General features: G+C 39.5%; 1 protein-coding gene and 2 long non-coding RNA genes across 10 annotated transcripts in view; all 3 read right to left on the bottom strand.

Moving 5' to 3' along the window:
* LOC135320828 (uncharacterized) overlaps positions 1-3,996 on the bottom strand; it is a 4,427-nt gene extending 431 nt beyond the window's left edge. Inside the window, exons 1-2 of the long non-coding RNA XR_010380170.1 lie at positions 3,953-3,996; positions 1-699 (exon numbers count right to left, since the gene is read on the bottom strand). The exon at positions 1-699 is cut by the window's left edge and continues 431 nt beyond it. This is a non-coding gene — a long non-coding RNA (uncharacterized LOC135320828). The remainder of the gene's footprint in view (positions 700-3,952) is intronic.
* Positions 3,997-51,381: 47,385 nt separating this feature from the next.
* LOC135320831 (uncharacterized) lies at positions 51,382-78,000 on the bottom strand. Its single transcript, XR_010380181.1, has 4 exons — positions 77,599-78,000; positions 70,027-70,179; positions 69,170-69,277; positions 51,382-51,915 (listed from the first exon to the last, which is right to left on the bottom strand). It is a non-coding gene; the product is annotated as an uncharacterized LOC135320831 (long non-coding RNA).
* Positions 78,001-81,916: 3,916 nt separating this feature from the next.
* On the bottom strand, positions 81,917-104,397 carry LOC135320830 (uncharacterized). Of its 8 annotated transcripts, none has more exons than XR_010380177.1 (12): positions 102,759-104,397; positions 100,795-100,910; positions 100,608-100,689; positions 99,915-99,953; positions 99,246-99,311; positions 98,385-98,448; positions 96,977-97,044; positions 94,810-95,014; positions 93,416-93,523; positions 91,432-91,546; positions 90,984-91,046; positions 81,917-88,753 (listed from the first exon to the last, which is right to left on the bottom strand). XR_010380177.1 is itself a non-coding variant. In XM_064483885.1 (2 exons), exons 1-2 carry the CDS (start codon positions 103,528-103,530, stop codon positions 101,257-101,259), a joined length of 786 nt encoding a protein of 261 aa, XP_064339955.1. In that variant the 5' UTR covers positions 103,531-104,397; the 3' UTR covers positions 101,188-101,256. The 8 variants fall into 8 exon arrangements, 1 of the variants encoding a protein (XP_064339955.1); XR_010380179.1 differs by lacking the exon at positions 99,915-99,953 and having other exon boundaries at positions 81,917-85,768; positions 88,669-88,753; XR_010380175.1 differs by having other exon boundaries at positions 99,915-100,689.
* Between the last annotated feature and the right edge of the window lie 39,782 nt (positions 104,398-144,179).

The following is a 144,179-nucleotide window of genomic DNA, read 5'->3' as shown; positions in this document are numbered from 1 at the left end:
ACGAATGTTATTGTATGACTGAAGCATTGAGCTGTACACCAGAAATTGACACAAAATTGTAAACTGAATATAATTCAATAAAATAAAAATTTAAAAATCTGCATATTTAAAACGACCCTTGAGAGAAATGGCCCCATCTCACCAAAGGCAGGAAAACGTTGAAACACTATGGGGAGAAAGAGGGGAGATGGTGCTGAGAGGCCGGGAGAGCGGGAGGGCAGATATAGAGGGGCACCAGGCAGGGGGCAAATGCGGAGAAGAGGGGATAGATGCTCTACCCCAAGGAACGCTTGCCAGCCAGATGTATGAAAGGGCCATGTGGCATTTGGACAGGCCAGGGTGGAGCAGGGTGGAAAATGGGCCACGGGCTGAACTGGGCATCTTTCAGGCTTCCAGCTGGGCTGGGGATGGAGGGAAACATGTGACCCAGCCTCCCCTAGCCTCAAAGCAGGAGTCTTCGGACAAAACCTCGGACCATGGCTGTATAGAAAATGGAGCTAAACAAACATCAAATTTCTGTGAATTATATGTGGAAAGTGTTGATTTATCGATGCCCAGTAGGCAGAGAAATAGTGCAAACTGCTCTAACTCGCTCCCATACACACAGCATTGTAAACATGCACTCACCCAGACCTTGGCGCAGGACACTTGCATAAGAGTGGTCTGTTATTCCAAAGACAGGATGAGGACTCAGAAAACCTGGGAGAAGGAGAAGGCAAAGTAGAGAATGGAAACCAGTGCAGGATCTGACCTCTGGTAATGGAGCATCAAAGGTGAAACACTGTTTACCTTGGAAGCACACTCTCAAGAAGGCAGCAAGCATGGGATTGAAGGTGATGCGCTGAGTGTTAGAAGAGTGCACCGCAGATGCTTGGCTGACAGAACTCAAAAAATTAGCACAAAATATCCCCACAATTGAATCTGAGACCAAGACCCGAGTTGCCAAATCTGAGCTAGCAGAGGCAGCGAAAAAGAGGGATAGGGGTACGGATGATGGCCCACGCAGAACTCAGGGATCTAGAGTGCGTTGTGGGTTATGGTGGGTACTTTCAAGAGAGCAAAGAGAAATGTGACTTCAGTGAGACAGCAATCGCACTGGCGCGTGAGGTTCAGTTTATCGATATGTCCTATGGCCACATCCACTGCATCTGCAGGACCAGAGACCACTTTGATATTTTGCCAAAACAGCACGTGTGGGGATCAATCAGAGATATCATGCATCTGGTCTGAGGGTTCCAGGGGGCGTTGGGTTTGAAATCAGTATTAAAAGTTTTAGGATCCGCTATATTCGTAACCTAGACTTGGATAACGGTCTGGTTTGAGGCAGAGGATAAGGAAAAGTTCTGTGTTTGCTTTCGTGAACCCATGACTCAAGGATGAGAGGACAAGGAAGAGTGGTCAAAGTCCACAGCATGAGAAGATGAAGCATTTCTTACAGCATTATCTCCCAAATGCAGATGCTACATTTTGGACAGCACTGACAGGGTACTGCACCAAGGACACATAGGTCGGTCTGCGGGATCATCCCAGCAGGCCCTGAAGTATGACATCCATACATATGCTTCCACTGGTGTTTCTGCAGACAGAGAAGTTCTGGGAAGAACAGGTAACATTGGGACATTCCCATGGCAGTAGAAAGATCAAGCGCACTCTAAGTTGGCTCCTTTGAAGACACTCCAAAATGACGTACAGAGGAATGAAGACCTGAAAACATATAGAAGCTTCATTTCAAGTAGAGGAAGTGCCTTGTGCCCTTTCAGAACTGTGAGATTAGCGTAATAAAAATGAAATTCTACTAACTGAAATAGTATGGTGTGTTCATCACAACAAAGGGAACACCAGCAATTAGAGATATAACAGACCACACACACAGGAACAGGGCATGGCATCAAGGTCTAGGGAAAATTGTCCTCTCAGAAATGCCATGAAATTGCTTACACCAAATACTCTAAAGTTTTCATAAATCCAAGCCCTATAAGTCTATACTACATACCTGATAGTACTTGAAGTGTAGAGAAAAAGAAGTATAGTAAAAAAAACAGGAAGTGCCATTTTCTGTTCCAAAGTGATTAAAGGCACAAAAAATAAGCTTTCAAACAAATAGACGGCAAAACGCTACCAGAGAAAGCACTGAAGATGGAAGTGAGGAAAACACTGAAGAACAGCAGGGCCTCTGAAAAACAAAAGGCAGAATATCAGAAAAGGGGAAGAGAAAGTCTAAAGAAGAAACCAATAATGACAGAAAATTCAATGGGTGAGATAATAACTGGGCTAAAGTCAGTCCTATGCAGACTACATAATGCAGAGGGACTCGTGAATGACTGTGATGACAGGGGAACAGAAATCAATCGATCAGAAGAAGACACAGAAAAGCAAGTGCAAACCAACGCAAACATCGCTGTTGAATCATGGGTTAAGACAAAGCAGGAAAAATAGGACTCATAGAATTCCCAAATGGAAAAGCAAGAGAAAAAATAAAAATTCTGAAAAGGAATTTGTACAAAAATCAGAATGAAAATTGCTGAAAGCCAAGAAAGGATCATCTATACGAATTCAGGAAGTACACAGCGTCCAAATGAGGTGGAATCCCAATAGACCAACAAGGAGCTGTAGAATTCAAATAAACAAATTTCATGATCATCCCAGTGATGTAAAATGCACCTCGAGGAAAGCAACTTAGTTCCAACAGAACCTCCAGAGGGGTTTCAGCTGATATCTCGGCAGAAATTTTGCTGCACGGGTAGAAGTGCGAGGACATAGACCATATCCTGAATGAGAAAAAGCTGCAATCTAGGGTAGCCTATGCCAAATGTCCGCCGTTTATAACAACGGCAGATCTAGGGAATTTCACTGACAGGCAAACCTTAAAAGAATTCAGCAGTTTGAGACTGATCCTAAAACAAAAACTGAGAATCCTACCCTGAGTAGAAAAGTAGCATGATGAAATGGAAATAACAAAACCATTATTGCAAATGCAAGAAGAGCCTGAGTTGCAAAGAAGTAAGAAGAAGAAGGCAAGGAGGACATCAAAATCCTAAAGATGGGAGAGGGTAGCAGGAAATCATAGGTGATTTTAAGCACTATCTTTAGTGATTCACATATATGACTCTGTGATTGAAGCAAATGGAGTGATGCATGGCCTAATGTGTTTGCAAACAAACAAACAATCAGACAAACAAACAACAAAAGTTTACAGTTGGCTGACATATACCAAACAACCATGATTATTTAAAACAAATTCTCAAAGTGATGTCAAAGATCATTCATCACGCAATGACACAGTATTGCGGCTAGCATGTACTCAAAACACTTGTATTCAGAACACAGACGAGTGCATTAGTATTCATAGATACTGATCCAGCAGTGCATATCTTGACCCAAACAAAATGACGGTTTTCAACAACAGTGGGCCATAGAAAGGGATATAGACTTACAAGAATTCCAAAAGGATGAATGAATGCCATATTCTAACCTAGGTAGAGAAGAAATGGCATAACCATATAACAAAGACATTTAGCTCTGCAAAACTGTACTAAGAGCAAAAGAGACATACAGGAATGTGCATGTTGGGATTGGTTTCATTTCTAGGAATTTCAGCCCCCATGAAAAAAACGGATCCATATTCTGAGAGTGTGGGTGTTTCAGCAGAAAGCAACAGACGGATATGTATTCTGGGTGAATGGATATTACACAAACATGAGTTTCCTGGAGTGGGTCTCTGTGTACTGTGAATTGTTAGAAAGTTTAAAGAGCTGTCAATCGATAAACTGAACATGGACACACTTCCCTCCGTTTTTACTGTGTATACAGATCTGAAATAAAGGAAAGAGGGAAGAGAAAAGACCATGGGACCCTTGTTGATATAATCAAATTTCCCTTAGTGACCTCTCGTCTAAAGCAGCCTCTCCCCCAACATTGACTTAATGCATCAACCACTGTCAATGTCACTTACCGGTTGGATTCCAGGTGGAATGTTGGTGTGTACCATGAGGCTTGTTGCGGCTGGTGGGTAAAAGGTAACTGGGCAGAGTTCTGTTGGTGGATCAGTGTGATGGAGGGGCTGACGCCCTATGTGTAGATTGGCTTAAGTCTTTCGCACGGGAATCTGTGTAAGTTGGAGATACTGCTGCTGCCCAAAGACCTGAGTTCACGGGTCAGTTTCCGGAATCTGAAAGGGCATGAAGTGGAAGAACTACCTGTCATCAGCTTAAAGCTGAGGCTCCAAGGTACGTTCAGACTTTCCCATTTTTGTTGACGTCGACTTTATGGGAGACACGAAGAGAAGCTGGCAGAAAAACTGGCTGCATGGATTGAGGAGATGTGTGAACACATTGATGAAAGTTGTTCTGCTACAGTGGAGAATATCGGCATGGAGACATCTCTAGAGCATACCAGGCTCGAAAGACATTCATGAGACCTACTGAACCTTGGTGATACTGGCAGAAACATACGGAGAGTCAACGTGCCCTTGAGAAAGTTACTCGATTCTCAGCTCCAAGAACGGGTCCAAGATTCCTGACGTCTAAAAGAGAAGAGATGGCAGAGATGATAAAAGCACTCATGTTCTAGGAAGAGGTCGTGAGAATCCACATATCCCAAGGGGCATTTACGAATCATTCAGACCGAAATGCACCAAGCCCAGGTAAGCCTATTCCCAGGTTTGTGCCTAGCTATCAATCACATGATCTTCCTTCAACTCCACTCAGGCATCCATTTCAAAGGATCAGAACCTGAGCTGCAATGAATCCAGTAGGAGGAGAGCAAGCCCCTACTAGAATCAGAGTTCCACTTACTTCACACTCGGTGAACAACAGTGAAATCGTTAAAGGTCAAATACTCTCAACTGAAATAAATAGGAATTGAACACTTAGCTCACACAAAGAAATGATGACCTTCCCCTAGATTCAGCAAATGCTGGGGTTATGTATTCTTTGGCCTGAAAGGAGTGTGGGAAGTGTGGGGAATCTTTGACTGAAATTGAATATATATTAGGCCTCAGTTTCTCAAGAGAGTACAGGAAAATATTAGAAGTCAGATAGTGAACTGAACTGTAAAAGTCGCCAAACACATTAAAGACACAGGTTATGTGGACCATCGTTCCCTTCAGTCAAGCCCCGGGTTCACTATATCTAGGAGGTGCAGACTTGGTTGTGTTAAATTGCTTTACCTAACATGATCGGATTATTAAGTCTTCTCAGCACTGATAGAAGAACACCTGGTTCTCAATACCCTAGCATAGCTGCAGCAGGTTTCTCATAGTTAAATGCCTCTAGGTGCTTTTGGAATCAAGCCTAAATGTGTATATTCTATTTAGATAGTCTTGTATATTCCTACAGAGGAATGTTACCCCTTGAAATGCCAACATTGCCTAATATGTGTCATTGGGAGCAAAGGGCACCACATGCACAAGGGAAACACAGGTTGGGGGTTAATACATGGCTCCAATAGGTATTTCATTGTTCCTTTTGTTGTTGGAGGCTTCAAGAGAAAAGAGTTGGCATGTCCCCTTCAAACATTTGGACTGCTACTTTACATTGAGTCTGACTGTTTTTTCCTTAGAGATGACAAAATGTTAAATAAATTTTCAAGTCTGGCTTCTAGGTTGATTTGGTAATTTTCAAATACTAACTTCAATTTCATATAAATACCAAAACACGTAAATCGATACTATAAACCTTCTTAAAGCCTGCAACTGCCTTATCAACATAATGTCAAAGCTGGAGTCTTCGGACAAAATTTCCGTCCATGGCTGTAAAGAAAACGGAGCGAAACAAATATCAAATTTCAGTGAATTATTTGTGGAAAGTGTTGATTTATCAATGCCCAGTAGGCAGAGAACCACTGCAAACTTTTCTCACTAGCTACCATACACAAAACATTGTAAACATACAATCAAACAGCCCTTGTCACAGGACACTTGCCTAAGAGTGGTCTGTTACTTCCAAAGACAGGATGAGGCGTCAGACATCCTGGTAGCAGGAAAAGGCAAAGTAGAGAATGGAATCCAGTGCAGGATCTGACCTCTGGTAATGGAGCATCAAAGGTGAAACTCTGTTATCCTTGGAAGCACACTCTCAAGCAGGCAGCAGGATTGAAGGTGATGCACTGAGAGTTAGAAGAGTGCACAGCAGATGCTTGGCTGACAGAACTCAAAGAAATCAGCTCAAAATATCCCCACAATTGAATCTGAGACCAAGATCCGAGCTGCCAAATCTGAGCTAGCAGAGGCAGCGAAAAAGAGGGATAGGGGTACGGATGATGCCTCTCGCAGAACTCAGGGATCTAGAGTGCGTTGTGGGTTTTGGTGGGTACTTTCAAGAGAGCAAAGAGAACTGTGAACTCAGGGAGACAGCCTCAGAACTGGCGCGTGAGGTTGAGTTTATCGATATGTCCAATGGCCACATCCACTGCATCTGCAGGACCTGGGTCCAATTTGACATTTTGCCAATAGAGCAAGTGTGGGGCTCAATCAGAGGTATCATGCATCTGGACTGAGGGTTCCAGTGGGCGTTGGGTTTGAAATCAGTACTAAAATATTTAGGATCCGCTACATTCATAACCTGGATTGGGATTACACTCTGGTTTTAGGCAGACGATGCAGAACAGCTCTGTGGTTGCCTTCGTGAACCCATAACTCAAGAATGAGAGAACTAGGAAGAGTGGTCAAAGTCCACAACATGAGAAGATGAAGCATTTCTTACAGCATTATCACCCAAATGCAGATGCTACATTTTGGACCGCACTGACAGGTTACTGCACCAAGGATATGTAGGTCGGTCTGCGGGATCTTCCCAGCAGGCCCTGAAGTATGACATCCATACATATGCATCCACTGGTGTTTCTGTAGACAGAGAAGCTCTGGGAAGAACTGGTAACATTGGGACATTCCCATGGCAGTAGAAACAACAAACGCACTCTAAGCAGGCTGATTTAGAGACACATCAAAATGACATACAGTAGAATGCAGAGCTGAAAACCTATAGAAGCTTCATTTCACCTAGAAGAAGAGCCCTATGCCCTTTCAGAATTGTGAGATTAGTGTAATAATTATGACATTCTACTAACTGAAACAGTATGGTTTGTTCATCACAACAAAGGCAACACCAGGATTTAGAGATATATCGGACAACACACACAGGAAAATGGCATGGCATCAAGGTCTAGGGAAAATTGTCCTCACAGCAATACCATGGAATTGCATACACCAAAGTGTCTAAAGTTTGCACATAACCAAGCCCTATGGGTCTATATTAGACACATGATATTACCTGAACTGTAGAGTAAAAGAAGTATAGTAAAAGAAACAGGAAGTACCATTTTTAGTTCCAAAGAGATTGAAGGCCCAAACAATAAGCTTTCAAACAATTAGAAGGAAAAACGATACCAGAGCAAGCTCTGAAAATGGAGGTGAGGAAAACACTGATAAACCACAGTGCCTCAGAATCACAAAAGACAGAATACCAGAAAAGGGGAAGAGAAACTCGAAACATGAACCCAATAGTATCTGAAAACTCAATGGATGAGATAAAAACTGGGCTAAAATCAATCCTAAGGAGACTATTTAATGCAGAGGGACTCGTGAATAACTGTGAGGACAGGGGAACAGAAATCCCTCCATCAAATAAGACACAGAAAAGCAAGTGCAAACCAACGCTAACATCACTGTTGAATCCTGGGTTAAGACAAAGCATGTAAGAGTAGAATATAGGATTCCCAAATGGAAAAGCAAGAGATAAAATAATAAATTCTGAAAAGGAATTTGTAGAAAAATCAGAATGAAACTTGCTGAAAGCCAAGAAAATATCATCTATACGAATTCAGAATGTACACATCATCCAAAAGAGGTGGAATACCAATAGACCAACAAGCAGCTGTAGAATTCAAATAAACAAATTTCATGATCATCCCAGTGATGTAAAATGCACCTCGAGGAAAAAACTTAGTCACAACAGAACCTCCAGAGGGGCTTCAGCTGATATCTCGGCAGAAAGTTTGCAGCACGGGGAGGAGTGCCAGGACATAGACCATATCCTGAATGAGAAAAAGCTGCAATCTAGGGTAGCCTATGCCAAATGACCGCCGTTTATAACAACGGCAGAGCTAGGGAATTTCACTGACAGGCAAACCTTAAAAGAATTCAGCAGTTTGAGACTGATCCTAAAACAAAAATTGAGAATCCTACCCTGAGTAGAAAAGTAGCAAGATGAAATGGAAATAACAAAACCATTATTGCAAAAGCAAGGAGAGCCTGAGTTGCAAAGAAGTAAGAAGAAGAAGGCAAGGAGGACATCAAAATCCTAAAGATGGGAGAGGGTAGCAGGAAATCATAGGTGATTTTAAGCACTATCTTAAGTGAATCAGCTTACATGACAGTCTGTATGAAGCAAAAGGAGAGTTGCATGGCCTAATGTGATTGCAAATAAAACAATCAGACAAACAAGGAAACAGCAAAAGTTTACAGTTGCCTGACATATATCAAACAACCATGATTTTTCAAGACAAAATACTCAAAGTGATGTCAATGATCATTCAGCACGCATCGACCTATTATCGCTGTTAGCATATACTCAATAGAGTTGTATTCAGAAAACAGACGCGTGCATTACTATTCATAGATACTGATCCAGAAATGCATATCGTGAGCCAACCCAAATGACGGTTTTGAATAAGAGTGTGTCATAGAACGGGATATAGTCTTACAAGACTTCAAACAGAAAGAATGAATGCCATATACTACGCTTCGTAGGGAAGAAATGGCATAAGAGTATAACAAAGACAATTAGCTCTGCGAAATAGTACTAAGTGCAAAAGAGACAGACAGGAAAGTGCACGTTGGGATTGGTTTCATTTCTAGGAATTTCAGCCCCCATGAAACAAATGGATCCATTTTCTGAGAGTGTGGGTGTTACAGCAGAAAGCAACAGACGGATATGTAATCTGGGTGAATGGATATGACACAAACATAAGTTTCCTTGAGTGGGTCTCTGTGTACTGTGAACTGTTAGAAAGTTTAAATAGGTGTGAATCCATAAACTGAACATGGACACACTTCCCTCGCTTTGTACTGTGTATACAGATCTGAACAAAAGGAAAGAGGGAAGAGAAAATGACCATGGGACCATTCTGGATAGAATCACATTTTCCTTAGGAAACTCTCGTCTAATGCAGCATCATCCCCATCACTGACTTGTTGCATCAACAACTGGGGATGGCAGTTACCGGTTGGATTCCAGGTGGAATGTTGCTGTATACCACGAGGCTTGTTGAGGCTGGTGGATCCAATGTAACTGGGCAGAATTCTGTGGGTGGATCAGTTTGATGGTGGGTCTGCTGACCTATGTGGAGATTGGCTTTGGTCTTTTGTTCGGGAAGCTGAGTAAGTTGGAGATACTGCTGCTGCCCAAAGACCTGAGTTCACGGGTCAGTTTCCAGAATCTGAAATGGCAGACGGTGGAAGACCTGCCTGTCATCATCTTCCTGGTGAGGCTCCGAGGTATTTACAGACTTGCCCACTCCTGTTCAGGTCGACTTTATGGGAGACACGAAGAGAAGCTGGCAGAAAAACTGGCTGCATGGATTGAGGAGTTGTGTGAACACATTGATGAAAGTTGTTCTGCTACAGTGGAGAATATCGGCATGGAGACATCTCTAGAGCATACCAGGCTCGAAAGACATTCATGAGACCTACTGAACCTTGGTGATACTGGCAGAAACATACGGAGAGTCAACGTGCCCTTGAGAAAGTTACTCGATTTTCAGCTCCAAGAACGGGTCCAAGATTCCTGACGTGTAAAAGAGAAGAGATGGCAGAGATGATAAAAGCACTCATGTTCTTGGAAGAGGTCGTGAGAATCCACACATCCCAAGGGGCATTTAAGAATCATTCAGACCGAAATGCACCAAGCCCAGGTAAGCCTATTCCCAGGTTTGTGCCTAGCTATCAATCACATGATCTTCCTTCAACTCCACTCAGGCATACATTTCAAAGGATCAGAACCTGAGCTGCAATGAATCCAGTAGGAGGAGAGCAAGCCCCTACTAGAATCAGAGTTCCTCTTCCTTCACACTCGGTGAACAACAGTGAAATCGTTAAAGGTCAAATACTCTCAACTGAAATAAATAGGAATTGAACACTTAGCTCACACAAAGAAATGATGACCTTCCCCTAGATTCAGCAAATGCTGGGGTTACGTATTTTTTGGCCTGAAAGGAGTGTGGGAAGTGTGGGGAATCTTTGACTGAAATTGAATATATATTAGGCCTCAGTTTCTCAAGAGAGTACAGGAAAATATTAGAAGTCAGATAGTGAACTGAACTGTAAAAGTCGCCAAACACATTAAAGACACAGGTTATGTGGACCATCGTTCCCTTCAGTCAAGCCCCGGGTTCACTATATCTAGGAGGTGCAGACTTGGTTGTGTTAAATTGCTTTACCTAACATGATCGGATGATTAAGACTTCTCAGCACTGATAGAAGAACATCTGGTTCTCAATACCCTAGCATAGCTTCAGCAGGTTTCTCATAGTTAAATGCCTCTAGGTGCTTTTGGAATCAAGCCTAAATGTGTATATTCTATTTAGATAGTCTTGTATATTCCTACAGAAGAATGTTACCCCTTGAAATGCCAACATTGCCTAGTATGTGTCATTGGGAGCAAAGGGCACCACATGCACAAGGGAAACCCAGTTTGGGGGTTAATACATGGTTCCAATAGGTATTTCATTGTTCCTTTTGTTGTTGGAGGCTTCAAGAGAAAAGAGTTGGCATGTCCCCTTCAAACATTTGGACTGCTATTTTACATTGAGTCTGACTGTTTTTTCCTTAGAGATGACAAAATGTTAAATAAATTGTCAAGTCTGGCTTCTAGGTTGATTTGATAATTTTCAAATACTAACTTCAACTTCATATGAATACCAAAACACGTAAATCAATACTATAAACCTTCTTAAAGCCTGCAACTGCCTTATCAACATAATGTCAAAGCTGGAGTCTTCGGACTAAATTTCCGACAATGGCTGCAAAGAAAACGGAGTGAAACAAATATCAAATTTCTGTGAATTATTTGTGGAAAGTGTTGATTTATCAATGCCCAGTAGGCAGAGAACCACTGCAAACTTTTCTCACTAGCTACCATACACAAAACATTGTAAACATCCAATCAACCAGCCCTTGGCACAGGACACTTGCCTAAGAGTGGTCTGTTACTTCCAAAGACAGGATGAGGCGTCAGACATCCTGGTAGCAGGAAAAGGCAAAGTAGAGAATGGAATCCAGTGCAGGATCTGACCTCTGGTAATGGAGCAACAAAGGTGAAACTCTGTTTTCCTTGGAAGCACACTCTCAAGCAGGCAGCAGGATTGAAGGTGATGCGCTGAGAGTTAGAAGAGTGCACAGCAGATGCTTGGCTGACAGAACTCAAAGAAATCAGCTCAAAATATCCCCACAATTGAATCTGAGACCAAGATCCGAGCTGCCATATCTGAGCTAGCAGAGGCAGCGGAAAAATTGGGATAGGGGTACGGATGATGCCTCTCGCAGAACTCAGGGATCTAGAGTGCGTTGTGGGTTTTGGTGGGTACTTTCAAGAGAGCAAAGAGAACTGTGACCTCAGTGAGACAGCAACCGCACTGGCGCGTGAGGTTGAGTTTATCGATATGTCCAATGGCCACATCCACTGCATCTGCAGGACCTGGGTCCAATTTGACATTTTGCCAATAGAGCAAGTGTGGGGCTCAATCAGAGGTATCATGCATCTGGACTGAGGGTTCCAGTGGGCGTTGGGTTTGAAATCAGTACTAAAATATTTAGGATCTGCTACATTCATAACCTGGATTGGGATTACACTCTGGTTTTAGGCAGACGATGCAGAACAGCTCTGTGGTTGCCTTCGTGAACACATAACTCAAGAATGAGAGAACTAGGAGGAGTGGTCAAAGTTCACAACATGAGATGATGAAGCATTTCTTACAGCATTATCACCCAAATGCAGATGCTATATTTTGGACGGCACTGACAGGTTACTCCACCAAGGACAGATAGGTCGGTCTGCGTGATCATCCCAGCAGGCCCTGAAGTATGACTTCCATACATATGCTTCCACTGGTGTTTCTGTAGACATAGAAGCTCTGGGAAGAACTGGTAACATTGGGACATTCCCATGGCATTAGAAACAACAAACGCACTCTAAGCAGGCTGATTTGGAGACACATCAAAATGACATACAGTAGAATGCAGAGCTGAAAACCGATAGAAGCTCCATTTCCACTAGAGGAAGAGTTCTATGCCCTTTCAGAATTGTGAGATTAGTGTAATAATTTTGAGGTTCTACTAACTGAAACAGTATGGTGTGTTCATCACAACAAAGGCAACACCAGGATATAGAGATATACAAGACAACAAACACAGGAACAGGGCATGGCATCAAGGTCTAGGGAAAATTGTCCTCACAGAAACACCATGGAATTGCGTACACCAAAGTGTCTAAAGTTTGCACTTAAGCAAGCCCTATGATACTATATTAGATAAAAGAAAGTACCTGACATGTAGAATAAAAGAAGTATAGTAAAAGAAACAGGAAATACAATTTTCAGTTCCAAAGATATTGAAGGCCCAAAAAATAAGCTTTCAAACATCTAGACGGCAAAACGTTACCAGAGCAAGCTCTGAAAATTTAGGTGAGTAATACACTGATGAACAACAGTGCCTCAGAATCACAAAAGGCAGAATACCAGAAAAGGGGAAGAGAAACTCTAAACATGAACCCAATAGTATCAGATAACTCAACGGATGAGATAAAAACTTGGCTAAATTCAATCCTAAGCAGGCTATTTAATGCAGAGGGACTCGTGAATAGCTGTGAGGACAGGGGAACAGAAATCCCTCCATCAAATAAGACACAGAAAAGCAAGTGCAAACCAACGCTAACATCAATTTTGAATCCTGGGTTAAGACAAAACATGTAAGAATATGATATATGATTGCAAAATGGAAAAGCAAGAGATAAAATAATAAATTCTGAAAAGGAATTTGTAGAAAAATCAGAATGAAACTTACTGAAAGCCAAGAAAGTTTCATCTAAACGAAAACAGTATGTACACATCGTCCAAAAGTGGTGGAATACCAATAGACAAACAAGCAGCTCTAGAATTCAAATAAACACATTTCATGATCATCCCAGTGATGTCAAATGCACCTCGAGGAAAGAAACATAGTCACAACAGAACCTCCAGAGGGATTTCAGCTGATATCTCGGCAGAAATATTGCAGCATGTGGAAGAGTGCCAAGACATAGACAATATCCTGAATGAGAAAAAGCTGCAATCTAGGGTAGCGTATACCAAATGATCGCAGTTTATAACAACGGCAGAGCTAGGGAATTTCACTGACAGGCAAACCTTAAAAGAATTCAGCAGTTTGAGACGGTTCCTAAAACAAAAATTGAGAATCCTACCCTTAGTAGAAAAGTAGCAAGATAAAATGGAAATAACAAAACCATTATTGCAAATGCAAGAAGAGCCTGAGTTGCAAAGAAGTAAGAAGAAGAAGGCAAGGAGGAAATCAAAATCCTAAAGATGGGAGAGGGTAGCAGGAAATCAAAGGTGATTTTAAGCACTATCTTAAGTGAATCAGCTTACATGACTGTCTGTCTGAAGCAAAAGGAGAGATGCATGGCTTTATGTGTTTGCAAAACAAACAATCAGACAAACAAACAATCACCAAAAGGTTACAGTTGGTTAACATATACCAAACATCCATGATTATTCAAGACAAAATACTCAAAATGATGTCAAGGTTCATTCAGCACGCATCGACCTATTATAGCTGTTAGCATGTACTCAAAATACTTTTATTCCGAAAACAGACGCGTGCATTACTATTCATAGATACTGATCCAAAGTGCATATCGTGAGCCATCACAAATGACGGTTTTGAATTAGGGTGGGTCATAGAGCTGGATATAGACTTACAAGTCTTCCAAAAGGATGAACGAATGCCTAATTTACCCTACGTAGAGAAGAAATGGCATAAGCCTATAACAAAGAAAAGTAGCTCTGCAAAAGTGAACTAAGTGCAAAAGAGACAGACAGGAAAGTGCACGTTAGGATTCGTTTCATTTCTAGGAATTTCAGCCCCCATGAAACAAATGGATCCATGTTCTGAGAGTATGGGTATTTCAGCAGAAAGCAACAGACGGATATGTAATCTGGGTGAATAATATGACACAAACATGAGTTTCCTTGAGTGGGTCTCTGTGAACAGTGAACTGTTAGATAGTTTAAATAGGTGTGAATCCATAAACTGATCATGGACACTCTTCCTCCGTTTTTACTGTGTATACAATTATGAACAAAAGGAAAGTGAAGAGAAAATGACAATGGGACCCTTCTGGATAGAATCACATTTCCCTTAGGAAACTCTCGTCTAATGAAGCATCACCCCCAACAATGACTTGATGCATCAACCACTGGGGATGGCAGTTACCGGTTGGATTCCAGGTGGAATGTTGCTGTATACCACGAGGCTTGTTGCGGCTTGTGGATCCAATGTAACTGGGCAGAATTCTGTTGGTGGATCAGTTTGATGGTGGCTCTGCTGACCTATGTGGGGATTGGGTTAGTTCTTTTTTTCGGGAAACTGAGTAAGTTCGAGATACTGCTGCTGCCCAAAGTCCTGAGTTCACGGGTCAGCTTCCAGAATCTGGAAGGGCAGACAGTGGAAGATCTGCCTGTCATCATCTTACTGGTGAGGTTCCGAAATATTTTCAGACTTGCCCAGTCTTGTGACGTCGACTGTATGGGAGACAAGAAGAGAAGCTGGCAGAAAAATTGGCTGCAAGAATTGAGGGGATGTGTGAACACATTGATGAAAGTTGTTCTGCTACAGTGGAGAATATCGGCATGGAGACATCTCTAGAGCATACCAGGCTCGAAAGACATTCATGAGACCTACTGAACCTCGGTGATACTGCAGAAACTTACGGAGAGTCAACGTGCCCTTGAGAAAGTTACTCGATTCTCAGCTCCAAGAACGGGTCCAAGATTCCTGACATCTAAAACAGAAGAGATGGCAGAGGTGATAAAAGCGCTCATGTTCTTGGAAGAGGTCGTGAGAATCCTCACATCCCAAGGGGCATTTAAGTATCATTCAGACCAAAATGCACCAAGCCCAGGTAAGCTTATTCCCAGGTTTGTGCCTAGCTATCAATCACATGCTCTTCCCTCCACTCCACTCAGGCATCCATTTCAAAGGATCAGAACTGAGCTGAAATGAATCAAGTAAGAGTAGAGCAAGCCCCTACAAGAATCAGAGTTCCTCCTTCTTCACACACGGTGAACAACCGTGAACTCCTTAAAGGTCAAATACTCTCGAATAAAATAGATAGGATTTGAATACTTAGCTAACACAATGAAATGATGACCTTCCCCTAGATTCAGGAAATGCTGAGGTTATGTATTTTTTGGGCTGAAAACAGTGTGGGAAGTGAGGGGACTTTTGAATGAACTTTTATATGAATTAGGCCTCAGTTTTTCAAGAAAGTAAAGGAAAATATTAGAATTCAGATAGTGAACTGAACTGTAAAAGTCGCCAAACACATTAAAGACACTGGTTATGTGGACAGTCATTCACTTCCTTCAAGCCCCGGGTGCACTATATCTTGGAGGTGCAGGCTTGGTTTTGTTAAATTGCTTTCCCCAACATGATCAGATGATTAAGCCTTCTCAGCACTGATAGAAGAGCACCTGGTTCTCAATAGCCTAGCATAGCTGCAGCAGGTTTCTCATAGTTAAATGCCTCTAGGTGCTTTTGGAATCAAGCCAAAATATATATATTCTGTTTAGTTTTTCTTGCATATTCCTAGAGAGGTATGTTACCCCTTGAAATGCCAACATTGCCTAGTATGTGTCATTGGGAGTAAAGGGCACCAGGTGCACAAGGGAAAACCAGAATGGGGGTTATTTCATGGTTCCAATTGGTATTTCATTCTTCCTTTTGTTGTTGGATGCTTCAAGAGAAAAGAGTTGGCATGTCCCCTTCAAAATTTTGGACTGATATTTTACATTGAGACTGTCTGTTTTTCCTTAGAGGTGACAAAATCTTACAGAAATTGTCAAGTCTGGATTCTAGGTTGATTAGGTAATTTTCAAAAACTAACTTCACTTTCATATAAATCCCAAAACATGTAAATTGATACTGTTAAATTTCTTAAGGACTGCAAATGCCTTGTCAACATAAGTCCAAAGCTGGAGTCTTTGGAAAAACACTCCGACGATGGCTGTAAAAAAAATGGAGCGAAACAAATATCCAATTTCTGTGAATTATTTGTGAAAAGTGTTGATTTGTCGATGCCCAGTAGGAAGAGAACCAGTGCAAACTGCTCTCACTAGCTACCATACACAAAACATTGTAAAAAAACACTCACCCAACCCTTGGCAAGGACACTTTCCGAAGAGTGGTCTGTTACTTCCAAAGACAGGATGAGGCCTCAGAAAAACCGGAAGCAAGAAAAGGCAAAGTACAGAATGGAAACCAGTGCACGATCTGACCTCTGGTAATGGAGCATCAAAGGTGAAACTCTGTTTTACTTGGAAGCACACTCTCAAACTGGCAGCAGGCATGGGATTGAAGGTGATGCGCTGAGTATTAGCAGAGTGCACAGCAGAAGCTTGGCTGACAGATCTCAAAGAAATCAGCTCAAAATATCCCCACAATTGAATCTGAGACCAAGAACCGAGCTGCCAAATCTGAGCTAGCAGAGGCAGCGGAAAAAGCGGGGTAGGTCTATGGATGATGGCTCTCGCACAACTCAGGGATCCAGAGTATGTTGTGCGTTTTGGTGGGTACTTTCAAGAGAGCAAAGAGAACTGTGACCTCAGTGAGACAGCAACCGCACTGGCGCGTGAGGTTGACTTTACCGATATGTCCTATTGCCACATCCACTGCATCTGCAGGACCAGGGTCCAATTTGACATTTTGCCAATACAGCACGTGTGGGGCTCAATCAGAGGTATCATGCATCTGGACTGAGGGTTCCTGGGGGCGTTGGGTTTGAAATCAGTATTAAAAGATTTAGGATCTGCTACATTCATAACCTGGATTGGGATTACGGTCTGGTTTGTGGCAGAGGATGCGGAACAGCTCTGTGGTTGCCTTCTTGAACCCATAACTCAAGAATGAGAGAATTAGGAAGAGTGGTCAAAGTCCACAGCATGAGAAGATGAAGCATTTTTCCAGCATTATCACCCAATTGCAGATGCTACATTTTGGACAGCACTGACAGGGTACTGCACCGAGGACACATAGGTCGGTCTGTGGGATCATCCCAGCAGGCCCTGAAGTATGACATCCATACATATGCTTCCACTGGTGTTTCTGTAGACAGAGAAGCTCTGGGAAGAACTGGTAACATTGGGACATTCCCATGGCAGTAGAAAGTACAAGCGCACTCTATGTTGGCTGTTTTGCAGACACTTCAAAATGACATACAGAAGAATGCAGAGCTGAAAACCTACAGAAGCTTCATTTCCAATAGAGGAAGTGCCCTGTGCACTTTCAGAATTGTGAGATTAGTGTAATAAAAATGAGGTCCTACTAACTGAAACAGTGTGTTGTGTTCATCACAACAAATGCAACACCAGGATTTAGAGATATACCAGACAACATACACAGGAACAGGGCATGGCATCAAGGTCTAGGGAAAATTGACCTCACAAAAATACCATGGAATTGCGTACACCAAAGTGTCTAAAGTTTGCACTTAACCAAGCCCTATAACTCTATATTAAATACATGATAGTACCTGACCTGTAGAGTAAAGAAGTATAGTAAAAGAAACAGGAAGTACCATTTTCAGTTCCAAAGAGATTGAAGGCCCAAAAAATAAGCTTTCAAACAACTAGAAGGCAAAACGATACCAGAGCAAGCTCTGAAAATGGAGGTGAGGAAAACACTGATGAACCACAGTGCCTCAGAATCACAAAAGGCAGAAAATCAGAAAAGGGAAAGAGAAACTCTTAAGAAGAAACAAATAGTATCAGAAAACACAATGGATGAGATAAAAACTGGGGTAAAGTCAATCCTAAGGAGACTATATAATGCAGAGGGACTCGTGAATAACTGTGAGGACAGGGGAACAGAAATCCCTCTATCAGAAGAAGACACAGAAAAGCAAGGGCAAACCAACGATAACATCAATGTTGAATCCTGGGTAAGACAAAGCAGGTAAGAATAGGAATCATAGGATTCACAAATGGAAAAGCAAGAGATAAAATAATAAATTCTGAAAAGGTATTTGTAGAAAAATCAGAATGAAACTTGCTGAAAGACAAGAAATTGTCATCTATAAAAAGTCAGGAAGTACACAGCATCCAAAAGAGGTGGAATACCAATAGACCAACAAGCAGCTGTAGAATTCAAATAAACAAATTTCATGATCATCCCAGTGATGTAAAATGCACCTCGAGGAAAGCAACTTAGTCACAACAAAACCTCCAGAGGGGTTTCAGCTGATATCTCGGCAGAAATTTTGCTGCACGGGAGGAGTGTCAGGACATAGACCGTATCCTGACTGAGAAAAAGCTGCAATCTAGGGTAGCCTATGCCAAATGACCGCCGTTTATAACAACGGCAGATCTAGGGAATTTCACTGACAGGCAAACCTTAAAAGAATTCAGCAGTTTGAGACTGATCCTAAAACAAAAATTGAGAATCCTATCCTGAGTAGAAAAGTAGCAAGTTGAAATGGAAATAACAAATTGATTATTGCAAATACAAAAAGAGCCTGAGTTGCAAAGAAGTAAGAAGAAGAAGGCAAGGAGGACATCAAGATCCTAAAGATGGGAGAGGGTAGCAGGAAATCATAGGTGATTTTAAGCACTACCTTAAGTGAATCAGTTTACATGACTGTCTGACCCAAAACGAGAGATGCATGGCCTAATGTGTTTGCGAAACAAACAATCAGACAAACAAATAAACACCAAAAGGTTACAGTTGGCTGACATATACCAAACAACCATGATTATTCAAGACAAAATACTCAAAATGATGTCAAGGATCATTCAGCACGCATCGAACTATTATCGCAGTTACAATGTACTCAACAAACTTGTATTCCGAAAACAGACGCGTGCATTACTATTCATAGATACTGATCCAGAAGTGCATATCGTGAGCCAACCCAAATGACGGTTTTGAATAAGAGTGGGTCATAGAAAGGGATATAGACTTAGAAGTCTTCCAACAGGATGAATGAATGACTAATTCTACCCTACGTAGAGAAGAAATGGCATAAGCTTATAACAAACACAATTAGCTCTGCAAAACTGAACTAAGAGCAAAAGAGACAGACAGGAAAGTGCACGTTGGGATTGGTTTCATTTCTAGGAATTTCAGCCCCCATGAAACAAATGGATCCATGTCCTGAAAGTGTGGGTGTTTCAGCAGAAAGCAACAGACGGATATGTAATCTGGGTGAATGGATATTACACAAACATGAGTTTCCTTGAGTGGGTCTCCGTGTACTGTGAACTGTTAGAAAGTTTAAATAGGTGTGAATCCATAAACTGATCATGGACACTATTCCCTCCGTTTGTACTGTGTATACAGATCTGAACAAAGGAAAGAGGGAAGAGAAAAGGACAATGGGACCCTTCTGGATAGAATCACATTTCCCTTAGGAAACTCTCATCTAATGCAGCATCACCCCCAACACTGACTTGATGCATCAACCACAGGAGATGGCAGTTACCGGTTGGATTCCAGGTGGAATGTTGGTGTGTACCACGAGGCTTGTTGCGGCTGGTGGATCCAAGGTAACTGGGCAGAATTCTGTGGGTGGATCTGTTTGATGGTGGGTCTGCTGCCCTATGTGGAGGTTGGCTTAGGTCTTTTGTTCGGGAAGCTGTCTAAGTTCGAGATACTGCTGCTGCCCAAAACCTGAGTTCACGGGTCAGTTTCCAGAATCTGAAAGGGCAGACAGTGGAAGATCTGCCTGTCATCAGCTTACTGGTGAGGCTCCGAGGTATTTTCAGACTTGCCCAGTCCTGTTGACGTCGACTTTATGGGAGACACGAAGAGAAGCTTGCAGAAAAACTGGCTGCATGGATTGAGGAGATGTGCGAACACATTGATGAAAGTTGTTCTGCTACAGTGGAGAATATCGGCATGGAGATATCTCTAGAGCATACCAGGCTTGAAAGACAGTCATGAGACCTACTGAACCTCGCTGATACTGGCAGAAACATAAGGAGAGTCAACGTGCCCTTTAGAAAGAAACTCGATTCTCAGCTCCAAGAACGGGTCCAAGATTCCTGACGTCTAAAGGAGAAGAGATGGCAGAGATGATAAAACGCTCATGTTCTAGGAAGAGGTCGTGAGAATCCACACATCCCAAGGGGCATTTACGAATCATTCAGACCGAAATGCACCAAGCCCAGGTAAGCCTATTCCCATGTTTGTGCCTAGCTATCAATCACATGCTCTTCCCTCCACTCCACTCAGGCATCCATTTCAAAGGATCAGAACCTGAGCTGCAGTGAATCCAGTAGGAGGAGAGCCAGCTCCTACTAGACTCATAGTTCCTCCTCCTTCACACTCGGTGAACAACAGTGAACTACTTAAAGGTCAAATACTTTCGACTGAAATAGATAGGAATTGAATACTTAGCTCACACAAAGAAATGATGACCTTCCCTGAGATTATGGAAATGCTGGGGTTATGTATTCTTTGGGCTGAAGGCTGAAAGGAGTGTGGGAATTGAGGGGAATCATTGAATGAACTTGAATATGTATTAGGCCTCAGTTTTTCAAGACAGTACAGGAAAATATTAGAAGTCAGATAGTGAACTGAACTGTAAAAGTCGCCAAACACATTAAAGACACAGGTTATGTGGACAGTCATTCACTTCCGTCAAGCCCCGGGTGCACTATATCTTGGAGGTTCAGACTTGGTTGTGTTAAATTCTTTTACCCAATATGATCAGATGATTAAGCCTTCTCAGCACTGATAGAAGAGCACCTGGTTCTCAATAGCCTAGCATAGCTGCAGCAGGTTTCTCATACTTAAATGCCTCTAGGTGCTTTTGGAATGAAGCCAAAATATATATATTCTGTTTAGATTTTCTTGTATATTCCTAGAGAGGAATGTTACCCCTTGAAAAGCCAACATTGCCTAGAATGTGTCATTGGGAGTAAAGGGCACCAGGTGCACAAGGGAAACCCAGAATGGGGGTTATTTCATGGTTCCAATAGGTATTTCATTCTTCCTTTTGTTGTTGGAGGCTTCAAAAGAAAAGAGTTGGCATGTCCCCTTCAAACTTTGGGACTGCTATTTTACATTCAGACTGTCTGTTTTTCCTTAGAGCTGACAAAATCTTACAGAAATTTTCAACTCTGGCTTCTAGGTTGATTTGGTAATTTTCAAAAACTAAATTCACTTTCATATAAATCCCAAAACATGTAAATTGATACTGTTAACTTCCTTAAAGACTGCAACTGCCTTGTCAACATAAGGTCAAACATGCAGTCTTCGGAAAATCCCTCCGACGATGGCTGTAAAAAAACGGAGCGAAACAAATATCCTATTTCTGTGAATTATTTGTGAGAAATGTTGATTTGTCGATGCCCAGTAGGAAGAGAACCAGTGCAAACTGCTCTCACTAGCTCCCTTACACAAAATATTGTAAACACACACTCACCCAGCCCTTGGCAAGAACACTTTCCTAAGAGTGGTCTGTTACTTCCAAAGACAGGATGAGGCCTCAGAAAAACCGGAAGCAGGAAAAGGCAAAGTAGAGAATGGAAACCAGTGCAGGATCTGACCTCTGGCAATGGAGCATCAAAGGTGAATTTCTGTTTTCCTTAGAAGCACATTCTCAAGCGGGCAGCAGGCATGGGATTGAAGGTGATGCACGGAGTGTTAGTAGAGTGCACAGCAGATGCTTGGCTGACAGATCTCAAGGAAATCAGCTCAAAATATCCCCACAATTGAATCTGAGACCAAGATCCGAGCTGCCAAATCTGAGCTAGCAGAGGCAGCGGAAAAACTGGGATAGGGCTACAGATGATGCCTCTCGCAGAACTCAGGGATCTAGAGTGCGTTGTGGGTTTTGGTGGGTACTTTCAAGGGAGCAAATAGAACTGTGACCTCATGAAGACAGCAAGAGCACTGGTGCGTGAGGTTGAGTTTCTCGATATGTCCTATGGCCACATCCACTGAATCTGCAGGACCAGGGTCCAATTTGACATTTTGCAAATAGAGCACGTGTGGGGCTCAATCAGAGGTATCATGCATCTGGACTGAGGGTTCCAGTGGGCGTTGGGTTTGAAATCAGTACTAAAATATTTAGGATCTGCTACATTCAAAACCTGGTTTGGGATTACACTCTGGTTTGAGGCAGACGATGAAGAACAGCTCTGTTGTTGCCTTCGTGTACCCATAAATCAAGAATGAGAGAACTAGGAAGAGTGGCCAAAGTCCACAGCATGAGAAGATGAAGCATTTCTTACAGCAATATCACCCAAATGCAGATGCTACATTTTGGACTGCACTGACAGGTTACTGCATCGAGGACAAATAGGTCGGTCTGCAGGTTCATCCCAGCAGGCCCTGAAGTATGACATCCATACATATGCTTCCACTGGTATTTCTGTAGACAGAGAAGCTCTGGGAAGAACTGGTAACATTGGGACATTCCCATGGCAGTAGAAACTACAAGCGACCTCTATGTTGGCAGTTTTGGAGACACATCAAAATGACATACAGTAGAATGTAGAGCTGAAAACGTATAGAAGTTTCATTATCACTAGTGGAACTGCCATGTGCAATTTCAGAATTGTGAGATTAGTGTAATTAAAATGAGGTTCTACTAACTGAAATAGTAAGGTGTGTTCATCACAACAAAGGCAACACCAGGATTTAGAGATATACCAGACAAAACACACAGGAACAGGGCATGGCATCAAGGTCTAGGGAAAATTGTCCTCACAGCAATACCATGGAATTGCACACACCAAAATGTCTAAAGTTTGCACATAACAAAGCCCTATGGGTCTATATTAGATACATGATAGTACCTGACCTGTAGAGTAAAAGAAGTATAGTAAAAGAAACAGGAAATAACATTTTCAGTTCCAAAGAGATTGAAGGCCCAAAAAATAAGCTTTCAAACAACTAGAATGCAAAACGATACCAGAGCAAGCTCTGAAAATGGAGGTGAGGAAATCACTGATGAACCACAGTGCCTCAGAATCACAAAAGGCAGAATACCAGAAAAGGGGAAGAGAAACTCTAAACATGAACCCAATAGTATCTGAAAACTCAATGGATGAGATAAAAACTGGGCTAAAGTCAATCCTAAGGAGACTATTTAATGCATAGGGACTCGTGAATATCTGTGAGGACAGGAGAACATAAATCCCTCCATCAAATAAGACACAGAAAAGCAAGTGCAAACCAACGCTAACATCAATGTTGAATCCGGGGTTAAGACAAAGCATGTAAGAATAGGATATAGGATTCCCAAATGGAAAAGCAAGAGATAAAATAATAAATTCTGAAAAGGAATTTGTAGAAAAATCAGAATGAAACTTCCTGAAAGCCAAGAAAGTATCATCTATACGAATTCAGGATGTACACAGCGTCCAAAAGAGGTGGAATACCAATAGACCGACAAGCAGCTGTAGAATTCAAATAAACAAATTTCATGAGCATCCCATTCATGTAAAATTCACCTCGAGGAAAGAAACTTAGTCACAACAGAACCTCCAGAGGGGCTTCAGCTGATATCTCGGCAGAAAGTTTGCAGCACGGAGAGGAGTGCCAAGACATAGACCATACCCTGAATGAGAAAAAGCTGCAATCTAGGGTAGCCTATGCCAAATGACCGCCGTTTATAACAATGGCAGAGCTAGGGAATTTCACTGACATGCAAACCTTAAAAGAATTCAGCAGTTTGAGACTGATCCTAAAACAAAAATTGAGAATCCTACCCTGAGTAGAAAAGTAGAAAGATGAAATGGAAATAATAAAACCATTATTGCAAATGCAAGAAGAGCCTGAGTTGCAAAGAAGTAAGAAGAAGAAGGCAAGGAGGTCATCAAAATCCTAAAGATGGGAGAGAGTAGCAGGAAATCATAGGTGATTTTAAGCACTATCTTAAGTGAATCAGCTTACATGACAGTCTGTATGAAGCAAAAGGAGAGTTGCATGGCCTAATGTGATTGCAAATATAACAATCAGACAAACAAGGAAACACCAAAAGTTTACAGTTGCCTGACATACATCAAACAACCATGATTTTTCAAGACAAAATACTCAAAGTGATGTCAAGAATCATTCAGCACGCATCGACCTATTATCGCTGTTAGCATATACTCAACACAGTTGTATTCAGAAAACAGACGCGTGCATTACTATTCATAGATACTGATCCAGAAATGCATATCGTGAGCCAACCCAAATGACGGTTTTGAATAAGAGTGTTTCAGAGAACGGGATATAGACTTACAAGTCTTCAAACAGAAAGAATGAATGCCATATACTACGCTTCGTAAGGAAGAAATGGCATAAGACTATAACAAAGACAAGTAGCTTTGCGAAATAGTACTAAGTGCAAAAGAGACAGACAGGAAAGAGCACGTTGGGATTGGTTTCATTTCTCGGAATTTCAGCCCCATGAAAAAAATGGATCCATGTTCTGAGAGTGTGGGTGTTTCAGCAGAAAGCAACAGACGGATATGTAAACTGGGTGAATGGATATGACACAAACATAAGTTTCCTTGAGTGGGTCTCTGTGTACTGTGAACTGTTAGAAAGTTTAAATAGGTGTGAATCCATAAACTGAACATGGACACACTTCCCTCGCTTTGTACTGTGTATACAGATCTGAACAAAAGGAAAGAGGGAAGAGAAAAGGACAATGAGACCCTTCTGGATAGAATCACAATTCCCTTAGGAAACTCTCGTCTAATGCAGCATCACCCCCAACACTGACTTGATGCATCAACCACTGGTGATGGCAGTTACTGGTTGGATTCCAGGTGGACTGATGTTGTGTACCACGAGGCTTGTTGCGGCTGGTGGATCCAAGGTAACTGGGCAGAATTCTGTGGGTGGATCTGTTTGATGGTTGGTCTGCTGACCTATGTGGAGATTGGGTTAGTTCTTTTTTTCGGGAAGCTGACTAAGCTCGAGATACTGCTGCTGCCCAAAGACCTGAGTTCACGGGTCAGTTTCCAGAATCTGAAAGGGCAGACAGTGGAAGATCTGCCTGTCATCAGCTTACTGGTGTGGCTCCGAGGTATTTTCAGACTTGCCCAGTCCTGTTGACGTCGACTTTATTGGAGACACGAAGTGAAGCTGGCAGAAACACTGGCTGCATGGATTGAGGAGATGTGTGAACACATTGATGAAAGCTGTTCTGCTACAGTGGAGAATATCGGCATGGAGACATCTCTAGAGAATACCAGGCTCGAAAGACAGTCATGAGACCTACTGAACCTCGCTGATTCTGGCAGAAACATAAGGAGAGTCAACGTGCCCTTGAGAAAGAAACACGATTCTCAGCTCCAAGAACGGGTCAAAGATTCCTGAAGTCTAAAAGAGAAGAGATGGCAGAGATGATAAAAGCAATCATGTTCTAGGAAGAGGTCGTGAGAATCCACATATCCCAAGGGGCATTTACGAATCATTCAGGCCAAAATGCACCAAGCCCAGGTAAGCCTATTCCCACGTATGTGCCTAGGTAACAATCACATGCTCTTCCCTCCACTCCACTCAGGCATCCATTTCAAAGGATCAGAACCTGAGCTGCAATGAATCCAGTAGGAGAAGAGCAAGCCCCTACTATATTCAGAGTTCCTCCTCCTTCACACTCGGTGAACAACAGTGAATTCCTTAAAGGTCAAATACTCTCGAATGAAATAAATAGGAATTGAATACTTAGCTCACACAAAGAAATGATGACCTTCCCTTAGATTAAGGAAATGCTGGGGTTATGTATTCTTTGGGCTGAAAGGAGTGTGGGAAGTGAGGGGAATCTTTGAATGAACTTGAATATGTATTAGGCCTCAGTTTTTCAAGACAGTACAGGAAAGTATTAGAAGTCAGATAGTGAACTGAACTGTAAATTTCGCCAAACACATTAAAGACACAGGTTATGTGGACAGTCATTCACTTCCGTCAAGCCCCGGGTGCACTATATCTTGGAGGTGCAGACTTGGTTGTGTTAAATTGTTTTACCCAACATGATCGGATGATTAAGCCTTCTCAGAACTGATAGAAGATCACCTGGTTCTCAATAGCCTAGCATAGCTGCAGCAGGTTTCTCATAGTTAAATGCCTCTAGGTGCTTTTGGAATCAAGCCTAAATATATATATTCTGTTTAGATTTTCTTGTATATTGCTAGAGAGGAATGTTACCCCTTGAAAAGCCAACAGTGCCTAGAATGTGTCATTGGGAATATAGGGCACCAGGTGCACAAGGGAAACCCAGAATTGGGGTTATTTCATGGTTCCAATAGGTATTTCATTCTTCCTTTTTTTGTTGGAGGCTTCAAGAGAAAAGTGTTGGCATGTCCCCTTCAAACTTTTGGACTGATATTTTACATTTAGACTGTCAGTTTTTCCTTAGAGCTGACAAAATCTTACAGACATTGTCAAGTCTGGTTCTAGGTTGATTTGGTAATTTTCAAAAACTAAATTCACTTTCATATAAATCCCAAAACATGTAAATTGATACTGTTAACTTTCTTAAAGTCTGCAACTGCCTTGTCAACATAAGGTCAAATTTGGAGTCTTCGGAAATGCCCTCCGACGATGGCTGTAAAATAACGGAGCAAAACAAATATCCAATTTCTGTGAATTATGTGTGAAATGTGTTGATTTGTAGATGCCCAGTAGGAAGAGAACCAGTGCAAAATGTTCTAACTAGCTACTATACCCTAAATATTTTAAACACCCACTTACCCAGCTCTTGGCAAGGACACTTTCCGAAGAGTGGTCTGTTACTTCCAAAGACAGGATGAGGCCTCAGAAAAACCGGAAGCAGGAAAAGGCAAAGTAGAGAATGGAAACCAGTGCAGGATCTGACCTCTGGTAATGGAGCAACAAAGGTGAAACTCTGTTTTATTTGGAAGCACACTCTCAAGATGGCAGCAGGCATGGGATTGAAGGTGATGCGCTGAGTATTAGCAGAGTGCACAGCAGATGCTTGGCTGACAGAACTCAAAGAAATCAGCTCAAAATATCCCCACGATTTAATCTGAGACCAAGATCCGATCTGCCAAATCTGAGCTAGCAGAGGCAGCGGAAAGAGCGGGGTAGGGCTACGGATGATGGCTCTCGCACAACTCAGGGATCTAGAGTGCGTTGTGGGATTTGGTGGGTACTTTCAAGAGAGCAAAGAGAACTGTGACCTCAGTGAGACAGCAACCGCACTGACGCGTGAGGTTGAGTTTATTGATATGTCCTATTGCCACATCCACTGCATCTGCAGGACCAGGGTCCAATTTGACAATTTGCCAATAGAGTACGTGTGGGGCTCAATCAGAGATATCATGCATCTGGACTGAGGGTTCCTGGGGTGTTGGGTTTGAAATCAGTATTAAAAGATTTAGGATCTGCTACATTCATAACCTCGATTGGGATTAAAGTCTGGTTTGTGGCAGAGGAGGCGGAACAGCTCTGTGGTTGCCTTCGTGAACACATAACTCAAGAATGAGAGAATTAGGAAGAGTGGTCAAAGTCCACAGCATGAGAAGATTAAGCATTTTTACAGCATTATCACCCAAATGCAGATGCTACATTTTGGACGGCACTGACAGGGTACTGCACCGAGGAGACATAGGTCGGTCTGCGGGATCATCCCAGCAGGCCCTGAAGTATGACATCCATACATGTGCTTCCACTGGTGTTTCTGTAGACAGAGAAGCTCTGAGAAGAACTGGTAACATTGGGATATTCCCATGGCAGTAGAAAGTACAAGCGCACTCTACGTTGGCTGTTTTGCAGACACTTCAAAATGACATACAGAAGAATGCAAAGCTGAAAACCTATAGAAGCTTCATTTCCACTAGAGGAAGTGCACTGTGCACTTTCAGAACTGTGAGATTAGTGTAATATAAATGAGGATCTATTAACTGAAGCAGTATGGTGTGTTCATCACATCAAAGGCAACACCAAGATTTAGAGATATACCAGACAACATACACAGGAACAGGGCATGGCATCAAGGTCTAGGGAAAATTGTCCTCACAGAAATACCATGGAATTGTGTACACCAAGAGTCTAAAATTTGCACTTAACGAAGCCCTATTAATCTATATTTAATACATGATTGTACCTGACCTGTAGAGTAAAAGAAGTATAGTAAAAGAAACAGGAAGTACCATTTTCAGTTCCAAAGAGATTGAAGGCCCAAAAAATAAGCTTTCAAACAACTAGACGGCAAAACGATACCAGAGCAAGCTCTGAAATTGGAGGTGAGGAAAACACTGATGAACCACAGTGTCTCAGAATCACAAAAGGCAGAATACCAGAGAAGGGGAAGAGAAACTCTAAACATGAACCCAATAGTACCTGAATACTCAATGGATGAGATAAAAACTGGGCTAAAGTCAATCCTAAGCAGACTACATAATGCAGAGGGACTCGTGAATGACAGTGAGGACAGGGGTACAGATATCCCTCGATCAAAAGAAGACACAGAAAAGCAAGTGCAAACCAACGCTAACATCACTGTTGAATCCTGGGTGAAGACAAGGCAGGTAAGATTAGGAATCATAGGATTCCCAAATGGAAAAGCAAGAGGTAAAATTATAAATTCTGAAAAGGAATTTGTAGAAAAATCAGAATGAAACTTGCTGAAAGCCAAGAAAGTATCATCTATACGAATTCAGGAAGTACACAGCATCCAAAAGTGGTGGAATACCAATAGACCAACAAGCAGCTGTAGAATTCAAATAAATTTCATGATGTAAAATGCACCTCGAGGAAAGCAACATAGTCACAACCAAACCTCCAGAGAGCTTACAACTGATATCTCGGCAGAAATTTTGCAGCACGGGGTAGAGTTCCAAGACATAGATAATATCCTGAATGAGAAAAAGCTGCAATCTAGGGTAGCCTATGCCAAATGACCACCGTTTATAACGACGGCAGATCTAGGGAATTTCACTGACCGGCAAACCTTAAAAGAATTCAGCAGTTTGATACTGATTCTAAAACAATAATTGAGAATCCTACCCTGAGTATGAAAGTAGCAAGATGAAATGGAAATAACAAAACCATTATTGTAAATGAAAGAAGAGCCTGAATTGCAAAGAAGTAAGATGAAGAAGGCAAGGAGGACATCAAAATCCTACAGATGGGAGAGGGTAGCAGGAAATCATAGTTGATTTTAAGCACTATCTTAAGTGAATCAGCTTACATGACTGTCTGACACAAAACGAGAGATGCATGGCCTAATGTGTTTGCAAAAGAAACAATCAGACAAACAAACAAAAACCAAAAGGTTACAGTTGGCTGACATATACCAAACAACCATGATTATTCAAGACAAAATACTCAAAATGATGTCAAGGATCATTCAGCACGCATCGACCTAGTATCGCTGTTACCATGTACTCAACAATCTTGTATTCCGAAAACAGACGCGTGCATTACTATTCATAGATACTGTTCCAGATGTGCATATCGTGAGCCAACCCAAATGACGGTTTTGAATAAGAGTGGGTCATAGAAAGTGATATAGTCTTAGAAGTCTTCCAACAGGATGAATGAATGACTAATTCTATACTACGTAGAGAAGAAATGGCATAAGCCTATAACAAAGAAAAGTAGCTCTGCAAAACTGGTCTAAGAGCAAAAGAGACAGACCGGAAAGTGCACGTTGGGATTGGTTTAATTTCTAGGAATTTCAGCCCCCATGAAAAAAATGGATCCATGTTCTGAAAGTGTGGGTGTTTCAGCAGAAAACAACAGACGGTTATGTAATCTGGGTGAATGGATATTACACAAATATGAGTTTCCTTGAGTGGGTCTCCGTGTACTGTGAAATGTTAGAAAGTTTAAATAGGTGTGAATCCATAAACTGATCATGGACAGTATTCCCTCCGTTTGTAATGTGTTTACAGATCTTAACAAAAGGAAAGAGCGAAGAGAAAATTACAATGGGACCCTTCTGGATAGAATCACAATTCCCTTAGGAAACTCTCGTCTAATGTAGCATCACCCCCAACACTGACTTAATGCATCCACCACAGGAGATGGCAGTTACCGGTTGGAATCTAGGTGGAATGTTGGTGTGTACCACGAGGCTTGTTGCGGCTGGTGGATCCAAGGTAACTGGGCAGAATTCTGTGGGTGGATCTGTTTGATGGTGGGTCTGCTGCCCTATGTGGAGATTGGCTTAGGTCTTTTTTTCGGGAAGCTAAGTAAGTTCGAGATACTGCTGCTGCCCAAAGACCTGAGTTCACGGGTCAGTTTCCAGAATCTGAAAGGGCAGACAGTGGAAGATCTGCCTATCATCAGCTTACTGGTGATGCTCCGAGGTATTTTCAGACTTGCCCAGTCCTGTTGACGTCGACTTTATGGGAGACACGAAGAGAAGATGGCAGAAACACTGGCTGCATGGATAGAGGAGATGTGCGAACACATTGATGAAAATTGTTCTGCTACAGTGGAGAATATCGGCATGGAGACATCTCTAGAGAATACCAGGCTCGAAAGACAGTCATGAGACCTACTGAACCTCGCTGAATCTGGCACAAACATAAGGAGAGTCAACGTGCCCTTGAGAAAGAAACTCGATTCTCAGCTCCAAGAACGGGTCAAAGATTCCTGAAGTCTAAAAGAGAAGAGAAGGCAGAGATGATAATATCACTCATGTTCTAGGAAGAATTCGTGAGAATCCACATATCCCAAGGGGCATTTACGAATCATTCAGAACGAAATGCACCAAGCCCAGGTTAGCCTATTCCCACGCTTGTTCCTAGCTATCAATCACATGCTCTTCCCTCCACTCCACTCAGGCATCCATTTCAAAGGATCAGAACCTCAGCTGCAATGAATCCAGTAGGAGGAGAGCAAGCCCCTACTATATTCAGAGTTCCTCCTCCTTCACACTCTGTGAACAACTGTCAAATCCTTAAAGGTCAAATACTCTCGACTGAAATAGATAGGAATTGAATACTTAGCTCACACAAAGAAATGATAACCTCCCCTTAGATTAAGGAAATTCTGGGTTATGTACAATTTGGGCTGAAAGGAGTGTGGGAAGTGAGGGGAATTTTTGACTGAACTTGAATATGTATTAGGCCTCAGTTTTTCAAGAAAGTACAGAAAAATATTAGAAGTCAGATAGTGAACTGAACTGTAAAATTCGCCAAACACATTAAAGACACAGGTTATGTGGACAGTCATTCACTTCCTTCAAGCCCCGGGTGCACTATATCTTGGAGGTGCAGACTTGGTTGTGTTAAATTGTTGTAACCAACATGATCGGATCATTATGCCTTCTCAGTACTGATAGATGAGCACCTGGTTCTCAATAGCCTAGCATAGCTGCAGCAGGTTTCTCATAGTTAAATGACTCTAGGTGCTTTTGGAATCAAGCCTAAATGCATATATTCTGTTTAGATTTTCTTGTGTATTCCTAGAGAGGAATGTTACCCCTTGAAATGCCAACAGTGCCTAGTATGTGTCATTGGGAGTAAAGGGCACCAGGTGCACAAGGGAAACCCTGAATGGGGGTTATTTCATGGTTCCAATAGGTATTTCATTCTTCCTTTTTTTGTTGGAGGCTTCAAGAGAAAAGTGTTGGCATGTCCCCTTCAAACTTTTGGACTGATATTTTACATTGAGTCTGTCTGTATTTCCTTAGAGCTGACAATATCTTACAGACATTTCCAAGTCTGGCTTCTAGGTCGATTTGGTAATATTCAAAAACTAAATTCACTTTCATATAAATCCCAAAACACGTAAATTAATACTGTTAACTTTCTTAAAGACTGCAAATGCCTTGTCAACATAAGGTCAAACCTGGACCCTTCGGAAAATCCCTCCGACGATGTCTGTAAAAAAACGGAGCGAAACAAATATCCAATTTCTGTGAATTATTTGTTAAAAGTGTTGATTTGTCGATGCCCAGTAGGAAGAGAACCAGTGCAAACTGCTCTCAGTAGCTACCATACACAAAACATTGTAAACACACACTCACCCAGCCCTTGGCAAGGACACTTTCCGAAGAGTGGTCTGTTACTTCCAAAGACAGGATGAGGCCTCAGAAAAACCGGAAGCAGGAAAAGGCAAAGTAGAGAATGGAAACCAGTGCAGGATCTGACCCCTGGAAATGGAGCAACAAAGGTGAAACTCTGTTTTACTTGGAAGCACACTCTCAAGCTGGCAGCAGGCAGGGGATTGAAAGTGATGCGCTGAGTAGTAGCACAGTGCACAGCAGATGCTTGGCTGACAGAACTCAAAGAAATCAGCTCAAAATATCCCCACGATTGATTCAGAGACCAAGATCCGATTGCCAAATCTGAGATAGCAGAGGCAGTGGAAAAAGCGGGGTAGGGCTACGGATGATGGCTCTCGCACAACTCAGGTATCTAGAGTGCGTTGTGGGTTTTGGTGGGTACTTTCAAGAGAGCAAAGAGGACTGTGACCTCAGTGAGACAGCAACCGCACTGGCGCGTGAGGTTGAGTTTATCGATATGTCCTATGGCCACATCCTCTGCATCTGCAGGATCAGGGTCCAATTTGAAATTTTGCCAATACAGAACATGTGGGACTCAATAAGAGGTATCATGCATATGGACTGAGGGTTCCAGGGGGCGTTGGGTTTGAAATCAGTATTAAAAGATTTAGGATCTTCTACATTCATAACCTGGATTGGGATTACAGTCTGGTTTGTGGCCGAGGATGCGAAACAGCTCTGTGGTTGCCTTCGTGAACCCATAACTCAAGAATGAGAGAATTAGGAAGAGTGGTCAAAGTCCACAGCATGAGAAGATGAAGCATTTTTACAGCATTATCACCCAAATGCAGATGCTACATTTTGGACGGCACTGACAGGGAACTGCACAGAGGACACATAGGTCTGTCTGCGGGATAAACCCAGCAGGCCCTGAATTATGACATCCATACATATGCTTCCACAGGTGTTTCTGTAGACAGAGAAGTTCTGGGAAGGACTGGTAACATTGGGACATTCCGTGGCAGTAGAAAGTACAAGCGCACTCTACGTTGGCTGTTTTGCAGACACTTCAAAATGACATACAGAAGAATGCAAAGCTGAAAACCTATAGAAGCTTCATTTCCACTAGAGGAAGTGCCCTGTGCACTTTCAGAATTGTGAGATTAGTGTAATAAAAATGAGGTTCTTTTAACTGAAGCACTATGGTGTGTTCATCACAACAAAGCAACACCAGGATTTAGAGATATACCAGACAACACACACAGGAACAGGGCATGGCATCAAGGTCTAGGGAGAATTATCCTCACAGAAATACCATGGAATTGTGTACACTAAAGAGTCTAAAGTTTGCACTTAACCAATCCCTATAAGTCTATATTAAATACAAGATATTACCTGACCTGTAGAGTAAAAGAAGTATAGTAAAAGAAACAGGAAGTACCATTTTCAGTTCCAAAGAGATTGAAGGCCCAAAAAATAAGCTTTCAGACAACTAGACGGCAAAACGATACCAGAGCAAGCTCTGAAAATGGATGTGAGGAAAACACTGATGATCCACAGTGCCTCAGAATTACAAAAGGCAGAATACCAGAAAAGGGGAAGAGAAACTCTAAACATGAACGCAATAGTATTTGAAAACTAAATGTATGAGATAAAAACTGGGCTAAAGTCAATCATAAGCAGACTATATAATGCAGAGTGACTCGTGAACGACTGTGAGGACAAGGGAACAGAAATCCCTCGATCAGAAAAAGACACAGAAAAGCAAGTGCAAACCAACGCTAACATCACTTTTGAATCCTGGGTGAAGAAAAGGCAGGTAAGAATAGGACTCATATAAATCCCAAATGGAAAAGCAAGAGATAAAATAATAAATTCTGAAAAGGAATTAGTAGAAAAATCAGAATGAAACTTGCTGAAAGCCAAGAAATTATCATCTATACGAATTCAGGAAGTACACAGCGTCCAAAAGAAGTGGAATACCAATAGACCAACAAGCAGCTGTAGAATTCAAATAAACAAATTTCATGATCATCCCAGGGATGTAAAATGCACATCGAGGAAAGCAGCTTAGTCACAACAGAACCTTCAGAGGGGTTTCAGCTGATATATCGGCAGAAATTTTGCAGAACGGGCAGGTGTGCCAGGACATAGACCATACCCTGAATGAGAAAAAGCTGCAATATTGGGTAGCCTATGCCAAATGACCGCCGTTTATAACAACGGCAGATCTAGGGAATTTCACTGACAGGCAAACCTTAAAAGAATTCAGCAGTTTGAGACTGATCCTAAAACAAAAATTGAGAATCCTACCCTGAGTAGAAAAGTAGCAAGATGAAATGGAAATAAAAAAACCTTAATTGCAAATGAAAGAAGAGCCTGAGTTGCAAAGAAGTAAGAAGAAGAAGGCAAGGAGGACATCAAAATCCTAAAGATGGTAGAGGGTAGCAGGAAATCATAGGTGAATTTAAACTCTATCTTAAGTGAATCAGCTTACATGACTGTCTGACGCATAACGAGAGATGCATGGCCTAATGTGTTTGCAAAACAAACAATCAGACAAACAAACAAACACCAAAAGGATACAGTTGTCTGACATATACCAAACAACCATGATTATTCAAGACAAAATTCTCAAAGTGATGTCAAGCATCATTCAGCACGCATCAAAATATTTTCGCTGTTACCATGTTCTCAACACACTTGTATTCAGAAAACAGACGCGTGCATTACTATTCATAGATACTGATCCATAAGTGCATATCGTGAGCCAACCCAAAGTACTCTTTTGAATAAGAGTGGGTCATAGAAAGTTATATAGCCTTACAAGTCTTCCAACAGGATGAATGAATGCCTAATTCTACCCTACGTAGAGAAGAAAGAGCATAAGCCTATAACAAAGACAATTAGCTCTGGAAAAGTTAACTAAGTGCAAAAGTGACAGACAGGAAAGTGCACGTTGGGATTGGTTTCATTTCTAGGATTTTCAGCCCCCATGAAAAAAATGGATCCATGTTCTGAAAGTGTGGGTGTTTCAGCAGAAAACAACAGACGGATATGTAATCTGGGTGAATGGATATTACACAAACATGAGTTTCCTTGAGTGGGTCTCCGTGTACTGTGAACTGTTAGAAAGTTTAAATAGGTGTGAATCCATAAACTGATCATGGACACTATTCCCTCCATTTGTACTGTGTATACAGACCTGAAGAAAAGGAAAGAGGGAAGAGGAAAGTACCATGGGACCCTTCTGGATAGAATCACATTTCCCTTAGGAAACTCTCGTCTCATGCAGCATTACCCCCAACATTGACTTGATGCATCAACCACTGAAGATGGCAGTTACCGGTTGGATTCCAGGTGGAATGTTGGTGTGTACCACGAGGCTTGTTGTGGCTGGTGGATCCAAGGTAACTGGGCAGAATTCTGTGGGTGGATCAGTTTGATGGTGGGTCTGCTGCCCTATGTGGAAATTGGCTTAGGTCTCTTTTTCGTGAAGCTGTGTAAGTTCAAGATACTGCTGCTGCACAAAGACCTGAGTTCACGGGTCATTTTCCAGAATCTGAAAGGGCAGAAAGTGGAAGATCTGCCTGTCATCAGCTTACTGGTGAGGCTCCGAGGTATTTTCAGACTTGCCCAGTCCTGTTGACGTCGACTTTATGGGAGACATGAATAGAAGCTGGTAGAAAAACTGGCTGCATGTATTTAAGAGATGTGCGAACACATTGATAAAAGTTGTTCTGCTACAGTGGAGAATATCGGCATGGAGACATCTCTAGAGCATTCCTGGCTCGAAAGACAGTCATGAGACCTACTGAACCTCGCTGATACTGGCAGAAACATAAGGAGAGTCAACGTGCCCTTGAGAAAGTAACTCGATTCTCAGCTCCAAGAACGGGTCCAAGATTCCTCACGTCTAAAAGAGAAGAGATGGCAGAGATGATTAAAGCGCTCATTATCTTGGAAGAGATCGTGAGAATCCACACATCCCAAGGGGCATTTACGAATCATTCAGACCAAAATGCACCAAGCCCAGGTAAGCCTATTCCCACATATGTGCCTAGCTATCAATCACATGCTCTTCCCTCCACTCCACTCAGGCATCCATTTCAAAGGATCAGAACCTGAGCTGCAATGAGTCCATTAGGAGGAGAGCAAGCCCCTTCTAGAATCTGAGTTCCTCCTCCTTCACCTTCGGTGAACAGTGAACTCCTAAAAAGTCAAATACTCTCGAATAAAATAGATAGGAATTCAATACTTAGATCACACAAAGAAATGATGACCTTCCCCTAGATTCAGGAAATGCTGGGGTTATGTATTCTTTGGGCTGAAAGGAGTGTGGGAAGTGAAGGGAATATTCGAATGAACTTGTATATGTATTAGTCCTCAGTTTTTCAAGACAATATAGGAAAATATTACAAATCAGATAGTGAACTCAACAGTAAAACTCACCAAACACGTTAAAGACACTGGTTATGTGGACAGTCATTCACTTCAGTCAAGCCCCGGTGCAATATATCTTGGAGGTGCAGACTTGGTTGTGTTAAATTGCTTTCCCCAACATGATCGGATGATTAAGCCTTCTTAGCACTGATAGAAGAGCACCTGGTTCTCAATAGCCTAGCATAGCTGCAGCAGGTTTCTCATAGTTAAATTCCTCTAGGTGCTTTTGGAATCAAGCCAAAATATATATATTCTGTTTAGATTTTCTTGTATATTCCTAGAGAGGAATGTTACCCCTTGAAATGCCAACATTGCCTAGTATGTGTCATTGGGAGTAAAGGGCACCAGGTGCACAAGGGAAACCCAGAATGGGGGTTATTTCATGGTTCCAATAGTTATTTCATTCTTCCTTTTGTTGTTGGAGGCTTCAAGAGAAAAGAGTTGCCATGTCCCCTTCAAATATTGGACTGCTATATTACATTGAGACTCTCTGTTTTTCTTTAGAGCTGACAAAATCTTACAGAAATTTTCAAGTCTGGATTCTAGGTTGATTTGGTAATTTTCAAAAACTAAATTCACTTTCATATAAATCCCAAAACATGTAAATTGATACTGTTAACTTTCTTAAAGCCTGCAACTGCCTTGTCAACATAAGGTCAAAAATGGACTCTTCGGAAAAACCCTCCAACGATGGCTGTAAAAAAACGGAGCAACACAAATATCCAATTTCTGTGAATTATTTGTGAAAAGTGTTGATTTGTCGATGCCCAGTAGGAAGAGAACCAGTGCAAACTGCTCTCTCTAGCTACCATACACAAAACATTGTAAACACACACTCACCCAGCCCTTGGCAAGGACACTTTCCGAAGAGTGGTCTGTTACTTCCAAAGACAGGATGAGGCCTCAGAAAAACCGGAAGCAGGAAAAGGCAAAGTAGAGAATGGAAACCAGTGCAGGATCTGACCTCTGGTAATGGAGAAACAAAGGTGAAACTCTGTTTTACTTGGAAGCCCACTCTCAAGCTGGCAGTAGGCATGGGATTGAAGGTGATGCGCTGAGTATTAGCAGAATGCACAGCAGATGCTTGGCTGACAGAACTCAAAGAAATCAGCTCAAAATATCCCCACAATTGAATCTGAGACCAAGATCCGAGCTGCCAATTCTGAGCTAGCAGAGGCAGCGGAAAAAGCGGGGTAAGGCTACGGATGATGGCTCTCGCACAACTCAGGGATCTAGAGTGCGTTGTGGGTTTTGGTGGGTACTTTCAAGAGAGCAAAGAGAACTGTGACCTCAGTGAGACAGCAACCGCACTGGCGCGTGAGGTTGAGATTATCGATATGTCCTATGGCCACATCCACTACATCTGCAGGACCAGGGTCCAATTTGACATTTTGCAAATAGAGCACGTGTGGGGCTCAATCAGAGGTATCATGCATCTGGACTGAGGGTTCCAGGTGGTGTTCAGTTTGAAATCAGTATTAAAAGATTTAGGATCTGCTACATTCATAACCTGGGTTGGGATTACAACCTGTTTTGTGGCAGAGGATGCGGCACAGCTCTGTGGTTGCCTTCGTGAACCCATAACTCAAGAATGAGAGAATTAAGAAGAGAGGTCAAAGTCCACAGCATGAGAAGATGAAGCATTTTTACAGCATTATCACCCAAATGCAGATGCTACATTTTGGACGGCATTGACAGGGTACTGAACCGAGGACACATAGGTCTGTCTGCGGGATAATCCAAGCAGGCCCTGAAGTATGACATCCATACTTATGCTTCCACTGGTGTTTCTGTAGACAGAGAAGCTCTGGGAAGAACTGATAACATTGGGACATTCCCGTGGCAGTAGAACGTACAAGCGCACTCTACGTTGGCTGTTTTGCAGACACTTCAAAATGACATACAGAAGAATGCAGAGCTGAAAACCTATAGAAGCTTCATTTCCACTAGGGGAAGTGCCCTGTGCACTTTCAGAATTGTGAGATTAATGTAATAAAAATGAGGTTCTAATAACTGAAGCTGTATGGTGTGTTCATCACAACAAAGGCAACACCAGGATTTAGAGATATACCAGACAACACACACAGGAAGAGGGAATGGCATCAAGATCTAGGGAAAATTATCCTCACAGAAATACCATGGAATTGTGTACACCAAAGAGTCTAAAGTTTGCACTTAACCAAGCCTTATAAGTCTATAATAAATACCTGATTGTACTTGACCAAGATAGTAAAAGAAATATAGTAAAAGGAACAGGAAATACCATTTTCAGTTCCAAAGAGATTGAAGGCCCAAAAAATAAGCTTTCAAACAGCTAGAAGGCAAAACGACAACAGAGCAAGCTCTGAAAATGGAGGTGAAGAAAACACTGATGAAACACAGTGCCTCAGAATTACAAAAGGCAGAATACCAGAAAAGGGGAAGAGAAACTGTAAACATGAAACCAATAGTAACTGAAAACCCAATGGATGAGATAAAAACTGGGCTAAAGTCAATCCTAAGCAGACTACATAATGCAGAGGGACTCGTGAATGACTGTGAGGACAGGGGAACAGAAATCCCTCGATCAGAAGAAGACACAGAAAAGCAAGTGCAAACCAACGCTAACATCACTGTTGAATCCTGGGTGAAGACAAGGCAGGTAAGAATAAGACTCATAGGATTCCCAAATGGAAAAGCATGTGATAAAATAATAAATTCTGAAAAGGATTTTGTAGAAAAATCAGAATGAAACTTGCTGAAAGCCAAGAAACTATCATCTATACGAATTCAGGATGTACACAGTGTCCAAAAGAGGTGGAATACCAATAGACAAACAATCAGCTGTAGAATTCAAATAAACAAATTTCGTGATCATCCCAGTGATGTAAAATGCACCTCGAGGAAAGCAACTTAGTCACAACAGAACCTCCAGAGTGGTTTCAGCTGATACCTCGGGAGAAATTTTGCAGCACGGGGAGGAGTGCCAGGACATAGACCATACCCTGAATGAGAAACAGCTGCAGTCTAGGGTAGCCTATGCCAAATGACCGCCGTTTATAACAACGGCAGATCTAGGGAATTTCACTGACAGGCAAACCTTAAAAGAATTCAGCAGTTTGAGACTGATCCTAAAACAAAAATTGAGAATCCTACCCTAAGTAGAAAAGTAGCAAGATGAAATGGAAATAAAAAAACCATTATTGCAAATGCAAGAAGAGCCTGAGTTGCAAAGAAGTAAGAAGAAGAAGGCAAGGAGGACATCAAAAACCTAAAGATGGTAGAGGGTAGCAGGAAATCATAGGTGATTTTAAGCACTATCTTAAGTGAATCAGCTTACATGACTGTCTGAAGCAAAAGGAGAGATGCATGGCCTAATGTGTTTGCGAAACAAACAATCAGACAAACAAACAAACACCAAATGGTTACAGTTGGCTGACATATACCAAACAACCATGATTATTCAAGACAAAATACTGAAAATGATGTCAAGGATCCTTCAGCACGCATCGAACTATTTTCGTTTTTAGCATGTAATCAACACACTTGTATTCCAAAAACAGACGCGTGCATTACTATTCATAGATACTGATCCAGAAGTGCATATCTTGAGCCAACCCAAATGACGGTTTTGAATAAGAGTGGGTCAGAGAACGGGATATAGACTTACAAGTCTTCCAACAGGATGAACGAATGCCTTATTCTACCCTACGAAGAGAAGAAAAGGCATAAGCCTATAACAAAGACAAGTAGCTCTGCAAAACTGATCTAAGAGCAAAAGAGACAGATAGGAAAGTGCACGTAGGGATTGGTTTCATTTCTAGGAATTTCAGCCCCCATGAAACAAATGGATCCATGTTCTGAGAGTGTGGGTGTTTCAGCAGAAAGCAGCAGACGGATATGTAATCTGGGTGGATGGATATTACACAAACATGATTTTCCTTGAGTGGGTCTCCGTGTACTGTGAACTGTTAGAAAGTATAATAGGTGTGAATCCATAAACTGATCATGGACACACTTCCCTCCGTTTGTACTGTGTACACAGATCTGAAGAAAAGGAAAGAGGGAAGAGGAAAGTACCATGGGACCCTTCTGGATAGAATCACATTTCCCTTAGGAAACTCTCGTCTAATGCAGCATCACCCCCAACACGGACTTGATGCATCAACCACTGGGGATGGCAATTACCGGTTGAATTCCAGGTGGAATAATGGTGTGTATCACGAGGCGTGTTGTGGCTGGTGGATCCAAGGTAAATATGCAGAATCCTGTGGGTGGATCAGTTTGATGGTGTGTCTGCTGCCCTATGTGGAGATTGGCTTAGGTCTTTTGTACGGGAAGCTGTTTAAGTTCGAGATACTGCTGCTGCCCAGAGACCTGAGTTCACGGGTCAGTTTCCAGAATCTGAAAGGGCAGACAGTGGAAGATCTGCCTGTCATCAGCTTAATGGTGAGGCTCCGAGGTATTTTCAGACTTGCCCAGTCCTGTTGACGTCGACTTTATGGTAGACACGAAGAGAAGCTTGCAGAAAAACTGGCTGCATGGATTGAGGAGATGTGAGAATACATTGATGAAAGTTGTTCTGCTACAGTGGAGAATATCTGCATGGAGACATTTCTAGAGCATACCAGGCTCGAAAGACAGTCATGAGACCTACTGAACCTCGCTGATACTGGCAGAAACATACGGAGAGTCAACGTGCCCTTGAGAAAGTTACTCGATTATCTGCTCCAAGAACGAGTCCAAGATTCCTGACGTCTAAAAGAGAAGAGATGGCAGAGATGATAAAAGCGCTCATTTTCTTGGAAGAGGTCGTGAGAATCCACACATCCCAAGGGGCATTTACGAATCATTCAGACCAAAATGCACCAAGCCCAGGTAAGCCTATTCCCACATATGTGCCTAGCTATCAATCACATGCTCTTCCCTCCACTCCACTCAGGCATCCATTTCAATGGATCAGAACCTGAGCTGCAATGAATCCAGTAGGAGTAGAGCAAGCCCCTACTAGAATCAGAGTACCACCTGCTTCACACTCGGTGAACAACTGTGAACTCCTTAAAGTTCAAATACTCTCGAGTGAAATAGATAGGAATTGAATAATTAGCTCACACAAAGAAATGATGACCTTCCCTTAGATTAAGGAAATGCTGGGGTTATCTATACTTTGGGCTGAAAAGAGTGTGGGAAGTGAGGGGAATCTTTGAATGAACTTGAATATGTATTAGGCCTCAGTTTTTCAAGACAGTACAGGAAAATATTAGAAGTCAGATAGTGAACTGAACTGTAAAATCGCCAAACACATTAAAGACACATGTTATGTGGACAGTCATTCACTTCCGTCAAGCCCCGGGTGCACGATATCTTGGAGGTGCAGACTTGGTTGTGTTAAATTTCTTTGCCCAACATGATCGGATGATTAAGATTTCTCAGCACTGATAGAATAGCACCTGGTCCTTAATAGCCTAGCATAGCTGCAGCAGGCTTCTCATAGTTAAATGCCTCTAGGTGCTTTTGAAATCAACCTTAAATATATATATTCTGTTTAGATTTTCTTGTATATTCCTAGAGAGGAATGTTACCCCTTGAAATGCCAACATTGCTTAGTATGTGTCATTGGGATTAAAGGGCACCAGGTGCACAAGTGAAACAGAGGATGGGGGTTATTTCATGGTTCCAATAGTTATTTCATTGTTTCCTGTGTTGTTGGAGGCTTCAAGAGAAAAGAGTTGGCATGTCCCCTTCAAAGTTTTGGGCTGTTATTTTACTTTGAGAATGTCTGTTTATCCCTTATATCTGACAAAATCTTACAGAAACTGTCGTGTGGCTTCTAGGTTGATTTGGTAATTTTCAAAATCTAACTTCACCTTCATATAAATCCCAAAACATGTTAATAGATACTGTTAACTTTCTGAAAGGCTGCACCTGCCTTATCAACATAAGGTCAAAGCTGGAGTCTTCAGAAAATCCCACCGACGATGGCTGTAAAGAAATCGGAGCGAATCAAATATCCTATTTCTGTGAATTATTTGTGAAAAGTGTTGATTTGTCGATGCCCAGTAGGAAGAGAACCAGTGCAAACTGCTCTCACTACCTACCATACACAAAACATTGTAAACACACACTCACCCAGCCCTTGGCACAGGACACTTGCCTAAGAGTGTTCTGTTACTTCCAAAGACAGGATGAGGCCTCAGAAAAACCGGAAGCAGGAAAAGGCAAAGTAGAGAATGGAAACCAGTGCAGGATCTGACCTCTGGTATTGGAGCATCAAAGGTGAAACTCTGTTTTCCTTGGAAGCACACTCTCAAGCGGGCAGCAGGCATGGGATTGAATGTGATGCACTGAGTGTTAGAAGAGTGCACAGCAGATGCTTGGCTGACAGAACTCGAAGAAATAAGCTCAAAATATCCCCAAAATTGAATCTGAGACCAAGATCCGAGCTGCCAAATCTGACCTAGCAGAGGCAGTAGAAATAGAGGGATAGGGATATGGATGATGGCTCTCGCAGAACTCAGGGATCTAGAGTGCGTTGTGGGTTTTGGTGGGTACTTTCAAGAGAGCAAAGAGAACTGTGACCTCAGTGAGACAGCAACCGCACTGGCGCATGAGGTTGAGTTTTTTGATATGTCATATGGCCACATCCACTGCATCTGCAGGACCAGCGTCCAATTTGACATTTTGCCAATAGAGCACGTGTGGAGCTCAATCAGAGTTATCATGCATCTGGACAGAGGGTTCCAGGGGGCGTTGGGTTTGAAATCAGTATTAAAAGATTTAGGATCTGCTACATTCATAACCTGGATTTGGATTACAGTCTGGTTTGAGGCAGACGATGAGGAACAGCTCTGTGGTTGCCTTCATGAACACATTACTCAAGGATTGGGGAAATAGGAAGAGTGGTCAAAGTCCACAGCATGAGAAGATGAAGCATTTCTTACAGCATTATCACCCAAATGCAGATGCTACATTTTGGACGGCACTGACAGGGTACTGCACCGAGGACACATAGGCTGGTCTGCGGGATCAGCCCAGCAGGCCCTGATGTGTGACATCCATACATATGCTTCCACTGGTGTTTCTGTAGACAGAGAAGCTCTGGGAAGAACTGGTAACATTGGGACATTCCCATGGCAGTAGAAAGTACAAGCGCACTCTATGTTGGCTGTTTTGGAGACACTTCAAAATGACATACAGAAGAATGCAGAGCTGAAAACCTATAGAAGCTTCATTTCCACTAGAGGAAGTGCCCTGTGCCCTTTCAGAATTGTGAGATTAGTGTAATAAAAATGAAGTTCTACTAACTGAAACAGTATGGTGTGTTCATCACAACAAATGCATCACCATCAATAAGAGATATACAAGAAAACACACACAGGAACAGGGCATGGCCTCAATGTCTAGGGAAATTTGTCCTCACAGAAATATTATGGAATTGCATACACCAAAGAGTCTAAATTTTTCACTTAACCAATCCTTATAAGTCTATATTAAATACCTGATTGTAGTTGACCAAGATAGTAAAAGAAATATAGTAAAAGAAACAGGAAGTACCATTTCAGTTCCAAAGAGATTGAAGGCCCAAACAATAATCTTTCAAGCAACTAGATGCAAAACTCTACCAGAGCAAGCTTTGAAAACGGAGGTGAGAAAAACACTGTAGTACAACAGATTCTCAGAATCACAAAAGTCAGAATACCAGAAAAGGGGAAGGGAAACTCTAGAGAAGAACCAAATAATATCAGAAAACTCAATGGATGAGATAATAACTGGGCTAAAGTCAGTCCTAAGCAGACTAGATAATGCAGAGGGACTCGTGAATGACTGTGAAGACAGGGGAACAGAAATCCCTCGATCAGATAAAGACATAGAAAAGCAAGTGCAAACCAACGCAAACATCACTGTTGAATCCTGGTGTAAGACAAAGCATGAAAGAATAGGATTCATAAGAGTCCCAAAATGAAAAGCAAGAGATAAAATAAAAAATTCTGAAAAGGTGTTTGTAGAAGAATCACAATGAAACATGCTGAAAGCCAAGAAAGGATCATCTATATGAATTCAGGAAGTACACAGCATCCAAAGGAGGTGAAATCCCAATACACCAACAAGCAGCTGTAGAATTCAAATAAACAAAGTTCATGATCATCCCAGTGATCTAAAATGCACCTCGAGGAAAGCAACTTAGTCACAATAGAACCTCCAGTGGGGTTTCAGCTCATATCTCGGCAGAAATTTTGCTGGACAGGGAGGAGTGCCAGGACATAGGCCATACCTTCAATGAGAAAAAGCTGCAATCTATGGTAACCAATGACAAATGACCGCCGTTTCTAAGAACGGCAGAGCTAGGGAATTTCACTGACCAGCAAATCTTAAAAGAATTCAGCAGTTTGAAACTGATCCTAAAACACAAGTTGAGAATCCTTCCCTTAGTAGAAATGTAGCAAGATGAAATGGCAATAAGAAAACCACTATTGGAAATGCAAGAAGAGCATGAGTTGCAAAGAAGAAACAAGAAGAAGGCAAGGAGGACATCAAAATCCTAAAGATGGGAGAGGGTAGCAGGAAATCATAGTTGATTTTAAGCACTATCTTAAGTGAATCAGCTTATATTATTGTCTGTCTGAAGCAAAAGGAGAGATGCATGGCCTAATGTGTTTGCAAAACAAACAATCAAACAAACAAACACCAAAAGGTTACAGTTGGCTGACATATACCAAAGAACCATGATTATTCGATACAAAATACTCAAAGTGATGTCAAGGATCATTCAGCACGCATCGACCCAGTATGGCGGCTAGCATGTACTCAACACACTTGTATTCGGAAAACAGATGCGTGCATTCATATTCATAAATATTGATTCAAAAGTGCATATCGTGACCCAAACCAAATGACGGTTTTGAATATGATTGGTTCATAGAACGTGATATACACTTACAAGTCTTCCAACAGGATGAACAAATGTCATATTCTACCCTACGTAGAGAAGAAACGGCATAAGCCTATAGCAAAGACAAGTAGCTCTGCCAAACTGTACTAAGAGCAAAAGAGACAGACTACAAAGGGCACATTGGGATTGGTTTCACTTCGAGGAATTTCAGCCCCCATGAAACAAATGGATCCATGTTCTGAGAGTGTGGATATTTCAGCAGAAAGCAACAGACGGATATGTATTCTGGGTGAATGGATATTACACAAACATGACTTTACTTTAGTGGGTCTCCGTGTAATGTGAACTGTTATAAAGTATCAAGACGTGTGAAAACATAAACTAAAAATGGACACACTTCCCTCCGTTTGTACTCTGTATACAGTCTGGACCAAAGGAAAGCGGGAAGAAAAAAGGACGATTGGACGCCAGTGGATTGAATCACATTTCCCTTAGGAAATTCTAGTCTAATGCAGCCCCTCCCCCAACACTGAAATAATGCAGCAACCATTGGGGATGGCAGTTACCAGATGGAATTCCAGAAGAAATGTTGCTGTGTACTGCAAGGCTTGTTGTGGCTGATGGAACCAGGGTACCTGGGCAGAATTCTGTGGGTGGATAAGTGTGATGGACGGTCTGCCGCCCTCTGTGGAGCTTGGCTTTGGTCTTTTGCTCGGGAAGCTGTGCAAGTTCGAGTTACTGCTGCTGCCCAAAGACCTGAGTTCACGGGTGAGTTTCCAGAATCTGAAAGGGCAGACAGTGGAAGATCTGCCTGTCATCAGCATAATAGTGAGGCTCAGAGTTACTTCCAGACTTGCCCAGTCCTGTTGAAGTCGACTTTATGGGAGACACGAAGAGAACCTGGCAGAAAAGTTGGCTGGATGGATTGAGCTGAGATGCGAACATATTGATGAGAGTTGTTCTGCTACAATGGAGAATGCCGGCATGGAGGCTTCTCTAGAGAATTCTAGGCTCGAAATTCTTTCATGAGACCTACTGAACCTCGGTGATACTGGTAGAAATATACGGAGTGTCAACGTGCACTTGAGAAAGTTACTCAATTCCCTGCTTCAAGAACGGGTCCAAGATTCCTGACGTCTATAAGAGAAGAGATGGCGGAGATGATAAAAAGCGCTCATGTTCTTGGAAGAGGTCACGAGAATCCACAGGTCCCAAGGGGCATTTACAAACCATTCAGACCAAAATGCACCAAGCCCAGGTAAGCCTTTTCCCAGGTTTGGGCATAGCTATCAGGCACTTGCACTTCCCACCCCTCCACTCAGTCATCCATTTTAAAGAATCAGATCATGAGCTGCAATGAAGCCAGTAGGAGAAGAGCAAGCCCCTCCTAGAATCAGAGTTCCTCCAACTTCACACTCTGTGAAGAATGGTGAATTCCTTAAAGGTCAAATACTCTCGACTAAAATAGATAGGAATTTAATACTCAGCTCACACAAAGAAATGATGACCTTCCCGTAGATTCAGCAAATGCTGTGGTTAAGTCTTTTTCGGGTGAAGGGAGTGTGGTAGGTGAGGGGAATATTTGACTGAACTTAAATATGTATTAGGCCTCAGTATTTCAAGACAGTATAGTCAAATATTATAAGTCAGATAGTGAACTGAACTGTAAAAGTCGTGAAAGACATTAAAGACACAGGTTATGTGGGGCGTCTTTCCCTTCAGACAAGCCCCGGGTGCACGATATCATGGGGGTGCACACTTGGTTGTGTGAAATTTATTTGCCCAATATGATCGGATGATTAAGCGTTCTCATCAATGATAGAAGAACAATTGGTTCTCAATTGCCTAGCAGAGCTGCAGCAGGGTTCTCATAGCTAAAATGCCTCTAGGTGCTTTGGAATCAAGCCTAAATGTATAATTTTGTTTGGTTTTTCTTGTATAATCCTAAAGAGGAATGTTACCCCTTGAAATGCCAACATTGGCCAGTATGTGTCATTGTGAGTAAAGGGAACCACATGCACAAGGGAAACCCAGGTTCTCGGTTATTTCGTGGTTCCAATAGGTACTTCATGGTTCCGGTTGGTGTTGGAGGCTTCAACAGTAAAGAGTTGACATATCCCCTTCAAATTATTGGACAGTGATTTTACTTTATAACTGTCTATATTTTTCTTATAGTTGACACAATGTTACAAAATTGACAGGTCTGGCATCTAGGTGGATTTAGTATGTTTCAAAATCTACCTTCATTTTCTTATAAATCCCAAAACATGTAAATCAATTCTATTAACCTTCTTAAAAACTGCAACTGAGTTATCAACACAATGTGAAAATTGGAGGCTACGGACAAACCCTCCCACCATGGCTGCATATTAAACAGAGCTAAACAAACATCACAATTCTGTGAATTATATCTGTAAAGTGTTGATTTACCGATGCCCAGTTGGCAGAGAACCAGTGCAACCTGCGCTCACTCCCACCCATGTACACAGCAATGTAAACATCCACTCACCCAGCCCTTGGCACAGGACACTTTCCGAAGTGTGGTCTGTTACTTCCAAAGACAGGATGAGGCCTCAGAAAACCTGGAAGCAGGAGAAGGCAAAGTAGAGAATGGAAATCTGTGCAGGATCTGACCTCTGCTGATGGAGCAGCAAAGGTGAAACTCTGTTTTACTTGGACGCACACTCTCAAGCGGACAGCACAAATGGGATTGTAGGTAATGCGCTGAGTGTTAGAAGAGTGCACAACAGGTGCTTGGCTGACATAACTCATAGAAATCAGCACAAAATATCCCCACAATTGATTCTGGGACAAAGATCCGATCTGCCAAATTTGAGCAAGCAGAGGCAGCGGAAAATGAGGTATAGAGCTACAGATAATGGCACACGCTGAGTCTCAGGGATCTGGAGTGCATTGTGGGTTGTGGTGGGTTCTATCAAAAGAGCAAACCGACCTGTTACCCCATTAAGAAAGCAACCACATTGGCGTGTGAGGTTGAGATTTTCGATATGTGCCATGGCCACATCCACTGCATTTTGCAGGCCCAGGATCAATTTGGCATTTTGCCAATAGAGCATGTGTGGGGCTCAATCAGAGATGTCGTGCAACTGGTCTGAGCGATTCAGTGGCCCTTGGGCTTGAAATCAGTATTAAAACCTTTAGGATCTGCTACAGTCATAACCTGGACAGGGATAATGGATTGGTTTGAGGAAGAGAATTCGGTACAGCTCTGTGGTTGCATTCATGCACCCATGACCCAAGGATGAGGGATCAAGGAAGAGTGGTCAAAGTCCACAACGTGAGAAGTTGAAGCATTTCCTTCAGCATTATCTCCCAAATGCAGATGCTACATTTTGTATGGCACTGATATGGTACTGCACAGAGGACAGAAAGATCGGTCTGCGGGATCATTCAAGCAAGCCCTGATTTATGGCATCCATACATATGTTTCCACTGGTGTTTCTGTAGACAGAGGAGCTCTGGGAAGAACTGGTAACGTTGGGACATTCCCATGGCAATAGAAAGCACAAGCACACTCTCAGTTTGCTGTTTTGGAAAGACTCCAATATGACATACAGCAGAATGCCGTGCTGAAAACCTTTAAGCTTCATTTCCAGAACAGGAAGTGTACTCTGCACTTTCAGAATTGTGAGGTAAGTGCAATAAAACGAAGTTTTACTAATTGAAAAAATATGGTGTGTTCATCACAACAAAGGCAACACCAGCAATTAGAGATATACCAGACAACACACACAGGAACAGGACATGGCTTCAATGCCTAGGGAAAATTGCCCTCACAGAAATATCATGGAACTTTGTACACACAATGGTCTAAAATTTTCACTTAACAAAGCCCTATAAATCTATATTAGATATATGATATTACTTGACCAGTAGAGATAAAGAAGTATAGTAAAAGAAACAGGAAGTACCATTTTCAGTTCCAAAGAGTTTGAAGGCCCAAAAAATAAGCTTTCAAACATCTAGACTGCAAAACGCTACCAGAGCATGTATTGAAAACTGAGGTGAGGAAAACATGAAGTACAACAGTGTCTCAGAATCACAAAAGGCAGTTATCCAGGAAAGGGGAAGAGAAACTCTAAAAACGAGCCAAATAATATCAGAAAACTCAAGGATGAGATAATATCAGGGCTAAAGTCAGTCCAAAGCAGACTTGATAATGCAGACGGACTCGTGAAAGACTGTGAAGACAGGGGAACAGAAATCCCTCGATCAGAAGAAGACATAGAAAAAGAAGTGCAACCCAATGCAAACATTGCTGTTGAAGCCTGGGGTAAGACAAAGCATGAAAGAGTAAGATTCGTAAGAGTCCCAGATGGAAAAGCAAGATTAACAAAAAAAAGTCTGAAAAGATATTTGTAGAAAAATCAGACTGTAACTTGCTGAAAGACAAGAAAGAATGAGGTATACGAAATCAGAAAGTACACATACCAAAGGAGTTGGAAACCCAATACACCTACATTCAGCAGTATTATTCAAATCAACAAAGTTCATGATCAACCGAGTGATTTTAAATGCATCTAGAGGAAAACAACTTAGTCACAACACTACCTCCAGAGGGGTTTCAGCTTATATTTCGAGAGGAATATTGCAGGATAGAAGGAGTGACAGGACATAGACCAAATCCTGAATAAGAAAAAGCTGCAATCTATGGTAGCCTATGCTACAAGACTGCCATTCCTATTAAAGGCAGATCTAGATAATTTCACAGACCGGCAAAACTTAGAAGAATTCAGCAGTTAGGAACTTATCCTTAAAGGAAGATTGAGAATTCCACCCTGAATCGAAAAGTAGCAAGTAGAAATGTAAATAAGAAAACCATTATTGGAAATGCAAGAAGAGAAATGAGTTTCAAAGAATAAACAAAAAGGCAATGAGGAAATCAAAATCCTGAAGATGGAAGTGGGGAGCAGGAAATCATAGGTGATTTTCAGCACTATACTAAGTAAATCAGCTTACATAACTCTCTGAAGCAAACGGAGAGATTCATGGCGTAATGTGTTTGCAAAACAAACAACAAGCAAACAAACAATCAAACAAATAAACACAAAAAGTGTACAGTTGGCTGACATCTATCCAAAGGAAACATGATAATTCAAAATAAATTACTCAAAGTGATGTCAAGGATGATTCAGCCTGCATTGACCCAGTATCGAGGCTTGCATGTAATCAACACACATGTATTCAGAACACAGACGTGTGCATTAATATTCATAAATATTGATTCAAAAGAGCATAACGTGACCTAACCCAAATGCCGATTTTGAATAAGATGGAGTCATAGTCCGTGATATAGGTTTACAAGTCTTCCAACAGGATCAATAAATGGCATATTCAACCCTACGTAGAGAATAAATGGCATACACCTATAACAAAGACAAGTAGCTCTGCAAAACTGTACTAAGAGCAAAAGAGACAGACAGGAAAGTGCACATTGGGATTGGTTTCACTTCTAGGAATTTCAGCCCCCATGAAACAAATGGATCCATGTTCTGAGAGAGTGTGTATTTCAGCAGAAAAGCAACAGACGGATATGCATTGTGGGTGAATGGATATTACACAAACAAAAGATTCTTATAGTGGGTCTTTGTGTAATGTTAACAGTTAGAAAGTTTAAAGACGTGTGAAACCATAAACAACATGGACAGAATTCCCTCCGTTTGTACTGTGTATACAGATCTGTACAAAAGGATAGAGGGAAGAAAAAACTGATCATGGGACGCTAATGGAGAGAATCACATTTAACTTTGGAACCTCTCGTCTGATGCAGCCCCTCCCCCAACACTGACAAGATGCAGCAACCATTGGGGATGGCAGTTACCGGTTGGATTCCAGGTGGAATCTTGGTGTGTTCTGCCAGGATTGTTATGGCTGGTGGATCCAAGGTAACTGGGCAGAATTCTGTGGGTGGATCAGTGTCATGGAGGCGGTACCGCCCTCTATGGAGCTTGGCTTAAGTCTCTTTTTCTGGAATCTGTGTAAGTTCGAGATACTCGTGCTGCGCAATGGCCTGAGTTCACAGGTCAGTTTCCAGAATCTGAAAGGGCAGATAGTGGTAGATCTGCCTGTCATCAGCTTACAGGTGAGGCTCCGAGGTACTTTCAGACTTGCCCTGTCCTTTAGAATTTGACTTTATAGGAGACATGAAGGAAGTTGGCAGAAAAGCTGGCTGCACAAATTGAGGTGAGATGCGAACACATTGATGAGAGTTGTTCTGCTACAATGGAGAATACTGGCATGGAGACTTCTGTTGAGAATACCAGGCTCAAAAGACATTCATGAGACATATTGAACCTCGCTGATACTGGCAGAAACATATGGAGTGTCAACGTGCACTTTAGGAAGGTACTCAATTCTCTGCTCCAAGAACGGGTCCAAGATTACTGACGTCTAAAAGAGAAGAGATGGCAGAGATGATAAAAGCGCTCATGTTCTTGGAAGAGGTCGTGAGAATCCACACGTCCCAAGGGGCATTTATAAACCACTCAGACGACCAAGCACGAAGCACAGGTAAGCCTTTTCCCAGGGTTGGCCCTTGGTACCAAGCACTTGCTCTTCCCTCCCCTCCCCTCATGTATCCATTTTAAAGAATCAGCACTTGAGTTGCAATGAAGCCAGTAGGAGCTGAGCAAGCCCCTCCTTGTATCAGAGTTTCTCCTCCTTCACATTCTGTGCACAACAGTGAACTCCTCCATTGTCAACTACTCTCGACTAAAATAGATTGGTATTGAATTCTTCGCTCACACCTTGAAATGATGATCTTCCCCTAGATTCAGCAAATGCTGGGCTTATGTCTACTTTGGTGTGAAGGGAGTTTTGTAAGTGAGTGAATTTTTTGCCTGAATTTGGATATTTATTTATCCTCATTTTTTCAAAACAGTATTTGTAACTATTATAATTCAGTTATTGAAATGAAGTGTAATTGTTGGGATAGATATGTAGTGACACTTCTTTTGTGGACCGTCTTTTCCCTTTTGTCAAGTCCCAGGAGCAGGATATAATGTGATTGCTGTATTTTTTGGGTTAAATTGCTTTTCTCAACATAATTAGTCGATTAAACATTCTCATCTTTGATAGAAGAGCACATGATTGTCAATAGCCTAGCAAAGCTGCGGCAGTGTTCTCATATCTATAATATCTCTAAGTGCTATTGAAACCAAGCCTATGTAAAAATACATTGTTTGGGTTTCTTTGTGGTTTCCTAAATAATAATTTTTCCCCTTGAATCGCCAACATTGACCAGTATGTGTCATTATTAGGAAAGGGCACCACATGCACAATGGAAACCTAGGGTTGTGGTTGTTAATGGTTCTAAGAATTATTTCATTGTTTCTGTTAGTGCTGGAAGCACCAAGAGAAAACTGTTGACCTGCCTCCTTCATGACTTTTGGCTGCTAATTTATATTTTCTGTGCATTTTTCTTATTTGGATATTTCAAGCTGGTACCTAAATTTGGCAACTCTGTCTTATAGTTAGATATAGTATGTTTCTAAAACTGTATTTATTTTGATACATTTCCCATGTATGTAATTTAATTCTGTTTATTATTTGAAAGTCTGCAATGAGGTATGAACACATTGTCAGACCTGGAGTTTTCGGACACATCCTCCCACAACTGATATACAGAAAAATAGCTAAACAAGAATCAAGTGTCTGTGAGTTATGACTAAATTGTGTTAATTTATCCATGCCAAACTGGCAGAGTACCAGTGCAAACTTCGCTCACTCTCTCCCAAGTATAAAGCAAGATAAACATACACTCTCCCAGCCCTTGACTCAGGAACCCTGCTGAAAAATGCCCAAACATCTCTTACTTCAAAAGTCAGAAAATTCTCACATAACCTGGAAAGAGTAGAAGGCAAATTAGAGAATGGAAATCAGTGCAGGACCTGACCTTTGGTGAGGGAGCAGTAAAGGGGAAACTGTGTTTTACTGGAATGCACACTCTAAAGTGGACAGGTCATTTGAGCTGGAAGACAAAGTGCTGAGGGTTAAAAGAGTGCATAGTGGACGTTTGGTTGACATATCTGAAAGCAATAATCACAAAATTTCTCTGCAATTCATTCCCAGACCAATACTCCACCTGTTAATTTTGAGCTAGGAGTGCCTGTGGAATCTGTGTGTTAGGGCTGTGGCTGATGTCACAAATTTATTCCCAGGGGTTTGGAGATTGTTTTGGGCTGTGGTTGGTACTATCTAGAGAACAGATCTGCCTGGGTCCTCTCTTAATATTAAATCTGCTGGCATATGTGTTGTGGATTAGCATAGTAACCCAGGGCCTTAGTCACAGTCTTTCCACATCCACGGTATAATTGCTCATTTTCTCCATAAAGGAGAAATGGGTCTCATTCAGAGGCATCTTCATCTAGTTTCTAGAATCCAGGGCAATTTATTGTTGAAATCAGATTCTATAGCCCAAGGATCTGCAACTTTCATAGGCAGGATTGAAATTTCTTATTGTCCAAAGCAGAGGTTTTTGAAATGCCCCATGCTTGCCTTTGAGTTCCAATGCCTTATTGCAAGAGTTCTTGGAGCAGAGATCTGCTGAACAATATGTGAATTTGAAGCCTTTCCGTCAGACTTGACTACCACATGCTAATGCAACAATAGTTGTGGTGCTGACCCAGTACTACACTAAGGACCCAACTGTGGCACTGCACGCTTCAACAGGTTCTAATGTGTGACATCATTAGATTTGTTTCCACTTTTGTTTTTGTTTGCAGAGAACCTGAGGGAACCCATTATAAATTTTGACTTTTCCGTGGCAATAGTAAGGACGAATGCACTTTCATGAGAGTGTATTGGAACCATTCCCTATCCACATATCCAGCCGGCAGCCAGAAACCATTTGGAAGCCTGTATTCCAGCAAAAATTACTAGTCCCAGCACTGTCAGAGCTATGATAAGCATTTAACCAAAATGACACTCTGCTAACTTTACTAGAATAGGTTGTATTCACCACAACAAAAACCACACTAGCAATCATAGATATAACAGGCAACAGACACAGAAGGAATGCATGGCATCATTACATACCAAAAACAATCCTCACAGCATTAATACTAAATGTGCACAGAAATGATTTCACTTACAAAAGCTGTTCAAGTCTATAATAGATAACTGATAATCCTTAACCCATAGTGATAGAGAGATATAATAAAATTAAAAGAACCATTCAAAATTTTCAAAAGACAGGAGTCTCCTGAAAGAACATGCAATGTTTTAGACCACCAAAATTTACTAGAACATGACTTGAAAACGGAGGACATAAAAACACTGAAGGAAATCTTGAGTCTATGAATACAAATGCAGGCTAGTATAAATGGAAAGAGAAACACTTTAGATGAGCCAAATAGAATCAGAAAACTCAATGGTGAGAATAGCTAAGCTAAAAACAGTCCAAATCGGACTAGATAATGCAGAGGAACAAATAAGTGACTTCGAAAGCAGGATAACCGCAATCACTCAGTCAGAACACGACATAGAATAGCAAGTGGAAACCAATGCAAGCTATGCAACTGAAACCTGGGATAAGAGAAAACATACCAGTCTATGACTCATAGGGAACCCACATGGAAAAGAAGAAAGGCAAATGGTTTGAAAAGATATTTGAAGAAATCAGACTGAAATTTTCTTAAACCAAAGATAGAACCAGCTATCTCAACACAGGAAGCACAGAGGGTCCAATCATAATGAACCCTAGTAGGCCTACAACAATATATATTCTAATTTAAATGGCCAAAGTTGATAATAAAGAAATGATTCTAAATGCACCAAAATAGAATCAAGTGCATTGCAAGAGAACTTTCTAATGTCTTCAGCTGATTTCTTAATAGATAGATTGGTAATTTTTTCTTCCCTCTTTCATTTTGTGTTGATCTCTATTCCAAGAACTGATGAAAGGCAGATTCCTTCAGTCTAAACAAGATGAGTTGGCAGAGATTCTAAAAGTGTTCAAGTTCTTGGAAGAGGTCATCAGAATCAACACATCTCAAGGGGCTTTTTTCAGACAATACAAGAGACCATGCACCAAGCCCTGTTTATACTTTTACCAGGAGTGGGCCAATGTATTAAGACTTGCTGTTCCTTCACACTAAACCAGCCATGCAGGTATACCTTTAGTCTGCTAATGCAGTTGAATTGGAGCCAGGTCCAATTTTACCAACACTGTAGGGAGAACCTGAGCCTGCTACTGCAGGAGACACAGCACTGTGTCCCATTTCACCAATCTTTCAAGGAGGCCCTGAGCCTACTCCTGCAGGAGACTCAGAGCCAAATCACATTCCACCAGCTGTGTAGGAAGAACCCCAAGCCTTCACTTGCAATGGATCCAGGAATGTGTCCAATTCCACTAGCCTTGTAGGGAGACCTTGAGCCTATTCCTGCAGGAGAACCAGATCTCTGTCATATTCCACCATCCCTCCAGGAAGATGCAGGGCCTCCTCCTGCAGGAGACTCAGGAATGGGTCCAATTTCACCAGTCCTGCAGGGAGACTCTGAGCCAATTCCTGCAGGAGACCCAGGACTGGGTCCCATTCCATCAACTCTGCACTAAGACCTTGAATTGGGTCCAATTCCACTAGCCTTGCTGGGTGACCAACAAGCCTGATCCTGCAGGAAAATTAGAGATATGTCATATTCCAGAAGCCCTGCAGGAAGACTGAAAACCTGCTCCTGCAGGAGACCCAGGAATAGGTCCAAATCCACCAGCCTTGCTGGGAGAGCACAAACCTGATCCTGCAGGTGATACAGAGCGAGGTACAATTCCAACAGCCCTGCAGGGATATCCTGAGGCCACTTCAGCAGGAAACACATGACTAGGTCACATTCCAATATCCCAGAAGGGAGACTGTAAGCCTGTTACTCCAGGAAACCCATGACTTCGTCCCATTCCACCAAACCTGCAGTCAAACACGGAGACTGCATCTGCAGAAAACAGAGTGGGTCACATAACACCAGCCCTGTAGTGAGACTACAAACCTGCTCCTGGGGGAGACCAAGCCCTTCACAGAGAACATGAGCCAGCTTCTGCAGAAGAACAAGAGTTGTGTGACATTCTACCAGCTCTGCAGGTAATCCCTAGGCTTGCTCCTGCAGGAGACAGACATCCCAGTCCAATTCCATCAGCCTTTCCAGGGAGAATCCCAGCTTCCTCTTGTAGGAGAGCCAGAACTAGATCTCATTCCACCAACCCTGCATGGAAACACTGAGCTTGCTCCTGCAGGATACCCACAGCCAAGTCATATTCCACAAACCCTGCAGGGAGACACTGAGTCTGCAATTGCAAGAGACTGAGGACTGGGATGAATTCCACCAGCTCTGCAGGGAATCCCTCACCTGCTCCCATAGGAGACTAAGAGCCATCAGTTCTGGTGAGGTCCCTAAGCCTGCATCTGCAAAAAATACTACAGAGTGGAGTCACATTCCACCAGCCCTGCAAAGAGAACAGAACCTGCTGCTGCAGGAGACACAGGACTAGGTCCCATTCCACCAACCTTACAGGGATACCCTGAGCCTTGGACCAAGGAATGGGACAAATTCTGCTAACCTTCTAGGGAGACCATGAGCCTCTCCTGCAAGAGAACCAGAGATGGGTCATATTACAGTATTCTTCCAGGAAGACCCAAGGCCTGTTCCTGCAGGAAATGCAAGAACAGGCCCAATTCCTCCAGCCTGAAGGTAGTGTCCAAATCTGTTCTGGCAGGTGACCCAGAGATGGGTCACATTCCACCAGCCCTGCAGGGAGACTCTGAGCCTACTTCTACAGGAGACCCAGGAATGGGTCCCATTAAACCAACCCTGAAGGGAGACACAGAACCTACACTTGCAGGAGCCACAGAGCCAGGTCACATTCCATCAGCCCTGTAGTGACCCCTGAGCTGGGTCCAATTACACTATCCTTGCAAGGTGACCCTGTGCCTACTCCTGAAGCAGAACCAGTGATGGGATCATGTTCCAACAGCCCTGCAGGAAGACCTGGAGCCTGCTTCTGCAGAAGACCCAGGACAGGGTCTGATTCCACCATCCCAGCAGGGAGAAAACTAGCCTGCTCCTGCAAGTGACCAAGGTCTGAGTCATATTCCACTAGCCCTGTAGGAAGAACATAAGACTGCTGTTACAGTAAACTCAGAGCCATGTGCCATTCCAGCAACACTGCAAGGAGACTCTGAACCTGCCCCTGCAGGAAACAGAAACCCAGTCACATTCCACAAGCCCTGCAGGGATACCTGAGCCTTCATATGCAGGAGACCCAGGCCTGGGACCAATTCTACCAGCCCTGTGGAAAGACCCTGAATCAGCTCTGGCAGGAGACTAAGAGCCATGTCACATTCCACCAGCCCTACAGGTAATTTATCAGCCTGCTCCTGCAGAAGAACCAGAGCCAGGTCACATTCCATGAGCAATGCAGGGAAATTTAGAACCTACACCTTCAAAAGATCCAAGATTTGGACCAATTCCAATGGCACTGCACGGAGACCATGAGCCGTGTCCAATTCCACTAGCCCTGCAGGAAGGCCCCGAGCCTACTCCTACAGGAGAGCCTGAGATTGGTCATATTGCAACAGCTCTAGAATGACCCAGAGCCTGCTCCTCCAGGAGACCCAGGACTATGTCCCATCCACCAGCCCTGCAGGGAAACCCTGAGACTGTTCCTTTAGGAGAACCACAACTGGGTCACATTTCACCAGCAATGCAGGGAGACTTAGAGCCTGCACCTTCAAGACACCCAAGAATTGGACCAATTCCAACAGCACTGCAGGGAGACCATTAGCCAGGTCCAATTCCACTAGCCCTGGATAGAGACCCCGAGCATGCTCCTGTAGGAGACCCAGCACTGGGTCTCATTCCACAAGGCTTGCAGGGAGAAACTCTGCCTGTTTCTGCAGGAGACCAACAGCTGAGTCACATTTCACCAGCCCTGAAAGAAGACCCCAATCCTGCACCTGCAAGGGACCTAGGACTGGAACAAAATTGACTAGCCCTGTAGAGGTACCCTGAGCCTGCTTCTGCAAGAGAATCAGAGATGGGTCATATTCCAACAACCCAGCAGGGACAGTCTGAGCCTGCTCCTGCAGGTGATACAGAGTAGGGTGAAATTGCAAAACCTTGCAGGGACACCATGAATCTGCTGCTGCAGGAGAAAAAGGATGGGGTCTCATTCCACAAGCCTTACAAGGAGACCCTGAGCCTGGTCTTGCATGAGATCCTGAGCTGGATCCTGCAGGAGACACAGGACTGGGTCCCATTCTACCAACCCTGCAGGGGAACACGAACCTGAACCTGCAAAAAACACAGAACCGTGTCACATCCCACCAGCTCTGCAGGGAGACTGTAAGACTAGCCCTACAGGAGACCTAGAGCCAGGTTACATTACCAGTCCTGCAGGGAGACCCTGAGCCTGATCTTTTAGCTCCTCCTGCACTTACACACACACTTCTATGAGACCCAGAGCCAATTCAGGCATCACCACCACTACGGGCTGAGATGCCTCTGCAAACACCAACACTGTCATCTAATTCTCAGAATCAACCCACTCCCAGACCCGAACTTTACTTCCCTTCTCCTGGAATCATTTTTGTTTGTTTTTTTCTGTAATTTCCTTGTTTTCTTTCATGTCATTTAGAGTATCATCTATTTTTATGTTTTAAGTTTACAATAATAAAATTTAGATGTTTTTCCATTTTAAATTGTGCAATTCAGGAGTATTAAGTGCATTCACAATGCTGTGTAACCATCATCACTGTCTAGTTTCAGACTGTTTCTTTCCTCATAATAAAACCCTGTATCCAAAGCACACATTCTCTTTTCTCCCTCCCCTAGCCCCTGACAAGCCCTAATCCTCTTTCTCTCTGTGTGTCTTTCCCTACCCTGGATGTTCCCTATCAATGAAATCATACAAAAGTTGGCTGTTTGTGTCTGCTCTCATATTTTAACAAGGGACTGGTGTTTTTTTTTTTTTAACTTGAAGTAGTATTTTGGTTATTTGAAAGGGAAACCCAGGTGGATTAAACATGAGATGTACAAAATGAAAATTTTTAGTAACTATGTGCATAATCTCGGGATAGGCACTGCTATTCTATGTGTGATACCAGAGCCAGAAGGGAGATGCTTAGCTCTTCCTGTGGCAAAACATAACCTACAAAATAAAAAATAATAATATTCAAAAGCCATGAAAGTCAAACCACAACCTGGAAAAATCATTTTTCATAACCTAAAGTCAGAGAAAGGTTTCACATCCCTGTGGTCCAAAAACTTCTTGAAACACTGTGTTCTAAACAGAAACAGAACAAACACATGCAATTCCACCAAGAGGAAATGCAGGTGGCCAGTGTATATTAGAGGTGCTTGACCTCTCAAGTGAGGATGCACACAGATGTACACACTTTGGAGACAGCATTGGTCACCATCACACTGGCAGGACTTTAGCCTGGTTACAACCAGCTCTAGTGACAACATGAGGAGGCAGAGGCCACAGTAGATCCCCTGGAGGGAAGAGTGAGCAGACACTCCTCTCTGGGAGAACAGTATGCAGGATAAATTACAGTTCCACAAGTTCATCCCTTTCCGAGTAGTGCTGATGCTTATTGTTGATCATACTAAAATTCTTGCACAATTTTTCAAAGATGTCTTTTCAAGGATGTTCATCACAGTTCTGGTTTAACTAGTAGGAGATTGGAAGCAACACTAATGTTCATGGAGAGGGGGTGGGATTCATCAGTTCTGGTTCACATGGAGGAATGATTGTTGTGCAGCTGGAAAAATGACTGCTAGGTCTTTACCTGATGTCAAGGAAGCCCTCAGTTTGGATGCTTGTTAATCCATCATCTACATCCCAGATGCCATCTATGACCACATATGTGTCAAATCATCATAGATGTAAATGAATCTTGTGGTGTGTGAGAGACAGAGGCAGAGAGAATAAGAGAGATAGAGACTGAGAGATGTTCACCAAGCCATTCATGACGGTCACTTCTGGGGGTGGGATTTGCAAATCTCTGCACTTTTCCTTTAGGCAACAATTCAAGTGTTCATAATGTATCTATATTGCTTTACTAATTCTAAGGTATTTAAAGCATATGTTACTTGAGATTCATTCATATTGAATCCACAGCATAAAGTTTATTATTTTTATTTTAAAGTATTTGTTACAAGTACAATCAGAATTTATGAGAGTAAAATGATAAATTCTAAAGAATTAAGAATCAGATAAAGAACAAAACCTTTTGGTGACTCAGACACAGGCTAGCTAGTTGGCAGCAAATGGCAGGGTGGGACAGGTTTCTTTAGAAGGTTGTGTATGTTCTGAATCGGCATCCAATAGAGGCAAGGAAAAATTACAAAACATGTACGCTGGAAACTACAACAGCTTGTTGAGAGTAATTAAGAAAGACCTAGCCCTATTTTAAAATTTGAAGGAGTCAAAGTGACAGAGTAGAAAGACTCACAGCTTGACCTCTCCCACAAATACACAAAGAATTACATCTACAAAAACATTGAATTGCACAGAAACCTCCTGAACTCTGGCACAGTGTCTCTCATTTTGAAATACAGGAAGATTCTCACAAAATATGGTAAGGAATAAAAAGAAAAAAGACAAATTCAGTGCAGGACTGATCCTGCAGGGAAAAAGTAGCATAGGAAGAAAGGCACCCTCACACTGGGACACAACCTCTCTAGCTGGGAGATCAGCTAGGAAAGAAGCAGAGCTTCCAAGGTTTGGAGGACACAGTGGCAACTGCATGGCAGGCAGAACTGGGGAATACTGACACAGAGGGTCCCTGTGATGACCAGCCCTAGACATGAACTAGCAGGGATGAGCCAGGACTGGCTACTGGATTCAGTGAAGAGCCCAGGCAGAGGGCTGGGTCACACTGCAGAGAGGCAGCATCAGGAAACTAGAGGGCAGTGTGAGCTCTGGCTGTGTGTGTGTGTGTGTGTGTGTGTGGAACAGAACAGACTGAAACTCTCATAAAAAAGCACCAATGTTGGTATAATGGGGGAGGAATGATGCATGGCTGTGCCAAAGTCACTTTCTCCACTTGGCTCCATTGTTGGTGTGTTCTCATGAGAAGAGAAATGGGGCTTGGTCATAGTCAACACTGCTGCACAAAGGCAGAGCTGAATGTTGAATCTATATCCTGTGCCATTGCAACTTCACAGGCGGGACTGAGATTTGTTTACAGCCCCAGGCAGAGAGGGTGGATTTGCTCTCTCTGGTCACTTTGTGGATCCACACCTCTGGGACTTACAGGCAGTGAGTGGAGTTCTGACTCAAGAAGGGTGGCCAGTGAGGGTATTTAAAACAGGGTGGTGTATGGTTCCATATGTGGATGCAGGATTGGGGTTTGAGCTGAACCTGTAGTGGACCACAAATTCATGTGTGTGACTACACACTTGCTAAGGCAGGTCCAAGGGACTGACACTGCTGGATCTGGACTGATGTTTCCTGGGGCTCAGAACCTGAGGGGAACCAGAGTAGGTAGCTGACATTCCCATAGCTAAAGCAGGGATAAAGCCAACATCAACAAATAGTACTTTGTAAGTCTGCATAACAAGTGACAGACAACACCACAGAGGGAACTCCCCAGTGGAAATCTCCTGCCTATTTTTCTTCACAACTGAAGTGCTCCCACCCTGCCTACTACACACCACAGCTCAGAAACGGGTCTAGAAAAATACATAGAGCCAGAGAAATATAAGTAAATAAAGAAGCCGAGGAACCACTTTCAATTAAAAGAACAAGAGAAATCCCCTGAAAGAACAAACAGTAAAATAGATTGATAGTCTACTAGACTTCAAAAAGGGAATGATCAACACACTGAAAGAACTAAAAGAGACTATCAATAGAGACAGAAAACTTTGAAAAGAAAATTTAAACTATAAAGAAGAGCTAGTTAAAAATAGAAAATTCAACTACAGGCAATCAAAAACAGACTAGTTAATGCAGAGGAATGAATAAATGACTTAGGAGACAAGATAAATAAATAACCCAATACAGCAGACAGAAAAGCCAATAAAAACCAATTAAAGCAAGATAATATAAAGTGCGCCAGCCTATGCATAATAGTGGGTCCCAGAAGGAGAAGAAAGAGAAAAGGGGATTGAAAAGATAGTTAAAGAAATCATGACTGAAAACTTTCCAAACCTTAAGAAGGAAAGAATTATCCAAGTACAGGAGGCACAGAGGGTCCCAAACAAGAAGAAACCAAACAGACCTACACCAAGATATATTACAATTGAAATGGTTAAAGTTAAAGATAAAGAAAATATTCTAAAGGCAGTGAGAGAAAAACAAAATGTTAGTTACAAGGGAGCCCCATAAGCATTCAGCAGATTTCTCTACATAAAAACTTCTGGCCAGAAGGGAGTGGCAAGATATATTCAAAGTCCTGAATGAGAAAAGGCTGCAAACTAGGATATTCTATCTAGAAAGACTCACCTTTAGAACAGAAAGAGAGAGAAAGAATTTCACAGACAAGCAAAACTAAAAGAATTCAGCAGTAATAAATCTATGCTAAAAAAAAATTGAAAGTTCTAATCTAAATAAAACATAAACAGGAAGCTATAAAAATTAGGAAACCATAATTGGAAATGCAATAAATACAGTGAATTGCAAGGGAAAACATGAAGATATAAATAAGTCAGTAAGTCAATAAAGAAAGCAAGAAAGAAAGAGAGAATAGCAAAATCATAAAAGGTGAAAGAGGAGAGCAAGAGAATATAGATTTTGTTCCCTTTTTTTTTTTTCTTCTTTCTTTTTGTCTTCTTTCTTTTTAGGATGCACTTGAGCCTACATGACTATCAACTAAAACCAAACAGATGAAGTAAGGGGTTACCATACTTGAAAGACAAGATAACCACAAATCAGAAGTATATAAAGAGTCATAAAACCCAAAAAGAAACCAAGCTTATAGAAAAGAAATTTATCATATGACAAAAATGAAAAAAAAAAAATTAAAATAAAGAAACAAATAAGAAATACCAAATCAACTGGAAAACAAATTTCAAAATGACAATAAAACCACATCTATAAAATAACTACTATAAATGTCAATGGACTAAGTGTTCCAATCAAAAGAAAAAGTGAAGGAGGAGGAAAGATGGTGGAGTAAAAAAGATGCTCAGAGCTCACCCTCTCCCACAAATTCACCAAGAGTGACATCCACAGACACACCCACCACCCAGAACACCTGCTGAACTTTGACAGAATATTGCCTTCTTCAAAAGATAAAATTTTCCACAAATCTGGTAGGAGAAAAGAAGAAAAAGGAACATAGTTCAGGACCATTCCAATGAGGAGGGAGCTGCAAAGGAGTAATAGCATTAATACACTGGGTCTACCCAACTCCAATGGCGAGTTCAGCAAGATGGAGAGGGAACATCTGCGGCTCGGATCTGTACAGAATAGCCTTTGACTGACAGAACTAAGTTAATTGGGCACAAAGAGTCCCAATGATCCCCAGCCCTAGACGTGAACCAGCAGAGGTGGGATGGGACAGGCTGTCTGAGTCGAGCAGAGGATTCGGGCTGACTGTACAGAGGAAACCTTGGGGGACTGCAATGTTCTGTGTGCCATGGCTGGGAGAGTATACAGATTAGAACAGCCTGGGTCCCCCATAAAATCCAAAAAAAAAAAAAAAAAAGGCAAAGCAACACTGCTGGTGTGCCCTGGGGGGAAGGGGATACGTAGCCTTTGTTTCCACAGACCCACAGTGCCATTATTTGAGACTTCTTGGGAGAAGAGAGTCAAGGCTCAGCCATAGCCACCATATTTTCTGGTTCATGGTTCCCAGGTGAAGGAGGGGTCAAAAGCCGAATCCCTACCTAGGGGCTCCACAACCTCATAGGTGGGACTGAGATTTGTTTACAGTCCCAAGCAGAGGGGACCATTACACACTGATGCCTCTCTGAATTGGCTTTTCTAAGACAAATGGACAAGAAGCAGTGTTCTGGAACAGAGCAGGGATGAGGGCTAGTGCAGCTGTTTTCTCTGAGTCCACCTATGAAGCATGGACCTAATGCGGCAGGGGAGCTACCTGCCAACTACCTTGCACAAGTGTGGTGCTGGGACCAGGCATCTGGTGGGGGTGCAGACCACCCACAAACTGATGCTGGGACACAGACCAGGAGCACGACTGGAGGGCCTCTGGAACCAGCAAGTGGAGTTTTCACAGCAGGATATGGGCAGGAGTGTGACAACCACAGGAAAAAAAGGAGCTCCTGCTCAATAGCCAGGGCAGACTCAGGCCACCAGAACACCAGCCACACCACCAACAAAGGGGATAACAGGCAATAGGCATGGAAGGAAGACTTGGCAACCACCCATAATTAAAAACAACCTTATGACAAAATTATTAAGAGTGCATATTCTTGGAGAAAGGCCAAGATAGTGGAGTAGAAGGATACTTGTATCTTATCCTCTCCAATAAATACACCAAGACTGATATTCACAGACACACCCATCCACTCAGAACATCTGCTGAACTTTGATAAAACATTGCCATCTTCAAAAGACGAAATGTGCCACCAATCTGGTAGGAGAAACGGAAAAAAGAAGGAAGAAAATGCAAAATGGCTTGGGGTTGGTCCTTTGAAGAGGGAGCAGCAAAGGAGGGATAGTACTGGTTGACTGGGTCTCCCCCTTTCCAACGGAGAGGTCAGCAGGATGGACAGGGAACCTCTGAGGCTCAGATGTGTACAGAACCGCCCTTGACTGACAGAATTAAGTTATATGGGCACAAAGTGTGTCAACAACCCCCAAACCTAGAAGTGAATCAGGGATGGGAAGGGACAGGCTGCTGGATACAAGCAGACTCTGGTTGACTGTACAGAGGTAACCCTGGGGGACTACAGTGTGCTGTGGACAACTGCTTGGATTGTATACAGATCAGAACAGCCTGGGCCCCCCATAAAATAAGAAAAAAAAATAAAGCAAAGCAACTTTGCTGGCTTGCCTGAGGGAAGGGGAGGTTTGTCCTTTGTCTCTGCTGACCCACAGCAACATAACTGGTGATTTCTCAGAAGAAGAGTGATGAGGCTCAGCCACAGCCATCATACCCACCCAGGCAGAGGCAGGGTTGAAACCTGAATATGTACCTGGCAGTTCTGCAGCCTCATAGGTGGGACTCAGACTTGTTTACATCCCCAGACATATAGGAAGGTTCTGTCCTGGTGCGTCTATGAACTCGCACCTCTAAGACAAATGAACAAGGAGCAGAGTTCTGGCAAAGAGCAGGGACTAGGGCTGGTGTGGCCATTTGCCTCAAGCCCACCTACAAAGTGTGGAAAAGATGTGGAGTGGGGAGTAGCACTGAACAGGGGAGCAACCAACCCAACTACTGTGCAGGACTGCTGCACCTGGACACGGCATTGGGAAGGGGCACACCCTGCCCACCTACCATGCAGGAGAGCAGCACCAAGATGCAGCATTGGGAGGAGACGTGACATGTCTACCTACAGGCACTGGGAGCAGCACAGACCAAGGGTGTGACCAGAGGGTCTCTGGAACCAATGAGCTGAGTTCATGAAACAAGGCAGGGGCAGGAGCTGTGACAACCACAAAACAAATAGGAGTCCCCATTCAATAGTCAGGGTAGGCTCTGGTTAACAGGTTAACGGCCACATCCGTAACCAAAGGGATAACAGACAAAAGGCACAGAAGTAAGACTTGGCAACCACACTTATTTAAGAAAGACCTCTTGATAAAATTATTAAGGGCACACAATCTCCACGGGAACATCCTCTCTTCTTTTTCTGTTCCATTTTCTTTTACTTTTTAAATGTTACTTCTTAAATAATTTTTATATTTCTATTTTTAATCACTTTTAAATTTTTCTTTTAAAATACTAATATTATTATCTTTCAATTTGTCCAATTTCATTTTTATCTTTGTTTTGTGCTTCTGTTATGATGATACTCTGTTCTCAAATATTTTTCTTCCTTTAATGTTTTAAAAATTCATCCCAACTCAATTGTTATCTTGTTTCAATATGTTCTTCTGTTATTGATTATACTGCTTTTAAAACTAATTTCTTTGTGCTTAGTTTTATTTCTGCATCCACTTTATATAAATAAATAAACTCCTAAAGGACGACAGTAGATAACTGATACTCCATAAGCCATAGTGCCAGAGAGATATAAGCAAGATGAAGAAGCAGAGCCACCTCTCTCAATTAAAAGAACAAGATAAATCCCCTGAAAGAACAATCAATGAAATAGACATTGATAGTCTACTAGATGATTTCAAGAAAGGAGTGATCAAAGTACTGAAGAAACTAAAAGAGATTGTCTATAGAGACAGAGAATATGTCAAAAAATGAAATTGAAACTCTAAAGAGGAGCCAGTGAAAATTGGAAAACTCATTTGCTGAGATGAGAGTTGAGCTAAAGGCTGTAAAATGTAGGCTAGATAATTGAGAGGAATGAATATGTGACTTAGAAGACAGGACAACAGAACAGCTGAGAGAAAACAAATAAAAACCAATGAAAGCAATATAAGGGACCTATGGAATAACATAAAGCATGCCAACCTACTCATAATGGGGGTCCCAGAAGGAGAAGAAAGAACAAATGGGATTGAAAAGGTATTTGAAGAAATCATGACTGAAAACTTCCCAAACCTAAAGAAGGAATCAGATATCCAAGTACAGGAAGCACAGAGCGTCCCAAACAAGGAGGTCCCAAACAGACCCACACCAAGACATATTACAATTAGGATGACCAGTTTTGAGAATAGGAAATGATTCTAAAGGCAGAAAGAGAAAAACAAAGAATGAGATACAAGGGAACCCCCATAAGATTTTCAGCTGATTTCTCTACACAAACAGTACAGGCCAGAAGGGAGGGGCAAGGAATATTCAAAGTCCTGAATGAAAAAATGATGCAGCCTACGATACTTTATCCAGCAAGGCTATCCTTTAGAATAGAAGGAGAGATAACTTCACAGACAAGCAAAAACTAAAAGAATTTAGCAACACTAAACCTATGCTAAAGGAAATATTGAAAGACCTACTCTAAACAGAAAAGAAGCAGGATGCAACAAAAAGGAGAAAACCATGATTGGAAAGGTGATTGCTACAATGAATTACAACAGAATAAACATGAAATCATAAAAGAGGACATCTAAATCATTAAGGGTGGGGGAGGCGAACAAGAAAATGTACAGGTTTCTCTCTCTCTCTCTCTCTCTCTCTTTTGTTCTTGGTAGGATGAGTTTGAGCTTATATTACTATCTGTTTAAAACAAACAGATATAGTAATGGGTTAATATATGTACAAAGTAGGGTAACCACAAGCCAAAAAGTTACAATAGAGTCACAAAACTAAGAAGACACCAAGATAATAAAAAGGAAAATTACCAAACCACAAAAAGAAAATGAAAGGAACAAAGAGGAAATACAAAATCAACTGCAAAACAAAGTTCAAAATATAATAAACACATATCTATCAATAATTATTATAAATGTCAATGGACTAAATGCTTTAATCAAAGGATATAGAGTGCAGAGTGGATAATAAAGCAAGTATCTACAATACACTGTATACAAGAGACCCACGTTAGGGAGAAGGACACACATAGATTGAAAGTGAGAGGATTGAAAAAGATATTCCACAAAAATGGAAATGACAAGAAAGCAGGAATATCAACAGTGATTTCAAATAAAATAGACTTTAAAACAAAGATTATAAAGAAAGATTAAGAAGGACATTTTATAATGATTAAAGGAGTCATAGATGAAGATGTTACACTCATTAACATATATGAACCCAACATAGGAGCACCTAAATACATAACAGATAAAAAGGGAATATTTGATCGGAATACAGTCATGGTAGAAGACTTTAACTATCCATTAACATCACTGGACAGATCTTCCTTACATAAAATTAATAAGACAACATAGAAATTAAATGATAAAATAGAACAATTTGTCTTGGTTAATATTTTCAGAACATTATATTTCCCTAAAATAGAATATACATTCTTCCCAAGCGCACGTACCACATTTTCTAGGATAGATCATATACTTTGGCACAAAAGAAGCATTAACAATTTGAAGAAGATAGAAAATATTTGAAGCAACTTTTTCTGAACCCAATACCATAAAACTAGAAATTAACTACAGAAAAATAAAGGAGAAATAAATGACAGCATGGAGATTAAACAGCATACTATTTTAAAAAAAAATGGGTGGATAATGAAATCAAAGAAGAAATAAAAAAACACAGTGAGACAAATGATGATGAAAACACAACCACACAGAACCTGTGGGATCCAGAAAAGGCAGTGCTTAGAGGGAAGTTTATAGCGAATCAGTTCTACCTCAAAAAAGAGGAAAAACTGCAATAAACAATCAAACTTACCACCTAAAAGAATTAGAAAAAGAAGAGCAAAAAATAACAAAAGTAAGCAGAAGGAAGGAAATAATAAAGATCAGGGAGGAAATAAATAAAATAGAGATATTAGAAACATTTGAAAAAATCAAGCCAAGAGATGGTTTCTTGAAAGAGTAAACACAATTGACATAATTATGCTCTATGCTGGAAATTGACACAACAGTGCAAACTGACTATAACTCAATAAAATAAAAATTAAAAAATAAATATATTAACAAAAGAAAAAAGAAAAGGTAGTTTCTACTCACCAGACTGGAGGAGGGGACTGCACCCCATGCGGGGTCACACCCCATGGGAAAGCCTGGGGTAAGGATCGGAGGAGCAGGGTGCTGTGGACAGGATCTGTCACAGGGTTTCTGCAGGAGGGGAGGGTGAGGCATGTGAGCAGGCTGAGGACTGGCCATTTGAGTAAGTTCATGGGCTCTGGGGTGGAGGGGCTCCCCCAAGTGTCTGGACTTGATTCTGGGTGAGTTGGGCAGGTGGACAGTGGCTCAGTGTGAGTCCAAGTCCAGTGGAGGGGGTAGTGTGTTAGATCTAGAAGGACTCCTTCTGGGGTTGGAAGGCCCATAATGGAGGCAGGAGGCCAAGCCCAGGTGACTGAGAACAGTGTGTGTCCTGCATAGGCCTGCAGGGCAGACGAAAGCATCCAGTCTACAGAAGGTGGAAACATGGTCCATACAAGGGCACAGCTCAGATGTCACCCCCTCAGAGGAGCCTTCCTTGCCTGCACAGTCTACAGGGACAGCCTCTTCCACGCACATCTCCAAAGCAGACACCTGCTCCATCTCCTGCATAGCATTCAGGAACCGGGCCCCTGCTCCACGCCCAGCCATGGTTCTGCTGCCCTGAGGAAAAGCCCTCACAGGAGCCATCAAGCCCTGCACGACCTGGGCCCCACCTCTCTGTCTCTTCTGCCACCACTGTCTCCACCTGACCCTCTTCTCCTCCACTCCTGCACTCCCCCAGCCCTGTGTGCTCTCCAGAGCACGTGTCCCTCCTAACATGCTGTGTGTGCTCACTGTGTCTCATCCACTGCATGCCTCCCACCCAGGTCAGTATCCAGTGCACAGTAGGGCTCAGTAAGTAGAGAATGAATGACTCTTACCATCACTGCTGGGAAGACCTTTGTCTGTGGCCTACAGTGATCACACACACGTCACACATTCACTGAGGTCCTACTGTGTGTTGGGCGGGTTCCATATACCGGGCACAGCAGGGAGTGAAGCAGGCAGGTCTCCATTCTCATGCAGCAGACAGCCTGGTGGGGGACACAGAGAAAATTAAGTATAATATACACAATGTCCGGAGGCGATATGTTCCATGGAGAAAAATAAGGTCAGGGAGGACATTTGAGCAGATTCCTGAAGGTGTTCAAGAAGCAGGCGGAGAGAGATCCTGGCTGAAAGAGCAGCCAGCGCAAAGGCCCTGAGGCCACAGTGGGATGCGCGTGGAGGGTCTTAGTTATCCATGCGAGTTCTTAGTCCTGCCTTGAGTACGTATGTTGCTTTTATTTGTAAACCTTGATTTCACCTTTAAAGCAAATTAAACTGCATCATCAATCTGCATAATTTAGCCAATTCTGTTTCAGGTGTTGTGGGCACAATGGCGGGCTAGTTACTTGGGTTGGTAAAGAATTACCAGCGTCTGAGAAGGGTCTAGGAAAGTTTAATAGGGACACTGCTATAGGCATCATCAGGCCACACAGGCAAGAGGTGCCTACACGAGCGCCAAGGTTGAGTGTGTGGGGTCTGTTATTGGGGGGGTGCTATTCACACAAGGAGGAGGGGGCTGCATGATCAATTCATGCACAGGTACCTGGTTGGTTGTGAAATCTGTCAGGGGCTTCTCTGAACAACAGGCTTTACCACTTTAATAAGGGCAGGATGTGAGGCCTCTCTTCCTGGGGCAATGAGTTTTCATAGGGTAAACACACAGCAAGAGAAGATGTTTTATAGCTTGTGGAAATGCAGGTGTGCAAAGGGTCCTGCAGTGGGGAGTGGGAGGTAAGGTGCCACTGGGCTCTAGGCACACAGAGAGCCCAGGGGTGAGGGTGTATGACTCTAAAGAGTGCCACCTGGCTTCACACCAGGGACTTTATGTGAAAACAGGAGAATCTAGGTTGTCAGCACGTGTCTACTCAGTGACCTCCCTAAGCCTAGCTCTGTCAGGCACCAGGTGGCTGTGAAATGAACATGAAGGTCCCCACCCTGAGGACCCCAATGAATGAACATCTTGACATCCTCAAGCCCCTTCCCCTGCACCGCCACCCCACCTCATCTGGGTCTCAGGCTCTGACACTGATATCAGTGGCACCTTTGTTCCCTATATCCAGCTCTTCTGGACGTCTCTGTGATGAGCTGTTCCATGTCAGCGAGCCCCAAACTGAGCTCTGCCTTTACCCCATGAATGCTTCCTCCCTGTGAAGCCCCTTGTGAAGGAGCCACCACTAGCAGGATCCTTCAGCCCTGAGTCTCTGCCTTCCCCACCCCTCCGATTTCCCCCAGCCCATGATCCCCTCTGGAGGTCCCTATTATCCTCTCCCTCCCACTTCAGTCTTGGGCTGCACACCAAATCCCTCTTCACAATCTCCCACAAGACAGGTCCAGGTCCACTTGGGGACACTGAGGTGACACAGGTGGGTGTTGCTGGGAATGAAGAGCAGGATCCTGGAGCAGAGGAGAGGCAAGGGCTCCCAATCCACCAGAACACAGGCTAAAGTGGGGGCAAGACACCCATAAAGGGTGAGGCAGGCATCACACTGCAGACCCGCCCTCTGCTCCCCCAGGGTGCCCTGTGTTTCCTGCTTTGGCCTGGGGGACTTCCCCCTCACTCTCTGTTAGAGGGGTGCCCATTCATTCATTCACACCCTCATTCACCATGTACATGGGTCCTGCTCAGTGCCAGGCCTCAGCTGGATGACAGCTCATCCTTGGGGACACAGCTCAGATCTCACCTCCTCCATGAAGCACTTCTGGATTCCCACCCCTCCTGAAGTTCCTCTGGCCTCAGTTGGGACCACTAGGGCTGAGACCACACTCTGATTACCCCCCAAGTCTGTGATCTCTGTGAAAGCCCTGGGCCCAATGTGGAAAGAGACTCAGAAAAATGGGGCCAAAAGGGGCTAAGAAAAATGTTATTAGTTCTCTATTACAGAGAAGGGCACTGAGCTGAGAGAGGGCAGTGTCCAACCAAAGCTACAGAGGAGGGTCTCATTGAGCCCTCCCTTGGCCCTGTTACTAGTTCTCTGTTACAGATGAGGACACTGAGCCACAGAGAGGGAGCAGAGCCCTGCTATAGCCTTGGCCCCACGGCCTGTGTCCTTTATTACTAGCTCAATGCTGCCAGCAGGGGTGTGGGCCTGGAATGGAGGTTGAAAGCAGCCTGACCCCCAGGACGCCTTCATACACAAATTCAGTCTCAGGAAACACCCCTCAAGACCTACCCTACACCCCTGGGATTGGGACCTGATTGCTGTTCCTGGAAGCTGGCTGGGCTTCCCTGTGAATTGGCCCAGGAGATGCTTGGGACAGACACAGGGCCCCTGAGTCTCCCTGTCCCCAGATGAGCAGCTCTGGTCCCCTTGACTGTCCCAGGCAGAGGCCTGATGACATAAGGTGTTGGCCGGGTAGCCAGCTGTGGAGATGAGGAAATGGGAGCAACATGCAGGTACATGCAGAGTTCCAGGTATTCACTCAACAATCATTGATTCAGGCCTTGCAGTGTGGCTGGCCTGGGCCCATGCCTTGGTGTCCATTAGTGAATACAGTCAACCCCTTGAGCCTTCTGGGAAAGCAGTGCTCAGAGAAACGGGCCCTCAGAGCCCCCATCCTGCTCCCCATGAGCAATCACACTGAGATGAGGCTGCAGCCATGGGTCCCAGTGGAGGGTGAAGGGAGGAAGGAAACCCAGAGTGGGCACTGACCATGAGCCTGGACACTGGAACCAGATGGCCTGGGCTCTGTAATCTGGAGTGGTCACCTCCCCTGTTCTCTCTGTGCCTCAGTTGCTTCTGCAGAAATGGGTGATAACGCCTGTCCCTGCCCCACAGATTTTCATGAGGAGTCAGTGATCTCTTATGCATGTAGGACAGTGCCTGGCTATGTGTAAGGATCCTGCTCACCTCAAAATAGTCTGTCCCACTTTAAAGATGAGAAAGCCAAGGCTAAGGTGGTTATGAGACCAGCCTGGGCTAGCCCCCTTCTCATGCTCTGCTGTCCAGGTCTCTTGCTTTTACATCATCCCTCTGCCCCCATATCCACCCAGCAAAGTAGATGCTGAGAATCTGAGCAAATCAGAGTATGAATGGAGGCACACCCTCTCCCCAACTTGGGCTCTTGGGGCGGTGGGCAGGATGGGGATATCAGGCTCCCCCAGACTGTCCAGGAAGCCCAGCATGTCCATCACCTCATTTCCACTCAACACGGAGGTGTGTGTCCAAGGGCCAGAGGGCGATGGAGTAACCCAGGGTGGGTGGATGCTAGGTAGGTGTGGGAGGCACAGAGCGGCCCCTGGAAGACAGTGTCCAGGCAGCCAAGGTGTGGGGAATGAGGGTGCTCAGAAGGGGCAGAGGACAGAGTCCAGCCTGGACACCACCCCCTGCTGGACCCTGATCTGGGGTGAGAATTGGGACAAGCCAGGGCCCCGCTAGGGCTCCTCATCCAGCAAAGAGGTGAGGAAATTTAAGGAGACAATGGAGGCTGACCCCACCGTGCTCCCTGTGTGAGGGTGCTGCTTCCAGTATCTTGGAGGTTCCTTAGACCCTTGTGAAGTGGCTGCTGTTTCCAGCCCCATGTGGGCAGAAGAACTGAGGCAGGGAGGACAGAGTGACTCAGGACAGAGCTAGGATTCATCCAAGAGTGTGTGCTGGGCCTCTCGCTGAGAGCAGCCTCTGGGCATCATGGACTCAGGAAGTGTCTTGTCCTCCCTCTTAAGGCTCCTGGCATGTTAGGCAGGAAAGGTCCCAGTGCCCATACCTGGGCCTCTCTGGGTGATGCTGACATGTGGGATCATGATGGTCCTGGGAAAGGAGAGAGAATGTAGGCTGGGCGTCAGGTCTGCATCAGACCCTAATGATGCCCCTAATGTTGTGTGACCTGGAAACTCCCTGACCTCTCTGTGCCTGGCTTTCCAGCTCTGACTCACAGGACTGCTGTGCTTGGCAGACAGTAGGACCTCAATCAGAGGAAAAAGCCAGCCCTTCCCCAGGAACCTCTCCTCTTTCATGCCCAAAGCTAAGCCCATGTGCCACACATCACCAGAGCTGATACTTGACAAACAGGGCAAGTGAAATCCAGCAACCCCTCCCTCCTGCCTGAGGCCCTTCCCTCCTCAGTGACAGTGGCTCAGAGCAGGTCTCTGCATCCCAGAAGCCTGAACTGAGCCTTGTGACCTGGAGGAGTCCCTGTTCCACACAACATTTTTTCCAGGTGCTTCCAACAAGACACAAGAACACCTGGTCAGTCTCTTAGCTGCAAGGTCCTCCCTTTGCAAATTCCCCCATCACATCCGGGCTAGAAGATGTGAGTTCCAGGGCACATGACCATCCAAATGATGACTTCAGGGAAACATCCCTGCCCACACTGCACTCTTCAGAGCCCACCTTCTAAAAGAAGGGGTAGTGACCCACGGTTGTGCACAGTTTTATCAGAACACAGCCCTCACCCACCCACCATTGGAAACATGTGAGAAGCAGAGATTCCCAAGTGCCTGGACCCCTGTCATCCAGAAAGCAGAGGTTAGGGTAACAGACAGAAGGGGAGAAATTACTTTCATACTATGTATCTGATAAGGGGTTAACACCCAAAACATATAAATAATTCTTACAATTCAATAGCAAAAAAACAAGCAATCTGATTTAAAAAGTGGGCAGAGGAACTGAATAGACATTTTTCCAAAGAAGGCACACAGATGTCTAACAGGTACATGAAAAGGTGCTCAACATCACTCACCATCAGGGAAATTCAAATCAAAACCACAATGAGATATCCCCTCACACCTGTCAGGGTGGGTGTCATCAAAATACAAGAGATAACAAGTGATGGTGGTAGTGTGAAGAAAAGGAAACTTCTGCAATTTTGGTGGGAATGTAAATTGGTGCCATCACTCTGGAAAAGAGTAAGAAGACTCCCCCAAAGTTTAAAATTAGAACTTCTGAATGATCCAGCAAGGCCACTGCTGGGAATATATCCAAAGGAAATGAAATCACTATGTCAATGAGACAACTGCACCCTCACGTTCACTGTATCATTATTTACAATAACCAAGATATGTAAACAACCTAAGTGTCCATCAACAGATGAATGGATACAGAAAACGTGACGCATATATATGTATATATAATGGAATCTTATTCAGACATTAAAAAAATGAAATCCTGACATTTGTGACAACTTGGATGGACCTTCAGGGTATTATGCTAAGTGAAATAAATAAGACAGAGAAAGACAAATACTTATGATCTCATTTACATGTGGAATCTATAAAATAAACTGAAACCCATAGAAACAGAGATCAGGTTGGTGGTTGCCAGAGGTGAGTCAGGGGGTGATTGAAATACGGGAAGATAATCAAAATGTACAAACTTCCAGTTAGAAGATAAACAAGTCCTGGGGACATAATGTACTGCAAGGTGACTGTAGTTAACAACACTGCACTGTGCATATGATAGTTGTTAAGAGAGTACCTCTTAAAATTTCTGATCACAAGGAAAATAGTGTGTGACTATGGGTAATGACAGACGTCAAGTAAATTTAATGCAGTGATCATTTCACAATATGCACATGTAACAAGAATTATGCTGCACACCTAAAGCCAACAAAGTTATGTGACAATTGTATCTCAGGAATACTTATCCCAGGAAGCGGGGGTGCGAGCCTGGACTACCTACTGCAGGAGCTGCCTTTGCCCTCCAACAGCAGAGGGTGGTAGTTGTGACAGGGACTGTAGGTCCCTCAAAGCCTAGAATGTTTACTGTCTGGACCTTCACAGGGAGAGTGTGCAGACCCTGCCCTGGAAGACGGTGGTCATGGCAGCAACAACGGCCTGCCTGTGTGCAGGCTCAGCCCAGACAGCTCCTGTGCTCTGCTGTCACCGCATTTACTTCCCTCCACACCCTCAGAGGGAGAGGCTTCAATGTTCCGATTTTACACATGAGAAAACTGAGGCTCATTTGCTTTGAATTATTGACCAAGTGGTGGGGGAAGATTTGAACTCCAGTGTTCTGATTTCAAAGCCACATCTCAGTCCTGATTTTTACAAGGTGGAGGTCCAGGCACTGGGGACCCTCCACCTTCCTCACTTGTAGTCTTACTCCAGGGCTGCCATCCCCGAGGCGTCTGGGTGAACACATTTAATCCGCTTACTCTGCACCAGCTGAGCCCTTGGCTGCCAGTCTGTTGTCGCTGCCTGACACCAGCTGAGTTTTACAAGTGAACCATCACCCCCTGCCAGGCCACCTGCCCTGCCATGTGGGGCAGACCACTCCTAGCCTGGTCATTCTAAACCCTTAGCTCACACATTTGCACAACTGCATCGAAAGGGCCCTACTCCCTGTGTGGAGGTATCGACAAGGGGAAGGGAGGGGAGTTTTGGGTGGCCCCTTACTCTGAAGGTGACACATGACAGGGACATGTTCATGTCCATAATGGCACTCAATTTGAAGCTAAGAACATGGTCACAGCGAGAGGTAAAAGCTGAGAGGCTACAAGGCTGCTGAGAAAGGGGCTTGACTATTGAATTGTAAATGTGTAATTTAATTTAAAAATTAGCCTCCTGGGTGATAAGAATTTGCCCCTAAGGCCAGAATTGGCCACCTGACCCCTGGGAACCCCTCAATTCCAGGATGTAATCATCTGAGCATGGAGGGGGCTTAAATTGGGGTGCTGTCCTCTCAGTCATGGTGCACCTGCCCACATGTGCACCCATGAACTGCAGTTCTCACACATCAAGGCACCTCTCATGCCCTGCCAAGGAGTTCCAGGTCATAAGGAAGGGATGACAGACTGTGAGGTCACACGTGTGCCCCTGCAGGGGTGAATGTTGTATAGGGCAGAGCCCCCCCACTCTCACCTCCAGGAGGGGTGCTGGAGGGAGCAGGACTCCTGAGCCCCTAGGCTTAGCAAGCATCCTGGCTGAGGGTGGGGAGGCTGTCCACTCTGAATTCATAGGTCAGATGGTAGATTTGGGTCCCACCCCCACAGCTCACCAGTGAGACCGTTTAGTCTGTTTTCTCTGTAAACTGGAACCCAGTCACCCTCACCCTCAGAAGTAGGGGCAGCCTGTGTAAATTACAACACAAAGCCCTGGGCTGTTTCAGGTGCCTGGGGGTGTCCAGGCCCCTAGGCCAGGCAGGTGGGAGAGGAGATGTATGGGTTAGCAGGTGTGAGAGCAGGGCTGAGACTTGGCTGAGTGCATGCACTCTAATATCCAGGAACTGCGAGCTACCACTAGCAAGTCTGTTCACAGAGGCCATGTGTACTCTCCCTTGTCATTTACAATCCCCTGTTTGAACAGAGGCCTCTGGAGTCTATTAGCCACATTGTTGCCTGTCACCACACTGTTGCAGTTCCAGGGTCTCCATTTAGCCAGCTTGAAGGAATAGTCAAACTTTTTCTTAAAACCAGTGACAGAAAACCAAAGTGGCTTAAAGAAGCAAACAGGGCAGGAGAGAATGACTTACCTAACTGAGACATCCACAGGGAGATAGCTTCAGGCAGGGCTGTACCTGGTGCTCAGTGACATCAGCAGAAGTCATCTTTCCCCACCTCTGGGCTCTGCCACTGGTGTCATCTTCACATGGCTCTGCCTTTACGAGAGCAAGATAGTCACCAACTGCCACAGGCTGACATCACCACCCCTCAACTCCCAACTGAAATAGAACTTCTCTGCTCCCAGGATTCCAGCAACTAGGCCTGACCTCCGTGGAGCCTGATTGGGCTGGTGCCCAGCCCTGAGCCAATCACAGTGGCCAGGGAGGATGGAAAATGCTGATTGGCCAGATCAAGGCCATGTGACCATCCTCTCCAGGAAACCTGTGAGCTGTTCACCTGTTTTCAGGTTGGGAGAGTGTGAAGTCTCCCAGAGGATCCTGCTACTAGCACAAACTGCAGGTGGCACAATGAGCTGAAATGAGCCTGTCTGCTTGGTGACAAGTGACAGGTCACTTAGTGGTTCCCTGCTCCAGGGAGGGAGACATGTCCAAACAATATTGGGGCTTCAGAGCCAGAATGCAGTAGAAAAGCCTCCCAGTCTCCCAAAAGGTGGGAAAGTGAGCAGTGACACTGGAAAGGCACTCCTCTCTGTGGCCCTTGGCTTTCTCCTTGTTACAGTGGAGAGTGCAGTGTTGCCCCTGACAGCCCCCTTCCCTGCTGGGAGGCCTTTGCAACAGGTGGAGAGTGCTTGGAAAAGCCCACTTATTCTGAGCAACTCTTATTGCTCCTGGTGGCATTATTATTTTCATGTCACTTGTGAGGTGGGCCCTGAGGGGTCCCTGATCTGGGGGCACAGACACCCACAGAAACTTGGCCCAGTATTGCTGTTCATTCAACAATGACTTACCGAGCACCTACTGTGTGTCAGATTCCCAGGGTAGAGCAGTGGTGTTGACAGCACAAGCCCCTGCCTCACCTCATCTCTGCATCCCAGGTGCGGTCACCAGAATGGGAGTTCAGGAAGCAGAGGACGTGGCCGAAGCCTTGTGGGAACCCCTGGGTTTTTCTCTGTGCTGAGGGCACTAGCAGCACACCGATTGTGGGACTCAGTACCCGCAGGACCCAGCATTGATGGGTAAAGGAGAGGGGCATTTCTACAAGCCCATCCTCACTAACCCCAGGCTCCAGAGGGCAGCTCCACTCTGCTCAACCCAAGGGGGCATCTTCCACCATCCTGATCACCCTCTGGTATTACTCCCCGCTCAGATGCACTTTTTCCTGTGGCAGCTACACTCAGAATATGTGTTTGTTTTTCTCCCATGTGGTTAAGCGGACTTCAGATACATGATAGTGATGGAGTAGCTAAGCCTCTGGGCAGATTGCTGGGTGACCCGCGGAAATTGCTGCACATGGTGAGCTCCCTTCTGCCAACCAATGGGCCAGGCCCCACCACTGTTATGTCTGTTCTACCTCACTTAATCTGCACAGACACTCCGTGCAGGACATCCTGTTATCCCCCATCTCTGATGACCTTGGGTGGACAAAGCTTGGGTTTGAGAAAGTTGCCCAGGTCACATTGTTGACAAGTGGGGAGCTGGGGATTTGCACCCTGGTCCCAGGAGTCTGGATCATAGAAAGGCCTGGGTGGGGCAGCTTATTGCCAAGGGAAGTCCTGCTCAAGCCTCTCCCATGAGAGCCCACCCAACAGCACATCTAGCAGAGTCAGCATTTCCTGGACCAGATGGACAGAACCTCAAAACATCTTTGCAAACAGATTGTTTCCATGTTCTTTTGCAAACACAGAAAGGCCACAGGCCAGGGAAGGATAAGGCCAAGAGTGTTTTCATTGGGGAGAGTGAAGGACAAGTGTGAAGACACACAGCACTCCCAGCAGCCCTCTCGGCAGAGCCTGCCACTGGGTGAGCAGCTACCATGACTACCTACCATAATCCTGTGAGGTTCATGCCTGTACAAGCCTGCCTGTGAGAAGAGCAAAGTGAAGCTCAGAGAGGTGTGGGGACACTCCAAAGACAAACAGATAAGGTGGGATCATCACCACCATGCTGTGCTGGGACAGGCAGTCACCTGTCACATTGCTCATGCATGGCCTGCTGGGAGTAGTGAAGGCCTGATAGGAGCACAGGAACACTGTGGTGAAGGTGATGTTTCTACCTGGGACAGCTGGTACCGGGAACTCTAGCTGATTCTTCATTGTGCCTGCTTTGAGTGTCAGCATGTTGCAGCCTCATGTAGGGGAAGGGCTGCCTCCTTTCCACACCGGTGCACAAGGAAGAGCATGTACACACTGGCATCACCATAGACCACCGGCAGGATCAGGATCTGGAGCTCAGAGCAGAAACTGCCAACACCAGGAACTGGTGCAAGAGGAGGACCTGAGTGCCCCCTGAAACATTTCTAGTTTTAAAAACATACTTAATTAGGGGGAAGTGATAAACAGTTGATCCCTTCAAAATATTCGGTTATCCAAGGAACAACAGCACCTCAGCATTGTAAGAGGATTAACTCAGTCATTAATAAACATCACTATAGGTATAAGAAAACAGTGTTAGGAGTTACAAAATGGTCTCAAGATCATGCAGGTCAGAACTGAGAACCGTCCAAAGCATGTGCTGCATGATAGTCTCTCTAAGCTACCTGAGGCTTGGTCTGCTCCTGACACAGGGCAGATGGTCTGAGAAAACCACACTCCTCAGGGGACCCCAGGGAGTTGACAGAGTTGAGTTTGCGTTTCTGATCATCTTCTAAGTTTGGAATTTTGAGATTCTTCTGCACCTGTCCTTCCTCCAGAACAGAATCTGATTCAGGAGGGATTCCAAGGACTGAGGCATGTGTCAGGCAAGAGAGCAGGCATGGCTGGATGAGAGCATCGCCAGTGCCATCAACAAAGAGGCCAGGGCACTGAGATTTCCAGTGATTTAGCATCCTGGCTGGGAGGGGTCATGTGTTCTACAGTGAGTTCTGAGTATCCTGCACCGCCCCCGAGGACCTGCAGGGGGCGCGCGAAGCCAGCGTGTCTTAGGTGGCGGTGCGCATGCGCAGTTCGCATCAGCAGCCAGCGTCTTCCCTGGGGGCGGAGCTTGTTTTCCTCAGTACTGAGCGGGCGGCGCCATGGAGGCTCCAGGACAGCGCTGCCTGCGTGTCCGCGGGAGGAGGACGCTCCCCGCCCGCTGTCTGAACTTATGCCGGTTTCCCACGGCCTGAGCCCGATTCCTGCCGGGGTGTGTGTGGACCTGACCGAGCTGGGGTCCCGGCCGGCCGGGCAGGAGGGGACGGGTGCGCTGGCGGGCCCGCTTCGACTATTCTCCTTGCCCGCCGGGAGCGGGTGAGTGTCCGTGCCCCTGGTCCTCACTGCCCGGGCCACCGCTCCCCCGTGTGATCGGGGGTGTGTACACTAAGGGTCAGGAGCCGGGATGCGGGCGTAAGTGTCCGCGCCCCTGGTCCTCACCGCCCGGGTCCCCCTTCCCCCGTGTGATTGGAGGTGTGTACACCGCGCCGGTCAGGAGCGGGGACGCAGGTGTAATGGGAAAGGGGCTGAGAAAGTACTGAAAGAGTTAAAGACAAGTGTGTAAAATCACATTATGTTAATTTTTATATTTTAAGTGTGTCAAAGTCAGAGTTTATCATGCTTTTACTTTCTTGTCTTTAAAGGCATGCAATCATTTATACTTAAAATATGCTTCTCATCTTATCTCGTTTTCAAGTCAAAATACTGCCATGGTTGACATTTTCTCATAATATAGTGACAATCTTCAACATGTGTGAATATAAACTCATTGAAAAAATCTTGCAGCATTCCATGGTGAGTAGTCTTGTTAAAAATAATATCTGGGCCGTTACTAAATTATTACAAAAATATAAATTTTTTTGAATCACTTTTAGAAGTTCCACACACACTGGTATTTTTAAAACACCAACCAGTGCATAGTGCTTAAGACCATTTAAGATGAAATATATTCAAACCTAAAACTTTAGAATACTCAAAAGGCAGGATAATGGCTGCTTTTTCATTGCAAATACATTTTTTCTTCATAAGTGCAAAATACGAAAGTATTCAGCTAAATTTTGTATATCTTTATTCAAAAAGTGAAATTAGAATATAATCTCATTATTTTTTATATTAAGGCTATTTCCCATAAAAATTGGTATTTTTATCTGTAGGATCTTAATTGTCCATTCATTTGTTTTTTCTTTTGGTTTCTTTAACAGAGAGTGCATTCTTGTGTCTTTTTAGAGTTTTTAATTCTGCTAACTTATTCCAAGAGACTTTCTGACACTGATAGTAAATAAGGGGAGAGCCCTTATAGTAACTGTGCATCTTTTCATGTAGTCAGGATTTTTTTTTTTTTTTTGGATAACATTTTTTTACAATTTCCACTTGGTTCACAATATTATCCCATTATGAAAACTCAATGAAAAATTGTAATCTGTTTACACCAAGACACTTATGTCAGCACAGTGTGCTTGCTGATATGATTTTACATTAGATTATAATATAATTATTTTATTTGATTTACATATATACTAATACACATTTTATATATGTACACACATATATGAATATCTACTAAATGCCATTAATTTGCATGGGGTGGTAGCTGATAACATGTGATCTTTCTGACCATTGGCTATTATGTGTGTCTAACGTACTTCTTAGAACAGATACTAGAACATCACACCTCTCATTATACAGTATTTTAACGGTTATATTTTATTTTATTTATTTTTAAACATTTTTTATTGAGTAATAGTCATTTTACAATGTTATGACAAATTCCAGTGTAGAGCACAATTTTTCAGTTATACATGAACGTACATATATTCATTGTCACTTTTTTTTTTTGCTGTGAGTTACCACAAGATCTTGCATATATTTAAGATTCCACACATGAGTGATCTCATATGTTATTCCTCTTTCTCTTTCTGTTCTGCTCCACCTAGAATAACATTCTCCATGAGCATCCATGTCTCTGCAAATGGCGTTATGTTGTCAGTTTTTGTGGCTGAATAGTATCCCATCATATAAATATCCCACATCTTTATCTAGTCATCTGTTGATGGACATTTTAGGCTGTTTCCATGTCTTAGCTGTTGTAAACAGTGTAGAGAAATCAGCTGAAAACCTTATGGGGGTTCCCTTGTAACTCACTCTGTTTTTCTCTTGCTTCCTTTAGGATCATTTCTTTATCCTTGACTTTGGCTATCTTGATTAGGATGTGCCTTGGTGTGGGTCTGTTTGGGTTCTTCCTGTTTGGGACCCTCTGAGCCTCCTGTGCTTGGATATGATTCCTTCTTTAGGTTTGGGAAGTTTTCAGTCATGAGTCCTTCCCATACCTTTTCAATCCCCTTTGTTCTTTTTCCCCTTCTGGAACTCCTATTATGCATAGATTGGCACACTTTATATTACCCCATATGTCCCATATATTGTTTTCATTGTTTTTTATTTGTTTTTCTCTCAGCTGTTCTGATTGGGTGCTTCCTGTTGTCCTGTCTTCTAGATCACATATTTGTTCTTCTGTATTTTCTAGTCTGCTTTGCACAGCCTTTAGGTCAGCTCTCATCTCAGCCAATGAGTTTACTAATTCTACTTGGTTCTTCTCTATAGTTTCTATTTCATTTTTGACATATTTTATATCCCTAAACCCTATTTCTTTTAGTTCCTTCAGTACTTTGATCACTATTTTCTTGAAATCTTGATCTAGTAGGCCATCAATGTCTATTTCCTTGATCACGCTTTCAGGGGATTTCTCTTGATGTTTTCATTGGGAGTGGTTTCTCTGTTTATTCACATTGCTCATATCTCTCTGGCACCGTGGCTTAAGGAGTATCAGTTACCTACTTAACCTGGAGATGGTGTGCCCTTAATGATTTGATCGAGAAGTCTTTGTGTCTTCGTCCTGCTTCGCGAACTCAGCTTGCTGTTTCATAGGCCTTCGGTTGGCGCCCTCATCTGTGCTGCTCTCAGTGGCTGTTGGCTAGCAGATTGTGCCCCCTCCTAACACTAGGTCAGAAGCTGAGCTCTTACCCAGTGGGCGGGCAGGTCACTCCCCCTCCTGATGCCACAGTCAGATGCTGTGCTCAGGGGGAGGCAGGTGGGCAGATCACACCCCATCCCAGCACCGTGGTCAGGTGCTGTGCCCTCTCCTGGTGCTGGTCACTCCGCTGCTCTGTGCAGCTGCCTGCTCTGCCTCGGGTAGGCGGTCTGTAGGTGGGCTCGGGGAAGACCGCGGAACAGCCCCGCCTACGCTCTGTGCCAAATCTGAGCTCCTTGTTTCTCTTGGCAGCACAAGTTCTCTGAGGTGTCAGGGTAGAAAGATCCTCCCTGCCTCAGGCTATAAACAAGTCTCAGTCCTGCCTAGGAGGTTGTGGAGCCCCCACGTGCAGATTCAGGCCTCAGCCCCGCCCCCGCCCGGGCACTATGCACAGGAGGAGATGGTAGCTGTGGCTGAGCCCTGCCTCTCTTCTTGCGGGATGTGCCAGTAATGGCACAGGTCTGAGGAGACAAAGGCTAAAGCACCCCTCCCCCCAGGGCACATGCCTGTTTACAGTTTTGTTTACCTTCTGAGTTAAAATTTACCTGACAATGAGATGTATAAATTAGGCTTTTGAGGTTCATCCTTGTATCAGTAGTTGATTCTTTTTTATTGTTGAATAGTATTCCATTATTTGAATATACTATCATTTGTTTTATTCATCCTCCTACTAATAAATACTTAGGCTTTGGATATCTTTTTTTGCAAGCAAATATTTTTTTAAAAAATGCAAATATAAAATACATGCTTAAATGTGAACACATCTTAAGTATGCAGCTCAGTGATTTTTCACAAAGTAAACACATCTATGTAACCTTCATCCAGTCAAGAAACAGAACATTGCTGTTCCACTTTGGGTTTCTTCCCAGATACTACGGCACCCCTTTGATGGACTCACCATCCTAAATTCAGCCACCATGGATTGGCTTTTTTGCTTTTGAAATTTTTGGTCCCATACTTTCCTCTCAAAATTATGTAAGATTCATCCACTAGTGTTTTCTGTAAACTAGTATATTTATTTTTATTGCTTTAAAGTACACAACTTGTATGCATGTGCCACCACTTATGGTCATGTATTGTTGAAAAGTGTTTGGGTCATTTTCTATTTGGGGGTATAACAAATAGTGATTATGAGAATTTTCTGGATGTCCTTTGGTGCTCAGATGTAGAAGTTTCTGAAGGGTACACACATGGGTTACCCTTGGTAATAGGGTGTGTGTGTGTGTGTGTGTGTACACATATACACACACACATATACATATATAACTTTCATTCAAAAAGCCTATTTCCAAAGTATTTGTAAGAATTTATATTCCCACTGGCCATGTGTAAGAGTCCCCATTGCTTGTTGCCCTCACCAATGCTTCGTATCACTTAACAACTAACTATTCTAGTGGATGCCTAATGGTGTTCCAAGTGTGGGTTTAGTACGTATTTCCATTATTACTAAAGAGGTCAGCCCCTTTTCATAGCTTATGTGGATTTTTTTGTGTGTGTGAGAAGCACCTGTTCAATTTTTTTGCACATTTTAATATTAAGGTTCTGCCTTTTTCTCCACTGGTTTTTGTTCTTTATATGCCCTAGATACAAGTCTTTTGTTGGATATAGGTATAGCAAATATATTTTCCCACCGTGTGGCTTAGCTTTTCACTTTCTTAATGGTATCTCTTGATAAAAATAATTCTTAATTTTACTGAAGTCCAACTTAAAACTCTTCTTTTATGTTTAGTGCTGTGTCCTGTTTAAGAACTCTTTGCCACTTCAAAGTCATTAAAATATCTCCTACACTATTTTCTAGATGCTTTATTTTGGTGGGGGATTAGGTTATTTATTTTAATGGAGGTACTGGGAGTTGAACCCAAGACCTTATGCATGCTAAGCACACATTCCACCGGAGCTTTACCCTCCCCCAGATGCTTTGCTTTATGTTTCAAATTTATTAGGTTTATAATCTATCTAAAATTACTGTTCATGTATGGTACAGGGTTTAATTCAATACTGTTCCATTGGTCTATATGTCTAACTTTAGGTAGTTATCACATAGACTTAATATTGTTTTATAATAAGTCCTTTAATATTGTTCTTTAATATCATCTTGGCTATTGGCCCTTCACGCTTCTCTATGTATTTAGAATCAGCTTGTCAAGTTCTACAAAAAAACAGTAACAACAATTAACTTTTGGGGATTTTGATGTGCACATGTAAACCTTTGAATCAGTTGAAGGGGAACTGACATCTTTAAAATGTTGAGCCCTCCAATCCATAAATTTGGATTATCTCCCCTATACTTATATTTATCACTGCTGTAACAAATTATCACAAATTTTGCAGCTTAAAGCAACACAAACTTATTGTTTTATGGTTCTGTAGGTCGTCAGGAACAGGTATCACTTGGCTAAAAATCAAGATGTCAGCAGCACTATGCCCTTCTGTAGGTCAAAGGAAGAATGTATTTCCTTGTCTTTTTCAGCTTCTAGAGTTCACACACACTTCTTTACCCATGGCCCTTCCTCTATCTTCAAAGCTAAAAGCTTTACAGCTTTCTAATCCCTCTTCCAAAGTCATATCTTTCTGACCACAGCTGGGAAAGATTTTCAATTTTTAAGGACTCCTGTTGTTAGACTAGGCCCATGTAGATAATCCAGGCTAATCTCCCTGTCTCAGAGTCCTTAACCTGATACATCTGCAAAATCCCCTTTGCCATGTAAAATAACATATTCACAGATTTCAGGATTAGAGCATGGATATAGGTAGGGGTCAGTGTGGTGCACTATTCTGTTTATCAAACTGTTTAACATTTGACGCTTTCTAACGTACAAGATAGAAGACCCTGATCATGTTTAGAATGCTTCCTCTGCAAAATATTGGGCACTGAGTTTATTTGAAAGGACTGAAAATAATATTACCACAGGAATGGTTTCCTAATTCTACTGACATTTACTTACTTTATACTTAAATACCCAAAATGGTCAGCCAGGAGTGGAATCTTGGCAAATAAAATAAAAGTATAATTCAAGCTTTTATCACTGAATTTACTAGCTAATTCTATTTTAGAAACAGACAGAAAATAAAACAATTTAGATTAAGTCTTCTTACTTATATATTAAGTGAACATAAAGTTTTAAAAACATGTCTGAATATGGGATAAAGTGAGCATCATAAAATGTAATGTTAATATTTAGTACCTGCAAATCAAACTCCCAATTTATAAACAAGTTCATACTGTATAGCACAGGGAACTATATCCAATACTGTTTTGTAGTAACTTATGGTGAAAAAGAGTATGAAAATGAATATATGTATGTTCATGTATGAATGAAGCATTGTGCTGTACACCAGAAATTGACACAACAGTGTAAACTGACTACATATATATATATATTTGAAAGGACTATATATACCAAGAAAAAAATTAGATTGATAACCAACAAAAAATCTGTCAGTAATATAATGCTAGAGACACTGAGACACAAAAGAAAATCTCAGGCATACATCTGTTTATAGAGTCATAGTAAAAATAGTGCCTATGCAAGTCCCTGATAAGCATGAGAAAATAGGAAAGGCAATATAAAAGTTCAAAATGCTTTGCTATGTAAGAGCTGCAAGATGACTCAGACACAAACTTAAGTGGTCAAAATGTTTATATAATTAATGATAACTTAAAGTAATTGAGGACATCATTTTAAATGAGATTAAAATAGCTGCACCATTTTCATATTACTAAGCAAGTCATTTCTGTTTACAGTAGGTTTATATTATTTTTATATGTATTTATGTTTTATAAAGACATCAACTTAGATCCTGGCTGATAACTGACAGTAGAGCAACTGATTGATTTAAATGGGTATCATAGGCTTATCAGATTTCATATGCTTTAAATATACATTAGTTATTAGCTGTCAGGAAGAGTTCAATTTTCATTTATTCTAACATAGCTGTGTCACAGGCAGGTTAATCTGTATTTACAATGGAGGATCATGATAGATATAAAGATATCAAGTCTTATTGATCTTCATAGGGGTGCTTTTATAAGAAAAGGAAATAAAATAAGAAAAATCTAAAATACTACTTTTTTTATAGTGTTCTAAAAGTTTTATCTTTATTTTTATTTTTTTACTGAGTTATAGTCCGTTTACAATGTTGTGTCAATTTCCGGTGTACAGCACAATTTTTCAGTCCTTTATGAATACACGTATATTTGTTTTCATATTTTTTCACCATGAGCTACTACAAAATCTTGAATATATTTCCCTGTGCTATACAGTATAAACTTGTTTATCTATTCTATATATACTGTCAGTATTTACAAATCTTGAACTTCCAGTCTGTCCCTACTCACACCCTGTAAAATACTATTAAATCAACATATATTTATGAAGAACTATGAAAAATGGGAAACTGTAAGTTGTTTCTTTAAATTGGAGCAAAGAGAACTACTTTAACTTGGAAAATAGTTAAAATCTGGCAAGTTTTATGATTTCATGTTCACCCCTGACAGTTTTTCTTTCCTCCTTTCTCCTTCAACCTTTTTTGGGCCTTCTAAAGAATTAAATTAAAAAAAAGAAAAAAAAAGAAAGAAAGAAAGAAAAAAAAGAAAATTAAGAAACAGCTTTGCATCTAATATAACCTCCTAACTGGAAAGATTGTATACTTTGTGAAAAATTTACAGCTGCCAACTTATGATCTATGTCTCTGTCCACACTGCGTTACTTGTTAGGAAGGGTCTTAAAAAAAAAAAAAAAAGTAAAGAAAAATAGCAAATTATAATGGCTTTTACATTTTAAATTCTTTTCTATGAGTTTATAATCTGCTCTATCATGAGTTATTAAGATAAACATTATCAGCTATACTCTACTTTCCTATCATGCACATTGTGACTCTGAGAAGCACGCACGCTCTAACTTACCATCTGCAGGTGGTGTACAGGTCAATGCAGTTCTTTTGACAATATATGGTTTGTAGTCTAGTTGTCTAACTACTACATAATGGAAAAGATGTAGAACTACTGGTACCACTGCCCTCGGTCTCTGTCATTTACCTTAAACATACCTGGAAAAGTAGATTCAAAAACTCATTGGCAAGAACATTTTTCACACTCCAGATCTGATATTCTTCTAGAGTTAAGATGGCCATTCTGAAAGAGAAACAATATTTAAGAACATCTTAAATCTTCATTTTCTTATATTATTTGAATAAAATCTGTTTTATTAAACTTGCAATGGTCATTTGCCTGAAAGAAAACTAATGATTTAATGTAGATGCTATATGTTCATCTAAAAGTAGGCCAGCAAAAATAAGTTCAAAAGTAACCAAACTCTGAAGTAGTGAGTCATAACGTGGGCAATTTATCACCAAAAATCTTCCTCCAGTAAGACCTGGGAAATAACTCACAGTATCTTCTGGTTCAAGGTGAAGTTTACTAACAGAACCCACAAAAGGTTCTGGGTAGAGAAAAAGGATTATTTACTAACTTTGAAAGCATTTTTCCAAACTCTCTGGATTATGCCCTTTGACCCTAACAATTTTCTAAGATCTTCTTTAAAACATCTGGCATTATTAGACTTCTTAAGAGATTTAAAAGAACTAAATATATATAATAAATGAGTATCTATATTAACATTTCCTCAAAATAAAATTTAACATTACTTTCACAAGTTGAGTAAAGCAGTATTTTTTTATTTTTTGGTGTCAAAGTGTACCAAAAATTACATTTATATACAGTAGACAATATTTCTTGGGAGGCAAAAATATAACCAAATGCCTCTTACTTCATGTTTTGAACAATCACCTTAACAATCCTAGATGAATAATAATGTTCTTAGCTTTTATTACTTAATTATATTTTTATTATTTAATGATTTATTATTTAATGATACTTAATATTATTTATTATTAATGATATTCATGTATTCATTCAATATATAATACCATTCATTATAAGAAAAGATTTTAAAGCACTGTGATGGTACTTATTGGCTTTCATGATGCAACTTCCATTAAAGTATATTAATACCAATGTAATGGTACAAAATAATGGGTAATATTGTCACAGTCTAGTCACCAGTGAATATGGGTAATAGGTTTGGTTGAAAGGTCCAAATTCTATTCTAAATTTTTACCATTTCATTATTATGGTTACACGGAGATGGAGCAGCTAAATGATCTTTTTTTTTAATGTTCAAAAGTACAGTCATAAGAAGAAACTCGGTCTTACACAAAAATAGACAGCAATGATAACCTCCATACTTATAAAACACCCAGAAAAAAGGCGATGGAAATTGTATCTCTACATAAGTTATTTCCTAAAAGAAACTTTCCTATGTTTCTGTTTTCATATATACCAAATAGAAATGGCTACCTTAGTTTTGGGCAGAAAAGTAAATGAAGATGGTTATCTGAATTGCCAAACAAAGATCAAGCCCTGAAAAATTCATTTCTATTATTTATTTCTATTGAGTGTCAGTTAATAAGACTATGATGATTTCTTCTGGATTTGTGATTAAAAAAAATGTTACTTATTTTTCTAAGCCTGTATAAGACCACTATGGTCTACATCCTACCATCTGCTACTTGGTACATGTCAACATTTGAATAGAAAGGGTCAAATTAACTCATATGTGTAGCACATATATGGATTATCTTCAGTTTCACAGGGATACATAGACATTAAGGCAAACCTATTATAATATCTTTAATAAATGTTGTGAAACTAAATAAATTCAAGGCTTTATTCTTTGTAAAGTACATGCTCGTTTCTGCTATTATACAATTATTCTGGCTGCTATTAAAGAACTTAGGACAGACCCTCACCAATATTATTGAAAAAAAAATTTTTTTAAACAATATACACCACCCAGATTGAGATAAAAAATAATTTCCATCATCCCAGATATCCTATGGTCCTTCCCAGTTAAATGACCCATCTCCAAAATCACTATTGTAACACTTATTAACATTAGTTCTGTCTCTGTTCTAGAATTTCATATAAATTGAATTGTACAATGTGTTCTTTTATTCTGTGGCTTCTTTTGCTCAATATAAGTTTTGTCTTACCATAATGTATTAAAATGGGAGAAGTAAAGATTATAAACTACAAATGGCAAGGGCTGTCTCTACTTAATTTTTATAAAATGCCTAGCTTATAAAATATAATGTTTTTATGTAAATAACACTTAATGGAGTTGTTTAAAGGTGGAATGGGCTTTCCTTAGGGACAACTTGGAGGTATTGTAACGACAGGTCCAAATAATCATTTAGCAGGTATGATGTAGAAGAGATTCAAGTATATATATATAAGGTATGTACACCAATTCAGAATATAATGTATTTTTAGAAAAGAATAAATTAGTCTCTGCTAGACTCACCTTTGTGGTATCATGCGCATTCTATGGGTCTTCTACAATGTTGGATACATCCACGTGTAATTACTTTAAAACCAGAAACCCAAATCAGTAGTTAGGAAGGAGAAGGTATCATTTTTATTAGCCAGTAGCTGAAGTATAAAGTATTTTCGGTCAAGGTTTTTCTTTTTTTTTTTTTTAATTACAGAAATAGATTGCTTGTTTACCTTAAAAATTTATGACAATTTTCCAGTGGTTTCATTTTTTTTTACATAATACATTCAGTTTATTAAATTTTCTAAGGCAAATTCTCTTCCCAATTTTGCATCTTTGGCTATGAATATTTTGAGTAGCATAATATAGAACCTAGAAGTAGTAAGAAATCTTTTTCTCAACCTCCTTTAAAAAATTCTTCACTCTATGTTCCTGTTGGAAGTTTACATGCAAGAAGATGTATGCAATCAGACTTTACCAGGATATCATCGGTGCAGTTGTCCTTCCAGACCTCTAAATGTGCAACCACGTGTCTCTCAGTTCAACCCTAGAAAGAACTCCGTCACCGTCAACATCAAATACCTTGAAGCAAACTAAAGAAAAGAAACTCTTATGGAGGGAAATTACTTTCATATTCTGAAGTATAATACATTTTATTACAAGCTGCCCTAGTAAAATTACTTAGTTCCTCAAACAACTACATTCTGGATTAAGTTCTTATTTGGAGGACACTGTGTCCTTAAAGTCCTTTGAACTTGTAGGAATTCCTGTAAACTTCACAAGTCTCTCTCCTTATATCATTAGCCAGCTTAGAGAACTCTATCCTTCACCTAAATCTAAAGTTAAATTTCTTGCAAACTGAAAAAGGGCCAAGTTACTATACAATATCTCACAGATTTTGAGAAGGTAATTCAAGCTTTTAAATTAATTTCTAATATTTAAAACTGATCACTTCAGAGTTGATTCTTACAATGCTGAAAATATTCCATCTACATTAAGAATCAACAAAAAGCTGGTACAGTAAGCCCCCTGTATCCATTGGTTCTGCATTCACAGGTATAAACAATAGATCAAAAAAATATATATATATATATAAAATATATATATATATATATATAACTTTCCCAGAAAGTTCTCAAATGCAAAACTTGAATTTGCTATGCACTGACAACTATTTACATATCATTTACATTGTATTTACAAATAATTACATTATATTAGGTATTACAAGTAACCTAGAGATGATTTAAAGTATACAGGATGATGTTCATAGGTTATATGCAAATACTATGCCATTTTACATAAGGACTTAAGCATCCATGGATTTGGTATCTGAGGGGGTCTCAGAACCAATCCTCAGCAGATAATGAGAGATGACTGTATAAAGATTTTGCGTCTCCAATGTAATTAATGTGCACCCAATATTTTTGCCTAAGAACAATTTCAAATCTTCAATGAAGTTTATATACAACAAGCTAAAAATCCGAAATATCAGCACTTTGCTAATTAACATCAATATCAGCAAAATTGCTAGTTAGTCTAGTTGGTTAACTTCCACTAGTCCACTGGCAAAAAATAAATTAAAAAAAATTTAAGACAATAATTAACCTCAATTGAGAAAAAAAGACTTCAGCCTCTTTAATACCAGAAATTTAATGTGAACAAATAATCTATCACAAAGCTAGGTTAGAGTAATGGTATACTATCAGGGAAGATAAAAGAAATCTAAAGTTTTAAGATTTAATAATTATCTACTTCACACACCCGTGTAACAATTATGCTATTAAATTGAGTGCATCACAGTACAACATTACTAAAGAATATTGAACTATTAAGTATCATACCCAAAATATGCAGTATTCGTGAAGCTGTATTTTACAAAGATGCAGAGATAATGACCCTAGTGAATATATAAGAATTAGGTTCCAATTAAATGTAAACTGCTGCATTTTCCTAACCAAATATGTTTAAGATTTATTAATGTAATATGCTTATAAATTATGCTATAATATTTTAGCTAGGTTTAAAAGATAAATTTAGTATTTAATAAAATTGTTTTATCATAAATTTAATTTTGCTAATAAAATATCAATATACACAGTGCTAGAAAATAAGTTGGAATTCAAGTTAAGCAAGACAAATTTTCTATATAGACTACCAGAAAATATTTTCTATATGCTTAACATTTTCAAACACATCATGAATGATGTAGTTCATTTATCATGAATTGTACATTCATCTGGAAAATCAACCATTATTAATAACAAAGATCTTAAATTACTCCACAGTAAAAAAGAACAGATGATTGAACTTTACACTGACCTCAGTAAAACCTCAGCAAGAGATTGCTATTTGCCAAAGGGATGAAAATTCAAGCTTTAATCAGATGATTTTTTACATGAATGGATGCTAATTTTTTTCTCTGTATAGATTCCAAATTTTGTGATGTTTAACACACTTACATTTCTGTCTTTCAGCCAGAGGTCCTCTGCAACAAGCTGATAACCCACAGGATATCTCCTTAAAATCTATGTGGCTGTCATGATTTTCACCAAAAGCGTTAAATAACCCTGTAAAATAGGAACACAGAATAAATCACAGCCAACAAACTTCCTGTTAATAATGACATGCTTATGAAAGGAGGCATGACTCGCATAAACTGACTTAGTTTTTAAAAGTTATCAGTAGTTTCCACTGTCTTAGGAAGTTTTTTTTCCCCCCCTGGCATAATTATAACCAAAATTTAACTTCCTAGAAGAAAATACTATCATTTAGTGTTTGGTTTTGTCTGCCTACCTGTCTCTAACTTATATTAATTCCAAAAGTCTAAAGTGATTGTAGAATGTAAAAAATAAAAGTATATTTTAAAAATGTAACTGGAAAAAAGTCAGAGACCACAATTATCCTAATTTGGAAAGACTAAGAAGAAAAAGGAAAAAAGAAGAAGAAAAGTTGAACTCTATCAAAGATATACTGTGTTGTTATTAACAAGCTTCATACAGCTCCTTCATGAAGCAAAGAAAACTAACACACTATATTATAAGAGAAAGAAATTCTGTACTGCAGTCTTCATTGTACCACTTAATCTGTATACATAAATATATTAAATTTCAGAAATAAAGGGCAATTTATAATCTAATCCTGTGGATTTTAAACTTTTCATAAAAAATAAATGGAATCATTTTGTTTTCAAATGAAATGATTTCTCAATCTCTAATTCTAAAAAGGTAAAAACATAACTGCACTGCTGAAGTGGAAGCCCTGTCTGTTCTAGCTCCCCTAACAAATATTTCTAAAACACACTAGAAACCTGAAGAATACAGACTATTTCAAGAATCTAATTCTGTGCCCTCAAAGAGCAGAAAATTGAAGCTAAGAAGTAGTTAAATGACTTGCTAAAAGTAAGAAATTTTTTTTAAAAAGGTCTGAATCAGAAGCAGAACCCAAGCTTTCCGATTTCAAATACAGTTTTTGTGATTATCAGCCACAACTACTCCTTGTAAACCTCATTTAATATATATATATACTATATATATATATAGTAGTGAAAAGTTTAGAGCTAAGTGGAGACCTTAGAGATGGTCTAGTCCAGTGGTTTCTTAATTTTTTAAGGGTGGGAGAGTGATACAGCAGTGGAACCTTCTTCTATATAAAAGAAATACAATAGACACTACTCAGCTGAGGAAGAGGTGAGGTCATGTGTGGAAGCTAGAGCTTTGCCTATTCAGTGTCCACCACCCTGACCTTGCACCAGATGCTGAGGCACCGCACTGGAGCACAGTTTCATAATGATTGTCTTGGTCAAACTGATTTTATATATGAGAATATTCAGGTGCAGAAAGGTAAACCGACTTACACAAGGCTCCAAAGGTGGAACAAGGCTCACGTGTTTACCAAAGAACATTTGTAGAAAATAGAAGGATTCCCATCTTCACTCAGAGATGGACAAATTGGTGGTGAAGCCAATGGGCCAAATGTCTCTAAATCAAATCATCCAGTTCGGGATTGAGCACTCAGCAACCAACAGCATTTCTCCAGATGAATGATGTCTGATTCCTCCACTGACAATCAAATCAAAAAAGATTATAAAATCTCACTCTTCTCTTCTGGACAATTAATTAGTTCATCCTGATAATGTAACTTCTAAAGATACATTTTAATTTCCCAGTTAAACTGTTAAAAAACTACCTAAAACAAAAACTCTGAAAGACAAATATATTGTATATAAAGTGGCATGAAAATTAAATTCAAATTAACATAAAAGAGGCTTTAAAATGGGAAAAAAACTTGCAATTTCCCATTAAGCAGGCTGTTTAGTTCCAACATGTAAAATAATAAACTAAGATATTTATTTTTTGCTTCCCACACTTTTATCTGTATTCACTTTGGTGATATTAATCTCTATCTTGGATTTGAAAATTCTTGATCATAGTCTCTCCTGGCTACACAGGTAACACACTAATAGCAGAATCTCTGTTTGATTTATCCTGTCATTATGGTAACCACTTACACATTTAATACTTATTAAATAAATGTACAAAGGGGATAGACCTAAGCTTCTCCTTCTTGGTCCTAAAATTCTTACTACCCCTCCTATAAAGGCAGGAGCCTCCTCTGTAGGACAGAGTGTAAGTGTATCTCCTGAGAAGGATTCCCCAACAAGGGCTGTCTTTACAGCGTGCTTTTAGATAAGATGTTTTTATGGGACATTTCAATAAAAGGATCAAGGACCTAAGCTTCCCAGTATGGTGGGAGTTGTGATGGGCATGGGAGAATGCTCACTTGGGAGGATGAGATGTTAAAGACACTAACAGTGAAAAGGACAGGGCAAGATGAAGGGCGATTGGGAAACAGGACCACAGAGATGTGACATCTACTTCCCACTGTCATCTAAGTGATACCTACTTGAAAGAAATATTTTTACAGTTAAATTCTATAATGGGGGTTATTTAAATGAAGCACACATATACTCAATGAGTAGATCACATAATTTTTAGAGATTCAGAGTGCATTAGCATTTTCAGAGTACTTTTTACATCAATAACTAGTATTTATAAATTCCTGTGCGCTAAATAATTATGTGGAATTATTTCCATTTTGCTTTTAGACTTACTACAGCTTAACCTATTCAATGCACTGATACAGAGTAATTTTTCTAATGAATAAAAATGATAATATACAACCTTGTTAAAGATTCTTTAATTTCTCCATCACCAGATTTATGAACACTTAGGCCTATGTGTCAGGCCCCATTTCTTGCCAGCTTTTTCACCAACACCTTACATTTAGGTTATATTGCATTACCCAGAGGTCGGGAAATGTTCTTTCACACATCCATGTCTTTATTAGGTCCTGTGTCCTCTGAGGAGAAACCTTCTCCCCACTTTCACATCCTTCCATTTTACAGCCTAACCACTAATCCTTCTGTAAACACCTTCTAATGCTTTCCAACCTCACCAGCTACCCCAGGGTTTTAACTTCTCTCCTCCACAACTGTCCTCCACTGTATATAGTATCCAATATTCAAGTGAAGTATAAGTCCTCATTTACAGGTCTGTGGCCTCTCTAGATTATAAAGTGTTTGGATTCAGAAACCTTGTGCTTTTATCACTGTAGCTGCTAGAATTCATTTCATAGGACCTGATACATAGTAACCACACAATAAATACTTGCTGAATGAATGAATGAATGAATGAATAGCCAAGGCAATCTTCACATCCAAGGCTTCCCCATCCCAGCTCAGTATTCTTTCTGTTATATCAAAGAGACTCTGCCCCATGAAACAATAGACCCTGCACATTTTAACAAATGTATACAATTATTAGGAACTATTATTAGAACAGAGACTAGCACTACTGTTCTCATAGTTATGTCACATAAGTAGTGTATTAAAGCTCATTCTGACTTGTTATTTATACAAATCAGCTATGTCTGTCACCAGTTTAAATATTAGTAATTTAGAAAACAAAAGTTATTGATTTATCCACTCATCAAAAAACATTATGACAGATCTACTTACATACCTCTTTTGTCAGTTTATATACCAACTGTAAAAGAAGGGGTATACAGTCAACTCTGAGAGTATAATTGCCTGCAAAATAAATAAGAGAGTATTTTAATACCTCCAAATGGACTTAAAACCTGTATTTAATTCTAACTTTATTTTCTAATTATAAACAAGATATAACAGATTTCAAATTGAAGGCATCATTCCTGGAGAATTAAAAATAGGGTGGACCCTACAGATTATCATATTCAGTGAAGTATGTCAGACAGAGAAAGGCAAATATCAAATTATATCACTTATATGTGGAATGTAAACAAACAAAAAAATGATACAAATGAACTTATTTACAAACCAGAAATACATTCACGACATAGAAAAGAAACTATGGTTACCCAAGGGGAAAGGGGGAAGGGAAGAGAGATGTTAGGAGTTCAGGACTAACAGATATACACTATTATATATGAAACAGATAAACAACAAGGACCTACTGTATAGCACAGGGAATTATATTCAGTATCTTATAATAACCTATAATGGAAAAGAATCTAAAAACAATGTATATGTATATGTATATGTATATGTATATGTATATAACTGTGTAACTTCGCTGTACACCTGAAACTAATATTACAAATCAAATGTACTTCAGTAAAAATAAATAAATAAAATTTTAGAATAGATAGATAGGTAGGTAGATAAATAGACAGACAGACAGTCTGGCTAAAACTAAAACACAAGGTGGAAATAACTCTTCAGGAGCCAGAGAGGCTGCAGCAAACACTCAGGATAGGAGACTGCAGAGGCAGACTCTGCTGCTAAGGCCGCAGCTCCTGCAGTAACAGTAAGGGCCATTGCTCATTACGGCAGCAGTACCTAGGGGTCTTTGGCAAAGGAAGTGGTAAGGCCATAATGTTCACGTTTTTATTCATTCATTCAATTCAATATCAAGACGTTAGACTAGAGTGTGTCAGTAACTAACATGTATCCTGTGACACTTACCTAGAAATGACCATAACACGATGAAAGCCTACAGATGCACATGCCACATGTCAGGGTCAAAAGGAAGTCTGTAGTGGGTGCTTATTTCAGAGTTGTTCCAATACATACAGGAACTATTTCTGTATGAAATACTTTAGCCCAACTTTTAAAAATAGCTCCACAGGAAGAATGTCAAAAGTACTAAAGTTTTAAGTAGTAATCCAAGATAGGCCAATGGTAAATATACTAAAGAAATTAGGATCAATAGCTTAGTTATGAATCATATTGATTCATTTGAATCACAATAATGTTCTCTCTGGTAAAATGGAGAAATGGAGGTATTATTGAGGCATCTCATAGAAAGAGGATAATCCTAGTTTATGAGTTGGAGTTGACAGACTTTAATACTGGTATACTATTTAATGACAATCTGAAATAAAATTTACCTTCTGTGTATGAGTCTGCATTGATATATGCAACCTCTCTCTCCTAGAGTGTTTTCACATTCTCCTGTAGTTGAAGCAAAGCAGTCACTTAAATCACAGCATTTACAATTGTGGAAATACAAGCAAAACAAATTAACTCATTAAAAGAGTGGTTTGCAGATACCATTATAAATCAAATGCCTATGCCTTTGACCATAATTTTAAGAAAATGCCATTAACTGGTTGATAATACTAATGCAATTAAAACAAGAAAGAAAAATATTAGTGATGCTGTAGCCACTGTTCATAGCAACAGCAGGGAGACCCAGAGGAAAACTGTCCCTGATTCCCTGCACCATAATATGAAGGGGTAAGGCTCGGAGATGCTCAGCCTCACCCTGGATCTACTGGAAGAGAACTGCTCAAAGTAAGGCCTGGAAATCTGTATTTTTAAAAGGTGTCCCTGGCAATCCTTACAGACATTAAAGTATGAGACCCCTTGACGTTGGGGATCCAAGTAACTTTACCATATTAAAAATGAGGAAGTTGGAAATTTGATTTATCAAGAATTTTTTGAAAGAGAAGATATTGATGAAAAAGAAGAAGGAGGGGAGGATAGAGAAAAAACTAGAGGGAGAGAAGAGTGGCTATTAGGACAAAGACAAGACATTTCTATCTCACACATACATGCACACACGCACACACATTCTAGAAAAATACAGCAGAAGAAGACTAATGCCATCATACACATGGGAATATGCGGAGAGAGCTCTTTTCTTCTCTCTGTTTCTCTCTCTCTCTCTAGCTTGCTACCTTATAAGAGCAGTTACAGTAAAAACATTTAAAGCTGTGACTGGTCATCCCACAAATGAGAATTCTCACCTCTGCACTTGGCCACACGGGATAGATGACAGCTGATTCTGCTGCAGAGTTTCCATTATGACAGAGCTACAGTAGAAATAAAAAAGATTCCTTAACTATATGTAAAGGTAAATGTGCTGCTGAATATGATCAAGAAGCTAGTAGAAAATGGGAAACAATATTCAAATTGTCTTTTAATTCAAATGAATTTAAATTAATGCAAGGCATATTATCTTGTATCTTGGATTTATTTTATCTGTATTCTAAGCTGCTTAAATTATAGAAAGACACATGTATTTCTATATACATGTATTCACAAGAAATTACATATTTCTAAAAGTAAGTGACCTTAATGAATAAGATCTGATTCATGTAAATAAGTGTATTATGAAATGCATGTTCATAACACCAACATAATAATAAGACTTTGCAATATACATGGAATCAAATATGATACAAGTAACTGTGATTTTATTCCCATACTTATTTGATTCATATTATTATTTTAAAGTATGCGGAAATGAGTCAGAAGGAAAGCATTTTAAAAACCAGACACAATGATAAGAAAGATATGATATTCTTTAAACCAATTCTATAAAATTTGGACTCATAAATGATGAACAAAACAGAGGATAGTCACAGGAAAGTGCTTTTTGGTGCACCTGCCTTTAAAAAAATACACAAGCCTACCTTGAACATGTAAGAACTTAGAGTTACTGGACAGAGAGCCTAAGGGAAGAAGATGAAAGAAGGGGGCCTATGAGAGACACTTTAAAATAAAGCATTAAGAGCCAGTGACAAATGAAAATTAAATCATAATTGAATTAAAAATAAATCCTTGAAATTTTAGAGTAATTCAATTTACAAAATCAATGTATTATACTTCCCAATCAGGCACTTTTGTAAATGGTAAAATATACGTATGGTTACAATTTAGTATGGAATCCATAAAGGAGAGACTATAATCAGAGTATACTCATCTTAAAAGAGCATGTTGTTTTCCTAGATAGAAGAAATCCAAGGAAAATGTAAAAACTTGAAAATTAATGCCAAGGATCTATATCAGATTTTCAATAAGATAATTCACTTGTCAGAAGCAGCTTCCTAGGTTTGACTATTTTCTGAGCTTACAGATTTTACTTATCACAAAACAAATATAAACAGAAACTAAAATATTTTAAAAATAATGAAAAAATTGGTTTGTACTTAGTAATTAAGAGGTTGTTTTGTTTTGCCAAACTGATGTAAAAGCAAAAACAAACTCTATTTCTTAAATTTTCTTGAGTATTTATCCAAATTAAAACAATATCAGGTAATGGAACACATCTGTGATTACCCTGAGTTACATGTTGACCAAGAAGATACATTTTCTGTCTTAGTTACCTCAGCCCATTTGTGGAACCCAGAAGTCCGATTTTTTCTTCATCCCAGCCGGCAAAAATGGTAGTTCTTCTCGGTCTCCAGCCTGTAATCATTGTTAACATACATGGTTAGGTACATCTGCCTAAAAACAAAGGAAAATTCACTTAAGTCACTTTCTGTCATCACTTGCCAAGGAAACATTATTTACCTCTACTAATCAGTTTTCCAAAATTCTGGACAACTTCTTATAAATCAGCAGTTCCACTGGTTAGGTCAATACCTCCAAATACCCAGAAGTCCTGATGATCTCCCAGAATAACACACCTGTTTGGAAAGGAAGGCATTCAAAGAATGACAACTTAGAATGTACTACAAAGAGCAGTAATTTATGTTTTTAAATTAAACTTCCTCCTGCTTGAGTTTCCACCATAGAAAACCATCAAAGTAGTGTCTCCTTTTAGAATTTACCTTTTTTTCCCCACATTTAATTATATCACATCAACCAGGAAAAAAATATTAAGAGTTGATTAAAATTTATCTTCTCTTACTCCTGTAATCTTTGTAAAAACAAAATATTTTAAGACATTTTAAAAAATTCACCAACTCAACAAGTTTCACAGATCCTCAGGTAGTTCTGATTATATCGTAAATGCTTGTGATTTTCTTGATGTTATTTTAACCTTCCTAGAATTTCACAAAGGGAACAAATTACTTCACATACAGCATTATGTCTAACAGGTTCCTTTCAATGTTTTGTTATAAGTCTCAGAAGTACAGAAAACTATTTAATAGGATGATAAATACCCATATGCCCACCACCTAAATTCAATCATCGTTAATACTGTTGAACTATTTGCAAGCGAGTTGCGCAAATCATGACAGTTCTCTCCTATGTATTTAAGAATGCACCTTATGGTGAAGTTAAAAAAAAAAATCAGTATTTTATATTTTTCCTCCCTCATAGCTCTATTGTTGGTATTTATTTAAACTTCAAAATTATTATTCAACGTGAAAAAGAATCTTGTTCTTAGCAATTTTTTTTTAAAAAAAATGTGTATTTGTCAATTTAGAGCTCAAATCAATTAAGGGATATAAGACCCAGGTGCTTTTTTTGATATTTTGACCAGGGAAAATTTCTGTTTCTGACTTTTCTCTTAAACTGTTACTGAAGCTACATGCTCTGTTTTCCTTGTGTCTGTATGTGTCTGTTTATAAATCACATTTGTCATTGTGTGCCTCTAGCAGGTATTAATACATGAGATAATAAAGTCTCCTATGTTAAAGGAACTCCATTCTAGTTGAGTTAAATACAGACTTTTTAAAAAAAATTCTTCTAAAATAAAACTGAACTTCTAATATCTTAAGGGTTCTGAAATTTTAAAACAAGCTTCTTACAGAACTTATAAAATACTTGCAGAATCCAAATTCACATTGCTAGGGCAAATCATTAACCAACAAGGCTCATTTAACCATTTTAGTTTAATAAAAACAGCTATCTCCTCTCTGATTCATCAGTGTGAAGTTTCCCTTTCCCTCTACATTTCAAGCCAGTCAAACTAAAGTTCTGATCATGCCATGCTGTTTCCCAACCCTGCACAAGCTGTCCTCTGCAGCTGGCGTTTACTGCCTGTCTTGATTCCTTGGAAATCTTACTGTTTGTGTAAAATTAAGCTCAATGAGCACCTGTTCCGTGGTCATGCCTCCTTAACACCAGTGCTGTCTGGGGTTAGTAACAGTAACGACTATGATGGTAAGCGCACGGGGCCATGTAGCAGTTAAGCGTTCACCACTGTGACCATCTAACCCACCCCCACAGAAGTGACCGGTGAACTTCGCTCCTTTCCCCCTTCTCTCCTACTCCTTCCCTTAAGTTAACCTAGGGTTTTGCATGCATAGTGTTTTGACAGTTATCTGAAACACTGTTTTAAACCGTCAGTTGAAAAGGGAAGACAAAATGTTACACCTGGCCCGGAGGAGGAGAGGGGTGGGAGTGGCCCAGAAGAAGCCGAACGGGACGCGCGGCCTCGGATCACAACACAGCCCCGTTCCTTCCCGAGTTTCGCACCCGGGAAAGCAGAGGCCTGGGGCCCGGACCACCTCGGGGCCTTCAGGGGAGGCCGAGGGAGGGACAGAGACCCGCGCAGGGCTGGGGAGGGGCCCGCAGGGACTCACCGTCTGTGCAGCGGCTCCTGACCCACGGCTGGGCGGGCGGTGGTGGCGGTTGAGGGTGCGGTGCCGGCTGAGGCGGCGGTACCGTCTGAGGGGGCTGAGGCGGTGGCGGTACCGGCTGAGAGGGCTGAGGCGGCGGCGGTACCGGCTGAGAGGGCTGAGGCGGCGGCGATACCGCCTGAGGGGGCTGAGGCTGCGGCGGCGGCGGTGCCGGCTGAGGGGGCTGCGGCGGCTGCGGTACCGGCTGAGGCGGCGGCGGCTGAGACGGCTGAGGTGGCGGCGGTACCGGCTGAGGCGGCGGTACCGGCTGAGAGGGCTGAGGCTGCGGCGGCTGCGGTGCCGGCTGAAGGGGCTGAGGCGGCGGCGGTACCGGCTGAAGCTGCGGTACCGGCTGAGAGGGCTGAGGCGGCTGCGGTACCGGCTGAGGCGGCGTTACCGGCTGAGAGGGCTGCGGCGGCGGCGGTACCGGCTGAGGCGGCGACGGCTGCGGTGCCGGCTGAGGGGGCTGGGCGGGCGGCTGTGGCGGTTGAGGCCGCGGTGCCGGCTGCGGGGCCTGAGGCGGCGGCGGCGGTGGTACCGGCTGAGGCGGCGTCGGCTGCGGTGCCGGCTGAGGGGGCTGGGCGGGCGGCTGTGGCGGTTGAGGCCGCGGGTCCGGCTGAGAAGGCTGAGGCGGCGGCAGTTGCGGTGCCGGCTGAGGCAGCGGCGGCGGCGGTGGCGGCCTCTGGAAGGACTTGAGGGACTCGAAGGCCTTCGCCAGCTTTTCCAGGGTCGCCATGGCGGCCTCCCGCCCCGCGGGGTCAGCCCCCGGAGTCGCCAGGCCGACCGGCGGCTCTGGTCAGCAGCGGTGGCAGTGAACGGGGCTCGGGGCTGCCAGCAGGTGCGGACCCCAAGCGCGCGGCCATCTTGGAGCCGTCCCGACAGCCCCCGCGGCCCTGCGTCCTGCCACGCTCCGCCGGTGGGGCGGGGCCGGGCCGCGGGATTGACAGCCGGAGGCAGCGGCCTCCGCCAATGGCTGCCGCGCCCGCCCCTTGGGCCCAAAGAGCCGACAGGGCTGCTGGAGTCACTGCGTTCTTCCCGGCGAGGGGCGAGGGGTACTGCACGGAGATCGGGAGGGCGGTTCGGGGGCGGGGTTTCGTGGCACGGCGAGGACGGTGGGGAGGGCGGGGTGACTTGTGATTGAGGGTCTCTCTCGGCGAGGGGCGTCCCCGGACGACGCCTAGCGGGTGGCAGGGAGGCGTGGCAGTGGGCTGGGAGCCCGAGACCCCCGCGGGGCGCTTGCCCACCCCGCGGCGCGGGCGGAGGGCCGGCTGGCCGGACAGCCTGCTGTAATATGCTGACTGTTATATATTTGGCCTTACCCTTGTTAGTTGCCTCAAATCACTCCTTGTTCACCTTCATGATCATTACCATAGATATACTTCTTACAAGCCTCGTACTTACTATGTTCCCTCATGCTACAGGGCCATACACATGCTATTCTCACTCTCAGGAATAATCTTTTACACATCAATGCCCTACTCCCCTCAAGAGATTTGCCTATCTAATTCCAATCCCTCTCAGTGCTCAGCTAATTTGTGAATTCATAAAGCCCATTACATTAACATAATTTCTTAACACCATGTCATTCTCCTTTATCACATTATTAAAGTATGCTTTATAATAACATAAAAACTATTCCATGCATGAAGGTAGATATTAAACAATTAAGTTCACAGTATAAAGTTGTAAGTACATATACTGTATATTATGAAAAATGTTAAGGAATAACATACTATCGTTAAATTCATTCACAATTTTTCATAGAAATATGGAAATATTTATTCCAAGTTGGATCATCACTATATGTGTGTGTGTATATATGTATATATTTTTCATCCTTCATTCACAATATAAGTTCTGATAAAATATTGCCAACAATTAACTTTTATACCCCAAATTACCAATAAAGGAATAGGAAAGAAGGGAGAAAAAAGAAAGGAAAGAAGGATATTGAGGGGTTTTAGAACTCTTGAGATTGAGACATATTAGATAAAGACTCAGATCTGTACATTTATGTATGATAATTATTTTCCTGAAATTATATAAAAACATAAAGAAAACTGAAAGCTAAATATAAAATTATTTACAACCCAAATTTGAGGTTAATTTATATCTTCAATTGATATGCATTTTTCAAATTTAATATTACACTGTTCCATTGCTATAATATAATCAAATTCATAAACAGAAAACTATATATGATATATACATCCTCTCACCATTGATAACATCTCTGAAAGCATTTTTGAAGTAGAATACTTTATATTTAAAGTTTTTATCATTAGAAAGGCTTTGAATATTTTAACACTATTAGATTTAATTTGCTTCATAGTATTATTTTTTCCATTACATGAGAAATAATATCTTATATGGTTTTGATTCATTCTTTAAGTAGTTTGTTAATATTGTGTAATAAGTGAATTCATGGAATTGAGGAAAGAATGTATTTTAGGTCCTGACATGTAACAGTTTGACTACAAATCCTTCCTTCCTTCCTTCCCTCCTTTTTCTCTTTCACTCCCTCTCATCTTCCTCTCTCCCTCTCTTCCCTACTTTCTTCTTATTTCTTCCTGATTTTAATAATCAGATTTACTAGCTAGCAGGACCATTTTACTACCTCTGTAGATCTAGTCTCCCACAATTATAGCCATCTTATTCTACATTATATTAGTGTGATAAGCACACATATAGATTACTTTTATCAAATATGTAACTTATAGTTTTGATTTTAAGTTAATTAGCTATTTAATTCAGATTGTCCATCATTTCTTAGAAGTCATGGAGTATTCTTTCCAACACTTAAATGAGATATGTAACCAATGGAATTTTTTCAACAGAATAGTGAAACTGAATTTTAGCAGTGACATGCAATAGTTTTGTGGATATTTATTGATAGAATTTTGTAAGATCTCTTCTGTAATGTATACAGTATGTACATTTTTTGCACCTGTCAAAGAACTCCAGGCTTTGAAAAGAGAGGTTCTAATGGATCATGTGTTAAACTGCATTGGTTGATTGATCCTTATAAAAGCATGTTTAGTCATTGCTGTTTTTGGTAGTGGTTTCACCAAAAAAAACCTGACAAATTTAATTGTGATAGTTAACAAATAATTCATAGATTATGTGTTATCACATAAAATAGAATGAATAATTGAATGCAAAAAATTCAACATGACTACTACTACTCTATTGAAGTGTTCATATTGACAACTACCGTCCCCTTACACAATAGTTGCATTTAGTTAAATGTCTTGAAAAACATAATTTGGAAAACTCAAGGTCCTCGGGTGCCAGAACCTTTAATGTGCAATTCATTTTCACAATTTATGATTCTAAGAGAGTTGCTCCAAGTCAAGAAGAGGGAATCTGTTAACCAAAATTGGCAGAGAGGTACAGAGACGATTGCTTCCAGGTAGTTTTCTTTTTTCAAAGACACACAGGCATTGTGTGAACAAGACACTTCTGTTGTTTTTGTTTTTGAGTTAAGATTTTATTGTTGAATTCTGATCAAAATAATTTATACATTTTAAATTTGCACTGAATGAAGGGAAAATCTGCACAACATGGATCAGTTAGATTGAACTTTGTATTCTCTTTTGAAAAGTGTGTGTCCCTATACTTTTGCATATAGATCAAAAACAATACTTCAAGGCATTCTCACCAACAGCAAGCAGATCTCCAATTTAGAGTGTCTTGTCTTGCTTTTAATTTGCATTTAGAGTGTACCTTATTCTAGTTGGGAAGTTGTAGTCTCACTTCTGTAAGTGGAATAGTGAAGCTGTTTATATGTGAACTTGTTACATGTTGGTAATATTGTGTCTGTTGGGGGCTGGGAAATAAGTAAGCTTAATAAATTGATTCAATTTTGAGTGTGTTTGAATTTAATGAAACAAATTGTACTGATTGATTCTCAACACTTTAATTACAGGTTAATTTCAGATCACTGAATTATTTTATTTACATCAGGGCATCACAGATAGGATAGAATGATATGTTGTAATATTTTGGATACAGTTATTTTGGTTTTCACACTAATTAAAAGTTTTACCTCCATCTCCACCAAGGACAAAGGGACAAGAATACAGTTGTTTAGAAAATGATACATTTGTAGGCCATCTGCTCTTTGCATAGAACTGCATGAGCATTTGCTTATAAAAAGGAATTACGCTCCTCTTTTTAGTGTGCAGATTAAAGACAAGCCAGGAGAGAAAATATTAATGCAGACAATGAGAGGGCAAAAGCGATATGATTTGTTAATTACTACAGGAATGTAAAATGCAGGTGGAAAGGTACATCAGTGAAGGTTAACCTAAATCTTGAATTGTGAAACAAGCTATAACCGTGTAATTAAGCTGAACTATTTACAATTGTTCAAATGCTTTGAATTTTTTAATCTCAAATCCTTTGCTCAGAATGTTCTTCCCTGTGTCCTATTAGCTTGTTTTTTATTTTGAAGATTTTTCAGAATTGCTCCATATTATCCTTCTGTAAGTCCTCTGAACTATCCTCAGTAGAATTAAATGTTTCCTCCATTGTGCTCCATTAGTAGCTAGTACATACCTTTATCATATAACTATTCAGATACTTGTATATCTCTTCAGCTTGACCTTAATCCCCTAGAAGTCAAAGCTTTGTTCTATTTTTTCTGTATCTCCATTTCCTAGTGCATGCTCCCAGATTTTATTCCTCTACTCAAACCTTACTATTGAATCTATACTGGAAGTATCTTCTCTAGACACTCTTTGGGGAACCTGTTTTTATGACTTATAATTGCAGCCCAAGATATCTCTCATTATACCTCTAACTTCAATCTGATCACCTCCTCTGAAGTTTGACCTATACTCAGCTTTCCACCTGACATCTCTGCTTTAGTGCCAGAAAGGGTGTCTCTAACACATTTTGCAAACTCATCTCACTCCTTCCATAAACTATGTCCCCTATTTTGCTGCTTAAGCTCAGATTTTAGGGGCCATCCTTGATACTTCTGTATTCCTTAGTCCTCACATACAAAAAATCACCAATTCCTGATAATTATATTTCCAAAAAACACCTTCTTGATCTTCAGCATCAGGGCCACCACCCAGCATCTTCTAATATCTTTCTCTCCTTTTATTCACTGAATTTCAGTTGCACTGGACTCTGGTGTACTGAAGACTGTGACTTTTACCCATCTCAGTACTTAAATGTGATGATATTCTATCAGAAAAACATGAATTTGAATTCTTGGGCATGGCTATTTCCTTCTCTTCACTCAGCTCTCAGGTTGATTTACTTCTTTAAGGACAATATTGGGCTGCATATTCTATACAAGAATCTGCTACCCAGATTGTTTTCTTACAAAGCACTTGTCTCTTTCTTAGTACTTAAAATGTCATTATTTTGTATTCATGTCTGCCTTTATTATATAATATTCATTTCCCCATTCTAATTTAAAAACCACGAAGATAGTAATCATCTCACCATTATGTACCAAACATGTAGAACAAAGCCAAGCACATAAGAACACCATAAATATTTGTTAAAAAGATGAATGCATAGATTGAGAAAGAATCAAGAGAAACACCATAATCAGAAGGATAGAGGATGCTATAATGCAAGTTTCGTGGAGGCAGGCATATTTTGTTTTAATCATTATATCCCTTTGTCTAAGGACAGTCTGATGTGTTATATGTATTCAATATTTGTTGAATAAATGTAAGAATTTAGAAAGCAATGCTTAAAGCAGTTTTGAATGACAACATCAATGTCAGGATATAGATTCAAGAAAAATAAAATTAAATACTTCCACATGCATGACACACTTCAGTTTTTACAAAATTTCTGCTAACTATATTCACTGCCTTATAAATCAGTAAATAAAAGGGGTAAGAGCAGTTTTTTGGATCACTGTATAAGATAATGTAATCAAGGTAATGAAGAAGCAGAAATAACTTAAAATCAAGGAACACAGTAATAAACTGACTAATTATCAAAATGACTTTCATGGAGAAGAAAAAATAACAAAAAGCACTCATTATAAATTTTGATCTGTAAGTAACAAAGGGAAAAACAAGAATTTAAAAAAAAATTAAGTATACATTTAATGGTATAAAACTTCTATAAAAATTGGTTTTCTGTCACTTTTTACAATAGTTATCCAACTGCAAAACTGTACAATAACAGCTTTCACATTTATTTCTTCTAAAGTCAATGCGTTAGGCTAATTTCTCCTATCCCATTTCTGTTTCTTTTCACTCTCTCCAGGAGACAATGGAAAAGAGTTCTAAATAACTACAGCATTTGGCCAGTTCACAATGGAGGGAAAAATGAATGGCGTAAGGAGCTAAAAATCATCTATAGTTTGAGTGTTAACTTTCAGATGATAAACAACCCTCAATCTATTTTAGATTCTATTTTAGAAAGAATGAGAGGAGTAAATATGATATAACTAAATATCCATCCAAATAAATTTCAGAAATACACATAAATAAATTTTTAAAAAAGTTGACATAAAAGCATAATTTAAATTACAACTTAAACAAGGCTTAAATTTAATCCTAATTAAGCTACACATATCTTTGTATAATGTTCAGTGTGAGGATCTCATTAAATAAGTGTTTTCTTCTAAGTCTTCTCAAAAAGCAAGGGCATTATATTGTTTTTCATATGCTTAATGATATCTGTTTTGTAGTGTACTCTGATAGACACTAAAAAAATTCCTTTTATGGGCCCCAAGATCCCTGACATCACAAGGAAATGATTCATTTACAACTTCGGTAACAGATGAGTTTTTTAAGCAGTGATTTGGGGCTATTGTTAATAACAAGGTACATGAAAGCTTCTTTATAAAACTAAAATTGTATAATAAGTGAGGGTTTATTATATTAAATGGTAAATGTATTATGTAAATTGTTTCATGGAATCCCACACTGGGGACCTGGGCCTATTGTTTCCCTTTGAATAACAGATTCTTCCCTAAATCATTTGAAATCTGTTCCCTGTAAATTTTAAATAGGATAACATTATTTCGTTATAATAGAGTAGTTTAAATTTAAGCACAACCATTCTGTTTCAATTATAGAAGTGTCATTGGGATTTAATTACACAATTTGAAAGACTGAGAGCAAAAACTACCTGTGTGCTCCTGATCTGGGAAGGAAGGTCTATCTCCTCCAGACCAGGGTTTCTGGATTTTGGCATTATTGCCATTTTGGACGGAATTGTGCTTGTGTGTGTGTCTGTGGTAGGGGGGAGTGAGGAGGGATGCTGACTTGTACATTTTATGACATTTAGCAGCATCTTAGACGAGATCGCAATAGCATTGCACTCCTAGTATGACAATCAAAAATCTTTGCAGATCTTACCAAATGTCCCAGGGATGAATTACTCCAGGTGGAGACCTACTGCTTAAAAAAATAAATAAATAAATAAAAAAAATCTGAGCAACCCACCTGGCCACTTAAAAGCATAATCCTTCAGCCTCTCTTCCTTTGATACCTGGTGGAATCAGTGCTGCAGCTGTCAGCCATTCCCTACGAAAATCACTGCCTTTGTCTGAAGTAGTAAAGCTGAGATACTGCACTCAAGAACTCACTACCAAGCAGTGAGCAATCTCCTCTCTACAAACATCATGGACTCAAGTCAGGAGCCCTTTATCCTTTACCCTCTTCCTCCACCCTCTAAGGTAGATGGAGGTAGTAACCAGATGTGCTTTATTCAATCTATGGTTTCTGCTAATAGCCACATTAGAGAAATGAAGCTGCTCTTGTTGTTTCAAAAACTGACCCCATGCATGGAGGGCAAAGAGAGCCTGAAGAAAGAGGCAAACCACTCCAGACTGGTAGGTGGCAGGTTTAATAAGCATGGGAAGTTACATATGAGGTTTGTCTTGGGTGGCTGTGGGACAAATAGACTTCTGAACCTGCCCACCAGAATCTTAAAAGTTTATTTGCAGGCCTTTACTGGATTCAGTCACATGTACTTTCCAGATGGTCTGCATCATACATTGCTCTCTCAAGTCTGTGTCCTTGAAAACAGCTCCAGCTGTAGGAAAGGTGGTCAGAAGTTACATGGCAAGGGCAGGGGAGGGGTTGAGGAGCCTCTGATTGGTGGGTCCAGCTCATGAGTCAGCTGAAGTCACATCCTCTCATTGATGACCTCCAATAGCTCTTTGTTTCATTTTTGAAGCTCAAAGATCGATCTTTACCTAAGCCTTTATTAAGGACATGTATGTGTTAATAAGCCAGGGCTGTTGACATTTTATATCTATTTAAAAGACCATGGTGATATGTCCTTCCATGGATTGTGATCACATATAACCATAGGTCCACAGTTTCTGCTCTGGAGAAAATAATAAATAGGAACAGTGCAGAATCCCACCTTTAGATGAGCAGCTACATTCAGATGTGGCTAACAGAGGACAAGGCCAATAAGCAGGCTAGTCCACTCTCATCCATCCTTTCTAAGAAAGAAGCAACCACAGCTCAGGGTCTCTAGAATTTCTAGACAGGTGAAGAAAGCCACATTCTGGCAGGGGGCATGAATAGTGAACTTAATATCTAGATATCACTTGATATTTAATTTGTCAGGGAAAATTTATTGAAATAATTTTGTCCAATTCCTGTTGGTCAGTGTTGTATCAGTTATTTTGTGTTGAATGAAAGAAACACCTGGAAACTTAACAACTTAAAAAGATAACCATTACTTCTGTCAGGTTCTCTGGGTCAAAGCAAGTCATAGACAAGCCCAGATTCACAGAACTGAGATGCAGATTCCATCTCTTGAATAGGAGGTGCTATAAAATATGTTAGTCATTTGTTTTGTAATTTTTCTTAGATGTTCTGAATTTCATTAATTTTGCAGTTAAAACAATTAAATGAGGTGTTTTTCAAAGAAAATATCCTTAATTTTGGCAGGAGCTATGAAATTTATAATATAGATTTGCACAATGTTTATAAATGATTCTATTTGAAGAGCAGGCATAGACAATTGTATTTTATAAAGTGCCAAGCCCAGGAAAAATGTACTGCTTCTAGGAAAATTGACTGCAAGCCTTTTTTCTACTTATTTCTTTTTCTTCCTTTGTTCTTTCCACTCAAATTCTTGATACTTGGATGTCCTCACGTGGTAGAACAGAAGTAGTATTTTTTTTTAAATAACATTGAATAAATATTTTACTATATCCTCTTACACAGTTTCCTGTAATATTAATCTATAGGTTTATTTACTTTTAGGGGAAATCATGATTCCATTAATGTGCCCAGGATCTTTTAAAGAGTGTTTTTGGTTCATATTCAGATAACAGATGCTCTGAGGCTATGTAAACTACATAACTTTCTCTCTGCCATGACAACAATTATAAGCACTTTGCTTCTGGCTTATTTCCATAGCTTTTAATATATAAAAATTCCAAATTATATCATTTTATATTTGGTGTCTGTGTATTTGCAAACATACTATTCACATGGAGATTTTGCTTATAAGCTTAAAAATGACAAAAATATTTGTATAAAATTATAGATTTAGGAGTCCTATAAAGTTTGCTATTCTATGGTCATATATATATTATATATTTTTCTCTTAAAAAATAAGATATATTCACAAATGTACTTTAAGACTGTAGATCTAAGAATAAAGGCTTATGCCACAAAGAAACAAAGCACAGTATGAAAAAGGACATGAAGAAGGGACATAAGAAAGTTTGAAGCCATTAAGTAAGAAAGGGCAATAGAAAAGAGGATGAGGAGGACAATGATATAGAGTAGTTTAAAAAAATTACAAAAAAGCAATGTATGTTTTCTTTCCTCTTTTTCATAATTTTATGTGCTTTTACTGTTTTCAGAGTAAGCCACACAGTAAAAGAAACCCACATTCTACTGCTGAATACTCAAGCATGCTTTGAAAGAAGCCATGGTTTAAACTGTGTGGGACAGCAGAATAATTCGGTGGACCTGAGCTCAGATCAGGTCCTACCCCGACATTTGCCATCTGAAATGAGCTGGGGGAGACTCCCTGAAACTCATTTTCTTCAACAGGAAATTGAACATGATAATAGTTCCCTGTTAGTGTCAATGTAAATTTTGAATTTTTTTTTAACACAATCTTTTTTTGAGGTGAGTGGGGACCAAGGTAATTTGGTCTGTTTGTTTGTTTGTATAATGGAGGTCCGGGATTGAACGTAGGACCTCGTGCATGCTAGGCATGCACTCTACCACTGAACTCTACCCTCCTCCTCAAATCTGAATTCTTGAAAAATTAAAATATGTGCAGAACAGTGTAATAGTCCAATAAATGGTAGATATTTTACAAATATACACCAACATATTTTTGAGGAACCACTTTCTATTCTGTTTCTATTATACAAGAAATTTTTATATTTGTAGTAAATAAAATATATGCAGATACTTGAGAAGTCAACCTCTCAACCTTTGCTCAACCTTTAAGCAAACACGTCTAGACTGTTTAAAACTTCAGGGATGTCAAAAAATTTCAGTTGCATCTTGCTGATATTTATGTTTTTTGACAAAATCAAGGGTTTAAAAAATGTTAGTGTAAAGTTGATTCACCAATACTTAAATACTTAAAAAGTGCTTTATTCCTCTTGTTCATCTGGACTGGAACTCAAAGCTTTCACAATTCAGTTCTCACATTGATTCCTTTGGACATCTTTCAGTACATGGTGTCCTATCTCTGTGTCTAGACAACTTCTTCATAAGACAAAAGATGTTTGAGTAGTGTGTGTGTGTGTAAATTTTTTAAGAAATTATCTAATAGATAATATCACTGCCTTAGGGAAAATGCTCCACTGAAGATCAATTGAAATTAGAAGAATATCTAAGACTTTTTCATGGCCAAATTGAGCCCATATTATTCCTTCACATCCACCCCATAAAACTTGTCATGGTTTTCTTCAATCCCACTAACATTTTCTCATCTTTTTCTTTCTTTCTCTCTCTCTCTCCCTCTTCCTTCCTTCCCTTTCTTCTTCAATTCTTTGGAAACCTCAAGCCACTATCCTCCTTGGAAATTAAGCCTGACATTCTCTTCTCCCAATATCCTGTTGTGGCTGAGTGTCCATTTGTCACACCCCAGCTTGAAATGTAACTCCCTAAGAGAAGACATTCAGAACACTAGCTCTAAAATAGCCATGAAAACATCCTCACTCTATACCTCTGCCCCCTTATTTCTTCTTTACATTTTTATTTTTTGCATTCTGAAATTACTTTACTTATTTTTTTTTTCATTTACAGTGTCTCTCTCCCAGTTAGAATGTAAGTTCTTGGAATGCAAAAATTCCACAGCCCTTTAGTATAGAGAAAATGTGTGATGAATGCATAGTATATATATTTGAATGACTAACCTTTTGAATCAATAGATGTATGAATATATTAATAAGGGCTGGAGAGGGGACAGGGAGACACACTTTGACTTACTCCATTCATAATTATTTCCTAAAGAATGGGTGAGTGGTTTATCTCCTGGAACACATGTAAGTCAGTGTTACACTCCTATGTGTGCGTGGGGAGGAAGTTTATTATGACATCACTGAGTGGCTCACTTGAATCTCCTTTTATCCTGAAAATGTTTAGATATATCTGCTGTGCTACACACAGAAAAAGTGATAGAGAAAGCTGGCCACCACTTGGTTTATTCCCTTCCAAGTCCATTATAGTTTTCAATTTAAATATGAGAGATAATCAATACACTGGGTGCATTCCAGATGTGTTTTTAAGACAGTCAACTGTAAATGTGATATGACCTGAGGTTGAAAAAAGAAAACTGTGTGCAGAGGCATCAGTGAATTTCAGTGCCATCACTGAGCAGAAGTAGCAAGAAGGATTTTGAAAGCAGGGAATGCAGCTTGTTCCTAGGAGCATTCTAAGTTTTAGGCAGTTTCTGCTTTTTTTCTCTTCCAAAAATATTAAATGATCTTACCAATGTTATTCATCTTTCTTACAGTAATTTTATTTTACATATTTACCATGGCTGATTCTACTAGAACCTGAGTTAACCTATCACAAGAAAATCATTCTGAACAGAGACACAGTAAATTATCACAAGGTATGGGTTAAAGCCGTTTATGAAAAAAACTATCTTACTCAGGAAACAACTTAAAGGAAAATTGGATTAATTCTCTTCAGGAAGCAAAAAGTGTTTGTTTATTTAGTTATCTGCTTAGACATCAGGCATATAATGAAATTATAGATAGATATGCAAGTATATGTATATAAAGTCCTGCTCTTCTTTTCTTCAAAATTCCTAGATTTTCTATGAAGTCTTTTCTATTAGCTTCATTACATTCACCCTTTTATTCATTTATCTATAAGTAAAGTTGTATTATAAAATTACCAAATGCCAGGCACTAATCTATAGTAGTGAATTCACAGGTCCCTAGCCTCACAGAGTTTACACTGTATTGGAAATTATTAGCTGGCGTTTAAGAGCACTCCTGATACTCCAGCAGTCTTAGTTCTTTGGTGGGCATTATGTTAATATCATTTCTCATTCAAAGGACAAGGAGATGAAGTCTCAGAGCATGCAAATCACTTCTTCAAGATCATCAAGCTAGTAAGCATTAAATATGAGATTTAACCCCATCCAGTTTGCCCATGCCCACGAGTCCAGCTGCCATGCTATTTCACCTTTTTAACACATATTCTTCTAATACGTATTATCTATGCTACTCACAAGTTTCCTTGCGTTTTTAAGTAAATTTAATATTTTAATGGTGAAAATAGAAAACAACACAGAAATTTGGAAAATGGAGAAAATATTCATATTGACACCATGTTATAACTATTATTCTCTAAATATTCTCATGTTTCAATCTGTTAACACTTGGAATCATAGTTCATGAGCAATTTCACCTCCTGTCTTTTCCATTTTATTATAATGTTTCTATTATGTTACATGCAATTCACATACATTTTATTATAATGTTTCCACAATGCTACACAGAGTTCATAATCATTATTTTTAGAGGCCACTTAAATGTATATTGAGTTGATATAGTATAATATAATTAATAATCTCATTGGTAGCTATTTTAATTCACTGGAGGGAAGAACCCCATGATTTTATCACATAAAAAAGGTCTTTAGAATTTCAATTCAAGTTAAATTGAACATGTGCAATTGTTTGACAACTTTATGATAGCTAGCCTTCCAGGTACAGATATGTCTCCAAAAATGCACTTCAACAAATATTTCTTGTAGCCTAACATTCACCACTCACTGTGATAGGTCTTAAGGATGTTTAATTGGTGGGAAACAGTCTCTAAACTGAAGAAGCTTCTAAATCAGTCACAGGTGACAGAAATCCAAAACAGTATTAGCTAGAACATATAAAAATGCAGCAAGTCTAGTAATGTGGTGTTGATGAAAATGGATGTGATAGCAAGGGCTTTGGAAAAGGTGATATTTACACAGAAATCTGAAAGGGTGGTAGAAATTGGTTGCTTAGGTTGAGACTGCTCAGGCTGCTATAACAAGATACCACAGACTGGGTGGATTAAACAACAGGCACACTTATTTCCATACCATTCTGGAGGCTGGCAGTCTGATATCTAGTTGCCAACAGGTTGGTCTCTGGGAGACCTCTCTTTCTGCCTTGTAGATGATGATCTGCTCTCTGTGTCTTCATATGTCCCCTTTTTTGTATGTACATGGAGAGAGAACCGGTATCTTTTCCTCTTTTGATAAAGACAGATGTCCTGTGGGATTAGGGTCCTACCCTAATGACTTAATTTAACTAATTACCTCATAAGTGTCCTATGTATGGCCACAATCACATTGGGGGTTAGGACATCATATGACATCATATGAATTTTAGAAAGACATAATTCAGTCCACAACAGATAAGCAGAAGGGTGGAGATGAGAAATGAGTTAAATCCTGAGGAAGGGAAGGGATAGATGGATAGATAGGTAGGTAAAGTTCATCAATAATTCATTTAGAAAATTGTTTTAAAAACTTATGATGGGGAGAGAAGAAACTAGTAAAATAACTTCATGCTATCTTAGAGGAGATTAAATTGAAATTTCCAGCAAAACTAACAATCACAGTTTGAACAGGTCGCTTAAAACAAGACAGGAAATCAATTATTTAATAGCATTTTTAGTTTATAGATTTGCTTCTAGTTAGGGTCAAGTATGAATAATTAACTTACTTGATTACAAAATCATTCTGAATAATCTGCTTATAATTTTAAAGATAATATGAAAACTATAATCATAAAACGTGAGAGAAGAAAATATATAGAGAGATGAAAGAAGGTTGTTAACAAGAAATATGTACCTCCAACAGAGGTCTCTAAAGAAACTAAACTAAACCTTTGTCAGGGCAGGAGACAGGAATAAGATTATAGACTCAGATTCTTCTTTTGACCAATATTTGGACAAACTTGATCAGATTGATAAAGATGAAAAGATGACACCTGCCTTAAACTTATTATCTAATAATGATGTACAAATGTTTTCAAAGGCTGTCTGTATTTCAATATATGAAATCTCTTTCTGTATTATGGGAGTTAGAGTTCAAAAAATCTTCCTTTGTGGACTCACAATATATGTTAATATGACAGCTAAATTTTTTACATATTTTTAGAAAATGAAAATGATTTATTAAATACAATTTTAATAATTTGATTTATAAAAGAGCTGGAGGTGGCAACCCACAATAAATTAATCTATTGTGAATTATGAAAATATTAATCAGCTTGATGTAAACATCTGTGGTTCACAGAAATGGCCTGGAATTATTTATCAGTGTCATTTCTCCTTTCTGCCTCACCTAACTCCACTTAATGACTGGGACTCGCATATCTTTGTCATTACATAGGGAATAGAATATGTGCCAAAACATACAGCTCAGGGTTTAAAAGTTAAATTGCATGAATATTTATGAATACACTGTCTAGTATACAAAAATTCTAAAATACCTCAATGATTGAGATTTAGCATTCAACTTGACAGAGTGAGAAAATGTTCCCTTTAAATTTAAAACAAAATTACTACCATTTCTTAATCTGTTAGACTGTACTAACAGCTTTACCTCCCCTATTTAATTTAACTGTTCAAAACAATTTTATTTAAAAAATACTGAAGAATGCATGGGAATGCAAATTGATGGTAAGTTATAAAGCCAGAATTTGAAATCAAGTATATCTGATTCAAGATGCCATACTCATTTTTCTCATCTGCAAAAATTGAAAAAATATATACCATGTCCTCCTTAACTCACATTATATTGAGGTTCAAATGTAAGAGTGAGAATATTGTAAATTGTGACATCAAAATAGTTGTACAATTATTTATTCAGCTATGGGTGATGGTTGCTAGTACAAGCTAATAACAACATAAAACTCATATATATGTGGATAGTTGAGTTAGAATGAAGTTCTTCAGTGGATTAACAGGAATTACTGAAAACTTGTCTTGTGGTTGTTAAGTTCATCAAATCATTGAAGAAGAAATGTTTGAAAAGTCCTTTAAATCACATAAAGAAGGTAGATGTTTGATCCAATTCCAAATCAATATCCCTTCCTCCTTTAAAAATATATGTCTAATTTCCAGCTCACTTTACAAATTTTTTCCAAATCTTTCAAACCTCTATGGCATTCTTCTCTGGTGTTTCTATATGAAAAGCTTCCTGGATGTCTGTTTTATATTGTTCTAGTACTTATCCAAATATTCATTTTTAATTAACATTCCCTATCTCTATTTCCTAAGGCTGTTATGTAACTGTGTCTATGATACCAGAGAGATCACGGACTTTGCTTCTGTAAGTCACAAAACCCTTCGACTAATTATCCTGCAATTAGCAATGCACAATGAAGAAGTAAGTTCTTAATATTTGCTTGTGGTTGACAAGTATTATGACAATGCAATTTTCTGAAAAGGTTACCAGATCACTGGGAGTGTTTAACAACCTGGGGCCTGACATAATAGACCATATTGCATTCATATCTAACATCATGAGGCCCACTATAATATAAATGAAGAAACTAAGCAAATAGCTAAACTGATAGAGACTTTATGCATGGATTAATGTCTTTGAAAAATGTTTATTAGTGTATTTGTATCTCCAGTATGTCTGAAAAATGTAGGTAATAATCTACCTTCTGGAACAGCACTGAATATATATATGTAAATGTGTGTATATAAATATATATGTATATGTGTATATATATGTATGTGTATATATATAAATGTGTATATGAATACATTTACTTAGTTTCACATCCACACACCCAGAAGCAAACATACAAAATATCCATTATATATATTTGTAAACTTATATAGAGGACTTCCTTTTTATGTGTGAACTATGCACGTGGTATCTTATTTTTAAAACACATTATGCGTATATGAAAGACTGCATTACACATATCCATATGTAGGAGCCTAAGCGATTGTTGATCTTTTTTTTAAATAGGACTATTACTCCATGATCTCTTATTTCTAAATCCAGAACTCTCTTCCATACTGTCCTATGAAGGGGAAAGTGGCATGTGTGTTGAAGAGCAGAAGTAGATGAGAGGCCTTTGTAAATCAAAGAATGAAAACTCATCATTTTGTCCTAAGATATGTGACATAAAATTTAACGACATTCGTCAAAGGAAAAACATTCAGGAAAAACTTTAAGTCCCCTAGTTCTATTTGTTAAAGGTGATATAAGTTGATCTTTTTTATTGCTTTATGCTTTTTTTTTTTTGAAAAATGAATTTTCCTCATTGAAGAAGTTTGCCCTGCCTTGGAAAACAACTGGCCATCAACAAGTTCACAAGATATTTACAAGCTTGATGCATTAAAGGGAAGAATTTTTGTATACAAGTCTTTGCAAATTTTCTTGGATGAATTGCAAGAAGGGTTTGATTTCTATGAGATTCTACTTGATGGCAAACAGGGCAGAGCTATCACATGGTTCCCAGGAGGCTTACACCCAACAGCATGAAAACTTGGAAGTCTGGCTGTATTACTATGTGATGACTGCAGAGCTCAATCGCATTTAAGATTTAATATCATTGGCAATATGCCTCCAGCAGCCACTGAATAATATGGAGTAAAAATGTCTTAATCTCCAAAAGATTGCTGCCTTGTGAAGTAAATTACTCTAGTTACATTAACAAGTTAACTAGGTACAAGGTGAGAATATAAAATCTTAGAACTAAACTCTGGTTCATATATATTCAAAAGGTAGCAGGATAAAAGCAATGTATAGACTAAGAAGAAGCAGGGAGAAATTTGTGATGTTTGGACACCAAAGATGTCTGAAATTTATGAGAAAGAAGTATCAACCTAGTGTAAAAAGCCGGGTCTCCTTTGGCTCTAATACTAAGTTTGTCATTTATAAGTAGTGTGATCTTGGACAAGTAACTTAAATTCTTAATATCTGTTTTCTTGATTGTAAAATTGGACTAATAATGAAACTTAGCTCATGGAATTATCAGGGAGGCTTTAAAGGATAAAATACATTAAATTATTAGAACATCTAGACTTTTATACTATAGTTTTATGTTATTATCATTATCAAAGTCATTAAAATTAGGAATTAAAAGTGATCATTTTCTTCACTTTTCTATATGTAACTTCTATTGTTACCACAATTTCTTTATTTCTTAATGCCTACATTCAGTTCAAGCTCTAAAGAGAAAAGACTGAAATTTTTCTATTATTTTAAAGGGTTAATAACACATTCTTTAGAATGGAACAAAGTCTCTTATTCTTTATCCTAAAATGACCCACTAAAATAGTAACCTGTAAGTTACAGAGAATTTGGTAAATCTAAAAACTCACCTTGCTATTTATTTTAACATTAAATTAAGATGAATGCAAAGATTCTTTAATCTGGAAATAAAGATTAGAGATGCATCAGTACATATTTGGTGATTGAAGCCAAAAAATTAGTAATTTTGGACATTAGGAAATTTAAATCCTAGGACATTATTTAAGAATGTACAACTGCTAGACTGGCACTAAAACACAACCACTGGAGTGGAGGCTACCAATTGTAAAGCTAGTATTCATAAACACTAAGGACTTCTCTCACAATACTTTGATATTTTTTTCCCAAAGTGTGACCAAGGATAGAGCATTTATCGAGACTTAATTGTGATAAGTATCAGGATTATATGTTTGTCTGAAATCCATCAATGAAACATAATGAAATAGTCTATAACCACGGATTTAATATTTCCCCCGTCATTTGATTGTGAATATGGGGGGTGGAGAATAAAGTTTAATAAAATTTCAATCACATTGATGCAATAGCATTCAATCTCAATATCCCAAACAAGTGGTTCAAAACAGAATGTCATATATCAAATCACTGATATGCTCAACCAGGACAATGACATTAGCATTTGTAATCTTGTCACTCGTAAAAACCCTGAAGACCTCAAGAGGCTGAAATATCCATTTTCCTGCCCCCAAAGGCCAGTCTCAGATAGGTTGATGTAAATTCTCATGTGTTTAGAATCAATTGGAGACTTTTCAATAAAACTAAAATTATATAGCAGTTTTAAAAAGAATTTTACTCTCAGAGGAAACACAGCAGTAATGAGAGAGAGAAAAAATAAAAAAAAAAAAAAACCCTTGCATTTACTTGGCATTAGTTTTGGCTATTTAGATTCTGCTTTCAAAGGATGTCCGTGATAATTATTTTTCTTTATTTTCCTTCGGATTGGTCCTTCATTTGACAATGACTGTGTAAGCTCTATGTTTTGAATATGTGGCTGATTGACAACAGCAAAAGAGGAAGAAATGGTCACTTAACTTGAAACTCCACAGGAAAACAGGACACTCATATAAAGATGATTTTAAGAGCTGAATATATGTTATTCTGTTTGAAAATCATTGTACTGAGAGAATTTTAATAATAATATTTTAATTAATGTGTGATGAGAAGGAACTCTGCATTTATGGTACTTGTACAATATTCACTTTGATTTCATGTCTTTTAAAAATATATTTTCTACAGTAACATATCTGGTTCATTGACAGTCATTTATACTACTCATTAGATGATAATACATGAATGAAATTGTAGTTAAATGCATAAACTATCACTACAGGAGGCAAAGATTCTAAAACAAATGCATTAAAGCTGTCTGTCATTCTGCCTGATGCTCCAGTTGATCGCTGATATTTAGGTTGCCATGACAACATGAAATGTGTGTACTACTTAGCATTTAAGAATTTATTTTAATTTTTATCCTTATTTGATTTTTTAATATATTAAATGATAATTTCACACATATTTCTGTTATATATCAAAATAATAAAACATTTGAGCACCTTAAACTTTTCTAATGTTATTATAAATATTATTGTAATAAATTATATAGTTAATGTTTATGAAGTTACAATAAATTATATAATTAATAAAAATATATAGCTATATAGTTTTCTGACAAATTATTAAAATACTATAATAAAGGACACAAAAAGTTATGGCAAATGCTTTGCCCTTATGGAATACTTCTTTATTCCTAGTAATACAAATAATTCTAAGAATTAACAGCAGCCCTGATATTTAATAATTTAGTCCATACACACACATGCAGACACACATACACTGACACTAACACACAAAATTCATATACTGGCCAATGTTAAGGGCTCCTTCTTAAGAAGAAAGTGTCATATCTAACACTTGTTTTGTTGTTTTGGTGGTTGAAACTCTCCCAGTAGGGACTTTGCTTTATTGGTAACCCTCTTTTCCCAAAATGCCATCACAAGGAAATGACTGATTCAACTGTGGCTAAAGAGTTTATCAGTGATTTGTTCACAACTTATTTCTATTTTTCATTTTGTGAAGATCAATGGAAGTCAGCAGTTATGATACTTAAAAATCTAAAAAGCATTAAGTGCACCACCACATAGTAGGTCCAGGAATGTTCCCATGTGTGTTTATCAGCTTTACTTATACAAAAGCCTACAGCAAAACTCCAAAGAAGGACTCCATCTTTTCACCTCCTGCTCCTGGGAAGGCGGTGGGGATATTCAGCCTGAGGGGCCAATCATATTAAAATAAAAGGTAAAGAAATGGAGCACAACCTTATGCAAGGCCAAATATAATATAGACCTTGTTTAGAACTATTACCTATTAAAGGACATGTGAAAAGCAAGAACAACTACAAATAAACAAACACCCTTTGATCCCAAAAGCCTGTCTTTCCTTCCCACTTCTCTGTTAAAAACCACAAATAAAATTAATAAGGTTATCAGTGTTTTCATATGACACCTTAAACTCAGGAAATGACCAATATTCAGCCCAATTGGCTTAGTTTGTCAGGGATTGTCTTCAAAGAGAACATAAGAGAAAATACTTGGTGTTTCAGGAAACATTATTTCTTCCTGATGAAAAGGGAGAGTAGTAAGAAAGATCTCCTCTACACATTTCTTCCTTGCTGCTTTCAGATGTTGTTAACTGAGGATTTGATACTGAAACCCCAGCACCATCTGATGAATGGGGGAGTAGCCCAAATACTCAGCAGAATGCTTGAAAATGATTCCATCATTCCATCACTGGAACACCGTTTTTGATATTCTCTTTTTCTAGAATTTCTATTAAAGGAAAACACACAAGTGCCTACAGTAGAAGCCAAAATTATTCAGATTTTCTGCGACTTGAAGACAACACATCCTCACTGAATCAGATGCCCACTTGGAAATCAGATTCAGGATTACACATATTTGTTGATTTTCTCCATTCTCTTATTCCACTAGGAAGCAGTTTTGGTTAATTTGTGAAACCAGAAAGAATTTGAAGCCATAGGAAATATATAAATTATGATGGCTATAGAATCTGCTTGCCCTCATTTTGTCCACTTGTAATTTTATCTGGTACCCTTCTTTTCTCTTTTTCACTTACTTTTACTGCTTCATTTTCATGTGCTTTATCCTATCAATTGACATCAATTCATATTACCATATTTGGTTGGGCAAGATAAGAAATTATTACCCATGCTAATCCAAATAGCATAACATTCAACTATCAGTGAGTACACATGTATATCATATAATTTTGTGCCTTATGTTTATCTTTGCAATTATGCTCTGTTTACCATGATATCCAATTGAGGACAGAGAGAGGGCAAAGATAGAAAACATTCAGGAAAAAGTCAGAGCATACCACAAAAATGCAACAAATTAGAAAGCTAGAAGGTTAATAGTAACTACTTAATCCAGTTCCATTCATGATAAAACTAAGATGAGAGACACAAAGCAGTATCAATCCCTGTGGTGGTATAGTCAAGAAATGAATCCAGGTTCCTATTTACTGACATGGTCCTCTCTTAACTGCATTACATGGCATGCTTTCAAATGGAGCATCTTGGATGTCACATGATTTGCCCTGCTGATAAGCCAAGGCAAGTTAGCCTTACCTATGTAAAATATTAAATGAAGGATGGATGCAGAAATGAGCTAACAAGAGTGAAGCTAAAAGAACAATTTAATTTAATTCAAAACAGTACAGATAGATTTTCTTTTTAATCCTCTCTTCTCCCAATTCCCCTGTTTGAATATTTCTTCTGGGCATTATCTTATTTAATTATAATTATTTGTTGATATCTTCTTACATCTGTATGTATATTTTTTAACTCTGGTCTTTCTATTCATGTATAGGCCAGGCATTTTTCCTAGGATCTAGGAAGATTGTGTAAATAAACTGACAAATTGCCCTTTCTCATGTATCTTTCACTCTAATGTGAGAAATAAATAATAACAAATAAATATATAACCTAACATTGGGTATTTTCCATGTGCCAGGCACTGTTTATAGCCCCTTAGATAAAGTAACATTATCACTATCAAGGTACTATTATTAGCCTCGTTTTTAGGGTTATGGAAACCAGAGCACAGAGTGGTAGGTAAAATTGCTCAAGGTCACATAACTACTTAAAAGTAAAACTGAGGAAATATGGCTCCAAAATCTGTACTCTTAATCACTATGCTATGACAGTTCTCCATGTAAGAAGAGTTCTGAAAACAAATTAGAGTGTAACTTGTTAAGAGAAAATAGCATGAATGTGTGAAAGGTGAGAGAGTTTTTAGTTAAGGAAATAGATACATGCACCCCAATGTACATAGCAGCAATATATACAACAGCCAAGACATGGAAGCAACCTAAATGTCCATTGATAGATGACTAGATAAAGAAGTTGTGGTATATTTACACAATGGAATGCTACTCAGTGATTAAAAAAAAAAAGAATAAAATAATACCATTTGCAGCAACATGGATGGATCTGGAGGTTTTCATTCTAAGTGAAGTAAGCCAGAAAGAGAAAGAAAAATACCATATGATATTACTCATATGAGGAATCTAAAAAAAACAAAAAAAAAAAGAAAAGAAAAGAAAAGAAAAGGAAAAGAGGGCACTAATGGACTCATCTACAAAACAGAAACAGATTCTCAGACATAGTAAACAATCTTATGATTACTGGGGGAAATGGGTTAGGAAGGGATATATTTGGAAGTTTGAGATTTGCAAATGTTAACAATTATATATAAAGATAGATTAAAAACAAATTTCTTCTATATAGCACAAGGAACTATAGTCAATATTTTGCAATAACCTTTAATGGAAAAGAATATGAAAATGAATATAGGTATGTATATATGCATGACTGGGACATGATGCTGTACACCAGAAACTGATACATTCTAACTGACTATACTTCAATTAAAAAAATGAAATAAAATAAAAAAATAATAGGATAGCCTAAATGAGAAGATAAGGGAGTTAGCCAAGTAACTAGATGAGAAGGAACTTCAAAGGGGTCTGCAAAGGTAAAGCCTTACTGTGGGATGTGCTTCCTGTGGTCAGGGCATAATCAAGAAAACACCTTGAATGGTCTGCAGATGGCGGATGAGTCAACAGAGGGAGAAATGACCAGATCATGTCAGACTTTTGATTGCAGTATGTTTTTTATGAGTAATGAAAACATTTTGAGGAACTCTGAGCAACTAAGTAGCACATTCAGATGAAAAGGATTAGTTAGCCTTGGAAATACCATATAGGCACTAAAAGTGAAAGAAGAAGAATCAATAAATATTTGAGCTTTAACAGCAGAGGTGGTGAATGGTGGTCAGTTGTTTTTTTTTTTTTTTACATTTGTATCACAATTTCCTGGACACTGGATATGAGGGGTGGAAATAGCCTAGAGTTAAGTCTGACTTCAAGTTTTTTGACCTTAGCCCACAGGCAAATGACAGTGCCAGGTACTGTAGTCGGGAAGCCTAGGAGAGAAGCAGATTTGAGGGTAGGGTAAACATGCAATTTGTGAATCTGTAACTTTGAGACACCTGTTTTTCCTACATTGTTTTATGTGGTAGCCTCTGGTACTTAGAAGAGACCAAATTTTACATTTTATTTAATCTACTGAAGTTAAATTTAAAGCTGCTACTCAACTCACTGAAAAATTTTCCTTGTATTTGGATCAACTTAGCTTGTGACTCTACTTTCTGAATTGCAAATTTTATAAAATCCAAATACAGATCAAGTAATTGATGAAAATCTAGTATCTGAATTGGGATATCTTTTAAGTGTAAAATACATGCTAGTTTTCAAAGATTTGTGTTGAGTACCCCATTAAATATATTGTCTTCCATTCATTAGAGATATTGAGATTGGAGATACGCATTTTGAAAGCATCAGTAAAAACATGGTGTTGAAGCTTTGGAAATTAATGATTTGATTAAAGAGTGGTTATCAAGGAGTAACATCTTCCTATGGGTAGACAATGTGACCATGGTGAGCACCTGGCTTCTTCAGAGGAGGTTTGGTTTGCTTATTTGTGTTCAGGAGTTGGAGGATGGGTGGGGAAGGAAGGGAGAGGAAGGAGAGCTTTTATCCTCTTTGTTTTCATACAATCTTAGAAAAATAGCTAGATGCTTAGTTTACAGTCCTTTTCACCCACCATTCTTCAGTACATCTAGACCAATTTTGGCAAGATAAAACTAACCATCAAATAATTTAGCTAATTTTCAAAAATTTTCCCAGAAAAGTAGTGATTAATTAAGATTAGGATTTAAATACATTTCAATGTATAATTCAGCAATGATTCCATTATCCTCAGGGTGACAAGATGCCCAGGTTTTCACAGCCTGCTTTAGTTAGAAGTTTCTTGTTTGATTTAATTATCAATAGTGCTCCTTTTCACCCTAAACTCTTTCCTGATTCAGAAGATAAATTATATATTCACCCAAATTATTCTACTGTTTTTCTTTAGTCTGATGAATCAAGGGTTTTTTTTTTATTAGTTTATTTCATCTGGTTTTCTGTTTTTGCTTTTATTTTGTTTTTTGGTTTTGTGCTTTACTTTGTTTAATTTCATATTTTTATTTTATATTTCCTAATACCTGTCTTATTGTTTTCCGTTCATCTCCACCACATTATTTTATATCAGGTCAGCATCAATTCTTACTTGGATTATGCAATCAGATTTTTAACTAGTGTTCCTGCCTCCTCATCTCATTACTCTAATCCTATCAACACTGCAGGACTGATCTTTCTAAACTACTATAAAGGAAGTAAATGTGAAGGATTCAGAATGGCAGAAAAGGAAGAGATTGATAAAAGAAAGACAGAACTGGAGGTGAGACCATCCTAACAATGTGCTGACATTTAAATTTGACCTTGATAAAGAGACAGACATTTCCCCATGGGGGTAAAAAATGAAAAGAAAAGGCAGAGACTTTGATAAAGAAGAAAAGAAGGTAAAACCAGGAGAAGGTTGTAGACCTCCCTGACATAGGACTGTTCAGTTTATGCTTTCCTGCTACAAAGCTCTTAAACTTTTTTTATCTCTTCTCAGAAAACATTTTTTGCAGAATAATGTTTATTTTTTACATAAATGCATACTGAATGCACTATAAAATGTGATAACTCAACAATATGATTCCAAACAAAGACACACCCAAAAATGAAAAGAGGTTTCTAGTGACAAATTGTCTAGCTTGTACAATGTCACATGGGGCATTTTGAGTCACCTGCCATGTTTTGATGGACCCCAAGCAATTTACATTCCCCTACCTATGCCAATCAAGACAAGTAAAAATGTAGCATTTTCTGCAACTCCTCTATCTGTTTTGCACATGCAATATTTCCAAGTATTTTTAAATCCTCTCTAATATAGCCTTTACCTTTTCCTAAGCATGTTTTCTGTGTTGTAACAATATTTAAGGGCTGTTTGTTTGCCAGAATAACTGGCACACTAAAAGCCTGGAAACATAAACAAAGAATAAAGTAACTTTCTAAGAATGATCCCTTTGCTGCTTTTATCTACCAACCACAAGTCATTTATTCTTTTTTTAGTGAGGCCAGCACACATTCAGTAGAATACATGTTATGGAAATAATTTTCTAATTAATAATTTGGTGTTTTAAATAATTACTTTTAGGACCAGAGATTCTTAGCATGTTAAAATGCTAAATGTAGCCACTTCTTCCAAAAATACACACCAGGCTCATGGCATCAGTGAGGTCACTTTCATTAGGGCATGGGTGAAATGAGGTAGGCAGAGTAATTAGGAATTGGGAAATCAGAACAAGAACCTTAATTCTGCTAAGAAAATCCCCAGACTTTCTTTTATTTACTGCGGTGTTCTAGCATCTAGACCAAAGCCTGACTTTCATTAGCACTAAATAAACACTGATGAATGAACTCAAGGATACCAAGCACAGCAGTTCTTCAGTTTTCTCATCTGATGTTAAAGGGTCATATCAAAGAATTCTGATGTTTCTGTTGCATCCTATATTCTATAGTTTAGCTAACAAAACAATGTTAAATGTTATTTTTGTTGCCTATCATTTTCCATATATCATTCTTCCTTCCTTCCTTTCCTTTCCTTTCCTTCCTTTTCTTCTCTTTGCTTATTTCTCTTTTGTCCTCTCCATCTTTGTCTTTTTTCTTTTTTTTTCTTTCTTATTAACATCTTAAAGATAGTAGAACTGAATATTTTCAAGTTTAAATAGCATGAGTTATCTTTGCTTAGAAGCAGATGATAAGTAGTGGTCCAGAAAAAAGGAAACAAGAAGCCCTTCTCTGCCTTTCAGAGAATGCACAGAACATAGGAAACACTTCTTTTCACATAGAAAAGGAAAAGCTCTCAGCCCTGAGACACAGGGAGGTGCTGAGGTACAGGTAGAAATCACTGATTATTAACTCAAATTTTGGCCTATCTCTCCTCCCTGGAGAACAGGGGATGAGGCTGAAAGTTCCAAACTTCTGATAATGGCTTGGCCTGGTGACCAGCTCTGATGCTGAAGCTATCCAAAAGCCCACCAAGAATTTACTCATTAGAACAAAAGATATTCTCATCATCCAGGAAGTTACAAGAGATTTAGAAGCTCTGTGTCAGAAATTGGTGGCAGAGACCAAATATATATCCTATGTTTCACATATATTCATATATTCAAGATAAGAAAATATATTTAATAATTAAAATAATATGCCTTCAATGAGCATTTTAATTATATTGTAGTATCAATTGCCACAATCACTCATTTGGAAAGTACTATTTTAATCCTTAGTTTTACAGATAAGGAAACTAAAGCACAAAGGCTTTAAGTTACTTGATTATATCTAGAACATGCCTGAGCCAGAATTCCAATCCACGCAGTTTACTCTAGAGTTTACTATTTTAAACATTTGTACATTTATGTAGTGATAGCTGCAATTGTTTGGATAAAATAATTTAGAAATATTTTAAATAAGATTCTTTATATAAGTGGCTGTTCATGGTTCTACTACACATAATCATATAGTGATGTCCGAGTTTACCATATTGAATGGAAAATGATATTGTTTTTTAAAATCATAAGTAGAAGGTTTGCCAGAAGTGTTAATAATTTCCTGGAAGTGCTATAACACTTGAGTAAAGAAATTGTTTTGATCTATGTGCTATGATTATTACTTTACAAGAAAGAACAATTCTGAGAATATCAGAGAGTGACAATTTAATTTGGATATATCACAAAACCATAAATGAGTTTGTAGATTGAAACAAATTTATGTCTGGGAGACTCATTAAACTAATTTGTTATCTTTTCCTGTTAATGAATTATATGAATAGCAATAATTACCTATCCTATAGTACTGCCATCAATGACAGTTCATTTTTTTCTATAATGTAATTTAAGATAAAACATCTGATCAAAATTTTCATAATGATGCAAAAATATTTTTAATGTATTAATGTCCATATGCATAAAATAGAAACGCTCACATGGTATCATGTAAAGATTAAAACATATTGAAATCAGATGTGTTTTCCCCCCACAAGATTAGTCTCCAACTTTTTAATGAAATCATCAAGACATATAAAATAAGTAAAATTTTCTATCAGCAAAATAGATTAAAATTTACTCACAGATTTGACATTTGAAAAATTACTCCCAGATAAAAACAAGTAAAGCCAGCTTCAAAAATTTGCCAACCAAAAAATCTGTAAAGCAGAATTGAACACATAGGGATCAAAGAATGACCACACTCATGGCCTCCAGTATCACACTAGATGAGAAAGCTTATTATTCTTATTCAGATTTGTTAAGAAAATTCTCAATTCTGTAGGAATCCCTGCTGGGGAAAAAAAAATTCATCCATTCAGGACACAAATCTCATTGAAATTCTTAGTCTAGCCCAGTCTTTCATATGCTTATTTGGCTGTGAAATGCACTATGGGATAATTTTCATGAGTTTTTGATAATGCAGGCCACTGGGCTATTAATCCCAGCTTGTGGACATTGTTCTAGATAAATTCATTGACTTTGTCTTCAGAAAAAGAAATTCTTACTGCAGGATGAATTTACCCACCTTGGCTACATCAGTATGCAGCAACTTCCTTCCTGTTCATCAGCCATTAGCCTCATCTGAGGGCTGGACAAATCAAACACTCTGAGAATGGCAGAGAAGAAAGATGAGAAGAACTGGGTCTTTGTTGATGTCACTGCATGTCAACAAATACAGTTTCATGATGTCCTGTCTCTAAATGTCTTGTATACAAATAATATACATACAGTTAAATGCAAATTGTTTTGGAGTCTTCTGTTATTTGAAATCTAACAATATGCACCGACCTGTTGTGCTTGTTTCTCTAGAAAATTTCCTGATCAAATTTATTGCCTTACAATGTTGTTTCTAGGATGTAGAAGGTTTGTATCTAACACTTGAATTTTATAAACTATGGCCTAAGGCTTAAAATCTGTACCTTAATATATTCTAACTTTTATTTTCAAATAGCAAAATTTGCAGTACTGAGATATGCTCCTCTAATTTTTGTACCTTCTTTATTTATTAAATACTTAGTGAAAGGAACAAAACAAGCTGAGTTAGTGATTTTCATGTTACACGTTGCAGCATCAAGTAAAATATTCACTTGCAGCTTAGACTAATCATGAAAAAAAATCCAAGTTTCCTTGGATGAAATATAATCCTTGCCATTCAGTGGTCAGAGATAAATTTATTATGGTTATTTATGTTGTTATGTTTTATTTTATCTAAACAATCTTTCAATCCCCCAAATGTGAGGTTTTTTGCTTGTGTTTTTTCTGCAATCTGACACCTATAGGTGAGAGAGAAAAGCCCTACACTCATTTCTTTCTTTATACACATTCTCTGAAAGCATTCTCAAATATATATCATGCCTCTAAAGAAAAGCATAGTACATCCTCTGAAATTTTCCTGGCTCCCTCACTAGGCACATTTCCAGCATCATGTTGATGGGCCTTTTCAGACTGTCAGCATCTGTGATTTTATGCTTGCACTGTAGGGAAAACTGAATGTGTAGTTAGATGATGCAACCAACCTATATCCTTTAGATGACCATGATAATTTCAGTTAGACTTCATCGAACTATACGCACTTGGTTTTGTTCGTCTAAAGCTAAAGAATAACAAAGAAATACAACATTGAATATCTGTGTAGGACAATTTTTTTTTCAGGAAAATATATGTGCTGCTTCTTCTTTTTTTGCCTTTTACAGCAGAGCCTCTAAATACTCTACAAACAATATGAACAAATGAAACCAATGGATTTGTTAATATCTGAAGTGTTGTCATAAGGAGAAGCCAAGAACTTAGATATATTGGGAAAGTCTTTAAAAACATGAGGAAAACAGATTAAATGGAGACATACATCTTGAATAATCCTTTATAATAAGAAAAAAAAGAAAAAAAAAGACTCTAGAGGGAATGCATGGAACTACTGTGTATTCATTTTAAAGGTTCTATTTGTTGGTTCTTTACTTAAGACTCACTCCCTAGAATTCTAACTAGAGCACTCAGTTTTTCTTTTGTGAAATGGCATTCCCATTCCACTCTCTCCTTGAGTTCGATGGGAATGATTTATCTTAATCTCCGTGAAGGACTCCTATTCTCCTAGCCACAGAATTCAGTTCTGAGATGACCACAAGACCTAATCCATGTCATGTGACATTGAGAACAATTAGCTAAGGCAGTAAGGAAAGAAGCTTTGTCTAACTCCTTGAGAACAACAGAATATTGGACTGGTTGGAGTAGCATAGGGATTTTAGGAACTCCTATATATATTTTACTCATCAGATGAGCTGTCCTAATGGTGAAAGTGACTCACAGAGGAAAAAAATGCCCAAAACATCACAGAATACACAGAAATAAAGCAAAATTTCTGAGGATGTGTGAATGTGGAAATTAACATTCAAAAGAATCCAGGGCTCTTTTTAAGTTTTCTGCTCTGTGATCTAAACAGTTACCTTTTTATTTAAATGAGTATATATACATTTATTTACAAATATTTAATATATTAAATATATTATGTATATAGTTATATTTAACTATAAAACTCTTAAATTTTTCAAAGACCAAGTTCAAAATTGAGACTACCAATAAGCCTTAGAAGTAAGTGAAACAATGCTGAATTCAGATTTCTAATCACTTAATAATGAAGAAATAACATTGCAATATCATTTATTCTAAAAATTGTACATATTATAGCATACATAAATTTTTATTCATTTTAAAATTTTTTTATATATATATAAACAATCAAATATTTCAAGAAGGCAATTTTGCTGAGCATCTAATATGTCTCAAACATTGTTCTAAATATTTTCACATATTAAATCATGAAATCTTTAAAACAACACCATGAATTAAGTTTCTGTATTATCTTGATATTATAGGAAAACACATCCAAGATATTGGGCATCAGCATCCAGGAACTTAACATTTATTTATTATATAAATAATAGGTTGATTGTGAAAAGAGATTGTAGGAGGTAAAGTATAAAACCAGTGTATCACAGGTTAAGATTTAAGTTTCACCCATTAGGTTAGAATAGCTCTATTTTTGTTTTTCCTCTCACTATTGCAGACTTGTAGTACAAGAATTAAGTACATATTTCCCCATTCTACTTTCTACATGCTTTCAATATCCCCAGTTCCCCCAACAGAGATATTCTAATGCTTTGGGCATGAATAATTGAATATATGTGTCTACACACATATGTTGAATATATATGTATCCTTTTAAGTATAATGTATTTTTCTTGCATATCTTCATTGTTTACATGCATAAATGTGATTGAGAAATGATAATACAATGACATTTTATTTTTCTTCTTGTTTGTGCTCAACTTCATGATTTAAGATCCATCAAAATGCTCTGAGGGCCTCTAGTTTATACATATTTGTTTTGCTACCTATTATGGCATTGTATGTATTACACATATCCTATATTTACATTGTTATTTTTAGTAATCAGTAACAAGGATGGTTCCAATTGTTTGCTTCCACATAGAATGCTGTAATAAACGTCTTGAAAATATACACTAAAGGACATATCATGTATAGAGGCCCCTCTTTCCTTTGCTTATTAGTGAGCTTTGTCCTCTTCGCATTTGGTCTCTACTCTTTTTTATTATGATGATATAAACTTGTATAGTGTAGATGTGAAATATTTTTCAGATACTAATTTTGCAAATTCCTTCATTTCTCTGTTATCTCAGCTTATTTTTCAGTTGTGCCTTTGATTGAACAACAATATTAAATTTGCCAATACTGAACCAGAATTTTTAATTTTTGTCCTTGTATATGTGCTTTCAAATGCTTTATTAAAATCCCTTACTGAACACAATGGTGAATATAGTTTCCTTGGTTTTATTCTATTACCTTTACAATTTTACTATTCCCATATAATTCTTTGTGTATATTGATATGTAGAGATCCAAAGTTATAATCTTCTCCATGATTCAGTTTTTCCAATACCTTCCCTTAAACAAGCTGCACTTTGTCCAATTTTTGTGATACTTTTACCACAGAATAGATTCATTCATATGTGTTTTATTTCTATTTTAAAAATTTCCAGTTTATTCCAAGAAGCTGATTTGTTTACTGTGATGTTTATACTACATTGTTTTGTTTCTTTAAAATATGACATCTTCTCAGGTAGGAAAAGTCTTCCAGGTTCTTTTTTCTTTTTTTGAAATGATTGAACTATTATTAAATAGATGCTCTTGTGTATGTATGTTGAGTATTTACTAAAAATAATTTGTCAGGAATTATAATTTAAACTTCACTGAAGTTATGATGGTTTGGGTAGTGATAGTGGGTGACCTGGTTTTATTGTCAATCTTAAGAAAATATGGAATGAGCAAATGCAAATTACAATATATAAAATAGATGAGCAATAAGGATTTACTGTATAACATGGAGAATTATACCTAATATCTTGTAATAACACATACTGGAATAAAATCTGCAAAAATACTGAATCACTATGCTGCATACCTGAAACTAATACCAAAAAAAACCCATATAAATTTTTCTAGTACATTTAACTTTTACAGAAAGTTATATATCATTTACAATCTTAAAATAGCTACCCTCTGTTCATTGCATTAATAGGATAATATTCTTTAAGTACTTTTATGTATCTATTTAAATATAAACAAATATAAAGCACTTCCTGAAGTTGATGTCCCAATAGGGTAGAATAGATTTGGACTACCCCATAGAGCCTTATTCCTACAGATAACTTTTATTATTATTTGGCATGGCAGCCCCCTGTAAACACAAATTCAACAGCTGCTTTTTATTTGATACGAGTCAGCATGTAGAGTGGAAATTTTTACCCCAGGACACGTGTTAAAAACCATCAGCCATAATTGTTTAGTACCACAACTGCTTGAGCCAATAACAACACCTGGAGCAAATGGGAAGATGACCAAAAGACTTAAAAGGAAAAATTGGAAAATAGGACATCCATAGGGGGTTTTAAATAGCTCTGATATATTCCTGAGAATGTGGAAGGTCATGTATAGGGCAGTTTTTAAGCCCAGGAGGAACTAAGAAGGTCTTAATATCTCACTTCTGGCTGATATTGAAACTTCAAAGTGAGAGATGAAGCATAGTGTAAACTGAAGTAGCATTAAAGATGTGTCTAACATGCACATAAAACCCCTCAACAATATCCAGGAGACTTATTGGAACATCGCATTTAAGTAAAATATGTGCACTTATTAGGTGACCGCTAAGATAATAAAAAAGGTAGTTCTGGTGACAAGAGATATAGAACACAGACTTTAAAGATTTGTTCAGGAAATGTACCAAAAAAAAAAAAAAAGCAGTAAGAACAAAAATCATATTTCCACAATTGCCACATTATATTACTTTAAATGTTCAGTTTTCAAAAAAAAAAAAACAAATTTATGAGACATGCAAAGAATCACGAAACTATGCTACACAATAGGGAAAAAAGAGTAAAGAAACTGTCCCTGAGAAAACTTAGATGTGGGATACACTTTACAAAGACTTTATATCAACTTCTACAAATATCTCCCAAGAATCAAATTAAATCATGTTTAATGAACTAAAGGAAAACATGAGAGTTTTGCCTTCCTAAATATAAAAATATTTCCATATACTTACAGATGACATGTGAGTGGATACAGAAATTACAAAGTATTTCACACACACTCAAACACAATTAGAAGTAACAAATGAGTTTAGCAAGATTGTTGGATATCAAATCAGTATAAAATATTAGTTGTTATTCTATACAATAGCAGTGGACAAATTTCATACATTTATGATCTTGCATATAAAAGAATAAAATGTTTAAAATCTATTTATCAAAAGAATTATAAGACTTGTACACTGAAAACTGTAAAACCTTTTTTAAAGAAATTAAGGTAAACTTACATAAGTGGAAAGGAATCTTGTATTCATACATTGGCAAACAATATTTTGGGGGGATCAGTAGTTCCCAGACTGATTTAGATTCAGTGAATTCCCTATTGAAATTCTACCTAACTTTTTCACAGAAATTGATAAGCTGACTGTAAAATTTATATGGAAATTCAAGGGTCCAAGATACCACAAAAATGGAAAAGAAAAACAAAGGTAGAAGACTCACATTTCCCAATTTCAAAACTTTCTATAAATTACATTATTCAAGATGGTGTGGCACTGTCAGAAGGATAGAGATCAAGTTAACATAACCCACCTCTTGATAAACAATGTTGGAGGGATTACAATTCAAATGATATTAAAAGAAAAACATAGTTACTAACAACTTGTGAGCCATGAAAGTATAGTGCAGAATCAAATATATTGAACAAAATACAAAACACTTAAAGGAGGGTATTAATTCTGAAAATGATCTGTTCCATAATTTGGAAAATGTTTGGGAAATTGTTTTGAATTCTCAGAAGAATGTTATTGATTAAGTGACATGGGGAACAATTTGAAAAGGTTTCCCTGAATTCACAGGACAAGATGAAAATTAACAGAAAAAATATGCAAGTATCTATAGAAGCTGTAAACTGGTGATTCTAAAATGCAGATTACTGGTGATTACTGATAGAACAGAACAAAAAGGGTAGAAGTGGTAGCCAAAAGTGTAGTGTGGATATGTTTTCTAGACAAGTAAAAATGTTTAAAAATCATTGCATGTGCAATGAAATGCTCCCTATGTTACATGTAATATAATTCTTAAGACACCTACATGTAAACACAGAGGAGAGAGGAAGGAAATTCATCCCATAAAATATATAACAGAAAAGTCAAAGATAAAGGTTAGCTTCATACTAAAAATAGCAAATAAACAAACTCATATTCCTCACATTTTCTTTTGAAACAGAAAATGATAGAAGAAAAAATAAACTCACAGCATCATCCATAGTTTAATATTGAAAATAAAAGCTCATGATCAGATATTCCTTTTCAAGATAAAATCCACTTAAATTAAACAGGACTCAAGAAGAATTTAAACCTGTTTACTTTGCCTAAAATAAATAAATAAATAAATAAAGATCTATTTTAACCAATTGATAGAAAAAGGAAAATTAATACTCTTAAATAGAAAGATTGATTAAAATGTCTAACAATGAACAAGGCTTAATGATAATTCAGAGATGATATAAATAATTGTTAACTTTATTACAACTGTAATAGCAAATTATAATTAATAAGAAAATATCTATAGCATATTGGACCATTAAAACTAAAACTGATTGTGATTATTATGTATTTATTTCTTACATGGTTGTAACAAACACATACACCCCCTTTTTTTGGTTATCTATTCTTCTACTTTGTGGAAATTTCTACCAAAATGTGTCATTTACCATTCCCAAAATTAGGCACATTGAGGATGTTTCAAACATGTTCTCAAATTCTCACGAGATATATGAGTCTTTGGAATATGGACTGGTTTATTGACTCATTTCTAATGAATATAATGTGTCAGAAGTTACATTGTATAACTTGTAACTCTAAGAAAAAGGAAACACAACTTCCTTCCACCTGGATCTCTTGTTCTGGAACTTTTGAGCTGACACATTAAAAGCCTGATTACCCTAAGCTTCATACTGAGGTCAGGTGATGAGACCACATGGAGTAAGGAAGAGATGCCGTAGGATTCCTGTCTATTCTGTCCCTAAGCTGTCCAACTCCCTCTAACTTCAACCTGCAGACATATGAGTGAGAGAGACTTCAGATTACTTCAGACCCCTGCCTCTGAGATGCCCTGGCAGATGTCAAGTGAAGCAGACAAGGCTTCCCCTCCATTCCCTGTCTGGAACACTGACCCACAGAACCAACCAGCAAAATGAATTTTCACAACAAAAGTTTTGATAATTTGTCAAGAAGCAGTCACTGCAAAACACAGAGACCAACATTTCAGTTCGAATGTATCTTCCACAGATTGCAATTGGTTTAAGGATGATTATGTGGTTTAAGCTAAGCAAGACAGAATTGGGATTGCTTGCTTGCCTGATTGCTTGATTAATTTGATTTATCTTGATTGATTCTTTTTTCTGGGTGGTAGAAGTAGACATATGTGGAGTTTTCAACGTGGAATTTGGAAAGGAGGATATCTCTGCATGTGAGGTCCTGAAAAATAAGTTCCTTGTTAAACTGGAACTCTGAGCAGCATTCATAATGATGAAGAGAGGGTGTCACAGAAAGAAGTCAGAAATGAGATGCAGAAAATGATACAGTTTGCTAGTTACATATTTGAAGCCTGGAATCCATTCTCACCTGAAATAAGCATTTTTCCCCTTGGGTGGCCTGCTCCCGATACTCAGGAGTACTCTCTTTTAGTACCTTTTTACTTTACTAACAAAAACCTTGCTTATATCACACTTTCTGTCTCTCATTAATTTTTTTTTCAGTTCACTAAGAACCATGATAATTCTTATTTCCCTTATCACAGTATCTATCCTTCTCAATGTATGGACTGATAAGTAAGTTTTTATGGCTTAAACTAGTTTGAATCAATGTCACTTTAAACCAAACGGTTACTGAATAATGCAGTAGTAAAACATGTTTTATTGTCCTCTTACAAATCTGATTCTCACAGATTTCTTCCAAACAGTATTCAATTTCTATCAGTGTTGTTCCTCAGTAATTCTCCAAAGGGACATAATACCCTCTGAGAGCTGCCCTACATCAAAGAAAATAAAAAAAGTCAGTTTAATTTATTTGGTTATAATACAAATTTGGGAACACTTTTTTCTAAGGAAGTTGCTTTTTAAAAAATTTGGATCTGTTACAATTTTGATTTATTACAAGTCAAAAAAAACCCCAGAAAATGTGAAAATTTTGAGCAATTGACAATGGATATTTGAAAATAGATAATTGAAAAGAGATATTTGACAGTATCTCATTTCCATACTCATAAAGGGAGACAAGAAGGGTTGCTGATGATCTTTCTCATCTATTGATATTATGCTGTCTATCAGATCCTAATAACACATCTGATATATATATAGTTTCAGATGCACTTAAAAGCTATTTTTAGGACATTCAAAAATTAATTGTTGTAAGATTATTAAAGGAATAAACTCAAAATGTTTTCTTCTTTAAAATATTAAAATACTGTTTGAGAATTAATATTTTAAGAGACTAGTTATATTCTCCATTTCAAACTTGGGGATGGTAAATAAATAGAAGCAAGTATGAAACTCAGTTTTAGAAAAAAAAATATGGATAACCATACATTTTGTTCTACCATTTTCTTTTCTTTCTTGTTTTAAACCTGAAGCTGCCAATCATGTTTTTCCATAGGACATATATTCTTCTGATTTTATTCCTTTCAAAGTCTAGTTTTTCCCTTAGGGAAAAATGTTTATATTTTAAAAAAGGATCTGGAATTTCTCAACAGAGTCAAGGAACCATGCTGTATGAGTCAAGGGTACAAATGGTGTCTTTTTCCCTGCACTGCTCCCACCCAATCAATCTACATGAAACACTGATGCATGGCAAATTCCAGAATAAAAAAATATAGTGTCAAAAGGAATAAAGCATGACAACAAGAGTGATACAAGATTCACTTTTCTGATTGTGTGCACATTCTCCATTTCCCCATTGTATTGTCATTAAGTTCTCACACTATGTAACATTGCAGAGTGGGCAGAAGTTGGTGAACTATCCTTTCCATCAGAAATCATACATGCATAAACAAACAAACAAACAAATACAATTGTAAAACACAAACCCCAAAAAATAAGGAAAGAGAAGAGGAGTAGAGGGGAGGGGAAGATCATAAGAGAGAATGGTGTCAAAAACCCATTAGCATAAATATTAAACACACAGGAAACAGAAGCAATGTAGCAGGTGTGACCCAGAAAGAGAGCAATTGACTTAAGATACAGGAGAAATTAAGCCTTGGAAGGATAACACAGAAAGAAGATTTTCCTGTCACAGATTTGACAGGATTGTTTAATACATGTTAATTCCTGTTTTATTCTTACAACTGTATCCTACACAGCAAAGAGTGAGAGACCAAGGTAACCCTCCTCCTCAAAGTCAGAGAAGCATTGTGTCCTGGGAATTGTGGCTATTCTGGACTTAAACGGACAATGGTGAGAAACTAATTTGAATATTCAAATTTTAGAATTAGAGTATTCCAAAATGTGTAAACGCAAAAAGAGTATAACTGAAAGACAGCTGCATGGCCCCAAATGATGATTTTCATAGAGTATTTTCCTAAGATCTGGCTCTATTACTACATGCTGCATTTGTTGCTGTGCACCATCTCTGGGTCTTGCCCAGAGCCTGCTGAGCTAAAGAGAGATAAGCTGTCAGATGTTGAAGTAGTTGATCAAGACAAAAGGCCAGATGAATGTAACAGTCAAGCCTTCTATCACTTGTTGAGATGACACAGTTAGAGGTTAAACAGGAGAAAGTGCCAGCTCCCATGGTGGTTCACTTTCCCCCAGGATATTGCCCAAGACAATGGTCAGGTGGATCAATGAAAATATTTGTCTTACTTTCCCGGGAGCCTCCAAACCAAATGCTCCTGTCACGTTGGATCTGAGGTCTGTGGGGAGCCAAAGGGTAAGGGCTAGGATAGCACAGAGGAAAATAGTTTCAAGGGTCCCTGATAAGGTTATCTGGGCAGAGGTGCCTGAGAGCCTCCTCTGCAGTGAGACACTGATGATGAAGCCTCCAAGAGGAGGGCCTGGGCCAGGAAATGAGGTAAGTGTAAAGACATGCATGACTAGGGGCCCTGGGTTCTGAGACTGCAATTCATTTGCTGGGCACTGAGTCTGGGTGGGCTGAGCAGCTTTCCCCTGTGAATTTCCTCAAGTAAATCCTTTGCAATTGCCTATGGTTGGACTTAAATTAGACATAGGCTTTTGGCCTGGAGCCTGACAAACTCAATTCTGTCTATGTGAATGATAGTAGTGATAGGATATTAGCCAACTAGTTTGGATGCTTTCAAAAAGAGCAGAGACCTAAGATTGATGTGCTGAATAGATCATGTCAGGGAGGGAGTCTGTGTATAGGGGAGTGCATTGTCTAACTTACCAGCCAGTGAAAGTCCCCAAGGGTCAAATATAAAAATGCCAGTGAGGAGGAAACAGCTCCCTATTGTAACTTGGCTGAATAGAATAAATACTTCTCACCACATAAGGAAGAGGTGTTAATATACAAGTGATTTGATTTAAGGAAATTAAAGCAACATAATATTTCTTAACCTGAAAGATATTCAGCAAAATTATACCCATTATACAACTATAAAAATATACCAGTGAGGATTGTATTCAGCAGAATGTTACAACCTCATGTTCACCACAAACACAGGACTTTTTTTTAAATTATTTAACAACATGCCAAGTGATAGATTTTACAAAGGGAACCTAATTTATGTTATCCCAGAAGAGACTTAATGTCTCAAGGATATGTAGGAGATATTCTGAAAAGTGTATCCCAGGTGACAAATATGTGGACAAGGTACCAAGGATCCTGGGCTGCTGGAGGGTCTGGATGAGGCCTCCCTGGGCCAAGTCTGATGGCAGGAGATAAAATAGGAGAGGCAATAAGATATTCTTTTTGATATAAAATTTAAAACTCTCAGAAAATAAACCACTCATGACATTTTCTTTTATTGTACCATATGTCTCCCCCCTTATAACTGTTAACCTAAGATATGAAATATTTTTTAGTGATATGTACTAATGATTTCCTAGAAAGGCATTATAATATATTCAGTCTAGAAACCCATTAGAATTGCTCTTTTAAGATTTATAGTCATGACTTTTTACTGTATGATTTTTCATGATTTTAGAAATGTGTATAAATTTTGCAAATTGTGAAAATAGCTTGATTTCCAGTTATTCTTTTCCTTCCTATTTTTCTCTGAATGTGAAGCTATCATCTGAACAATGAAGCTGTCTGATCCCTCACAGCCAAAATGAAAGAGACCCTTAGAAAAGTAGTCCTTCCCTGAGAAAGCAAGAATATGCAGCTTCACTTATAAGGGAACCCAGAACATCTTAAATTTACCAACCTCACAAAGAATACAGGGATGTGATATTGGAATGAATGGCTAGAAGTAATTATAAAACTTTCATCCTTACAACCCTAACAGGTTTACTCCCATTTAGAAATCTCCAGTGCATGAGAAGTCAAATATGTCAATTTATGAACTTTTAATTCCTTATCATTAAGAGAATATGCTTCACGTTTCACTGTAATTTACTAAGTTCTTTCTGAAACTGCATTTCATGTTCTCCTTACACCTATCTGTGAGATAAAGTGAGCAAATGTTTTAATTCCAATTTTGTACATATGGAAATCAAACAGAGAGAAAGGAAATAATTTTCTCCAATTTCTTGAAACCAGTCAGTGACCAAATTGGGTTTCAAATCTAAGTCTTCATTTTTCAAACACTTAATGGCCTAAATAAATAATTGGACCTGAAGTGCTGTAAAGTTAACCCAAGCAACAATAGATTTTCTCTAAGAAGCTTAATTTTCATGGGAAAATTATTGCACATATGTGGGTAGATAATATCATCCAATGTAGCTCAAAGAAGCAGAAAGGATAGGTCAAAAGAAAAAAACATTTAGAGATGATAAATAATCATCATCCAAGAATACTGTAAGTATCTTCTTAGCTATATAAACAAACATAAAATTGGAGAGTTGAAATTATTTAAGATTAGAAGTAGAATAAGAATCAGATGGCTTTTTTCAAGTCCTCAACATCAATTATATCTTTTTCTTTGTGATTAGTTAAAAGGAAACTATTTCTTCCCATTCAACTTCTGAAAGGAGAGTTAGGCTGTCTTTGCCTGTGACTCATAGTAGCTGGTAAAGATGAGGTGCTCAATAAACATTTCTCAAAAAAATAGTCTTACAGAATGTTTTTAGTGCTCTTCATTTTAAAAATTCTTGTTTATTCTTGTCTCCAAAACAGATAGACAACATAAAAATAATAATAAAAAAAAAGAGTCATTGTTTTGGAATATGATGTATGTTTTAGCTGTGGTGTGTGCAATTAGCAGAGCAACGCTCCCCATTCTCTCTTGACTCATGAATCACAGCTGAGACCAAACGTGGCATCACCTAGTGACACACACACAAATCTTCATAAAATAGAGCAATACATTTCTCTCATAAATTTTATTTACTGTCTATTCGTCAAGTCACAGGTTCTTTCCCTTAGCTTTCACAATGATTCAGGACTTGGGACAGTTTGGTTTTGGCAGCTGTTCTCATAATTGCCTGATTGTCAGTCATTAAATTTGCCCTTTGTTTTAATAACATATGGGTTCACGCACACTTGGTGTAACAATGATTAAGCCTACACTTATTCAATTATCACTTTTTTATTGTAAAATATTTCTAAATAATTTTGAAAAGAAATTCACTTAACTCTTGCAACATCTCTTAATGAGGGAATCGGATCACCAGTATTGTCTTTTTTGTTTTATTTTTGTTTGTTTGTTTTTGTTTTGCCAATGACGAGCACCAAGAGGTTGTTGGCTTTATTTATTTTTTTAAATTAAAGTATAGTTGATTTACAATGTTGTGTTAATTTCAGCTGTACAGCATAGTGATTTAGTATATATATATTATTTTTCAGACTCCTTCCCATTATTGGTTATTACAAGAGATTGAATATAGTTCCCTGTGCTATACCTTGTGTGTCTGTTGATCCCAGACTCCTAATTTATCCCTCCACTGCCTCTTCCCCTTTTGTAACCATAGTTTGTTTTCTATGTCTGTAAGTCTGGTTTAGTTTTGTAAATATGTCCATTTGTATCATTTTTAGATTCAGCATGTAAGTAATATGATATTTGATTTTCTCTGACTTCAGATAATATGATAATCTCTAGATCCAAAAATAATTAATAAAAGCCATTCTTAGTTTCTAATCAATTCTCTCATTTGGTGGACTCAACACTTGTAGATTTTAACTTTAAACTTTTAACTCTTCCCAAGGAACCCTACAAGTTCATAGTATGTAATATTTTGTATCTTAGTTATAGTGAAATTTAGATTCACAATTTCTCTTGCTGGGATGAAGAAAAATGTTTTTGAACTATAATAAATTCACATGACCATCTCATATAAGAATATCAGTGCTTTTTCTGGTTCTTAATTCCTTGTCAATGCATAAAACTCGAG

This window comes from Camelus dromedarius, unplaced genomic scaffold (assembly GCF_036321535.1).
Source record: "Camelus dromedarius isolate mCamDro1 unplaced genomic scaffold, mCamDro1.pat HAP1_SCAFFOLD_35, whole genome shotgun sequence".
NCBI classification, from domain to species: Eukaryota; Metazoa; Chordata; class Mammalia; order Artiodactyla; family Camelidae; genus Camelus; species Camelus dromedarius.
Note: the sequence above shows the minus strand (reverse complement) of the source record. Positions and strands in the feature narration are given on the sequence as shown.

Bases quoted from the DNA above. Each gene is read 5' to 3' on its own strand.
- LOC135320830 (XM_064483885.1), bottom strand. From the start codon at position 103,530: ATGGCGACCCTGGAAAAGCTGGCGAAGGCCTTCGAGTCCCTCAAGTCC.